This window comes from Labeo rohita, chromosome 17 (assembly GCF_022985175.1).
Source record: "Labeo rohita strain BAU-BD-2019 chromosome 17, IGBB_LRoh.1.0, whole genome shotgun sequence".
In the NCBI taxonomy this organism is placed as follows: domain Eukaryota; kingdom Metazoa; phylum Chordata; class Actinopteri; order Cypriniformes; family Cyprinidae; genus Labeo; species Labeo rohita.
Window position 1 is genome coordinate 8715133 of NC_066885.1, and position 121896 is coordinate 8837028.

General features: G+C 35.0%; 4 protein-coding genes and 1 long non-coding RNA gene across 8 annotated transcripts in view; 2 read left to right on the forward strand and 3 right to left on the reverse strand.

The window, feature by feature from the left end:
* Positions 1-30527, reverse strand: part of LOC127180167 (uncharacterized) — a 178563-nt gene extending 148036 nt beyond the window's left edge. For both annotated transcript variants that reach the window (XR_007829592.1, XR_007829593.1), the window contains exon 1: positions 30379-30527. This is a non-coding gene — a long non-coding RNA (uncharacterized LOC127180167). The remainder of the gene's footprint in view (positions 1-30378) is intronic.
* Positions 25963-37902, forward strand: ccdc175 (coiled-coil domain containing 175). The gene is made up of 19 exons (XM_051134133.1): positions 25963-26114; positions 27219-27304; positions 30182-30293; positions 30451-30586; positions 30859-31087; positions 31172-31294; positions 31379-31488; positions 31577-31658; positions 33764-33900; positions 33988-34098; positions 34187-34258; positions 34444-34579; positions 34660-34788; positions 34909-35047; positions 35659-35738; positions 35814-35966; positions 36056-36158; positions 36249-36292; positions 37667-37902. Exons 1-19 carry the CDS (start codon positions 26048-26050, stop codon positions 37835-37837), a joined length of 2220 nt encoding a protein of 739 aa, XP_050990090.1. The 5' UTR covers positions 25963-26047; the 3' UTR covers positions 37838-37902.
* Positions 37903-38174: 272 nt separating this feature from the next.
* Positions 38175-44011, reverse strand: jkamp (jnk1/mapk8 associated membrane protein). Its single transcript, XM_051134136.1, has 7 exons — positions 43859-44011; positions 43597-43676; positions 42085-42239; positions 39953-40159; positions 39688-39869; positions 39244-39320; positions 38175-39127 (listed from the first exon to the last, which is right to left on the reverse strand). The coding sequence occupies exons 1-7, from the start codon at positions 43860-43862 to the stop codon at positions 38909-38911; spliced, it is 924 nt and encodes a 307-aa protein (XP_050990093.1). The 5' UTR covers positions 43863-44011; the 3' UTR covers positions 38175-38908.
* A 1136-nt stretch (positions 44012-45147) lies between these two features.
* LOC127180161 (G-protein coupled receptor 135) lies at positions 45148-47569 on the forward strand. The gene has a single exon (XM_051134134.1). The coding sequence runs from the start codon at positions 45343-45345 to the stop codon at positions 46693-46695; it is 1353 nt and encodes a 450-aa protein (XP_050990091.1). The 5' UTR covers positions 45148-45342; the 3' UTR covers positions 46696-47569.
* A 2155-nt stretch (positions 47570-49724) lies between these two features.
* On the reverse strand, positions 49725-117582 carry daam1a (dishevelled associated activator of morphogenesis 1a). Of its 3 annotated transcripts, none has more exons than XM_051134129.1 (26): positions 117478-117582; positions 81630-81863; positions 77747-77836; positions 72985-73056; positions 72498-72592; positions 71431-71764; positions 71087-71197; positions 70897-71000; positions 70740-70806; positions 70540-70657; positions 69163-69301; positions 68217-68275; positions 67842-68029; positions 66547-66825; positions 64964-65071; positions 64765-64791; positions 62601-62698; positions 60562-60646; positions 59654-59760; positions 57487-57575; positions 57180-57348; positions 56982-57089; positions 54750-54810; positions 54408-54539; positions 53124-53294; positions 49725-51078 (listed from the first exon to the last, which is right to left on the reverse strand). In XM_051134129.1, exons 2-26 carry the CDS (start codon positions 81813-81815, stop codon positions 50869-50871), a joined length of 3207 nt encoding a protein of 1068 aa, XP_050990086.1. In that variant the 5' UTR covers positions 81816-81863; positions 117478-117582; the 3' UTR covers positions 49725-50868. The 3 variants fall into 3 exon arrangements, with proteins under 3 accessions (XP_050990086.1, XP_050990085.1, XP_050990087.1); XM_051134128.1 differs by lacking the exon at positions 117478-117582 and adding an exon at positions 96941-97280; XM_051134130.1 differs by lacking the exons at positions 64765-64791; positions 117478-117582 and adding an exon at positions 96941-97280.
* Positions 117583-121896: the final 4314 nt, after the last annotated feature.

Below are 121896 nucleotides of genomic sequence, written 5' to 3' on the forward strand. Positions count from 1 at the left end.
TCTGTGAATATTAAGCTGCAAAAATACTATTTAAATATGAATCCTGCATGTTCTACATGTATCTGTGTGAACACATGAACATGAACTGCTCTAAGAGTCACTTCATGAGAATTTTACAGTTTTTTTTTGTTTGTTTTTTAGAGAAAAACTATTGGCATATCATATCCACCTGTTTCAGAGGGGCGCTACTGTAAAAAAGAATGTGGGTACAACTTCCGGTGAGGCGGTAGTAGTAGTATACCAATGGTATTTTGTGTGCTAATTAGCACTTTATGAGAGATGTCGTTACGGTGCTCAGGGATGTGATGTGCTGTTCGAAGCTGTGCTCCCACATCTTTAGCAAGTTTGGATCATTAAATCTTGAAGGGCTGTTAACTAGTGATGTGACATTTGAACCAAGGCATCGGAGCTTGTGTTAAGGGGTGTGCCAGATGAAGCCTCGATTCGAGGCTTGTGTTGTTAACATAGAAATCGAAGCCTCACTTTCTCTCCAGTCCCGTGCCTGATTCACTTTGTGTGTCAGTTCGAACCCCCAGATCTTATTCATTTATATGATTAAATAACCAGTCATACAAGTAATATGAAAAATAAGTAAATTATTTCAGGAAAATTAAATATTTGCCATATGCACTTTATGTGTACATAATTCTTCTATTACATCATATACGTGCTAGCATTTAATGTCACAGTTTAATGGGTAAATGAATTTATCAGTGACAGAAATTCAATAAACAAACACACACTGTTAGAGTTATATTTGTGCACGTAACATGAGTCGATCTGTGAAATGTGTGGTGAATGTTTAGTCCGATGGAGTTTCTTTTACAGGCTTTTGGCTGCTTTATTTTTTACTAATCACCAGATTGCGCTGTTTTCGACACACTCAAAGTTTTGAAACTTTTCCCAAAACAGTCAGAGGAAAATGTCAGTGCTTCACGAGGCTTCATTTCAACTGTTGATCACTGTCACTATCACTGTCAACTGTTGAATGGAATGAATGAGTGTCAGGTCCCGCTTGTGTAATTCGAACCGGAAGACGCTCCCACTTTTGACGCAAGGCCTCACGGGACGTAGGAAACTTGTGGATACGAACAGAAACTTAAAGGTCTTCACAGCAGCCCATCAAAATAAAAGTTTGTTTTTTTTGAAGAAACTGTGACAGAAATATAATACTTAATGTAATGATAGTAGTACAACTAGAAATACAATTAATATTAATACATTATTTTTTAAAGAATATTTACCAGAAAAAAAAAAAAAAATATATATATATATATATATATATATATATATATACACACATATATATATATACATATATATATATACATATATATATATATATATATATATATATATATATATATATATATATATATATATATATATATATATATATATATATATACACATACATATATATATATATATAATGTATATGTATATCAGAATTTATTTACCAAAAAACTGAATGAAATCTATGAAAAATCTATGGAAAATACAGAATTTGGTAAAAATAAAACGGAATAAAACAGGCTCTTAATGTAATTTTTGTTAAACTTTTAATAAATTGCGATTAAATTGTGTATGTTTCATGATTTTAATTAATAATTAATTAGACATGCTTTTTGATTTTTTGATTTTTTTTATTATTTTTTTTTTTTTTTATTTAATCATTAGTCTGGAAAATTTAAAATGGAAAAAAAAAAAAATGTAATTTGGGGAAAAATAGAACAGATTTCATAGGGCCCTAAATTAACTGTAAATGGATAAAACAAAATCTTTTTCCTTTTGCATTCCAATAGGTGAGTAAATGATAAAAGAACTGACAATTTCAGGTGATCTATCCATTTCACCTTTGTGCTATGCTGAAAAACCTTTACTTAGTTTGGTGTTCTGGGTCAAAAATAACCAACCTTTTAAAAATTGCTTGTATTGCTTTTAATATGCTATTATCACCAATTTTAAAATACTATTATCACCTATTATCTTTTTGTTGCCTATTTTCTTTCAATTAGCACAGGTTCTGTTTTGTTTGTTTGTTTATTTGTTTGTTTGTTTGTTTGTTTTTTGGAACTGAATGATCGAAGAAAAAAAAATATTTATGGAATATCTTCACTCAAAAACTGAAGCACATAAGCTCAGACCAATGAAGCCTACGATGAAGCATTTCCAAAAATGAATACAAAGCCTGTTCTAATTAAAAAAAAAATCAAGCTGACAAAAGACTGAATCAAATATGAGACATTTACAAGCAATTTTTGGTAGACTGGTCATTTTTGACCAAAAACACCACAAGTGTAACAAAAAAAAAAATCCAAAAAGAAAGTACAAAAATGATCATTTTTGGGGGGAAGTTACTATACCCTGTGTGAGCAAAGTTGGTACATTTTCATCCAATGTAATTAGCGTTTTCTGAAAAAAAGAAAATCCACTCCAGGTCAATGACCGAAACACAACATGAGGGTTAACCGTTTTTTTATGACAGTTTCTCTCTGGTCAGTGACTGGCTATCCTCAGTCCAGCAGCAATGAGCTACAGTGCGATACATGGACTACTCAGTGCCTACGTTATGCTCTCAACTCCCCTGAGGATTGTGCTAGAGAAAGTCATCCATCAAGAGGCGATCAGATAGGGCTCTCAATGACTGTACGGCCAAGAGCTGCTCTGCATTGTTCCTCAGACACAAAGCCAACGAGTAGGGCAGAGACTCCTGGATCTCAAGAGAGCTCATTATTTCATTAAGAAGAGGACACAGTTCATATCATTCAACACTACTGGGGATATTTTTCATTAATAGAGTTACAAACACAAAGGGAAATGTTTGGAGTCTGTAATCCTTCTGAGACCATTATGAGCAGTTTAAGCACTGTACAAATGTACAGCACTTCAGCAATCAATATGTCAGAAAAAAATGCACAAGGGTTTCATGTCATATCTGAGAATGGTAATTTCTCATGCGCATGGTACAGGTTGTACTAGTTGTGAGTCCTTAATGTGTCTCTTTGCGGCTGACCTCATTTCTAAACATGTTATGTGCACAGAAAAAGAAGTCTATTTTGATCAAAAATACAGTAATATTGTGAAATATTATTACAATTTAAAATAACTTCTTTCTATTTGAAGTAGGGCTGTCAAATGATTAATCGCGATTAATCGCATCCAAAATAAAAGATTCTGTTCACATACTTTATGTGTGTGCACTGTGTATATTTATTATATATATATATATATATATATATATATATATACACACATACACACACACACACACACACGTATGTATATATTGAGGAAAAATATTTTACATTTATATGTAAAAATATTTATATTTATTTATAATCTAAATCATATACAGGTATAAATTATAACATATGTAATATATATGCAATATATAAAATATATACATGTAACTTTGTGTATTTATATATACATAAATATACAGAGTAAACGCATATAGTTTGTAAACGCAAACTTTTATTTTCGATGCAATTAATCGCGATTAATCGTTTGACGGCCCTAATTTAAATAAATTTTAATATGTAAAATCCCCCGTAGTCAAAATTTGTATCCCTTAAAACTGATCTTTGATCATCAAAATGAAATGTTTAAATGTTTTTTCTTGTGAGAATAATTTTGCATGCCTTAAAACAGCTTGAATGTAACTACTCCCCTTGCCTCATTTACTATACGCAGATCTATGAATATGCAAATTAGCTCCACCCCCACGCAGTCACATCAGCCAGAGGCCCGTGATCCACTAAATGAACTGTAGTAAACGCGATAAAATGGCGAAACACGGATAATGACTGATAAAACTATGTTTTTACTAGCGGACATGTTCAGTGGATACTGTAACATTTGTTAAAGTGAAGATGTTGTGCCCTCAAAATGCCTTGAAGGCTCGAATGCAGCCTAGTTTTGTGATTCCAGTTCGCGCCTGCGAGCATATGCGAGTGGTTAAAGTGCAGACTGCGGGAGAGGTGCGTCTGACTCCGGGCTACCTGACAATGTTGCCGCAGGTTATTTTTCAAGTTAGCGGTTAGCTATGCTCTTTTAAATGCTCTATTTAATATTTGGTTTTGTGCCTATAATCCTATTGGTATATTTTGCATGCTAATGATAGGAATCTATCCTTTGACGTGATTGGTGACTTAAGTTTGTGACGTAGAAAAAAAGCGCTGTTTCAAACCACATTTCTGGGACAGCCTTTGGGAAACTATACAGTTTTAACGAAATACTCAGCAATGGTGTTGGCACATGGTTTGTCTAAAAGCATATTAATAACACCACGTAGACAAATAAACAACATAAGAATCTTGATTTTCACTACAGGGGGACTTTAATTTATTTCTGTGATGCAATGCAGAATTTTCAGCAACGTAGTCTTTAATGTCACAAGATCCTTCAGAAATCATTTTAATATGCTGATTTGCTGCTCAAAAAACATTTCTTAATATCATCAATGTTGACAACAGTTGCGCTGCTTAATATTTTTTGTGAACCGTCTTGTGTTTACTGCCACTTTAGATCTAATCATTGCATGCTAACTAAATAAAAATGCCAAAAATATCATAAACATGCCAAAAATATCATTCAGAAGACACATTTTCTTAACTCTTAATACCTTTTTGGTGTATTTATCTTGTTTTTATGGAAGTTTAGTATCTTCATCTAGTTTTCCCATTAAAAATATCTGATTAGGAACAGAACAATTTGCAACATGCACCCACAGACACACAGATCCAACCTGAACAAAGATTAAAATAATTGCACAAGGCGATCAGCACAATATACCGCACCTGAAATACATTTAATGCAGTCCAAGATGAGTCATTTGTATACAGCAGTAATTTTTTATATTAATGGAGTATCAAGCTTTAATGTTTGTGCTTCTGTAAAACTATTGTTATTGTTTTGCAAGGGATTGTTACTGCTGTAGTACTAATGGCCTCCCCAACTGCCACATTTACAGATATACGCTTTTTTGAAGTCTGTCCAAAATTTGAGTCATCGACATAAATGTGAGAACGGAATTAGAACATCCTGCAGTGTGGGATTTAATGAGTCTACCTCTCACTTACCACAGACGGATAAATAGATGACTACAGATCATGTAGGCTGCTTTTCCTCACGGGAGGCTTGACAAATCAAATGGAAGTCGCAAACTTTTGCTTTGGATCTGGTTGGCTTTACGTCTTCTCCTGTAATGTGTCGTACTGCCTGTGGATTTCCATTTTTCTGTCCCTGAACCCTATGAGCTTCAAAGCGATGCTCTTCTGCATGAGGTATGATTGAAAGGCCGCAACAGGTTTTGTATAAACAATTTAAGTCCTGACAGATATACATGTCCTCTCACACGAGAGCAGTGGCTTCATTTGGCAAGCATTTCCAATACTGGTTGTGGATTTACCCTCATTTGTGGCTAAATAGCTTCTCGACACTATTACGCTCTTACACAAGCTGAGCCATGCACAAACAAACATCAACGGGAATCCAAATGCAAGAGGGAGGCTGTGAACCATTGTAGTCAACACAACACAGAATTTACTGATCAAAACAGAGAAAACGCTCAACTATTAAAAGGAATATGATATCATAGGCTAAAAAAATAAGTGTTGAGATATAGCTTTGGGAAATATGATTGTTGCAGAATCAAACAGATATTCTAATCTCATAAAGACGAATTTAATGCACTTCAACATTTCTGTATAGTGAGTTTGAGATCACTAATTCGGGCTGTCAGTTTAATGCATTAACTTAATTAGTTATGATAAAATAACACGATTAAAATATTTTAACGCAGTTAACACACTGGCCCCGCCCCCAAACCTGTACGTCATCTTATATTTCATATAGTTGACTGTTGACAAATATGATGCAGGGCACATTTTAAAACACAAACTGTGTTTTTGCTCAATTTTGCAGAGAGCATATTATCTTTGAAGCCAGCTTGAATTTCTGCGAGTCTTCGAGCAACACAGCAGTGTTTAGTTTCTGAATGAATCCGCATTTTGAACAAACCGTGTGAACCTATGATTCAGAGAGCCATTTACTTTATTCCTGAATGAATCAGCCATTTGAACGAATCGAAGACATTTACCGCAACCTACTGGCAGATTTAACAAAGCTGTTTTGCTTACCAATGACTTTTATTGTATGAACAAAAAATATGATGTTTCTCAAATTATCTTCTTTTCCATTGTTTACATTAGGCCGTTGTAGCCTAAATGTTTATGGTTAATAAATTCTTTGTTAAATCAAATTAAATATTTCTTTCTAAAGCCACAGTTTGTAATGTCTACTTGATACTTTCTCATTTAGCACAAAAATTGCTTTAAATAATCTTTTGTGGGTATTTTCAGTCAAATTTATTTTGCGAATAATTAATCAAAACATCATGTAATTAATTCTTAATCGACTGACAGCCCTATTTTATTTATTAAAATGCCAAATTATTTAAATAATAAAATAATTTTAAAAAAACTAATAACATATATCCATCCATCCATCTATCCATCTGTCTATCTATACACACACACAAACACATACACTGCCTCCAAAAGTTTGGGAACACCCTAGAAAAGAGGTGTTTTGGACAAAATTGGCATGAATCCTTTTTAATTTGTGATAATTTTGCACTGATAATGGACAACACAAACTACGAAAACAAATTTTATTACATAAACAGTTTATACACAGAAATAACTTAAATTTTCAATTCATCAAAATATCCACCATTAGCAGCTATTACAGCTCTGCATAATCTGGGCCTAAATTCATTGTATTCTAAACTTAATTGGCAATCAATTGTTGAAGCTATTAAGGTGTGCTGACCCTGGGCCAAGTTTAAACCAGTAACCAGGCATCACAGCTGGCAAAGGGGCATGTCTGACTTTGACATATATATATATATATATATATATATATAGATATATAGATATATAGATATAGATATATAGATAGATAGATATAAAATTTTAAAACAAGTACAGAAAAACAAATTAATTCTTATAAACTACAGCATCATCCAATATTATTAAAACATTATTTTAAAAACCATTGTTAAAAATATAACTTAAAAATAAATAATTAAAAACTAAAAATATACAATTGTTATTTTCATTATTATTATTATTATTATTATTATTATTATTTTACATCATTCACTTTTTCTAAACCCCAAAACTGTGTTTATGTCCAGATATGAATGGGATTTTCAGTGTGGACTGAGACTTTCAAACCCCAGTGCATATGTTGTGCTATGCCGTCCATAATGATGGATGATTATAAGCAATAAAAAAAAAATAAAAATTAAATCAAGAGCAACACTGGAAGGAACGTTAAATGAAAAAGTCTGGTAACACTTTAGATTATGCAACACTAGCTGCTTATTAACATGCATATTACTAGCATATTGGCTGTTTATTAGTACTTATAAAGCACATATTAATGTCTTATTTTGCATAATTACATTCTAAACCCATTAACCCAACTCCATACCTAAACTTAACTACTACAACTGCCTACTTACTGTCAATAAGCAGTAATTGGGAGCTGACTTGAGGGAAAACTCTTAATCTAAAATGTTAAGTCTTAAAGGGAACATTGGATCCAAAGTTTACTTTTTACATGGTGTTTGCATATAAATGTTTCTTAGCAGTGTGTAGACACAACCACCCTACAATGATAAAAATCCAGTCACTTCTTTATTTTTAATTCCCCAAAACCCTAAACGTTCTCAATTAATCAAGCCATTTTGATTTTCTGAGGAGTATGATGTCATATTGCTCAAGCCCCGCCCATGACCGCTGATGGACTGTCCCATATTAGCATGTTCCAGCCCTCAGACAGTTGTACGCTGTTGTCCGCCATTTTCTCTGTGTTTGAGTGGATGTAGCGACATTTTTTTGTAGTTAAAAGTGAACAAAAAAGTCTTCATTTTCTCTTGACATCAGAGCCACTGAGGACAGAGAGGATTAGTTTTGCTGTTGATTGTAATGTGCCATTGAACACACAGAAAATGGAAGAGGGGGCGGGGTGAGCAGTAGCTCATTTCCATTTGAAGAGACGTGCACCGAAACGGTGCATCACTGTGAACAGAGCTGTTTTTGACAGGTTAAAAAGGTGCTGTTGTACAGTTTAACCAAAGTATGTTGCAGACACTTCATGAAGACCCTAAAGAATCATACCAACTTGTAGAAAATGGGCATCCGATGTCCCCTTTAATAAAATAAGCTTTCTATATAGACGTGATAAGATGGCGACCCATTTGCCACATGTTCAGCTAGCAGGAGTTTAGCAGTCATGGTCAAAAGTGTGTGTCCTCCTTACACTCAAATACACATAGCCACTTCCTACAGCCATTGTAAGTGTAAATCATACCGGCCAGCAGACATCTTCCTCAGAGTGACAGGGTAGCATCACCCAGGCTCAACACAGGTGTTCGCTGACAGGAAGCTCAGCGTATTACCTATTCATTATTCAGCGCTGGCAGGCCAGGCTTTTAACCACAGGCCCCCGTCAGCACAGCTGGAGGCCAAGATGAAGCTCAGGGACTCGAATGACACGAAAAGTCAGCTACTGGAGTCACCTCAGCATCAGTACAGCAAGAACATCAGCACAGAACAGCATCAAAGCCATTTAACACAAAGTAAAAATTTCATGAGGACACCAAGATCTGAACTATAGCACTGTTTGTGCAATGACAATGATACCTCAAGAATGAACGGTACAGAGTTGTGCGGCTGGTGGAGAAGAAATCAGTCTTACCATTTTTACTTAAAGGATCCATCCATTGTTATATTAAATTGTAATATTTCAAAATATGACTATTTTTAATTAAATAAATACATCCTGTGAGCATAAGTAACTTCTTTTAAAAACATTTTAACGTCAGAACACCAGCTCCTGCATGAAGGTGCGGTGGAGACTGACATAGAAGAGGCAGGGAAAGTTTATTTATATAGCACATTTCATGCACAATGGTAATTCAAAGTGCTTTAAATAAAAGGAAGAAAAATAATAATCACAACAATAAAACAATTTAACAAGTGATTAGTTTAACATTTACATCTTGTTGACAGCTTCATGTGTGGTGCACTTTCCTGCTGAAAAAAAAAACAGCTTAAACCAGCCTAAGCTGGCTGGCTGGTTTTAGCTGGTCATAGATAGTTAGCAGGCTAGTTTTAGAGGGGTTTTGGCCACTTTCTTAGATGGTCAGGTTGGGAGACCAGCTGGAACAACCAGCTAAAAACCAGCTACTTCCAGTTTAAACCAGCTTAAACCAGCTAAGAAGAGAAGAAATTGTTGAATAAAGTCAATATTTTTGTTTTCTTTGTGCACAAAAAGTATAGTCGTAGCTTCATACCATTATGATTGAACTAGAGCTGGGCGATGTGGCAAAAAATTAAAATCTCAATTTTTTTCTGAATGTTTCACAGATTCCCGATTTTTTACGTCAACTTTAACTGTAACTACAACATGATTCAAGTAACTTTTTCTTTATTAACCTCTAGTTGAAGAAACTTCTATTCTAACCCTGCTGAAAAAAAACAGCTAAAACCAGCCTAAGCTGGTTGGTTGGTCTTAAGCTGGAAGTAGATGGTTTTAGCTGGTCTCCCAGCCTGGGTAGGCTGGCCAGACTGGTTTTAGCTGGTTGTTCCAGCTGGTCTCCCAGCCTGACCAGCTAAGAAAGTGGCCAAAACCCCTCTAAAACTAGCCTGCTGACTATCTGTGACCAGCTAAAACCAGCCAATCAGCTTAGGCTGGTTTAAGCTGTTTTTTTTTTCAGCATGGAAGTGCACCACACATGAAATTGTCAACAAGATGTAAATGTTAAACAAATCACCTGTTAAATATCTTTGCAGAAAAGATGCATGAACTACTGTTCACTTACATCTTGTACAAACTTGTCTTATACACATATGTTCAGAAACAATACGAGGAAAATGCTTTTAAAAAATAAAAATAAAAATCTCAAAAGTCAAGGTAATTCAAATTCAAAATGACTGAAGGTATAACACCAGTAGACTATTATTGACTATACATGTTCTGTAAAAACAACAGCAGCTTTCAGCCTGTCATCATGATGTAAACATGAAATATCAGACATACAGTACAGTAGTAATTACAGGCTTGCGCTGCTTTTCCAGTATTTTTTCCTATGTAAACACAGACGTGTTTGACTGTTGCACTCGTGTCTCTTGCAGCGTCTAATGCATGTGTCTAACGTCATTCCAAAAATGTGGGGCTCAAGTTAAAAGGTGGTAGCTCAAATCTTCTTGCATATGTTTGCTATTCCACTGTCTGTGTCGCATCTTTGTCAACACAAAAGCACATTCTGTGTGAATGGCGATTAGCAATTTGAGCAAGTCACACGTGAGCGATTAATCACGTACACTGACATGCGGTTGGATCGTTCTTTTATCTTTTCGGTTATCATTGGCTCATTGTCAAAGTAGAAGATGAACGAAGGACTTACGAGTTTGGAACGACATGAGGGTGAGTAATTAATGAGAGAATACTCATTTTTGGGTGAACTATCCCTTTAACAACGCTGCTATAAAAATCATTGGGAGACAACATGATTAGCATGTTACCGGATTCTCATTCAAGAACACTGACAGCCTTTACATCCCTGACTCACACTCTGTAAATGGACCGTGACACCTTTCTGCTTCCATCATGTCATGCGGCCTGATGGATCTCCCTGTCAGCAGTTCTTATAAATGGTACCACGTCACTTTACATACGTGTAAAACACATATCGTGTGTGACAACAGGACAAGAGCAGAAATTGTAGCTGTTGTCAACTTCACAGATAGACAAACATCTTCTTAGCAGATGCTAACATTGCCTGTAAGATGTTTTGTTTATGTGTACAAAATCCCACCAGCAAAAATCACAACTTTTAAGACTATTATATACTACGTCCTTAGGCACCACAATAGGCTACTGCCAGATTCATTTAGCACACAATGTTATTTGTTCTCAAGCATATATAAACGGTCAATTATACAAAAGAATAATATGGTAAATGAACTCTAAATTAACTGATCTAGGAAAATACACAAAATGCTTTTTTGCAGGCATAGCCCTGCAAATGATATTTGCATAGTCTAGATTCATATACATAAATGAACAGGGTGGCAATGTAACTTAATAAATTACAACATTTTTTAGGACCAATTTATTCCAAAAAGTCTTTCCTACTAAGTTAACTATGCAAAATTGCTTATATTTGCTGAAATTAATGATGGTCATTGTACGAGATCCCATAATGCTGTGCTGTAGATAAACATGGTGGTTTCCCTTCTTTAGAAAACTGTATCGCCAGAAAGAAAGAAAAAAAAAAAAAACATCCCTAAAGCTTTCCACCACCATCACATGCATGCACAAACTTTTAATTAATGCTCTTCTGCCCCCATGTGGTAGAATTACCTCTAAACCGAGTCAGCTCACATTACATATGAATAACAGTATTCTAAATCAATGTAGGAAACTACACCCTGAAGAACTTAATGGATGAGGGTCGTTACACACTGTACTGGCAGTGATAAATATGCTTTCATATGTATCCATCAATAAATATTTAACTTGAGTAATAGCTAATTTTGTCTGTCAGCGTCTGTGCAAGTGGCCAAAAAAAAGGTGGCATATCAGATGACGACAAAGAGGTATTTTGAAATATGCACAGTACTGAATAATTACCACATTATTAAGTGATCCGTCAAAAGACTACCATGCAACTACCAAGCACCAAACATTCATAGCATGACCATATTCAAAGCTATTTTTGGGAAGACAAAGTCTAATAGCTCTGGGTCAAACAGACAGAGATGCTTTAAATCCAATGGAGGACCCGTGCACCGGCTCACTATTACCCTGAGCACCTTTGTAAATAGAATTGTTATCACTAGGTAAACAGAGAGGCCAGTGTTTCTCCAGGTTAACCAGATCTCCATGGAGTGGAGTGCGTTCTTGCTGGGAGAAGGATGATTTAACACAGCAAGGTTGGACAGAAGCGAAAAAAAAAAAACAATAGAGAAATTGTTACTGCATGTTAAAGGTTCATGATTTGAGCTCAAAAAGCTGAACTTGGGTGTAAAAAAGTTGATGTATAAACAATTTTTTTTACTAACAATTACAAAGAAACAGCAAGAAACACGCTGAATTAAAGAGATAGTTCACTCAAAAATGAAAATTACCCCATGATTTACTTACCCTCAAGCCATCCTAAAGTTGTATATGAATTTCTTTTTCAAGCGTATACATCTGGAGTTATGTTAAAAAATGTCCATGCTCTTATAATGACAGTGAATGGGTGTTGAGCTTTTGAAGCACAAAAAAGTGCATCCATCAATCATAAAAAATATTTCACAAGGCTTTGGAGGGTTTATAAAGGCTTTCTGAAGCTAACTAATGCATTTGTGAGAAAAACATCCATATTTAAAATGTTATAAACCGTAATCTCTAGCTTCTTATAACTGTCGTACGTGAGTTCACAAGAGTGTGGCATTTCAGTGGATGACAGGACGCAGGCATGGCATTTGAATCTCATTTTACAATCGTGCAATGACAATAAACTGTTTGATTCAGCTCAATTTAATTCACAACAACCAAGTTTTGTTTACAGCCAAGGAAAATCAGTCTCCTCTTGGCTTATATTGAAATTTTCCATTTGTTGCTGTTCAAATCCTTGTTTTGTACTTCTAATCCATGGCCGATGTTTTGTTTAGCTTTTCCATTCACTGGCATTATAAAGCTTGGAAGAGCTAAGACATTTTTAAATATAACTTCAGTTGTATTCATCTGAAAGAAGAAAGTCATAAACACCTAGGATGGCTTAAAGGTGAGTAAATGATGGAGTAATTTTCATTTTTGGGTAAACTATACCTTTAAACGTAAACTTATTGTTGCAAAACAAATATTGTTTTATTTACAACATATATATATACACACACACACATATATATATATATATACATATATTACAGTGGACTCAGAAACTCAGAATGTTATTGCAACATTATCTGTTTTATAGATTTCAGTCTCTCTCCATACAAGTATATAGAATCTGTACTTGCACGACCAAACCTACATAGAAAATAGTTGCCTGGAGGTGTTACCAACCTAGCCACGGAGTGAACTGACCTGCCAGAGGGACTTTGAATACACTGCCAAAAAGACTATAAGAGAACATCCTTTATTTCGTGCGCAGTGGCAGCACTGAGCATTTCCATCAACACATGCTCCTCCGGTTGGGTCTTTGGAGAAATTCAGGGAAAGGTTTTAAATCTAACGCTGCACTGGTGAGGGCCTTATGAGGGCAAAATCTAATAAAACCCTGCTCCATAAACAAGAGAGGAAACAGCAGCCAACACAAACTCAGTTGAGCAGGTTTGAGAAAGGTTTCAGGAAGAACTATTTGCAAACGTATAGGCCCAATTACAATAAACATTACTTTATGCAAGATCTGGCGACTTCTACCAGATGATCATCACGCAAATAGCAATGAAATTTAATTGCTAAGAACATCAAAGCAGAGGTCTACAAAAACTGCTGATGCTCTGCACTTGTGCACACCTGCAATTCTGATTTCATTTTTTCACACCGGATCAGCTGTGATAGAAAGATGGATAATTAATCTTAGTAGAGGGAAACTCATCTCCATTTACTCCAATTTTAGCTGGTGGGCAACTGTAGAGATTTTACAAGTAACCATCTGATTAAACATCTGGATTGTGTAATTGCAAGAACGTTAGATAAATTGCAACAAATAAAATTCATGTATACGTACGTTAGGCTTTTGACTTGCAGCATAATGTCTGGTCCAATTTGAAGCTCATTCTGATCATGAATGATCCACTTTAACAAGAATCACCCACTTAAAGACTCAGGGTCAGTGAGGTTTTATTCAGCAAGGATGTATTAAACGGTTTAAAAGTGGCAAAGACACATTTTTGACTCCTTAACAAAATACAGTTCAAGCCAACGCATTATTTTCTCACCTAACCAACCCAGCCACGATGGGGAGAATAATGTGCTTTTTCCTTCGAAAATGGGCCCTTACAGTTACTTTTCACATGCCGTAGCGACAAATGTAATAAAACGATGGGGAGGCATATCAAGGCCATTAGTTTCTGTTAAACCTTTGGTTTCAAGCACATCACGGTCGAAACTCCCACAGAAAACCTCTATATGTGAACAATTATTTTCCTCATCTCTTTTCAACACAAAACGGCAACTCTGAGAATGACAAAAGGAATTCATTTTAGGCGGATTTGTAGGGCTGGAATCAGGTAGACGATCGATTTTTAACAGCACACGGTGGACCGAAAGTAAGAACGTGTGCGGAGGCTTTAAACGAACAGGATTTGATCTGCTTTTTCTTCCTCCCTCTAAACCCTCTTGCTCTCCCTCGAACACAATCACTCCCTCATTCTCCTTCAGTCTCTCAGGCTACGCAGTCGTTCTGCGAGGCTATTAGCGCAATCAGACAGCAGCTGCACACTTGGCTGTATAACAGGTAAACACAAACAGGATTAGACTTGGCAGAACTGTTATGGCTACGCTCCTGAGGACAACTAGCTTGACAGTTCACTTTTGATGGCCCAGCGTTTCCCCTCAGAGCGTCATTGTTTGCTTGTAACAGGCTTTCAGTTGTGCAGGCACAGAAGTGTAAGACATCGATTATGGCCTATGCTCTGTCTCTCCAGTCATTCGACCGTTGTTAGTTGAGCTCTGACAACCAGGTGTATTCAAGGTCTGCTATCAGAAGGAAAGAAAATCAATCGGGGCTGATTTTGCGTTACCTGCAAGCCAGCATTAACATGCCGCTTGGAGTTTGGTGTACGTTGCTGTCCATCAAAAGGCTGGAGAAAAACCAAAGCAGATGAACAAATGGCTAAAGATTCCCTTGATATGTGGAGCTTCCAGCACAGGAAGTCTAAGGACAACAGAACAGACGGTTTGCGAAATCTGCAATGTGATGAATGTGCATCTGGGGCCACCAAAGAGTCCAACATCAGCAAATCAGACCAGTGCAGTATGTGGTCAAGGTAAGGGGAGTACATTAAAGGTGCAGACAACTTTGTTAGTCCTTCCCAAAAAGAGAAAGCATTACCCACAAGAAAAATTAACATGTGTATTTTGCCATCTGTTACAAGGCTGGGTAAAAACAACAGCAGGGTAATTCCTTGTCAAATCAACCAAATTTCAAAAACTCCGGCTCAAATTTTTTATTTTGCTAATATTTTTTCTGAAGAAAGATAGACAAGTATAGTAACGAAAGCCAAAATGTTAAATGTCAAGGATGGATGTTTACTGAGCAATCCACTGTTTTGTAGAGGGAGGTAAAAATGGCAATTCAGAGTCAAGTTACGGAGGGTAAAAATGACTTCAGAAAGATGGCAGCATCATAATGTTGTTTTTACACAGAGATTGGTAGTTCTATTAGTAAAATCTGTTGACTTTAGCAATCTTTGTTGCATTATGTGCCAATGGTGACCATTCAAAAATAGGGAAACAGCACTTTTCAAGTTTTTCTCCAAAGATTGCGTGCCTGTCTCCACAGTTCTTCAAAGTTTGCATGCATTGATATCCTCATATATCTGACTGAATGATGTAGGGTCTTTAAAAAAAAAAATAATAAAAATCAAGATTCCAAAAAAACCAAAAAATAAATAAACAACTAGAATCTAAAATTCTATTTTCAGCGATTAAAACCTTTTGTTTTACTCTCTTCTTCACATTGTATGGTTTCAGAAGACTTGGAATGCATTGCAACTTGTTTATAATACTTTTATACTGCATTTTATGGTCAGTTTTTGCAATAAATACACGTGACTGTGCTTTTATTTGTTTTATCACCTTTTATGTGTTTTATATTGCTCAGAAGTGGGGTTACAGTAGGTGCTCCAATGATGAATTTTATAGAAATTTATTTCTGTTTTTACAAATGCATGCAAACCATTAAATTAGAGGAAACAACTGAAAGCAGTGGAGGACCCTGCACGGCAAAAAGTGATGCTAAAAGGATACCCTGTGCATAAAACAAAAAAACAAAAAAGACGCTAATGGGGTACCTTGAGCATCAAAAAGCAATGCCAAGGGGTCCTGCCTAAGTGCTGCTTAAACAGAAGTTAAGGATAAAGACTCGCTTGATCTGTAGAGTTCTCCAGCATGGGAAGTCTAAGGACAACAGAAGACTCGGTTTGTGCACTGGCACAGAAGAGCATTTGCCAGGTGATGAATGTGCATCTGGGGCCACTGAAGAGTCCAAAATCAGCAAATCAGACCAGCACAGAATGTGGTCAAGCTAAGGTGAGCTCAAAAATGTGCTTAAACAGGAGGACAACTTTGTTACTTACTTACTTTTCAAAAATAGAAAGCATTACAAATTAGCATGCTGCTTGAAGTTTGCAGTTGCAATGCTTGCATTGCAAGGCTGGAGAAAAACTAAAGCAGGTAAACACAAGTTAAGAATAAAGACTCCCTTGATTTGTTGAGTTCTCCAGCATGGGAAGTCTAAAGAACAACAGAAAAGGTTTGCGCACTGGTACAGATCACTGCATCTGCAAGGTGATGAATGTGCATCTGGGGCCACCGAAGAGTCCAACATCAGCAAATCACACCAGCGCAGTATGTGGTCATGGTAAGGTAAGCACATGAGAGGGTTCAAACAGAAGGACAACTTTGTTCCTTCCTTCCCGAAGAGAGAAGGCATTACGCACAAGAAAAATTAACGTGCCGCATCAAGTTTGGTGCATTTTACTGTCTATCACAAGGCTGGAGAAAAACCCAAGAAGACAAACACAAGACGAGGATAAAGACTCCCTTGGCTTGTTAAGTTCTCCAGCACGGGAAGTCTAAGGTCAACAGAACAGTGGGTTTGCGCACTGGCACAGAAGAGCATTTGCCAGGTGATGAATGTGCATCTGGGGCTACCAAAGAGTCCAACATCAGCAAATCAGACCTCTGCAATATGTGGTCAAGGTAAAGAGAGTACATAAAAGGTGCTTAAAGAGTTAGTTCACTTCCAGAAAAAAAAAAAAAAAAATCCTTATAATTTACTTACCCCCACACTGTAAAAAATAAAAAACACAATTTGTTGAGTCAGCTTAAAATAATTTGTTACCCTACTGCCTTAAAATTTTAAGTTCAGTCAACTAAAATAAGTTTAGTCAACTTGAAATGATAAGTTGTACTAAGTAACAACTTAGATATTTGTGTTTGCTAAACTTAACAGATGGGTAAGTAACCCAGCTGCCTTAAAATTTTAAGTTGATTCAACTCAAATATCTAAGTTGTCACTTAGTATAATTTAACATTTCAAGTCGAATAAGCTTTTTTTGAGTCGACTGAACTTAAAATTTTAAGGCAGCCAGGTTACAAATTATTTTAAGTTGACTCAACAAATTGTTTTTTACAGTGCATGTTATCCAAGATGTTCATGTCTTTCTTTCTTCAGTTGAAAAGAAATTAAGGTTTTTGAAGAAAACATTAAAGGTTTTTATTCAACCTTGACCATGTGATGAGTTGGGAGTGAGAACTTGTTGGGTAAACAGAAGTATAAAGACTCCCTTGATTTGTACAGGTCTCCAGCATGGGAAGACCGTATAGTGGACTATATATTTCAATGCAGCTTCAAAGGGCTCTAAAACGATCCCAGCCAAGAAATAAAGGTCTTATCTAGCGAAACAATCGGTAATTTTCAATATATATATATATATATATATATATATTTCAAAATTCAAAATCATACATTTTGGTAAAGGGCATTTGACCTTGTTTGCATGTTCACTTTGTAAACACTGGGTCAGAACTTCCTCCTACATCACACATGCATGATAAAGTAATACGTGAGGTCGAGTAATTTCAAGATGAGCATTTGTGGTCAAAAAGCATTCAAATTTTACTTTTTTGAAAATGACAGAACATTTCATTAGATATGGACCTTATTCCTCGGCTGGGATCGTGTGGAGCACTTTGAAGCTGCATTGAAACTGTAGTTTTAACCTTCAAACCACTGAGCACCACTGAAGTCCACTATATGGAGAAAAATCCTGGAATGTTTCCCTTAAGAATCTTAATTTCTTTTCGACTGAAGAAAGACAGACATGAACACCTTGGATAAGGTGAGTAAATTATTGGGAATTTTTTATTCTGGAAGTGAACTAATGTTTTAAACTGGAGGACAACTTTGTTACTTCCTTCCCAGAGACAGAAAGCATTACCCACAAGAAAAATGAACGTGCCGCATGAAGTTTGGTGTATTTTGCTGTCTATCACAAGGCTGGAGAAAAACCAAACAGATAAATACAAAACGAGGATAAAGACTCCTTTGATTTGTAGAGCTCTCCAGCACAGAAAGTCTAAAGGACAACAGAAAAGGTTTGAGCACTGGCACAGGACTGCATCTGCAAGGTGATGAATGTGCATCTGGGGCCACCGAAGAGTCCAACATCAGCAAATCACACCAACGCAGTATGTGGTCAAGGTAAGGTGAGCACATAAAGGGTGCTTAAACAGGAAGACAACTTTGTTCCATCTTCCCCAAAGCGGGTAGTTTATTGTGCCTCTGGGTGACAGGGTGTCCAGACAGAAAAAGTCCTAAAACATGTCTGATTTAGCTGCTGTTCAAACACTAGTAGACAAAACCTCAGTGTCAGCAACTTTCATACTTACACAAGCCATTTCATAAATCTCGAGCATGCACTGTGACGAAAAGCGCCGTCAAACAAACTCGTTAAGAGTGAAATTGAGTTGTGATTTTCTGGTATACGTCAAAGTTCTGCGATCGTTAAGCCGGACTTAAGTAAGTGCAGGTTTGGCCGAAGGGACGGATCTAGCTCTGGTCAAAAGGGACGTCGGACGAAAGGCTCTTACACGCATAAGCTCTGCTACCCAAGCGAGAGACATGATGATGTATTACCTCTGGTGCTTAGGTTCCACTGGCAGCAAGCTCACAGAGACTTCCAACACCCCCTCCAGCACCAATTACAATTTAGAAGCGTCTCTCGCCAGCAGGGGGCTTTTCCTTTTAAGCTTCTGCCATTTTGAAACGCACACAAAGCTTTGTGTCAATCCCTCACTCCCCAATCTGTCCACTTCATTCACGTGCTGCCGCACCTTTGCAGTCACTCTTTCCCCAATCGTCGCCTCTCGTTTCCTTTCACCAAACAGATAAAATGGCTCTCCGTTCCCCACAGTCTAGAGTGTCTCTTCAGCAAGGAAACTGTAGTTTATGTGAAGTGTGGTATTTATTACTACATCATGCATTATGCAGGCCCCATTTCTAGAAAGAGACTCAATAATGTATCAAGTGAACAGCGTATCTGGTAGCATAACGCACGGCCTGCGTAGCCGTTCCCGGTGAATGCGGTTTGGAAAGCGGAACTCGTGAGTATTGTAGTGTCTGATGTCATAAAGATGCCTATGTGTATGTATATCTTTCCCAGAATCACATTTGCACATGGCATGCATCTGAAACAGAGGCAGATAAACAAGTCTAAAAGGGTTACTTCTTTCTCCTGATAGAGAAAAAAATGCTAATCAAGATCAAGCCTCAAGGAAAGTGCGCAGTGGTTTCACATGAAGTAGTTCAATCATGAAAAACAAATTAGCAATTTGACATGTTAACTGATGCATGCCACACACTGTCTGAGACACATAAAACACTCATTTTTCTTTACTAAGGCTGCAAGTGACACTTATTACTATTGCTCATACTCACGATGAAACAAAAGTAGCAACAGATCCTTTCTTCCATATTCTGACATACATCTGAAATGAATTACTGAGAAGTAAGCAAAGCAGGCCGGGGATGAGGTTCAATCCTTAAAGGGGTCATCGGATGCCCATTTTCCACAAGTTGATATGATTCTTTAGGGTCTTAATGAAAAGTGGATCACAAATGATTTGGGCGAACATAGACGCATTTATGCAGATCGGGAGGCGCATTCCCTTCACAAACAAATGTAATCCACTGCATCTTCAGCGGCTCAGATGTCAGGAGTAAATGACAACCACTATGTTCATTATTACATCCAGCAACACAACACCTCAATCGCTCAATCTGAGATATTCTTGTCTAACTTGCGTCCCTCCATCGAAACAATGGAGGTCTGACTGTTACAGCTGATCTGACGTAAAACACTCATGTCAATCAGCTATCGTGGGAGCGGCCTCTGTCTGTGTGATGCATTAGGGGGGCTGGAAGAGTTTCAGTAATGTACTGATTGACTAAGAGACTGAATTTTGTTGATGAAAATTATTTTGTTTTGTTTAAAACAAATATGTTGATATTGTTAAATTAAATTTTCCTTCTCCTTTGACGTTCAAAATTAAATTAAAAAAAACTTTAAAAACTACCATTTCTGTCCTTTACGTAATGTCCTATGGCGTGACACACATAAAAGAACCACAGATTTGTTTTCATCTCAAAATAACAAAAAACAGTTGAGTATTGCAATAGGGGAGATACAAATATCACTAATCTCAAAACTGTATAATTTTCAGCAGTTTTGAACGGATGACAGCAAAGTTTGTCTTGAAATTGTCCAACAAGTCATGGGGAAAAAAAATGATGTTAATGATAATTGCATATTAAATAAATAACACTATATTGAAATAAGTGTAACAGTGAAGATAAATCTCTCTCATGCTATTTGTATATTATTAAAAGTTGTCACACCAAAGGACAAATTAATGGTACAGTTCAGTAAAAAAAAAAAAAAACAATGACCAATGACTAATTTCTCAAAGATCAGACTTTACACTACATAAATATTGCATTTTCTAAAATCAACTATGGTCACAAGTTACAGATAGAGTTCAATGGAACTTGCGACCATAATTAGCTAACAATGCTTTTGGGAAATGCACCCTAGGCCTGTTTCCAACAACAAGCAATCATTCCACACTAAATGCAAAACTGCTGCTTAAAAAGACACAATCATATCCAATCAGAAGTTATTTAAAGTTCAATTATCAAAAATACATTTTCTGAACCAATGGGATTTTACAGAAAAAGAAGCCAGCAGATCGACATTGCTTGTTGCAGTCTTGGGACAAAATATCAGATTAACATGGAAGAGCATTTATTTCTTGTCACGTTATCTTGGTTTCACACTGTTTGTGCTAAAGATATGAATAATACCTGCAGCTTTGTAGCAAGCTGCACTATTACTTTACAACATGATAAGACTTTCATCTTGCAGACTAGAGCCATGTCTAGAGACCATAATATCAATACAATACTGGAATAAGCTATTAAGCATCTACTATCATCCAAATCAACCTCTTAACTATGCTCTAGCTAGCAACCATTTAGCTTCAATCCGATGCAAAGCATTTTCACATTGCTGTACAAAAACATAGCTATGTTATTAACCCTTTTTAGCTTTGTTAATGAAAAATACTAATGGATACAGGTGCAGAATTAATTAAGGAACCTGAACTGTCAGACAGACACTATAAAAACATCAACATTCAAACATATGGTATGTACACATGCTGCATGAATTAGTGTTCTTGATAAAAGAATCATTTCGAGTCTCTAATGAATGTGGTTTTTAAAAACAACAACATACAGCAGCTTTTAAAACACTTTTAAGATAATCTACCATCTGAGAGCCACAGAGAACCATAGGAGGTCTCAAACACACAGCACAGTGACGAAAACACCTGCTCACCTGCTGCACTGACATTTATGCTAATTGTTTGAACCCATCTGTGGAGCAATAGGAATTACTGAAGCAAACAGTTTACTGGCAAACAATTCTGTGTGCCCAACACATCTTTGCAAGCCATGTGTGTTAAACATCCTATAGCTCTGTGTGATTGCTCCTATCGTAATGTTTTGGTAATTAGTATACATAACCTCTCCGCACAGCCTTTCACCCAGAGTCTGATTTCAACAACCAACCCTTCCCTCCAATCTCATTAAGTATCTTATTTGAATAGCTGTATAGAAAGTCTACACTGAGAGGTAAGGGTTTTCTAATTTGCCTGCAGCGCCCTGGCACAGCAGATGGGAAACGATGACAGCTCAAGATCCCTGCACAGACTTAGCTCTCTGTACTGTCTGCATCAGAGACGTGGTCGTGTTGTAATCTTTTATTCACATCAGTCACAAATAATAGAGTGTCAGCTACAATCCAATGCACACTGGGCATAATAGGGCTGGGCAAAATTCTGCCTTTGTTTCAATCCATGAATGTGAATTGAATGCACCGATGGATTTTGGAATTGGAATATGAATTGTAATGACATGAAGAGGAGGGAATTACACCTCGAAAGAGTTTCAGTTTTTAATCGCATTTAGTTTTTAAGTTATTACAGCCCGATCTCACGGCAATCCATACATATTTTACGAGGCAGCTAATTCGTACGAATTTGTACAACCTCACTCGTACAAATTCAAAAGATTTTAGCTAAAACGTATGGATTATACGAGTTGAACAATATGCATGTATTTGTACGAATGCCCTACAACTAACGCTGCCCCTAAACCTACCCGTCACTTAAATCGTACAAATTCGTATGAATTAGACAGCCTATAAAATACATACAAATTGGTCGTGAGATAGCGTTAGTTATTTAATAATTTTAAGGAATAAATTACATTTTAAAATGTATGCAAATGGAAAACAGCTATTTTAAAATGGTAAAAATATTTCAAAATATTACTGTATTTTGATCAAATAAATGCAGTTTTGGTGAGCATAAGAGAAACTTAATTTTAAATAAAAATATACACTACTAGTCAAAAGTTTTTGAACAGTAGGATTTTTAATGTTTTTTTTTTTTAAAGAAGTCTCTTCTGCTCACAAAGCCTCCATTTATTTGATCCAACAGTACAACTTTGAAATATATTTACTATTTAAAACAACTGCTTTGTTTGAATATATTTTAAAATGCATTTTTTCCCCTGTGATTTCAAAGCTAAAATTTTAGCATCATTACTCCAGTCACATGATCCTTCAGAAATAATTCTAATATTCTGATTTGCTGCTCAAAAAAAACATTTATTATTACTATTATTATGTTAAAAACAGCCGAGTAGATTTTTTTTCAGGTTTCTTTGATGAATAGAAATTATAGAAGAACAGCATTTATCTGTAATAGAAATCTTTTGTAACATTATAAATGTCTTTATCATCACTTTTGATCAACTTAAAGAATCCTTGCTTAATAAAAGTATTGATTTAATAATTAATATAATTAATTTAAAAAAAATAATAAAATACTGACTCCAAGCTTTTAAATGGTACAGTGTATAACATTACAAAATCTTTTTATTTCAGATAAATACTGATCTTTGTATCTTTATATTCAAAGAATCCTGAAAAATGTACTCAACAGTTTTAAATATTGGTAATAATGATAATAACAATAATAAATGTTTCTTAAACAGCAAATCAGCATATTAGAATTATTTCTGATGGATCATATGTCACTGAAAACTGGAGTAATGATGCTGAAAATTCAGATTTGAGGAATTAATTACATTTTAAAATATATTCAAATACAAAGCAGTTATTTTAAATAGTAAAAATATTTAATAATATTACTGCTTTTGCTGTTTTTTTTTTTTTTTGATCAAATAAATGCAGGTTTGGTGAGCAGATGAGAATTATAGAGAAAAAAAAAAAAAACATTAAAAATCTTTTGACTGGTAGTGTATACATTATTAAAATGTTTTATTTAAATGTCAATATGTATACAGACAAAACAATAAAATACCATACTTTAAAACACTATAAAATGCACAAATATGCATTTTTATTTAAAAATTCTAATCAGAAATTACAGAAACCCTGGTTCACAAATCATTTCAGTGGGCGATGCGACTGTTTGCATGCTGATTCAGTAATATCTAAATGCTTTTATAAAAACAGAATGTGCAATTGAATAAAAGGATTATGCAATATGAGTCATGTGTTTTAATACAGCCTACTGTACCATCATTGAGTTAATCCTCCTGCTACATTATCAGGCGGAGAATTAAGCCCCATAATAGTCAACCATTACACCGTAATCTATTTTTCTCCATTTCCTCTTCCACCCAGGAACTGCTGATTTTACACAAAATAATATTAAGAGCAGCAATTTTGGAAAACAATCCTCTGCACTCACTTCAGGAATGGGAAACATTACACCCACTTCACGTACTGGTATGTTAGATTTCATACCATCGCAGAAGCTTCTGACCTTGAATTGTAGATGAATTATGCACGTGAACTGTAACGCGACCCTGGTCTGAAGCAAAGCCAAGTACTTTAACGGCGTAACAGCTACCTGTTCCATTATGCACAATCAAGCCCCATAATGGGCCTGTCTGCAAACAACACAGGAGACAGCCATGTGTGACACCGAACACTTTTGGCCCGGATGTGGCACCCCAGTGATGTTTACAAGGACAGAAGGAAAGGACACACACCTGAACAAGCATGTGGAGGGATGACTGTAATCTGAGAGAAGTGCTTGAATCATGAAGAAAGCAAGCTGGAAGCAGGCCTGCTCCAATCTGCCACAGTTACAGCCGTCAGAAATTATAGGCTGGGGCCCTTTAGAGGCTTTTTGTGGCCCCTGAGGTCAGAATCAAAAAGGAAGAGTTGATGTGTTCCACCAGATAGGCTTTATTACGAGTCTGTGTTTTAAAGAGCTTTACTCAAGACCTCAGTGATCCCTGTTAAAGTTCTCCTAAGAGGCTACTAGCTGCGGAGAGGCGCCGGACAGTTAGCAGCTCCCATCAGAACCTAAACTATGAGCCTCGGCCCTTTCCTTTCACTCTGCTGCCCACATCAGCTAGTATGTCGGCTACCGAACCAGCGTCCAATTAAAATCACTCCGCTTGGACCGCTTCCCAGTTCAACTGCATTGGCAGGGAGCTCTAATGTTCAGAATGGAAAAGATGAAAACGAGCGCTATCTCATTTAGCCAGACCAGCATTATCGATGTTTCTTCTTTTTTAGATTTGAAAGGTGAAGATCATTACAAAGCACTCGTCTTTTCAGCAACAAATTATTTCAAGCATTTAGCACGATTCTGAGGAGAAACATCATCCTTTCTTGCCATATGGAAACAGCTTGGGGATTGTTATAACAGCACTAATACAAACACTCTGTTGTAAAAATCAATTATAATGCCAGGTGCACACTTGACTTTAGCTGATAGTATTCTGGCCTCTCGCAGTATCCACAGCCGTGCACGGAGACAGAAACTCTATATATTGTGAAAAGAAATAAAAAATCCACACAATATTTTCTAGATGCTGTGGTAAGGAAATCAATAGCAACACTGCAGTTCCAGCCCATTCTAATTGCGTTTCAAGTCAGGGATGTTGGGCTACTGTCTACCGTTTTACGAGGACCAACAGCGCCCTCTAATGGACGTTTTTAAAAGGACACCCTCTCCGAGAATTGGAGAACCACATCAAACCAACTCCTCTCCTTTCACTTGTCTCTGAAGATTACAAAAGGCTATCGGGTTCAAACAGGCCCTCAGAAGAAGCACTGCTTCAGCTGCTTCTGTGATCCATCAAAGCACTTCCTGTTTTCAGTGCTGTAATACAAGGTATTAGCAATCATATCAATGATGGCACCTCGCCTGATAGCTCCCACATCCATATCACTGGGAAAAAAAAAAAAAAAATATTGAACAATAGTTTGAGCCACATTAATTAAATATATTAATGCAATGTTATGGATTTTACAAACGCAAATAAGTACTTTAGTGTTGTCTATCACTGCCCTAAGTGAATAAATAAATAAAAAATACGAAAAAAATAGGATTTTTGTAACGTGAATAACAAAATTTGAAAAAATATATAAATAAAATTTAGATAGATAGATAAATAGATAGATTAACTGAATAAAATGCATGCATGGGGTCTCGTGTACTTGCTGTCGACGGTCGTCATGCCAACATGTTTAGTACACAGATGAACTGTTGTGTTTTCAACTCGTGTAGGCTAACTTATAGCTAATGCTTGTTAGGTTTCGTTTCCAGTTTTCCAAAAATAAAATAACTGAATAACATGGCGGCTTGTTTGGTGCCGGATTTTCCAGCTGTAAGGATCGCCTTAGAACATTTGGGCGACTTAGGTAAGAAACAGTCTTTAACCCTCTATGGTACCGTGTTGCCTGGAGGCAACACAGCCTATTTTTTTTTTTTGTTTAAATAAAATGAGCCACCCATTTAATGAATCAATGCTATCTTAGTAAAGAAGTAGTCAAATACTAACAAATGAAATTGCAAAAAAGTGGTCACGTGACCCATAGGGCTCTATTTTGCTCCCTCTTTCAGGATATGTGCACATGTCACATGACTCCATATTTTGTCCAGAGAAAGGGGCGGTTTTCATCAATTTTCATTCATATAATTGTCAACAAAAAATCTGAATCACCTTCACTGATTAGTAAAGAAGTATTTTCAAAAACTTTTCATAATATATCATCAAATATATCATAAGAAAATTACAAAAAACTGCATGTTGCCTCAAGGCAACATTGTACCGTAATGGAATCACATATGGCCATACCAGGCATATAGCATAGCATACATGTATATGATATTTGTAAGAAAAAAGTCAGAATTAACTAAATGTATTTGCATTTTTGCATGGTATTGTAATCTATTATAAGAATTGTAATTCATATGCAATATCTAGTTTGGTTATACTTGTGATGCACGATGGTACAGTGTTGCCTGAAAGCAACGTGTGGGTATGAAATCTTACTTTTTGTTAAATATAAGATGTGCAAAATATCAAAAGTGTGTGAAATCTATTTGTTCAAATGTTTGATTAAAGAAACTGGTGTTTTAAATAAATTGATTATTTTTTTCTGCATGAAAATATCAAATGTTTAATTTTGTCCGTTGTGGTACAATGTTGCCTTGAGGCAACAAACTTTTAAAAAAAAAAAAATAAATAAATAAATAAATTATTAAAAAGGTTTATTGATATTGTTATAGTGTCCAATTTTAAGCAGGAAAAACATCACAAATAATTTTTTCCTCATTGATATCATAATGCGTACCGTAGAGGGTTAAACGCACAAATTCATATGCCAACTAGTGGCAAATACTTCAATAACAGCGATTTCAATATTACGTCATGACATATTTATCAATAAATGTGGGAATTACATAAAGTGACCTCTAATTTAGCCTATCTGTGAAGTGATAAACTCTTTGACACCTTACAGATAAACGACTGAGGGAAGAAGGGGTTTCATTTAGTCAAGAAGCAAGTCACCATCTGAAAGAGACAGCTGAAGCCATTAAAGATCTGGTATTTACTATTTTGTTTACATATATGGTGTTCTTCATCATCTAAACTGATTCGTGTATACACTTTGGGTTGCATACTGAATGCAGTATGACTATTCAGTATATCTGATGTGTCACTTCTGTAATGCAGTACATTTTCATGTTAGTATACCCTGGTGAAAAAACCAGCATATGCTGGTCCTTTGCTGGTTCATGCTGGTCCTTGACCTTTGTTATCATTTTTGGTAGTCTATAGTATTTCAAATGTTTTTCCCCATCCAACCGATTAGTACAGCCCATAACATGACAATAACTGACCATTTTCAGCAGCAATAATAAGCAAAATAAGTGAGTTTGGTTTGGTTTAGTGGTATTGGTTATGTTCATTATTTTTTATTTTACTTATGTATTATTAATATTTAATTGAATATCTCAACATTTTACAATAGTAGCCAGGTGGTGAAGACAAGAAAAAAGAAACTTAATAACAGTGTCACTCGCAATCGCCTCTTGCACTCTCTGCTACCTGCGACGTCACTTGCAATCCACACAAATCGTGCGTGTTGTGTTATTTGTCCTTGACCAGCAACATGACCAGCAAAAACCAGCAAAGGACCAGCTTAAACCAGCATCAAAACTTACCTAACCAGTATTCCAGCATCAAAACATACCTACCAGCATATGCTGTTTTTTTCACCAGGATATGTAATAATTCCCTTAGCATATTGCATAAATTATTACAATTTTGTGTCTTACGTGATCTTTTAGAAAATAGTGTTTTCTTTTGTGACTAGTGAAAATTTGGGGTGAAATTGAATCATTTTGCAACTTCACTTTGAATGGATGAGGCCATTTTGTGTGCAATCCACCTTCTAACATAAAAAAATGTGAAATTGATTTTAGAGGGTTTGCACTTACGTCACGATTTCAATAGGGTCTGGCTGCAGACACAGTTGCATTTTTAGCTGTGCACTCTCAGACTTGCACTCTCAGACAACAGCACTTCCAAAAGTCTTTTTTTAATTTGTATTTTATTTAATTTATTTATTATTATTATTTAATTGAATATCTCAGCATTTTACAACAGTAGCCAGGTGGTGAAGACAAGAAAAAAGAAACTTAATTACAGTGTCACTCGCAATTGCCACTTGCACTCTCTGCTACCTGCAACGTCACTTGCAATCCACACAAATCGTGTGTGTTGCCAATGGAGACAAGACGAATTTAATAGCATAACGTACAGGGTCCTGCAAGTCATCTGTAGGAGATAAAGACAACACCTGCAAATCCGTGGCCACAAAACAGCAGAATATGAACGCAATGCGCAAAGTCTCTCGTTAAGCGTTTTCCTTCAGTAGAAAACCATTAGCACTTAATATGGCTTAAAGTATTAAGATAGTGCTATTAAAAGATCATAATGTGGACTAAGATGATAGACTAAACTCAATATGCTCCTCTTCATTCTTAAAACAGCTAATGTTACAGACAAGCAGGTGAGCCCAGAATAAATGCAAGGCCGCGTTTATTCGCGTTTTCCCATATAGATTAATCTCTAAAGCCCTTTTCATTGTCTTTGTCCGTTATGCTACATTATGTAAACAACGAAAACATCTATTTAACACATTGCGTTGTGGGGACATCTGCTTGCCTATACGGAGTTGGTCCTTTTAATATCACTTAAGGCATTTCTTATTGCGTGTTCATATCTGCTGGTATATAGTTTGTCAACAATAAGGTTTATACTGAATTTGGTCTTTATCATCTTAGTCCGTTTTGCCACACTAAGCGTTTGTTGGGCAAGTAGGTATAAAAGTGAAAGTTGTGCATTGTATTCATGGTCATATGCTTGCCCTGAAGTACATTAAATGAATAACTATATGTCAAATTTGATTTTTAATGGCACTTATTGTATATACTGTTCTGTGGCCACAGATTTGTGGTCTTTTCCTTTATCTCCTACAGATGACAAGCACGACCCTGTACGTTATGCTATTAAATTTGTTTTAATCATTTAACCACCACAGCGTCTTGTCTCCATTGGCAACACGCACGATTTGTGTGGATTGCAAGTGATGTTGCAGATAGCAGAGAGTGCAAGATGATTGTGAGTGATATTGTAATTTAGTTTCTTTTTTCTTGTCTTTACCACCTGGCTATTGTTGTAAAATGTTGAGAGATTCAATAAAAAAATAATAAATAAATAGAATAAAATAAAAAAATAAAATAGACTGCAAGCGGCATCACTTCCGGAAGTGCAGGCATCTGAGAGTGCACATCTGAAAATGCAAGTGCATGTCTGCAGCCACACCCTTCTTCACAATATGTTGCCATATTAGCGATACTCGGATGTAAACAACAGCATGGATTGCACAATTAATGTACTACTAAAAACATTGTTCTGCTAATTGATGCCGTCCAAATCACAGAAACTGCTAAATTTATATAGATTAGGACTTAGTAAGAAGGAAAGGGCATAACATTTTGATTAACTAAAGTTAATAGGTGGTAAAAATATGCAAATGATAAAAATAAACACAAATGTTGTCAAGATTCTTGCCCTGGAAACCCTGCTTCAATTTGGCCAAACACAAATGCCGTTTGTTCCTCAGTTTTTGCACTCTTCTCCTTGATTTGTTATCATTTTTGGTAGTCTATTGTGCTCCAAATGTTTTTCCCCATCCAAACGATTAGTACAGCCCAAAACATGACAATAACTGACTATTTTCAGCAGCAATAATAAGCAAAATAAGCGAGTTTGGTTTTGTTTAGTGGCATTGTTTATGTTCAGTGCTGCCAATATGGCTGCACTAAATATACACGTTACAGAATTCAAATGATAGCCTACTACACTACAGGAATGACTTGTGTATGTGTTAATTTCACTGTGGCAATCATATAGGAATCATCTAGAAAAATAGCACGTGAAAAGCTTGAAACTGAAACAATAGAGACAAGCAAACTTCGACATCGAACAATGAACCTACAGGATGACATTAGGAGTGAAATTTCAGGTGAGTTCCTCCACAAATCCTTGGAAACCTCTTGAATCCATGAAGTAAAAGTCTAAATACTAGGCCATCTCTGGCAACAACTTACCTGCAGCATAATGGAGGATGGGAAACTGCTCAGGCAGCCTATTAAAGTTGTTTGTTGCTGTCTTTTTTGAAGCTTGTGTCACTGCAGCTAGAGAAGGCAATGCTGCAGAGTTGAATCGACTTCAGTCCGAGCTGAAAACTGTAGTAGATGACATACAATCCATGGAGGAGAAACAACAACTCCTTGAACAAGAAAATGCTGTTCTGATGTGAGCATTCAAACATGTTGGCTGATGGGGATCATGGGAAATGTAGTTCACATTGCTATTTGTACCATTTACTTCCACCCACTCATTAAAACTGGAGTGCATAAATTTTTCAGTGCAACAGTAAAAATTCAGGGGGGGGGCCACCAATTTTTTTCTGACCAATTGCAGAAACCTGTTTGAAAACAACCATTATTTAGTTTGGTTACAGAAATTACACACAGATATGACACAATACATTATATTTACTTCTGCCTCTTGTAATTATATTTCAGTCGGGAGAGAGAAAACATTAAAGGAAACTATGAAGATGCTGTTGACCAGATGAATCAGCAGCTGTCAAACAAAGCTAGTTTACAGATGCTGTTAACAGAAAAACAAAATGAGATCCAGTCATTGAAGGACAAAATTGTCCAGGTGGAAATGGCCCAACAGGACCTAAAAGAAAACATGGTTCAGAGGAGTAAAACATTTGCTGAAAGCAAACATGCTGTGGAAAAGGAGGTAGCCTGAGCTTTTTTTTTTTTTTTTAAACAGGATGTATTTTCACTCAAAAGTTGTGGTTCAATTCATATTTCCTCTCTGTAGATAGAGGAAATTGTCCTTAAGATTAAAGAACAAAGAAAAATCAATGCAGAAACACGCAAGGAGCTGGATATCATTTCATCAGAGCTCCAAGACAAGGAGGAGACAATCACACAGTGTGAAAAAGTAAGCATCTACACATTTTGTATAGTGTCAAAACAATATGACTTATATTTGTATGGTTTGCTTTATTTATTCATCTGCTTTCAGCATATCTCCCAGCTGGAGAAAAACATTGCAAGAATGACAGCATCTAAAACAATGTGCAAAGAATGGCTTCATGGGGAGAAAAGTCAGAAAGAGGAACTTGATCGACAAAAGTAACCCATGACTGTTTTTAACATAAAGCATTTCTGTTTCCCTCACCTCTGGTCACCAGAATTAACTTCTGTTATTCATAATCAACAGGGAGTCTCATGAGCGTGAACTTCTTGAACTGGCGGAAGCATTTGAGCAGAAAGTTCAGGCCCTTCAGGAGCAGATGATGGAGGTAAGTAGAGTTAGACATCTTTGTGAAACTCGTGACACTAAACGAATAGCTGCTCCATAATACACTCTTTTCAGGTCGGGATCAAAACCCTCAAATCTCTGTCTTTAGATGTCAGATCTGAAGCATCGATTTCCTGCCTCTGGCCGGTCCCGCTGAGCAGCCATCACATTGAGCTTTTAAAATGCTTTCCTTCAAAGACACAATGTGCATAGATGACCTTTAATATAGCTGAGTGCTGGGCTGCCCTTAGATGTTAGATAGTTCAAGCAGTCAATAGATGTGCACCCGGTCTGGATACATGAACATTTATCTATCCATATATCCGTCTAAGCTAGCGAATAATAACCACAATTCATGGCAATTTGCTAAATTTCCCTATTTGTGCGAATTCATACAAATGACTTATCCCTAACCCCACCCCTAAACCTACCTGTCAATAGGGTCTAGACAAATCATACAAAATCATACAAGTGAGGTCGTACGAATTTGTACATATTAGCCACCTCATAAAATACAAATTGGTCGTGAGATAGCATTAGCAATTCAGACTTGCGAGTTATAAAGTCTAGTTCTCAAGGAGATAAAAGACTGATATGTTCTTAGAATAAAAATCAGAATTGTGACTTTATTTATCAGAATTCCAGATATAAACTCGATATTCTGAGAAATAAAGAAAAAAAGATCTCAATTGCGACTTTATTTGTCAGAATTTCGAGTTTATCTCACAATTCTGACTTTATTCCTCAGAATTGAGTTTATATCAAACAATACTGACTTAATAACTTGCAACTGCGAGTTTGTATCTCACAATTTTGACATTTTTTTTCAGAATTGCGACTTTTTCTCATAATTGCGAGACATAAACTCACAATCATGAGAAATAAAGTTGCAATTCTGAAAAAACAGTCACAATTGTGAGTTTATATCTCAATTGCAACTTTATTTATCAGAATTGAGTTTGTATCTCGCAATTCTGACTTTCTCTAAATTCTGAGTTTATATCACGTAATACAGACTTAACTCGCAACTGCGAGTTTATATCTTGCAATTTTGACTATAACTCGTAATTGCAAGTTTATATCTCAATTTTCGCAATTGCGAGTTATAAAGTCTCAGGGGATGTCAAATAAAAGACTGATATGTTCTTAGAATTGTGAGTTCTGACATGATCGTGTGTTATAAAGTCAGAATTGTGAGATATAAACTCACAATTCTAAGAACATATCAGTCTTTGTGAACAAATGTGTCTTTTTGATCTGTGACTTTATTTGTCAGAATTGCAAGATATAAACTCAATATTCTGAGAAATAAAGTTGCATTTCTGACAAAAAGGTCACAATTGTGAGTTTATATCTCAATTGCGACTTTATAACACACGATCATGTCAGAACTCACAATTCTAAGAACATATCAGACTTTATTCCTCAGAACTGAGTTTATATCAAACAATACTGACTTAGTTAATATCTCGCAATTATGAGAAAAAAGGTCACAATTGTGAGTTTATATCCCGCAACTGCGACTTTATTTCCCAAAATTGCGAGTTTATATCATGCAATACAGACTTAACTCGCAACTGTGAGTTTATAACTCATAACTGCAAGTTTATATCTCAATTTTGAGAAAATGAAGTCAGAATTGCAAGTTTGTATCACGTAAACCCGCAATTGCAAAAAAAAAGTCAGAATTGTCAGATTGCAATTTTTTTATTTTTTTATTCAGTGGCGGAAATGGGCTTCCATAGTGTTTTATCTAGGCAGGATGGTTTTCGATACTGTATTAGTAATGATAATTCGAATTTTCATTACTATTACAAAAATAAGAATGATATTTGTGGAGGGTGCTTGATAGTCATGCAAAAAACCTGAAATATTTTAATATTATTTTAAATGTTATCTTAATTCAGATTCAAATATTGTTACTATATTGTAATATATTGATTTATTATTTTAATATATGATATCATATTTATTATAACAGATAAAATTCTTTTGATTTTGGAGTGATTTGGATTCTCCTTCTAATCCATCTAGAGAGCAGGGAGAAATTTAATCTGGGTCTGATACCATTACCTAACACTGTAAGGAGTTGTGATTTCTTCTCAGGTTGAAAATGAGATAAAGGAAGAACAGAAAGTGAAAAGTGCTCTATCAGAGCCCCTCGCTAAATTGTCAGACATCTTCAGCACTCAGAGGAAAAAGGAAGATGACATGATTGCTGAACAACACAGTCTGTCCAAACGGTACATTCATCTTTTTAGTAGTCTTTCTTCTTTGCTTTATCACGATGCGTTTATATTTCAAGCAATCATTGTGTTTCTTTGTTCCAGATTAGAGGAGAATAAACTGAGACGTGATGAAGATGTTGTATCCATCGCCAAATGTAGATTTGAAATAAAAAACATGAAAGAAGAGATGAGACAGCTTCATGACGCTAACATGTATGACCCCAGCTTTTGTTTTATGGCTTTGTCTCACTACATTACAACTAAATGGTTTCATTTCTTTATTTGTGTGGTTGTCTCACAGAATCAATACAGATATGTTCAATAAAACTCTGGAGGAACTGGAGGGTCAATTGGCCAAACAGAACATGAACAGGTCTATCTTATTTTAATCTCACTTTTATGATATATCTTCTATTGGGGGACTAAACTGCAAAATGTACTTGGCAAACACATTGTGCAAAATAAAAAATAAAGAGAAAAAGAATAAATTGCAAGGAAACAGCCCTCCTCAAATCATTGTTAATACAGTCATTATCATATTAACGTTTGTGTATCCAGGTCAGCAGTTGAAGCTGAGAGAGAGAAAATATGTCAATCTCGCAAAACTCTTAAAGAGGAACATGAGGACTATGTAAGGGAGATCAATGCAGCCATCGAGCGAACAGAGAAGAGATATGGAGAGCTGCTTGAGGAGGTCTGACAGAAACACTAGTCTGTAGTGGTGGAAATACAAACAGACGTCACTGTATCTAAGGCATGTTGCTGTTTTTGTAGAAGAAACAACTCCAAAACCATATATTATTGAATTCAGTGATAAAGGACCTTACAGCAGAGCTGGCCAACACAGAGGAAGAAGGAAAACAAATGGAAATGAACTACCAGGCTGAAATTCAACAGCTTACAGTACAAGAGAGAATCCATATTCCATACACTCATTATAAGCTCAACATGCATTTTAAGATACATGTGTTTTAGCGTAGTGTGCATCTGAAGACTAAAAATGTATGTCTTGTGTTTCAAAAGAGCAATGTAGAATCAATCACTCAAGCTCATAAGGAGAAAGAGCAGGAACTCAAGGACCAGGAGTCGATTTTAGAGATGGTGGAGTCTCAGTTTGACATTGAAAACATCAAAAATCAGACTTTAAAGAACCAAATAACAGGTACAAACTTCATTTCTATTCTCCTCATGTAGCGCAACACTGCACCATGAACATACCTGAACGAACCGGTCACCTGTTGTTCAGCTATCGTTTGCTTGTTTATAAGACTTGATATATAAATGGGTTCATTATATAATTGTAAATAATTGAAATGACAGAGAAAAGAGATTAACTTAGCATATTAAAAATAGATTTTTTTCATTGGCAAATTCAATGGCAGTTGATTCTTCGCAGGGATGTTGATTGGCAGGGGATCTGACCAGTCATAACCCTGAATATGCCATTTTTGTCTGGCAAACAAACCAGACAGGAGAGTAAATTAACATCAGTGGACTTGAAAATCAGAAAGACGTCAATACAACAATCATGTTTATTTTGCACTATAACTAGTAACGAGGAAGAGATTATTGGGTTGCATGCAGCTTGAAGTGGGGTGCTACAGCGATCTGTCACGCAACATTAAAGAGCTACAAAACAGTATTTACTACGTTGTCAATTTCCTCTTTGCTCCACAATGTATTTTTCACTACGTAGGAACATCAACAAGGGAGGCGGGTCTTTGCGAAGGGTCAATTGTAAGATGCAAATTTTGTGTTTTTCTTCTTTACCAGAGCTGGAAACCCAAAGAAAACATCTTGAGCTCTCCATTGAGGAGGTCACAATGCAGACGACTGCTCTTTTGCAACCAAAGGTTAACCTTTACTGAGCGTTTTCTAATCGGGTGCTAGTTTACTTGATGCTTTAGTGTCCATTTGTATATTTGCAGGAAGTTCTGAAAAGACAGCTGATGACTCTGAGGGCCAAGCATATGGAGATGTTAACTGCTAACACTGCAGTGATCAGTGCAGTCGAAAAAAGCATCTATGAAAACAAGGTCATGCTGGAGCAAGTTACGATGGAAAATAGTCGCCTGCATGTGGTAAAAATGAACTCTAATTTGCACAGACAGACACATAACCTTGATAGCACGCTGTCTGAGATGATTTTCAACAGTGTTTTTTTCAATAGCGCATTGAACAAATGATGGAGGAAATACTGAACGCAAAGAAAGACAAGGAAAAGTATACGCAAGAGGCCAAGTGGATGAATGAGGAAATGCAGTCCCTCTTTAGTGAGTCTTTTGACAATCGCTTTAATATTTTAAGCATTCTGCTCTTGGTATAATGATCCAGAACAAATAATGTCTCTTTTCTATTCCTAGAGAGTCTAACAGACACCTGGAATATGGAAATGATACTTACTGAGGTATAAGAAAACAAAAACACAATGCAGCTAAGGAACATTTCTGGTTCAGTATAAATTTTCTCAATATAGGGTTTGCACGTCATGATTTGATCAGTTACCTGGATGCGCGGCCATATTGGCGATACTCGGATGTAAACAACAGCATGGATTGCATGGTTAATTTACCACTGAATATGTTGTTCTGCTAATGTATGCCGTCTAAACCACAGAAAAAATGTGTGGAAGCTGCTAAATCATATAGTGAAGGACTTAGTAAGCAGGAAAGGGTGCAATATTTTGACAAACTAAAGTTAATAGGTGGTAAATGATACATACGAGCAGTACTAATTAAGATATTAGCCTAATATTTCTCCTACCTGACCGGAAATGATAAAGATTCTTTCCCTGGAAATCCTGGTTCAGTTTGGCCAACCACAAACGCCTTTTGTTCCTCAGACATTTTTTTGCACACTTCTTCCTGATTTGTTATAACTTTCAGCAGTCTATAGTACTCTAAATGTTTTTCACTGTCTAACCGATTAGTACAGCCTAAAACGTGACAATAACTGAGCATGTTCAGCAGCAATAATCAGCAAAATATGCGAGCTTCACTGGGTTCAGTGCCACCGATATTGCCGATTGATGACGCATTGTGAAAACACTATTGACCCTTTGCAATCATAATGCCGAATCTGCCATTTTTGTTTCACAAACAAACCAGACAAGAGAGTAGATTAACTTTGGTGGACATGAACTTGAAAAAATGTGTGTATTGACATCTTTCAGCAGTTGAAACAAGATGCCTTCTTATGTTCATTTATGTTTACTTCATGTTGTAACTAGTCAACAGAAAGAGATGGTCGGGTCATGTGGCTTTAACTGAGGCGCTACAGCAATCTGTCACGTCACATTAAAGAGCCACAAAACGACATTTATTGTTTGAATTGTAAAAAAATGACTAAACTTAAAAGCTTAGACTTTTCATACCTAAAGACAAAGTAACCTGCTCGCTCTTGTGTGTCGGGGCGTTCTGTTTTCTCTTTGCTCCGCCATATTTTTCACTGTCTGAAAACATGATGTGAAGCGTGAGTGCGCCATGTCTTGTCGAACATAGCAACAATAAAAAAGAAAACGGGTCTTTGCAAAGAGCTTCACATTCCTGCTTATAGAGTCTACTAAATGAGGGTCGCATCAATTATTTTCCATGGTAACTGACAACAGATGTTATTCATCAAGATTAACACAATGAAACTGGAACGTTCCTTTAAACTAATGAACTTGCATGTTTTCTGACATGGCTGTTGAAACCTTTTCTTCAGAACTTGATGTTTTGCTGACGACTTTATCAGATGTTACTGTAAAATAAATGAACTAATCGTGACTCTTTTATATTAGGAATCTGCAAATCAAGACCAAACGATTGTGGAGAACATATACAATCTCATAGTAAGGATTCAAGAAAGAAAACATCACATCAGCGACTTCAACAACAGACTGGAGAAAGAGTTAGTAGGCATGAGCTCCATTTTACAGAAGCCAACAAAAACACTCAAGTCTTTACATTAATATGAAAAAACATTTCTACTGTTTCCAATAGCTTCAGACATTTAAAAACTATTTTTACAGAGATTTCAATTGTTGAGAGCAACTTCTGTTTTAAATATTTTATAATAATTTAAAATGTATAATGATTATAGAAAGCATGGTAATAAGATAGCATTAGTTAATGCATTACATTTTCCACATGCATTATATCACATCTAGGCAAAAATCTGTCAGTTTATTCAACAAGTCAAACGCACTCGATAAACGTCCATTTTCATAGATCTAATAACCATGGATGTAACTCACCACATGTATAACACATACTACATGTTGAATAAAACTCTAAAACATTAATATCTCTAATCAGTTTGTTATATTCCACACATCACTGTAGAACATAAAAATATACATGCTTAATAAGAGAATTATTTCATCAAGTTGTAAGGATAAGTGTTTGAGAACACTGAAAACTACATAATTATTCTCACAATACAATGTGTATACAGATTTACATATTCAGCAGCAAAACAATCATAATGCCACATGCAAATTTGTCCCAACATACCTTTTATAGTGTTTATAGCTTTTATCATTTAACCATGCATGACAACTAAGCTTAAATACATTAACATTATATTTGGCACAACATTTGTCATATGAAGTTGGTTAACATTACTTCAGGGCTCTCATGAAATTCACAGACCAGCTGTATCATATATAACACACAAAAAATACACTGTACATTACAACAAATTGTTGATTTGTATCTATTCTTGACAACAGATGTAAATCACTAGTATCAACCTGAAAGAAATAATATATATTTAAGTTACCATAAATTTACAAAAACGTTGAATATTTTCCCAATTTTGCAAAGAAATACACTAAGGAAAAGAACATTTTTCACAAAGTATTTGATCTGTTCAATACAAGCAAGCAACATAATATTCATAGACGTAAAAGACTTTATGGCAACATACTATATTATGAACAGTGACTAAATGTCGTGTTTATGGCTCTTTGGTGTCCGTGCCAAAGGTGTCATTAAATTAAAAGTCTGTGGGAGATGATTTTCCTACACAGGAATTGACATCAGTGTCCATTCCCACCCTCTGACAGAATTCTGTTTGGCTCTGTGAACCGGGCCGTCAGCAGGTAGAAGAGAGCAGGTCCGGGCACCAAAGCCAACAACGGCAAATCCTGTCCTAGTTTATCCAGTCGGGATATGGAAATGATACCGTATGCATGAAGGAGCCAATGGCTGAAGAGAACCACGAGGCGCTTCTTCTTAGCCACAAGGTTTTTGAAAGACTGTGGGAGATAAGTCACAAATATTTTTAACAAATGTCTTTGACAATGAAATAATGAAATTTTCAAAGCATTGTGACATTTAAAAAAAAAAAGAAAAAAAAAGAAAAAGTATTTACCTGTATCTCTGATGCAGACATGTAAACTGCCAACGTGACCAACGATAAGACCAAAATAATATATGGAAATGCATAATCTGATTAGATAAGAAAGGGAAATACAAAAACAGTGTCAACCAGAGCTATTAGAATTAGCTATAACTACAACTATAAAAAAAAAAACTTTGTTACTTAAAAAACAAACTTTAACTGAAATGCAAAAAAAAAAAAAAATAAATAAATAAAACTATACAGACATTTAAAAAAAACTACTATAAATTTAAAATTAAAAGAATATTAAAATACTTCAACTGGATCTGTTAAAAAAAAAAACTAAAACTGAAATAAAAATGACTAAAAACTAATTTTAACTAAAACAGAAAATATTCAAAATATAAATAATATAATCTAAATTAATCTAAATTAACAAATGCTCATTAAAAAAAAGGTAGGAGCAACACTCACAAAGAAGTCCTCCTCCGACTGCCTGCAGGACAGTGAGGATGGGGAAGAAGTACAGTGCTGCGTAGATGCTCTTGAAACGATCCGTCTTGCCCAAACCACATGCAATTTTTTTAACCAGAAGTGGCCGCAGAAGCATCATAAAAACCAGACAGAATGCGTAGTAGATCAACACAATAGTGTACCTAAAAGAACAGGTCATCAGAAACCAACAGAAATAACTGGTGTCTCAAATCAAATAAAATGTCATTTTGAAAAGGCCACTCACAAAGGGAACACAGCCTCCTGCGTGCAGTGCAGAGTAGTGACGTAGTCGGGACTGGGGTTATACAACATGGTGTACCAGTCAGAAAGCATCTTAACCTCGCAGGAACGAATAGACAGCTGGCCGACAGGATCGTTGAGAAGCAGAGTCACTATGGCAGCAGCCGTGCACTCAAACAGAGCAGTAATATGCTGGAAAAGGGCACTAGAACTGGAGATGATATTAAAAGAGCAAATGTTAGTTTGAAGCTCATTTTAAAAATGCATTATCAAAGTTTAAAGAAATAGTCCACCAAAAAAATGACAATTCTTGCATGACTTCCTTTTTTCTGTAGAACGTAAAGATATTTTGAAGAATGTTGGCAATCAAACAGCTTTGGTTCCCATTAACGAGACAGTTCACCCAAAAATGAAAATTCTGTTATTACTCACCCTCATGTCGTTCCAAACCCGTAAGCACTTCGTTCATCTTTGGAACACAAATTAAGAAATTATTGATTAAATCTGAGAGCTTTCTGATACCGCATAGACAGCAACACAACTACCATGTTCAGCTACCACCAATGTGGTTGAACCACAGATGGACTATTTTATTAATGTCCTTACTACCTTTCTAAGCCTTGAATTTAGTAGTTGCTTTGCTGTCTATGCAGGGTCAGAAAGCTATCGTATTTCATCAGAAATATCTTAATTTGTGTTCCAAAGATGAACGATGGTCTTTGGGGCCATTCACACAGAACATGTCTTTGCGTCTAAAAAACGCAAGACGCAGCGCTCAGGAATGGTTTTAAAAAAAGCGCAGCGTAGAACGCGAGGGTCTCGAGATGCGCTTCTGAGACGTGATGCAACAACAACAATATTCAGTGACAGAGATATTTCTGGGATATTTTTATAAGGAACAAGTTGTGATGATAGCTTGAAGAAATGTTATATAATTCAGAGTATCTGAACACAGTCAAATAAAACAGTTGTCATGACAACTTGCTACTGTAAACAGAAGCTCGCAATGCTTGCCCCGCCTCCGAGTTCTTCTGATTGGTCCACTGCTTTGGAACTGACATTGATGAGCGGCGCTGTGTGTAAAAGTTGAAATTCATTTAACTTGACACAACGTCTTAAAAACGTGCTGCAAAAGACGCAAGACACAAGCGTAATGGTCATGCACGTTTGACAAGCATGTGTTTACATAAATAAAAAACAATGGAAAAGTAGCGCATTGGAATAGAAAAATGCATTCTGTGTGAATGGCCCCTTACAGGTGTGGAACGACATGAGGGTGAGTAATTAATGACAATTTTCATTTTTGGGTGAACTATTCCTTTAACTTCAATTGTATGGACAAAAAATATAATGGAATTCGATGAGAACCAACACTGTTTGATTGTTTGACTACATGTTAAGTCCTAAAAAGGTCTTAAATCAGAACAACAACTCTTACATTTATGAAAATGGCATTGAATTTTGCATGCACAGTAAAAAAAAAAAAAAAAAAAAAAAAAAAAGTAAAAAAAATCCTCAATTCCTTGTTTTCTTTTCCAATAGAAATATCCTTAAATCAAGATACATTTAATTGACATACAAAGTCCTGTTTTCTGACAAACTGAACAAATTTAATTTTACGACATAAAACGATTTTTCTGAGCCCACTGGCAGATTTTTTAAATCATGAACTCACTTCATTTTGATCAGTTTCTCAGAAAACAAGAATTCTTATTTTATGTCATTTTGCTTCTTAAATAAATGATCTTTAGACATTTGCCTCTGGAATACAAGCTAAAAATACTGATGAAGAACAACTTTTTTGCAGCGTGTTCAGAAGGTACATCAAAGGTTATTTCCATATTTTAGTGATTAGGAGGAGAGCTACTCAAGACCTTTTTTTTTGTTGTTGCAAAATTAATTAGAAAGTAATGGAGACTGCATTTTCAAACTTAGTGACCATTTTTACGTAGGTGTTCTGTTCAATTTATTTTTTGAATGTTCTTTTCTTTGTCTTAAAACGTCTGGAATGTACCCTTCATAAAAATTGCAGAAACTCTGAGGAAAGAAAAGCATACACGTGTGGAACGACATGAAGGTGAGTAAATGATCACATATATCATACTTTTGTTTAGAACAAAAAATTTTGCCAAATACCTTTTCTTCCCAGAATACCACTCTATAAAAAACCAGTGCAGGACCAGAGGCAACATCGCCATAAAGCCCAGGTACAGCCAGTCATACAGCTCAGGAGATCCTGTGCACTTCTCACAAATCTTTTCATAGTTTGTTCTCTGGCCACGAGGACAAACCTTGATAATAAAGTGGTAAAGGTTATTAAACCCCCAAACAACACCAAAATATTTAGTCAAATTAAATCAAGTCACAAAACACCACTAACTGCAACCATACATCACTACATTTTACAAATACAAGTTTACAAAAAGGTGTTGCAACAATGCTATTGAAGAACCTTTCAGTGAATGGTTTCTAAAAGAACCATCTTTATCTTAGTGCAAGAAGAAACTTTTATCACTATAAATAACCCTTTCTGCAATTGAAAAGTTCCATGGATGTTAAAGGTTCTTCGCAGAACCATACACTAATAAAGAACCTTTTTTTTTAAAGTGTAATTGACAGTGGTTCTCTTAGATGTATATATGAAGAGTTCAGATTACAAAACCAGCTAAAAGCCATCTCGGCCAAAAATGAAATAATGATACTGAGTGAATGCTCCTGACACACAGTATATGTCCATTAAATACTTTTACTTCAAACTCGCTAAATTCCAGCCTCAGCCCGATCAGAAGTACCAGTACTTACATAGAAACCTACACAAAGTAGCAAGAAAAAAATGCTAATTTTAAAGAAATATGTCAGATGGATTTAGAGGCTTTTGCATCTGAACTCTTCATATGTGACCCTGGACCATAAAACCAGTCTTAAGTAGCACGGGTATATTTGTGGCAATAGCCAATAATACATTGTATGGGTCAAAATGATTGATTTTTCTTTTATGTCAAAAATTATTAGGATATTAAGTAATGGTTGTGTTCCATTAAAATATTTTGTGAATTTTCTACCATAAATATCTCAAAATTTAATTTTTAATTCGTAATATGCATTGCTAAGAACTTTTTTTGCACCCTCAGATTCCAGATTTTTAAATAGCTGTATCTCGTCCAAATATTGTCCCATCCTAACAAACCATACATCAATGGAAAGCTTATTTACTAGCTTTCATATTATGTATAAATCTCAATTTCAGAATTGAGCCTTATGACTGGTTTTGTGGTCCAGGGTCACACATGTGTAGAAATAAAGTTAAAACTTATAAGGTCTCATTTGTTAAACAAGTTTATCAGTTATCACAGTGCATTAACTAATGTTAACAGATTCAACATTTAATTTAAAAAACATTAGTAAATGTGGAAATTAATATAAACTAAGTTTAAGGGTAACGTTATTTTTCTTTGCTAGTTTTCTTTGCTAAACCTCAATGTAAAGGGAAATAAACAATTGTGAACTACTGAAGTGCACATCTGAGCATATGTACACAATCGTGCTGTTATACATATGAGCTCTTGCATTAATACACATTGTAATCATGAGGTTAAACAATCTGTGTGTGTTTTATTTGGATCGATTAATGTAAAATAAAACACTTACCCCACATTCTCCTTCAAAAGAGTCATTTATGATGGTCCTTCCGCAGTACAGCCCAGGACAAGTGGAGCTCATTGCTACAGCTGCGTTATATCCAGAAAAACATCATTAAACATAATAAAATCCTTTTATTTAAATTAAAAACACTTGAAATTTGTTGTCACGCCAGTAAACTAACGACTCTATCAACACCAAGAAACCATACATGGCTGAATTAGATATTATCATTAAACGACCGCGTTTAACCTTGGTCATTTTAACATACCCATGTCATATACAGCATTACAAAACCACCAATCGCTCCGTTTATTGAATTAGTTGATTTTAAGATGATCAAAACGACGTAACAGAAACCGGAAGCGTAAACGCCTCCAACTTCTTCATGTGATGTGTGACGTGTTGCTAAACGTGAATCACGTCACAGCGTCACTCAGTGGTCAGATTTACAGTCTCCGGTATATAAATACAAAAAATATGACAATCATTCAGTGCACCACCATGTGTTTTAATCATTATGGCACATTGCCACAGTACTTTTTTGAAAGTGCGTCTTTCACGTATTTAATTATAAAAGATAAAATCGCTAAGCAAGGAAAGACACTGCTAGTTTGGATATATAGATAGACAGATAGATAGATAGATAGATAGATAGATAGATAGATAGATAGATAGATAGATAGATAGTATAAACTAAAACACGCATTGTGCGTTAATGGCAACGTTTGCAGGTCTGCATCAGCAGCTTCGTGCGCACAAAGCACAATAAATGAAACCAATCTTCATAAGAAAGTGCGTAATTCAGCTGGAAAAAATCGGGTCCGGTGTCATGGCAACGGCTTCAAACGTCACGGGGAGGTGCAGGGGCCTGCATCTGTATTTCTAGAAATAAAATAAGCACATAGAGCGGCGATTACTATGTAGCGGTGTCTAAAAATGGGCGGAACGTTGGTAAGATGCAACAGGCTGACAAAAGGAGAAACACATTTTTAATTCACTGGCTATTAAAGTTTCAGTACTAAAGTGTAAAGAATTTTTCAGGTCGCTAGTGAAGTAGCCGGCTGTGTCACGTGATACCTGCTGCTTTTCCACAGCTAGTCAGGGAGGATCAATCGTGTACTTAAATTCGAAATAGCAAACGTTTATATGCTTATAAAGCAGAAATGTAGTCATGCTAAAAAGCTGTTCCCAATTAATCTGAGAGCGAGTGGAGAATTTTATTCGTTTAGGTATAAACTAGCGCAAACGCTGATTTATCAGCAGTTACCTGTTACTTTTCTCAGCGCTTGGCAGAATGGACCAATCACAGTTGCGGGTGCGCACTCGATTAGGCATTTTAAAATGAACGTAGCTACGGCCGATTTCCATTATTAATTCACGAAAGCACAAGACTGAAAACGATTAGACAAGTTAGCACAAAAATATCTCTAGCAAAGCACAAACCGTCCTGAATTCTAAACGCGTCTCAATGGTGAATTGGCTTTGTGGGCCTCCCAGCGCCCCCTAGAGGAAAAACAACGTTTTGTTTCGTGTTAACAGTAACCGAGCAGCTTTGTGAGCTCAGTCATCTGTAACAGGGGAGGGCACAGGCAACATTCTTCACTCTAAGCATAGTGTATAGCATCAAAGGACTACATAGGGAGCATCTGTGACATCGTAGCGCATACTCATTTTTACTGTGATACGGACACGGGAGATACTGACAAGGGATGAATTCTCTTGCACCCCGTGGATGCGCCCTAACCGTGTCCAATGGATCTCCCCGGCATCAGCAACGCGACCGTGGACAACATGTCAGGTTCGGGCTTTATTTTAGAGACTGTGACCATCAAACCCGTTGTGAACAGCCTGAGCACTCAGGCCGGCAACTATACAGCCGGGGGCGAGATGCACAGCAACACCACCCCGGTGAGGAGTTCGGAGGGGAACTCGGTTCTCCAGGGCATCGCGGTGGCCGCGCAGGCGCTGCTGCTCCTGGCCATCTTCTTACTGTCCAGTCTGGGTAATTCAGCGGTCGTGGTGGTAATAATCAAGCACAGGCAGTTGAGAACAGTCACTAACGCGTTCATCATGTCCCTGTCCCTTTCGGATTTCCTCACGGCCGTTCTTTGTTTACCCTTCTCCTTTATGATGCTCTTCAGCAAGGATGGCAAGTGGATGTTCGGGGAGCCGTTCTGTATCGCCAACGGCTTCTTCAACACCTGCTTCGGCATCATCTCCACTTTGACCATGACTCTCATCTCGTTCGACCGCTATTATGCCATCGTCAGGCAGCCGCAAGCCAAAATCGGCCGGAGGAGAGCTATCCAGCTCCTGGCGGCCGTTTGGTTCTCCGCGGTGGTCTTCGCGTTTCCTTGGTACTTGTTTATGGAGACCTCCGGGCACTTGGTGGTGCACAAACAGGGGTTTTACCATTGCATGTACGTGTTCCACTCTGGCACCTCCAGGATGGGCACTGCATACAGTGTAGCTTTAATAGTCGTGTGCTACCTGTTGCCCTTCGCCCTCATGTGCTTCTGCCACTACAACATCTGCAAAACCGTCCGGCTGTCAGAGATCAGGGTGCGGCCGGTGACCACTTACGCGCACCTGTTGCGCTTCTACAGCGAGATGCGCACCGCCACCACCGTGCTCATCATGATCGTGTTCAGCATCCTCTGCTGGGGGCCCTACTGCCTGATGGGCATCATCACCGCGCTCGGGAGCTACTCTTTCAACCCTGCTATGGATACCGTGGCCATTTGGATGGCGTGGGCTAACGGTGCCATCAACCCGTTGATATATGCCATAAGGAACCCGAATATATCCATGCTGCTGGGTCGGAGCAGAGAGGAGGGATACAGGACTAGAAACATCGCCGCGTACCTGTCCACGCAGACGCAGCGCAGGGACGCGGTCCGGAACCGGGCGGACCGGATTCGGGACCGGTACGTAAGCCGGCACGGCGCAAACAGCCGTCTGTCTTCCTCCAGCCCGGCCAACGGAGGAGATGTTGCCATGTGGGCCTGTAAAAACCCGGCGGTGTTCTTCTGTAGAGATGCGCATCCGGATACGATCACTGAACCGGCGGTGCCCAAAGTTGAGACTGCTGACACCAGTTTGTAATGCGGTCACACTTTATGATGACGACGGGAGGTGCTACAGGTGTACAGTGAGACCCAAAATTACTTGGGTCGCACTTAAAAACGTACAATTTCGGATAACAATGTGTCAAGTCAGGTGGATTTGTTTTAAGGAACTTTTTTTACCTTTACTTTCAAAACCATGCAGCAGCTCATTTTTACATATATATTTATTTTTTATGATTTTATATATAACATTCTTATTGTTTGCATATACCAGAGGCTTTTTCTTGATATTCTGCTCAAACAGTAAACATATTTTATTAATATCTCTTAATATCACTTCCTTAAGTGGTATTTATGCTGGTAATATTTAGTGTTTTTATCTTTCTTTGGGACATTTAATTTTAAAAACGTGCAAAAACATGTTATTTTAATGAAAAGTGTTTTATTAAATATTCCATTAAATAATTAAGCTTTTGATAAGAAGAGCTGACAATCACCAACCTTTAAGTTGTTGATCACATTAAATAAAAATGTGATATTTTGTATAGGGTCTCATTTTCGTTATAGCTAATATGCAAATATGTACATATATCTGACCCTGAACCACAAAACCAGTCTTAAGTAGCACGAGTATATTTGAAGCAATAGCCAAAAATACATTGTATGGGTCAAAATTATTCATTTTTCTTTTATGTCAGAAATCATTAGGATATTAAGTAAAGATCATGTTCCTTGAAGATATTTTGTAAATTTTCTACCGTAAATATATCGAAACTTAATTTTTGTTTAGTAATATGCATTGCTAAGAACTTAATTTGGACAACTTTAAAGGTGATTTTCTCAATATTTTGATTTTTTGCATCCTCATATTACTGATTTTCAAATAGTTGTATCTCGGCCACATTCTCCTATCATGAAAGCTTTATTCAGCTTTCAGGTGATGTATAAATCTCAATATCAAAAACAATTGACTCTTATAACTAGTTTTGTGGTCCAGGGTCACATATTTAATCATATTTAATTAGAAGATTTTATTTTTTTGCATTTTTATGTTTTTGCTTTTTATATAACGATTATTTACTTAGGTGCAACTGTGTGTTCGTATATATTTTATTACAGCAGTTTCATTTTGCTGCAATTAAAAAAATCACCTGTAGCACCTCCTTTCAGATTTCAGTAAATCATGTGCATTCAAATAAGTTGGAAGATCAAAGTTTCATGTCAGTTCCAAATATTTGATTGTACATTAACTAATAACATTATTATGTTATATAATGCTTTATTTTGACTGTATAAGCATTATTTTGACTGTATTTTTAAAGCTGAAGTATGTAGTCACTAGCACCACTTAGCAAAGTTTTACGAAGAAACATAAACCCCGCCCACAACTCACGCCATTGGTCGAGTCAGTATTGTAGTGTAGTACAAAAGTGTTAAAACATTACATTCTTCAGCTTTAAATATCAAAATGTCAAAGTTTGAATGTACATGAATTAAGGATGCATTATATTCTCTATTAATGATTTAGAAGTCATTATAAAGTGTTACCGTATTTCTTTTATTTTACATTTAATATTTTCATTACCATCAACCTATATTTGAAACCAAACTCTCCAAGCATGAGTTTATTAATGTATCATCACATAAAATGTGTAGACTAGCCTGTGTCTGTGTGTGCAAAGTGCCAAGATAAAAGTCACTCTTGAGCCTAATGCAAATGCTTTACAACACTGTGAAAGAACCGAAGGGTTTACAGAAATCTCTCTCATAACCTAAACTCATATTCATGCTGTTCATCATCTGCTCTGAGATGTTAAAACTAACCTGGAATATTAACAGTGAAACTTACAAGAGGTGAGAGGATTTTATAACTATTTAATTGAACAATCGGTCATAATGACATGGTCGTTAAAGAAATAGGGCTATAACTTTTTCTTTTCATTGTGAAATGTCTTTGCTTTTAGGATTACACCCTTCACACTTGAACCATACACCTGCTAAACTGTAATAAAAAGATTGTAAAATTATTGAATTTACAAACAAGTCAAAACAGGAAAGGGACATCATTTCCTTTTATTAATCTATCATACATTTATGTCGAATAATTGATCTTTTCTCTGAGAAACAAATACAACCAACAAACTGCCTTAAGTGTTGGATGTAGCATGGTTTACAGAAATACATTAATATCAGTATTTAAAATTGTGGAACAATTTGTTAATTTGTAATATTACAGGCTGTCACTTTGGAGTATGAATTGATCAAATTATGAATTTATGTGATTGTAGCATCAGACTGCCATTTATTTGTTTGATGTGAGGGGTTGAACCATCATTCATGTTTCTAGACAGTGCTTTTTGGTCTTTTATATTTTATGAATGTTTTGATGGACTTTTTCTGCAGAAATTCATCAGTATTTATACCAGCCTTAGAGATATAGAAAGGTATATTGTGTTGATAATCCAATCTAACAAAAGCACAGGGTCTTTTATACATGAGATGTTCCTTGAAACAGATGTATTTTAGAGACAGTATAAGCAGGCATAAAAGAGTCATGTTAAATGTTACAGACAACACATTAAAGTAATACATTTAAACACTCCAATTTGTCATATCAGGCAGCAAAACCCTGTTTTGTACAGCTAAAAATAGCTGGACGCGGATGAGACCCGAAGCCAGACACTGTAAAAATGTACAAATGGCCATGCCCACTTTCATAGGAAAAATAAGGTGGTAGAGAGACGCATTATAATTTTTAAATACTCAAATTATTCATTTTCCAGATCAACTTAAGATTTGAGGCAAGCTATTATGAAATAACAATCGCCATACAGCTATGTCTTGGAAAGCGGTTTGCCTAAAATAAAGTTTGAATATGTTTTATCCATCTTTGACTTTGATTACTATTCACAAATCACTCTTTGACATTATAATTCATTTTTAAGTGCAGTATGGTTGTGTAATTACGGCTATGAAGCACTTTGCTAACCTTAAATCTTCTTGCAAGTCAAGAGTTATTTCAGGTTGTGAAACTGAAGACAAATCAGCAGTCAAACACCAATGCAATGACCCTCAGGGTTTATTTATTGATTACTTATCTTACATCCAAATGAATTCTTAAATAAAGAAAACAAAACATCCCGCCAACAAAAGAAACTACTACAAAGTAATACAATATTACAAAGAACTATTAGTGAAAAAGATTTAATGGCATCTGATCAACAGGAAAAATTATTAGCACAAAATAGTAGTGTCAAGGACTAAGAAAAAGCCTTGGTCAGAAGAGTTAACAATGGGTATATGTACATATATACAACCTTAAACACACAAAAACAGACATTACAAGAATATACATGCACGGCAGACAGTTTGGTTTGCTTATGATGCAGGTTTTTGGTAACCGCAAAAAAGGATATTACATCCTTATGTCATCCTCTAAAATATATTCGCAATCTAAGTTTGACCTCAGCATAGAATTCTTGTCAGTACATTTAATACATGGCATCTGTAGATTTAGAATAAACACTTTGATTTCAAAAACATTTACAAGAGGTTGTTTTCTGGATTTAAGGTTGTGCATTGTGCTTTAACAGATGTGGAATGGACAGTTTATTAACAAAAAAAAAAAATCGCTTGTGCTTAAGTTACAAGTGTAATGAAAGGAAATACTCATTACAAACAAACCAATCACATCGTCCAATGAAATAAAAGTATCACTGGTTATTATTTCCGTCCCACAATTTAACAAAAATCACTTTTGCTTCTAAAACACTGACTTTTAGTGTTTACCACACCATGTATTGCAAAACAAGGCCTGTTTCTTGATAGTGCACAATGTGCACCAACAATAACTCAATGACAAAAACCTATGCAGTATCTGAGCAGACAAATAAATGGGGTCTACGGTTGTCAGGGAAGCGAAACTGAAAACTGGTGTTTCAGCACCAGTTTGTAGCCCTTTCTGCTCATTGTTCCTGTGAAGTATGGTGCACAAGCACCATACAAACTCCTGTCGCCTTCAACACAAACACTGTCACAGCTGATTTACATGTTTAGAAAAGACTTTATAAATCTTTAAGAAGTATTTTGGCAGTCAGCACAAATGGGGCCTGGATATCCTCTCCAGTTCTAAACAGAAGTTGAGCTTTTGCACGTGAGTGTAACGTCTCAGCTCTACCAGCAGGGGGCAGCACTGACTCGTGCAGCTTCCTCAAAAGTTGAGTTTGGTGATGGGCCTCTCTCTGCTGCTCTCTGCGCTCTGCTTGACGGGACGTTTGCGATTGTGTTTCATCTTCGATAGGTCTTTGTCAAACACCTCCCCGGATCGGAGTGCGGACACCAGGTCGTCGAATTCTCCATCCTCCTCACAGTTCTCTTTGGCTTTGCGGGCTTTCCTTTCCTTCTCACGCTGTTCCTTGAGCTGTTCACAGACATATTATAAATTAATCAGGGCTGCAGGTTTTAGTTTTGTCTTAAAGGGATAGTTCAACCAAAAATTCTGCCAGTAATTACTCATCCTCATGCCATTCCAAACCTGTAAGACCTTCGTTCATCTTTGGAGCACAAATTAAGATATTTTTGATAAAATCCGAAAGCTTTTTGGCCGTATATCAACAGAAATGCATCTACCCTGTTCAAGGCCCAGAAAGGTAGTAAGGACATTGTTAAAACAGTGCATGTGACTTCAGTGGTTCAAACATAGTTTTATGAAGCTACAAGAATTCTTTTTGTTGTAGACTGAAAAGGAAGAGAAGAAGTTGTTGAATAAAGTTATTTTTGTTTTCTATATGCACAAAAAAGTATTCTAGTAGCTTCATACCATTACAATTAAACCTCTGATGTCACATGGACTGTTTTAACAATGTCCTTACTAGGGCTGCCCCCTAATAGTCAACAAGAAAAGGTTTGGTCGACCAAAATTTTATTAGTCACTTAGTCACAGCAAAAAAAACATCCACAGGAAGTGGCAAAGTCACGCAGTCCATGGACTGTGAAAAACTCCCTTCTCATTTTCCAACTTCAAAATCGTCCTACATCGCTGTAGAAATATCGACCCAGTGTTTACAAAGTGAACATGCAAAGGAGGTCAAACGCCCTTTACAAAAAAAAGGTAAAACAGCTAGATAAGACGAGCGTTTGAGATTAAAGAAAAAAATAAATAGAAAATAACCAATGGTTTCACTGATAGGACCCTTCTTTCTCGGCTGGGATTGTTTAGAGCCCTTTGAAGCTGCATTTAAACTGCTTTTTGGAAGTTCAAACTCTGGGGCACCATAGAACTCCACTGTATGGAGAGAAATCCTGATGTGTTCTCCTCAAAAAACAATTTCTTTACAATTTCTCTCTAGACACGAACATCTTGGATGACGGGATGAGTAAATTATCTGTAAATTTTTGTTCTGGAAGTGAACTACTCTTTTAACCTAGAAAAATGTGCGCTATTAAAGTGTCTGTGTGGAGTGTGAAAGCTGAATAGTATTACGCTTACTGCATAACAGATGGAGGTACCGGTGCAGTCACTTGCTCTTAAAATACTCTGCCATAATTGGTCATACATATAAGAGTAATACATTTTTCAAATCTGTAAAGACTGTTTATTTGTGTGCACTCAGAATATCAACGAAACGTTGCACTTTTGTAAAATAAAGCAAACAAAATGTACTTTCTGGCGTCTTGGTGAACTTGAGTGCGAAACTCAGAAACTCTGTGTATACTTCCCTTACAGACATGAAAAATATATTTATAAAGAGTGAAATGTCTACTTTTAAATGAACCAATTCAAATAGAAAACAAATATTCTTAGATTATGTAATCTGTATGAAACATGCATACTGCGGAGATGACGAGTCAGTGTTGCCGACTTCATCTCTTGAGCCGAAAACAAAGAAAGCGCTAGTTTATCAATAAGTTATTAAAAAATTAATGCAGTCTCCTTGCTATTTTTCCTTGACACGTTCATAATTATTATATCTGCCAGCACGCTGTAGCAAGCTTTTTTGTTTTTAGGCTATGTTGGCAATTAAAGGCTCATTAAACGTGTAGGCAATTAAACGTGCGACTAATAGACGACTAATGCTTAAAATGAACGACTACTAGTTGACCAGAAAAAACTTTAGTTGAGGGCAGCCCTAGTCCTTACTACCTTTCTGGGCCTTGGACATATCAGTTGTGTTGCTGTCTATGCAAGTTCAGAAAGCTCTCAGATTTCAACTAAATTATCATAATTTCTTACAGGTTTGGAATGACATGAGGGTGAATAATTAATGACAGTTAGTTTTCATTTTTGGGTGAACTATCCCTTTAATGTCTGTCATGGTGTTGGAGCCGTTTAATTTGCTCAATGCATACTACACAGTAAACACTGAAACAAGCATACTTAGTACAAGATATTTAGTGAGGATCTTGCAAGGAGATGCACGTGTACGTGTTTGAGATAGACACAGTGTGTGCTTGTTGACACATTACCTGCGCCTCCATGCGGGCCCTGCGCTCTTCTTCTTCCTTGCGTCGTCGCATGTTCTCATTGTCCTGTTTAGCTTCACTGAAGCCCTGTAAGAACTGATCAAAGATGCCGAAGAACTCATCAGGCTGCATGCGTGTGGCATCCTCACCAAAGTGCTTTACGGCCTTCTCAAACTGCGTAGAATGAAAGACAAGGACATTTAGGAGAGTGATTCTGGTACTTAAACGGAGTAATAAAAAAAAAAGAAGAAAAAATTGTCATCGTTAACTCCAGGCTGCTAGAATATCCTTACTTGTCATATACACTACCCATTTATTTTGGAGTCAGTAAGTTTTTGTTTTCATGCTCCATTTATTTGGTCAAAAATACAGTAAAAACAATATTATGAAATATTTAAAATAAAATTTTAATGTAATTTATTCCTGTGATGGCAAAGCTGAATTTTCATCACTCTTTGCTCCAGTCTTTAGGGTCACATGATCCTTCAGAAATCATTCTAATATTATGATTTGCAGCTCATTTCTTATTATTATCAATGTTGTTTTGCTTAATATTTTTTTTGGAAACTTAAATCATTTTTTTTTTTCAGGTTTCTTTGCTGAATACAGAGTTCCAAAGAACAGAATTTATTTGAAATCTAAATGATTTGTAACATTATAAATGTCACTTTTGATCAATTTAAAGCATCCTTGTTAAATAAAAGTAGAATAAAAATTTCTTTTTTAAAAACATACTGACCCCAAACGTTTGAACAGTAGTGTATGAATGTAATGAAATGTGAGACAGGTATCCAGATCCTCAATTTCTCACCAAGATCAAACTTTCATCTATATTTGCCAACCCTTTAGAAAACCAGCTAGATCCCAACATAATATTCGACCACTGCGGCGGCATCAAATCCATCCCATGTGCTGCTTCATGAGCAGGATCAGACCTGAAGAACCTGCCTTTGAAACTGATCTTCAGCCTAATACAGATTACAGTCCATGTTTCCAGTGGTTCCAATGTCCACAAAGACAGACAGAAGCCCAATAAACTCCAGCGAAAGCAGTGATTTAACTTCTACAAGTCTGAGTTACAAGTGCCAGCATGGAGCAGGGAAAAAAATCTGGCATTTCAGATGCTTAATGGTGACTTCAAAGCTGCAGCGGAGCAACTTTATGTGGGTTCTCATATTTTAGTGACCAGATAGAGTGACAGGCCTCACTATGTTTAAACCTCTCATAAACCTTTAACGTCTATTAGCTCCTCGGTCTCAGTGAAGTGTGGTGTGCTTTAGTTCTTACCGAATCCTTGGCGTCCTGAAGAGAGTCTTCCACTTCAGAGAAACTGAAACCAGCAACAGTGATGAACTGGCTCACAACAGACACAAACTTATCACCGTAAGTCTGAGGCTGATCCTTCTGATACTCCAGCTCCTGTTGAGAGAGAAACAGATTTAAACAGATAATATAATTTGCCAATATATATCAAATCCCAAAGTTCTTTCTAGTTTCAAGTGTTGTAAGCATAAATAATGTTTTAGCCAATGATACTGTTGTATAAATAGATACATTTGCTACACTGGATGACCTCATAAGCTGTAGAGCTTATTGTAATTGTAGACAAAATGAGAGAACGTCGCTTACCGTCTCCACGCTTTTTAGCCCAGTGCGCAGATTGTTAATGTCTTTCTCCAGTTCAGTCATGCTGGGAAAAAAGGAAGAAAAAGAAGTTGGGGAGAGAGATAATGAGAGATAATGTTTCACGGGACAATTTGCAGAGCCTTTAATCTCATTTCGAATGGCTCAGGAATGAATCACATCAAACAGTATCTTCACACAGTGACTATGGTTTTGCCAAATAGGACATGTTCCTGGATCAACAACTTTTGTTGGTGCTGGAACAACATTCTTGTCTAACATTTTGCTTAAGTTCTAACCCAATCCCGAAGTATAAATTACCCCTAAAATGAGAGTGAAATAATAGGCTGAAACTGTTTAAGCTCTTAGCACTAACCTTATTTCCTAACATTTGATTATTTTTTAAATGAATATTCATGGTCGTGTTGAAAAGTTGTTATTTTTTGACGATTTTTTTTAAAAGATGTATTTTATGCTCACCAAGGTGCATTTAAACAAAAATAAAGAGAGTAATATTATAAAATATAATTTTTTAGGCTTTTCCCACTCTTTTTAGGTGATCATTTTCCAGGACATTTTTAGGATAAATGTATTTTTATTATGCCGGGAATACAAGACAATGAGAACGCCCTAAAGTAATATATTCCTCTCTTGAGAAGTCTTTAAAAACATACAGCTTATGGCCATGACTTAACTATAAAATAAGCTCTTTAATATGAGCTCTAAATGATACATTACAACAAATTATTTCAGTCCCATAGCAAAATAAACAAAATATATTGTAAGTATTAAATTATTTTATTAACCTATTTGAAAATAAAAATAAATTAAATCAGGTCATTATTTATGCTAACAATAATATTAAAGAAAATACTTTAAAATGTGGCATGTGTCCTATTTTCAATTAAGTGTTGCTTTAAAAGGGTCAAGTGAAAAATGAGTGGATTCTGGCCAACTTAAACACCTCTGACTGACTGTTCATAGAAAGTGATAAATATTCACGGAAGTATATTCACGATATTGTCACGTTTTTAAAATGACTGTTTCGACGTGGTGCAGAAGTACTAATAGCCTACTTAGCTCTTGAATTACTGAAACACTTCTCTTAAAGTTGAACATTAGATAGGTTTGGAAACGCATCAGTGTTCAAACTGTCAAAAGTTAGTAGTGATGCACCAAACTTGATTTTTCATGGCTGATTCCATTTTTAAAAGCAAATTCAGATTTGTTCTTTTTTTTTTTAAAGCAAAAGATATAGATAGAATGAAAATATGATGAACAAGATGTTTTTTGCTCTATTAAAGGGCAAACTTTCTGTAGCCATTTAAAATTAGAGGTAACCACTGCATTTTAATCACAATCCAATAGGGCTAGACAATAATTCAATATCAATATATTTTGCGGTATAATTTTCTTCAATAACGGTGATATGATTTCCGAAATATTAATATACATTACCAGAATTTCCCTGGTTATCGCTGTAAACAAAGCAGCGCTGCGCCTAGAAATACTACTTTAATACGGATAATACAGTGGCAAGACGAAAAGAAAATACTATACTTGTACTAGTTCAACTAGTTAGCAAGTTTCGCAGCTAAACGCGGCGAAAGTAAACAGGCTCGTCACTCCACAGAAAGAAGAGAGGGGGCGGGGGAAGCAGAGCTTATTTGCATATAAAGTAACAACCCCTTAGAATGGGATGATTTTTGCAGAGCCAATTTTGACAAGGTAAAAGAGTGTTGTTTTACACAATCATTGAAAATTTTTAACCAAAGTATATTATAGACTTTTCATTAAGAGCCTAAAGAATTATATCAATATGTGGAAAAAGGGCATCCGATGACCCCTTTAAACCTCAAATGCTTGTCTTGTCTATGCATACTCTGTGCATTTCGGTTCAATACAGTTAGGGTATTTGAGGTTAAAAAGTATATATATATTTTTTTTAGAAAACAGTTTCGCTAGATAAGACACTTCTTCCTTTAGAGCTCTCTGAAGCTGCATTGAAACTGCTTTTTGGAGATCCAAACTCCTGGGCACTGTTGAAGTGCACTATATGGAGAGAAATCCTGAAATGTTTTTCTCAAAAAACAATTTCTTTATGACTGAAGAAAGAAAGACATGAGCATCTTGGACATCTTGACAATGGGGTGAGTAAATCTGTACATTTTTGTTCTGGAAGTGAACTTCTCTTTTAAGTCAATGCAATAGTGAGACTTGATCGTTTTAGGTGCTTACTTGACTTTGGCTGCTTCTGGAACGCTCTGCAGATCATCATGAATCAGGCTGACTTTAGGGTACTTCTGCTCAAGAATGGTAATCAGGTAGTGCAGCAGAGTCACGTTCCTATTGAGAAACACACAGCTTGTGTAACTGCATGGCCTGTTAAGAGTTTAATATACATTACTCACACAAAAACCCGAAGAGCTGTCTTACTTGTCGATGCTGGACTTGGTGTCAGCGATCTTGTTCAGAGAGGACACTTTGAAGCCATAGGCATTGCCTCTCTGGCCTTTGTTCATGTAGTTTCCGAAGGCCAGCACCACCTCCAGAAGCTGGCGAAGATTCTTGCTCTGAAGAATCTCCTTGGATGCTTTACTAAGAGCTGAGGGAGAAAAATAATATTTTTTAATATTACACCTACACCTTTAATATTACACCTACAGCTTGGAACACCTACAAGGTGTTTATATGCTTATCTTCACACAAGTCTAGTGGAGAACTTAGATGTATAAGGACTTACCTTCTACTTTCGGCTTGATTTCTGCTATTCTTTCTGTAAACTTCTTTTTGAAGTAAAGAGACTGCAGTCTTTGCTGGTAGTGATTGATTCTGTGGAGAATTGAAATAAAACACCATCAATTATATGATAATATCTCATTTACATTTCCAGACAAAAGTTTGGATACAGCTGAATTGAAGTTCCTTATGATCTTAAAACCTAAAGTTTTCTGCTTAAATTAAATTTGATTTGGTGGCAATTTCCACTGCTAATGTAATCTTACAATATTATGTAATATTTCCATTCGAAATGAAAGCAAATACTTATTGAAAAAAAGTAAAATAAATAAATAAAAAAAAAAAAATGCAAATATTAGTATTGTATTTTTGAGGTGTACTATAAAATAATAATAATTATTAAATAATAATATATAATACAGATTTTTATTTTAAAATATAATTGATTATTTGATTATTTTATTATATAGAAGCATAAATATAGGCGACATGTTGCTGGTTTCAGAACAAAATATAAAACTTTTGCCGTTAACTCGCCAAAATAAAAGCTTGCCGATTTTAGGTTTGAAAATGCTGAAAATTCGTATAAAACTAATAAAAAAAAAAAAAAAAATGCAAATATGAGTACTGTATTTTTGAAGTGTACTATAAAATAGTAGTATGTTTATTTAATACTATATTTTATTTTAAAATATAATTGTATTATTACACTATATTCATAATTGTATTATTTTATTCAAGCATAAATATAGGCGACATGTTGCTGGTTTCAGAACAAAATGCAAAATATTTGCCGGCAACCCGCCAAAATAAAAGCTTGCTGATTTTAGCTGCTGAAAATGCTGAAAATTCATAATTTTTTTTTTTTTTTTTTTTTTTTAAGTAAAAAAGAAAAAAAAGCAAATGCAAATATTAGTATTGTGTTTTTTAAGAGAACTATGAAATAACATCATTTTTATTTAACACTTATTTTTTTTATTTTAATATATAATGGTATAATCACACTTTATTCATCATTATTTTATTATTTTATTAAGGCATAAATAGAGGTGACATGTTGCTGGTTTCAGAACAAAAAGCAAAACATTTGCTGGCAACCCGTCCAAGTCCAAGCTTGCTAATTTTTTGTTTTAAAAATGCTGAAAATTGAAAATTCATATTATAAAAATGCTGAAAATTCATATAAAAAAAAAGAGCAAATGCAAATATTAGTATATTATTTTTGAGTGTACTATAAAACACTAGTATTTTTATTTAATACTATTTTTTTTATTTTAAAATATAATAGTATCACACTTTATTCATTATTTTTTTTTTTTTTTTTTAAAAACTAGTGCAATAATACTGTTATTACTATTATTAATTATTTCACATTTTTATAGTTATATTTATTGGGTCACAGAGACTGAAAAACTTTGTTACTTCTTAGTTTTGAAGACTGTACTTTTACTGTAAAATGTGGAAAATAGTCAAAATAAGGAATAAATGTGTCTAAATGATTTACTGGTAGTTTAAATCAAATAATATTACATATAAAATATAAAGCATACTAAAGTAGAACAAATACTGAAAGAAAACTCAGTTTGCTAACAAGGGGTGTACCCATAATGCATTGCTACAAAACATCTGAAACATTAACAGCCAAATATTCTTCTGTGGTTTTTCATTGTTCTGTTGAAGCATGCCTGTTCGTGAGACACGGGTCCTGTTTGCCATATTAAAATAATAATAAAAAAATAGTCCAATAGCACCTGCAACTTGTTTATTTTTTATTAATCAATGGAGCCGGCCGTTCTTCATGGCTTTTATATTTACGTCTTTGTTGGCTGACATTCCAGAGATTAATGACAATGCACAATGGAGAGGTCAAAAAATAAAAAATAAAAAATGACGACATGTTTCCAGAACCGTTTCAGCCAATTTCAGGCTTTAAGCCAAACTGAAGTCTAAGATTATTATAGCATGAGACTAGACAGACCAAGATAAGAAAGCCATCCTCAGAAACAGTTTATTTTCCACATACTGGCCTCTACATCACCTTCAGCTTTTGTGTGGAAACACCATTTAGAAATATTGTGTTTTGATATCTCTGTCCAGTCTGATGAATATTATCTCTATATTTATTAAGTCTAAATACTAAGTGTCTTTTCATGACCTAAATTAATCGCTACCTGCTCATCTCATAAAGGAAGCGATCTGCCTTCGCCATCCGCTCCAACTCATGTTTGTGTTCCTCCAGAAGGTCCACGTCACTTTTTTCTGGCACGAACTTCAACAGCTGCAGGGGAAGAAAGCAAGCATAATGACTAAACTGGGCCAACCAATCAAAAATCATTTTGAAAGAAATTCTTAAAGGTACAGTAGCAAAACCAGTTTATTCATAAAATAAAATGTAAAATGTGACTCTTTTAGGTGATTTTAATGCAATGTGGTCTCATTAAGGGAACACGTATCCTCATCACACTACAATAACTGTTTGATTAAACTGTTTTACTGTTAAGATTAAAACAACAGCAATCAGAGTTATAAAACCTGATTGCCATTATATTGCTTTTCAAGTCCATTTGGAAAATGTTACAGCCATTTACGTGCTGCTCTTATTTGGTGATTTGCTTTAGAGTTTAAACAGGGTGAGGTATACAAAGCTGCATTTTATTACCAATATAGCTACACGGCTAAATCAGGTTTTAATTAAACTACAAAAAAACACATTAATGTGCTTCACTCGCAGGCTACGCGCAACAGACTTTATTCAGGTACGTGAAAAGCTGGTACAGTTTCAAAAGGTTTTGAACAACTACAGCAATTTTCACCATCTGTCAGAATGACAAAAATGCAAGGACGATATTGTGTCTTGCCAAAATTGCTTCTGCAAAGCAATAATTGCATGCTGGCTTGGATTGTCAGGCTTATGTAATTAAACTTGCTGGTTGTGCAGACGCTGTATCAGCTAATCACAGTTCTGAAATGTTTGACGTCAATCTACTGCAGTAAAACAGGTTTGTTTTGGACATAAGCCACCTGGAGTTATGAGTTAAAGAGTGAGCTATGTGATGCATTATGTGGTGACGCAACTCACCTGCTCCAGCATATCCTTGGGTAGGTCTTCCTGCTCATCCATGGTTAGTATGGCCCTCTTGATCTCCTCGTTGGAGAGTTTTAGCCTGCAATAAGAAATTTGGGCAATTCAGTGCATGTGGCTTTCCTTATTTTTGAGTGAACCATATAGTCATATAGCCATATCTTTTTTCTTTTGAATGTAAATAAAATAAATAAGATAAATAAAACAAAATAAGCAAATAAAATCCAAATAAATTAAACCAAATAAGTAACAAAAATAATAAATACATAAATAAATGGATAAATAAATAAATGAAATATAAATCAACTAAAAAATTAAACAAATAAAAGAATAAATAAATAACTAAAAAAATAAAATAATAAATGTAAGAACATAAACAAACAAACAAATTAATTAATAAATAAATCGAAATGACAACATAATAAATTAAATAAACAAATAAATGGCCAAACACAAAAAAAACAAAATAACTAACTAAATAAATAAATAAATAGGAAATAAATTAATAAACCAAATAAATAAAAATAAATAATAAATAAGAGTAATATAAAAGAGTACATAATAAAATAAACAAATAGACTAAACAAATAAAATAAATAAATAAATAAACAAACTAATTAATAAATAAATCGAAATGACAACATAATAAATTAAATAAACAAATAAATGGCCAAACACAAAAAAAACAAAATAACTAACTAAATAAATAAATAAATAGGAAATAAATTAATAAACCAAATAAATAAAAATAAATAATAAATAAGAGTAATATAAAAGAGTACATAATAAAATAAACAAATAGACTAAACAAATAAAATAAATAAATAAATAAATAAATAAACAAACAAACAAACAAACAAACAAAAGGCAAATAGATGAATAAACCAAAAAAGACAAATCAAAATGAAAACCTAAATAAATAAATAAAACAAATGAAAACATCATAAATCAAATAAATAAATAAACAGCCAAACAAAAAACAAAGGAATAAATAAATAAATAAATACATAGCAAATAAATGAGTAAACCTAATAAATAAAAACAAATAGAAAATAATAAAATAAAATAAATGATTAAAATTCAAATGAAAAGAATACATGATAAAAAGGCCAAACTACAGTAAACAAATAAATAAATAAATAAATAAATAAATAAATAAATACAAGGCAAATAGGTTAATAAATCAAATAAATAAAAGACAAATCAAAATGAAAATATACATAAACAAACAAATAAATAAAATAAATAAATAAATGGTAAAACAAATAACATAATAAATAAAACAAAATAAATAAAATACAAATAAATTAATAAACAAATAGATTGCAAATAAAGTGATAAACTAAATAAATACAAAACATAAATAAATAAATAAAAGGCCAAACAACTAAAATAAATAAATAAATAAATAAATAAATAAATAAAATACAAATAAATTAATAAACAAATAAAAACAAATTAAAGGAATAAATAAATAGAACAAAAATGTCTAACTATTATATAAACAAAATAAATAAATAAACAAACATAAAATTCAAATCAAAATAAAAAAAATAAAACAAAATAAACAAATAAAATATAAATCAATTAATAAACCCAGTGAATAACAAATCTAAGAATACATAAGAAACCAAATACGTACATACAGTATAAATACAAACACAGTATGCACAAAACATGAAGTTCTGAAACTAATGTTTCTTGGTGCAGTAAATGTTTAAAATTGCTCAATTCCAGGCTTTATTAACAGCTGTACGATTTAATCAAACACATAAAGCGAGCTTATGGGAGAGATCACAGGCGTCTCTGTTTATTACCGCTGCTATGGCGACTCGTGACGCACCGGGAAAAAAATCCTGGCTAGGATCATCCTATGAATAAAACGCTTGGCTGCAATTGTGTTTTAAACACATCGTCAACCGTCAACAAAATGGCTTAAGTAAACAAAGAATTGTTCTACGGTGAGTCATGCAGGAAGGTTTATTACTGTGAATGAATCTTAAATGGTCAAAGATGGTGGCTGCGTGCACACTCACTTGGAGAGTAGGATGTTGCAGTTTTGCGCACGCCGTCCATCGATGACAGACAATTCCCTGACCTTTTTAGAAGTGACGGTATCGTCCTCGGATTCTTTCTGCAAAAGAACGGATCGCACTGAAGGTCAATTTCACACTGAAATGAAGAGCAAAAAACTATGAGACAGCAAGCTAATGATGTATGAAACGGTCCAAAAAGATGTGGTAATTGTCCGGTTTGACGCTCAGGGACTAAAACTTTTGCAAATATAGCATGGTTCAGAACATCAAAACAATCTAAAAGCAGAATCATAGTCATGAGAAACAATCAAATCCAGATCTGGATTCACAGAATGTGAAAACAACAACAAACCTGCTGTCTAAAAAGTAAAACCCAAACAGAGTAATTTTTCATGCACATGACAACACGCTCATGACACGAGCAGACATCCACAACAACAGAGGCTGAACAGAGTCATCTCTTCCTCTTTAGTGGCAGCTGGGGAGCAGACAGCACGAAATTCCGTGTTTAGACGATGGTACGCCGGGTTTAATTTGGAGGAGGAACAGGGTGAAAGGAGTGGAAGGGAATCGGTCCAAGAACAGGGGGGATATTTGTTTTTTAGCTGGTGGAAATCTGTCTCCTTCACTGTTGCATAAACTCCAGATGCATGCAAAACCAACTGCATGCCTCATAACCAACTTGGCTAATTACGAACAGAGACATCTTGAAATGTTCGCTAATAAACTAAAATAGGTCATTTGGTTCGTTGCGTTTTAAGCAATGCTACAAAAGGCAACAATTTGGTGATTATGTGCATAAAGAATGCTCTGAACATTATATGAAAAATACTATGCAATAGATGGTACATTTTGTACCAAAGTACTTACTGGCTACTATGTTTACAGCATATACTGTATTTGGGTAAATCTCACAAAAACCTAAGAAAATGCCATATTTAATTCCAAAATCAATATAAAACAATTAAGATTAATACTTTTTTTTTACATTGTAACATTTTTAATGACATTTAAGCACACAGTTTAACACAAAAAACTCATTTTAATATAAGAAATATGATTTTTTTACATTTTAATTTAATTGTTTGTTGTACTTGTAATTCTCATGGCTTATTCCAATTTTAATAATCACTGTGTTATAGACTTTTAATGCAATACATTAATGATGATCATCATTGAAATAATAGGAATGATAAAGATGCTTAATTTCCATTAAAATATTGTCACAATGCAACAACAAATTTTAATGCAAAATGCAATTATTTTTGCTGTTCATCTTGGGGTACAATGTGACCAGGACATTTATTTGTGAGATTCAACAGTTCATACATCACCGGTCAAAGGTTTTTGAACAGTAAGTCTTTTCTGCTCACCAAGCCTACATTTATTTGATCCAAAGTATACCAAAAACAGTAAAATAATTTTACTACTTAAAATAACCGTTTTCTATTTGAATATATTTTAAAATGTAATTTATTCCTGTGATTTTAAAAATGAATTTATAGCATCATTACTCCAGTCACATGATCCTTCAGAAATCATTGTAATATTCTGATTTGCCGCTCCTAAAACATTTCTTATTATTACACTGAACATTTTTTTAATTTTTTCAGGTTTCTTTGATAAATGGAAAGTTCAGAAGAACAGCATTAATCTGAAATAGAAATCTTTTGTAACATTATAAATGTTTTCATAATCACGTTTGATTAATTTAAAGCATCCTTGCTAAATAACATATGCCCCATATATAAAATAAAATAAAATAAAATAAAATGATTTCTGAAGCATCATGTGACACTGAAGACAGGAGTAATGATGCTGAAAAAGATTTGATCACAGGAATAAATTACATTTTACAATATATTCAAATAGAAAGCAGTTATTTTACATAGTAAAAATATTTCAAAATGTTACTGTTTTTGCTGTACTTTGGGTCAAATAAATACAGACTTGATGAGCAGAAGAGACTTCTTTTAGAAAAAAAAACAACAACAACAGCAAAAAAAACATTACAAATCTTACTGTTCCAAACATTTTGCCTGGTAGTGTACATCACTTGATCAAAGCACTTCAAATAATACCATGCTGCAACAACACGCCCAAAAACATGGCAGTACCATGTTATCATCACCAACCTAAAGAGTCAGGTGCAGAGACCACTTACCTGTCTAAAGTTATTCAACAGAAAGTCCTTTATGGCAAGCAGGAAGCAGGAAAGTGTTAGTTAGATAAGGAATTATGTAACAGGGCAGGAGCAAACATCATGCAAAACAAAAAAAAAAAAAAAAAAAAAGCGATAGAATACAGAGCGAAGGACAGAAACATGCCTGACATTTTAGTCCTTTATGTCACTGATGAGTTACCTGCTGTCTCTGGTAAGCAGAAAATGTTTTCTCAATATCCTCCAAGTCCAATTGCTTGAAAACTTTGAGGTCGTCCAGGTCGAGCCACACAGTCCCTTCCAGTTTATTCTGCGATACAGAGATGAATTGTAAATAATCTATGAATATACTAATAAATAGAATAATACACAAAAAATAAATAATGTTTTAATAAAATTAAATTAAATAGAATAAAAATTAATACATTTAATTAATTCATTAAATTGTAGGTTATATATATATATATATATATATATATATATAAAAATGGTAAAAATAACAGAACAGCCATTTCAAAGACATTGTGGTGTCAAAGTATCAAAATTGAATTTTTTAATCGATTTGATCCACGGTCTGAAATTCAGATTTTGTGTGAATAGCACAATTCTGGATAACATATTGCCTCATTCTGTTAAAAAGGCTTAATTAATTTGAGTTCATTATTTTTAAAAAAATGGTTTAAATTAATGATTTAATCACTTGTTCCATTGCTGAATGAATCAGCGTTTTTGAACGAATCTCGTGAATGAATGATTCAATGACAAATACATTTTTAACAGTCACTTGTCGCAACCTAGTGGCAAAAATGTAATCAACTATTATATCAACAATTATTTCCAAACTATAAACTTTTATCACAGTACTTCTGTGATAATATGAACGACTGTAAGACAGAGATAATATTGTGTGGTTGAAAAAACTGTTTGTAAAGCTGTTACGCGTTAACTCCCCTCTTTGTCAAAGGTTAAATAGACGTCTTTTAGCAATAAAATCGTGTGGGTGTTTGAATCAAGATTGTGTTTTTTTTAACGATTAATCGTGGGGGCAGATTTACTAACAGCATCTTTTGGTGTTAAAATAGTACTGTCTGGATTTACTAATGACGTGCAATGAAGAATTAGCGCTGAAAAGGCGTGGACCTTATTGAATAGGCATTTGTAGGAGCTTCTCTTTCAGACGCAAAATTAATGGGACATGAGTATTAAAAGACATCACACAACACAATTTACTAAAGTTTGTGCTCGTCAAATTACTGGTATTTGCCATAGACTGTAAAAAATATGGACGTAGTCTGTGACGTCACCCGTAGGTTTCTGAAGAGCATTTTTGAAGCTCTTAGTGGGCGGGAGTCAGCCGTCGCCATCTTGGAATCGCGTCACTGCATGTCACTCCCGGATAATCGAAAATGGGCAAAGAGGTGGGATGTGGGTGGAGGACTGACTCTATGGGATTGACTCCCTTTTGCAGCCAGTCTCTAGCGGCCAGTCGATGAATTGCAGTTTTAGTCACTTCCGTGTTGGTTTCAAGAGGGAGGTTGCCGCTTGGTATTTGCGCCATTATTTAACATGCAAAAAAAGCATATCTTAAAGTCTTGATAGATTGCACTGGTCATTATGGAAATGATCTGGCTGTGTTTGTGTTCTTTAACGTGCGCATTGTCAGTAAATCAAATGCAGAATTTTCCCCTCCCATCTGCACTTTTATGGAATTGTGCTCTAAGGCTAATTTGGCCTGTTTAGTAAATCCGACCCTAGGTCTTCAATAATAAACTTTTACGAACTCACTTCACTGAGTTTGGTCCAGTTGAAAGACTTGAGCGGGTTGGAGGGCTGAGGGATGTTCTTTTTCTTCAGGTTCGAGCCCAGAAATCCTCCAGGGGGAGGAGGAACACCAAAGCCGGGCAGGCCTGGAGGAGGCGGTGGTCCGCCGGGTGGAGGGGGCGGTGGTGGCGGTGCTCCACCTGGAGGTGGTGGAGGAGGAATGCTAGCCGGACCTGGCGGTGGAGGTGGGATGCTACCAGGGGCCAATGGTACGACTGGTGGGCCTCCTGGGATATTTGCCCTCTAATATAACAAGACACAATGGGAATGTGAAGCATAAGTGTCGAGAGGCTTTGGATCTATTATGAATATGAAGGAAAACAATGCAAAACCACATTTTGGTCATCTGTTGACACAAATTCTAGACTCTACACACAAAGGCTGTTTCAGTTATGCTGCCACAAATAAACAAATACCACTGGATATTATATTACAACAGTATTAGCATGTTCTAAAAATACCATGGTACATGAAAATGGTAGTTCGATTCCATTGTATAACTACAGTATAGTACAGTAAATATATATTTGTGACCCTGGACCACAAAACCAGTCTTAAGTAGCGCAGGTATAGTTGTAGCAATAGCCAAAAATACACTGTATGAGGGAAAATTATACTTTTTTTTTTATTTAAGCCAAAAATCATTAAGATATTAAGTAAAGATCATGTTCCAATGCAATGCTTAGCAATGCATATTACTTTTTGATTAGTAATATGCATTGCTAAGAACTTCATTTGAACAACTTTACAGGCGATTTTCTTAATATTTAGATTTGTTTGCACCCTCAGATTGCAGATTTTCAAATAGTTGAATCTTAACAAACATGCTTATTTTTTTCTCAGTTTAAAAAAAAATGACCCTTATGATTGGTTTTGTGGTCCAGGGTCACATATACAGTATGTAACTATAGTTTATTCAGAACTAAAATGTATGAAAAATACAATTAAGCCTAATTTTTAAAAAAGTAAACCATCCTGTAGTGGTTTTCTGGTCTTAGTTGGTTTAAGATGAACTGATCTCCCAAAATGGCCAAGCTAGGGTTCAAATGAATTATCTGGTCTTCTTTTATGTCAGATCAGACAAGAAACCAAAACAGACCAGCTAACCATCATAGGCTGGTTTAAGCCTTTTTTTCAGCAAGGAGCTGAGTGCTCGTTCCAGTTCAATCACTTACGAGCTTCCATTTCAGTTAGGTTGCTGTAGAGAGAAAACAATTCACTGGGTTTTGAAAGAGGCACATTGTGCGTATGTAACGTACATTACTCATCTCATGTAGCCGGGCAGAAAGGTCAGCAACTTGCTGCTTAACAAGCTTATGTTCGCTGCTTTCCTTCTCCAGCTTCTCTTTCATCTTATTGAGCGTTTGCATCATTTCTTCCTTCTCTTGGGCTTTTGCATCACACTCCCTTTCTTTCTTTTCCAGCTTCTGCTGAAGTTCATTATGTTCTACAATTCAAGCCAGAGAAAACCGAGAAAAAAGTTGCAATCAAAATGCACAAACGCTTCAGTATTTGACAGCATCAGCACTGTCATCGCTGATTCCCATGCTGATGAAGGCACATGTAAACACATTCAAGGCCTCTTGAGAGTAAACAGTCACTTAAATCAATATTCGGCTCATAGGGTCATGTACCTTTTCTCATTTTTTCCGCTTGCTCTTTCCATTGTTTCACTTCGTTCTCGTTTACCAACCTGTAAATTAAGAAACAGTATCATTACATGTCACTTCATATTATTACAAACATATATTTTTCTACAGAAAACAAAAGGAGAAATTTGTGTTCCACAAAAGAAAGTCAGTTTTGAAACAACATGAGAGAGAATAAAAGATCACAATTTTCATTTTCGGGTGAACTATCATTTTCTACGTGTCTGTAAACCACAAAACTTGGCATTCATAATTCATAAAAAAGCAGAAAGATGACTTCATATTATTCGGGTAGGGCCAGCAGGAAACCAAGGAACCTCGGTGAGAAATGTTAAGCGATCAGAGATGCCCCTGTCGCCTTAAAACCGAGAGTCAAACTTCAGCTCTGTAACATTTGATCAAACCACCAAATGTTTTCCATATGCATTCTGCATATTTGTTTTTATTTGACTGAAACTATCCCAGACCGTCTCTCAGCTTTCGACTTGTTTGAACTACAGTGAAGTTGTGTCTCTCTTCTAATTAATCCCATGCAGAAAGATGACACAAAGATGTGTTTATTTTAACTCTTGTCCCACCAAAAGGAAGCAACATTTTAGTCTGTACACACAGTTCTGCAATTGTCACGTTTAATCATATTCTGGGTGAGTCTTGGTTTATAAACATGAAACACCAAAATCTGAGACCTGGCGCTTTTCTAAAATGTGATTAGATACAGGTGAATTGGTTAACTTGTTTAAAAATTATTTTGGGTCTGGATTATGGATTTGGATTATGTTTAAATTACTTAAATCAAAAACTTATATGACAGGCAGTTTTTGAGAGTATTAAAAAAAATCAGGATATTAACAAATGAGAAAAAACGAGGACAGCAGGGGACACTTGTGTTACAATACATGCTGGACAAAGTCTGGGACTATATCGCACTCACATTCGCACCACGTTCTTCACATCGAAGTTCTCAAGGGGAGCCACATCCGGGTCATGACCTTTGTCATTCTGTAGAACAATCTGCTGGACAATTCGGTCAAGGAGGAGCCAGTACTGCACAGTATTTCCATTTCTTTTGTCTGAGGAAAGAGCAAAGAAGATGATCAACACTTCCAAGCATATATATATATATATAAATATATATATATATACACACTACCACTTAAAGTTTTGGGGTCAAAAAGTCTCTTATGCTCACCAAAGCTGTAATTATTTGATTCAAAAATGCAGCAAAAACTGTAATATTGTGAAATATTATTATTTCAATATTACTTTTATTTTAGCATATTTTAAAATTTTATTCATTCCTCTGATGCAAAGCTGAATTTTCAGCATCATTACTTCAGTCTATAGTGTCACATGACCCTTCAGAAATAATTATTATATGTTGGTTTTGCTCCAAAAATACTTCTTATTTTTATCATGCTGAAAATAGTTGTACTTTTTAATATCTTCGTAGAAACAGATTTTTCCAGGATTCTTGTATGAATAAAAAAGTTAAAAAGACAGCATTTATTTGAAACTTAATGTCATCAGTTTAATGCATTCTTGTGAAATTCCTTTAATAATATAATATAATATAATTAATATAATTAATATATAATATAATATAATATAATATAATATAGTATAATAAAAAATATTTTATTGACATCAAACTTGAATGAAATTTAATGCTGACTAAAATTCACAAAAAAACAATTACTTTTTCACTAAAAATGGTATCCGCTACAAAGTAAATAAACTAAACTAAACTAAACTAAACTAAACTAAAATAGACTTTTAAAAAAAGGTATTACCACAGTACACCAGGTAAAAAAAACAATATCCACCTTATTTTCCCTGTAAGAGACACATTTGTAAATTTAATGTGTCTGCCTTCCGGGCTCATCCGTGTCCATCCGCCAGTTTTTAGCTGTACGAACCGGCTTGTTTTGCTGCTTGATATTGCAAATTGGTGTGTCTTACAATATTATTTTAATGTATTATCTTAATTATGAACACCATGATTTGTAGTGCAAACAGTTTTACTGTTTACTGCACTTTGTTATTCTTCTCGTTATATTCCTATGACAGCTTATGATCCAGAAGTCAAATACATTACTAGAAAACAGTTTACTTACGCACTGAAAAATAAGGTGGATACATGTCCAAAAACACAAGGCATTACTATAGTGCCGTGTTGGACAAATGCTATATACCATGGTATTGTTTTGTATTCTTCTGTGGCACTAGTTATGAAGAAGTAATATTATGATTCTATGTGTCTATTTGTTTACATTGTTATGGAGGGCTCAGAGGAAGTGACATCACTCACAAGGCATATGAAGACAGTGCTGTAAGACGGACATAAAGTGTGGGAAGGCGTCCGTGTGGTTTATCCTCTTCCGGATGAGATCAAACACCTGAGTAGCACTTTTAGTGTCTATATGAACCTGCACCAAACAAAGAGACAATGAAATGACTACTGAAAAACAAGCGCCTGTATTTAGAGGCAAATTAAGACAGAGAGCGTACATTTTCAAACCGCTTAGCGAGGGCTAATTCATCTTCATTTCGCAGCATCTCAAAGAAGTCCAAATGCCTGAAAAGTAATAAAAGACTACTGCATGTTAAGCTCGACAAAACCCGGCCAAGTACTTGGGGATGATGTGTCTCAAAATACAGCACTTACCGATCTAACGTGGAGTTTTCATGGGACCGTAATTTATCAATCACTGGTTGGATGCCCAGCATTAGAAATTCATACCGCAAATGAATTCTGAACTCCAAACTGGTCTGTAAATGAAACGTTGGAAGTCATGGAGAAACTCTTGGATGATTTGAATCTAATGAGATGCAGATGTAGAGAAAGTAGCGCTTACCTCCCCTGCTCCTTGACTGAGGACCGCGTTGATGAAGGACATGATTGCCGTCTTGAGGTTCACCTCATCTCTGTAGCGGCCCGTACTCCTGTCCAAGTCATTTAGAAGGGTCTACGTGAAAACCGAGAAGATGGGGAGAAAGAATGAGGACGACAAAGGCGAAAGACCTCTTAATATTTCATTCACAAGTCTCAGTGGCCTTATTTGTGAAACAAAAGCAGAACGAATTTCTGTGCAAATCGTTGCGTTAGATTTACAGGAGCGATTTATGAACAACTGGTTTTATGAACGATTCAGGTTTACAGAATGAGGGAAACCACCAAGCCTTGAATTTTCCGCCCTACCTGAAATCGCGTCCGTTCGCAGGCGAACTTTTGATAGTGCAACATGGCTTCCAAAATTTTCTTGTGCCCTCCGGGCACCAGGCAAACAGCACCCATGATCTCCAGAACGGCCACTTTGGTCTTAATGTTCTCGGTGGCCAAGCTCTGAGCGATAATGTTGATGCTTTCTGAATGCGCGAGTACATTGGCACGTCCCTGAGAGTTGTTCATCAGGGCTTTAATGCAGCCGATTAGCGAGGTGTGGATCTGAGATTCGGTGGTCTCGTAGTCCATCGTTTTCAGGAAGTTCAAGATGCACGTCAGTCCATCGAGGTCTATAAAGCGTGTCACAAACCTTGAGGAGCAGATGAAAAGACCCAGGTAGGAAAACACATGGAAAATTTAAACTTAATGTCCTGAATTATAAGTGCATTTTCTGTTGTTGCTTCAGAGACGGTTGCATGAGAAAAATCACTGAGGCCTTAACCACCATGATGGGCCAAGCAAAATTAAGTCGTTGGCATTGTAAATGGATTCTGGGGACAGCGATACAAATTTTTAAACATTTTAGCAGCTGTCACAGTGCCTTTAAATGCACGTTATTTTACAATAACGTTAACATAATTCAATAACATTAACATAATTCAATAAAATGCACTTAAAAGCAGCCCAAAATCATTTCATTTATTTTCAAATCATTGAAAGCATTTACTAATTTTAGTATTGGGATGACAAATAGTTCACATTTATATATTAGATTTATTTTTTTTATATTCCTGAAATGGTCTTTTTTCTTCAAAACATACTCATTTTTTTCTTATTGATTTTGGTGCATAATTTTTTTGGTGAGATTCCTACATTAGGAGAGCAAAACCGAATCACTCTCAGCACATGAATTAAGCATTTGATCTAAAAGTCTGCAAAGACAAAGTACCGTATGCACAATTTAATGAAGCACTTAAGTAAAAGAGAGACGCTCCATTTGCACACAGCCATGTGTAAAACAAAGTGCTTAATCAGAGTAATTAAAGAGAATTATAATGTCATTAAATGACCCTTAGTGTGTGTGTGAGCGTTAAAGGCAGTACCTCATGGGCTGTGTGCGGAGAGCAGTTTTCAAACTCTCTATGGTTTTATTCCTCTCTTCCTCATCCTCCTTCTCCAGGGCCAGCAGGGACTTCCTCTGGTGGTGATATTTAACAGAGGCAAATAATTAATGGACTGTCCAAAGTCTGCCAGGTTAGGGTTTTGTTAAAGTATTGTTAAAGTACTAATTGCATATAAATAAAAAAAGTTTTAACTGTAATACAAAAAAAAAAAGTGTGCTACAATGTGAATGAATTTATAGCTTCACCAATTATCTGAGTATCAGCGCTCTTTGCCCCATCAAATATTAATGGTTGTTTACTATTCGATAAACACCTACATCCCCAACAACTTCCTTAAGGGCAACATATGTGCGTTTAATGACTCCCTCTTGACTCAGAGAATTTTATGTCCTCAGGGCAAAGACGGAAATGAGTGTGGTCAGGGAAGTGTTCATTATTTGCCGTCTAGTTTGTTAGTCATACTTACAGCAGCCATAGAATTGATCTGATCTATGTAGAATTCAGGCCAGCTGGTCGCCCCCTTATTCTCTTCCTGTTCCTATGGGAAAAACTAAAGATTAGCCTGGATACTGAAACCATATAAACACACATTTATATAAATACTGAAATTTTCAACAAAAAAAGAAGAAAAAAAAGAAAGAACTATGCAGCAATAATGCATACTATACAGCAATAAAGAAAGAATGATAGAAAGAACAAAAGATAGATGATAGACAGAACAACAGAATGACAGACAGACAGAATGATATAACGATGATAGAACAAAAGAAGGATAGATACACATAACAACAGACAGAATGATAGATAGAACAACAGAATGATAGAATGATAGAAAGAACGATAGAACGATAAACAAAACGATAGATAGATAGAATGACAGACAGAACAACAGAATGATAGATAGAACGATAGAACCATAGATAGATAAATAAAAAACAGAACAATAGTTAGAATCATAAATAGAAAGAACGACAGACAGAAAGATAGACAGAACAATTGATAGAATGACAGATAGAACAACAGAACGATAGAAAGATAGAACGATAGATAGATAGATAGATAAACAACCGAACGATAGTTAGAATCATAAATAGAAAGAACGATAGAACGTTAGACAGAACGATTGATAGATAGAACGACAGACAGAACAACAGAACGATAGTTAGAAAGATAGATAGAATTATAAATAGAACAATAGACAGATGGACAGATGGACAGACGGACGGACGGATAGATAGATAGATGGATAGAACGGCAGATAGACAGATAGACAGACAGATAAATAGATAGACAACAACAAAATGATAGTTAGAATGATAGATAGAAAGAACGACAGAACAATTGATAGATAGAACGACAGACAGAACAATAAAACGATCGTTAGAAAGATAGAACGATAAACAAAGCGATAGATAGATAGAATGACAGACAGAACAACAGAATGATAGATAGAACGATAGAACCATAGAACCATAGATAGACAGATAAATAAAAAACAGAACAATAGTTAGAATCATAAATAGAAAGAACGACAGACAGAAAGATAGACAGAACAATTGATAGAATGAGAGATAGAACAACAGAACGATAGAAAGATAGAATGATAGATAGATAGATAGATAAACAACAGAACGATAGTTAGAATCATAAATAGAAAGAACGATAGAACGTTAGACAGAACGATTGATAGATAGAACGACAGACAGAACAACAGAACGATAGTTAGAAAGATAGATAGAATTATAAATAGAACGATAGATAGATGGACAGATGGACAGATGGACGGACGGACGGACGGATAGATAGATAGATGGATAGAACGGCAGATAGACAGACAGATAAATAGATAGACAACAACAAAATGATAGTTAGAATGATAGATAGAAAGAACGACAGAACAATTGATAGATAGAACGACAGACAGAACAATAGAACGATCGTTAGAAAGATAGAACGATAAACAGAACGATAGGCAGATAGACAGACAGATAGACAGATAGACAGACAGACAACAGAACGATAGTTAGAATGATAGAAAAAACGACAGAACGTCAGAACGTTTGATAGATAGATAGAACAACAGACAGAATAATAGAACAATAGTTAGAAAGACAGAATGACAGACAGACAGACAGACAGACAGACAGACAGACAGACAGACAGACAGACAGACAGACAGACAGATAGATAGATAGATAGATAGAGATTATGAAATCATACATATTGTTATTAGAATCACGTAGGCTGATGAATGATTCACAGCAAGAAAGTAAACTGGGTCAATTCTGATTTGAACTGCAAGTGTCTGACACACAAACATCACTGCTCTGTCCTCCACACCAACACAGATCTCTATGTACTGCCAGCTTCTCAAGCACTTCCACAGCCACAATGTGTGAGAACAGCTTATCTAACCATTGCAATTCCCACAAAATCGCATTCAACAATCCAAAAGATTTTATGTTTGTGAGTCCATAGCTAACACCTTGCTTGAGATGCTTCTTGTTACCTGAAAACAGACACAAGACTGAGCTTCGGCAGTACTCCACTCCTAATGTTGAGTTAAATGCTCTGGCAGAGTGTTAAAAGGCTACAATTCAGTCCAAAACCTGCCTTTTCCCAGAGTAACTGATTCTTTAAAGCTTTTAATACAAAGCCTGGGGTTGGGAAACAATACCACAGTGTTTTGTGCTATGCTCAAGTGTCTAAAATATAGCAGCTGCTTGCTCTTTCAGGCTAAGATTGACTTGTGCTGGCCAGGGTTAGTTTGGAATTGGGAATTGGGGTTATTTTGGGGGTTTCGCGCACCACATGAGCCGATAAGCTTCCAGGAATCTTATTTAACAAGTCCACCCATTGTTTTATAATCACATTTTGCAATTATACAATTTAACCAAACTATTTTGGACCATAGGGGTTTAGAGATTAATAAAAGTATAGCTTGAAACCAAAATGAAGGGTGAGAAAGATCTCATTATGGGTATTATGAACACAAATACTTCATACCAGACATTCACATGTACTTTGGCCTCAACATCTTGACGGTAGTTTTAACAGTCATTATATTGCACGGTGCTGGTTCCACATGTTGCTCAGACCCCAAAACTCCACTGGGAGGAGATTTGATTCAGGCCTTGCAGGTGTAGTTGGCAGACACGCTGCATTCAGTGTTTTATTGAGCTGGGATAATGCAGAGCAGTCGTTTTTCTGAGACAGGTAAAATAAAATAAAGTAAACCAAAATAAAAAAATAAAATAAAATAAAATACAGTGAAAGTTATGGCTGCTTGTTTCCACCACAGAATAAAAAAATAAAAAAGATAAATGCAACTCTTTATCTCACAAATCTGACTTTCCTTATATTTTTTTCATGTTCACATCTCAAAAATGTAAGACTTTTCTTCTCAGAACTGTGAATTTATATCTCACAATTTAATGTTAACATCCTGTAATTCTGACATTTTTTCCCTGAGTTGTGAGTTTATGTCTCACAATTGTGAATTATACACTTAAAATTATAAGTTAACATTTTGCAATTTGGAATCTTTTCATAGAACTTCATATCTCACAATTTCAATATCTAAACTCACAATTTCAAAAAAAAAAAAGAATGTAAAGTTGCAAGACGGAAACTCAAAATTGTGAGAAAAATTCAGAATTTTTTGAGTTCGTATCTCTTCTGACTTTTTTTCTGACCTTTTTCTTTAAACTAGCAAATAAAATAAGATAAAATAAAATTCAATTCAATTAAATAAAAATAAAAATAAAAAGTTCCATCATGGAATAAAAAAAAAAGGTAATTGGAACTTTTCACAAATATGACTCTCTTTGTCGCAAATTTTTTGTAAAACAAAATAAAATAAAAAATAAATAAAAAATAAAATAATAAAATAAAATAAAATAAAACAGTGAACATTATGGAAGCTTGTATCACACAAAAAAAAGGGTAATTGCAACTTTTTATCTTACAAATCTGACTTTCTTGCTCGCTAAATTTTTGCGAGTTTACATCTTACAAAATTAGGACTTTTCTTTTCAGGATGGTGTAAGTTAACGCTATAAACCTGCGCGTTAACATCTTCTAATTCTGAGATAGACACTCGGATTTGTGAGTAAAAAACTCAGAATTGGGAAATAAGTAAATTACATTTTTACATTTTTTTTGTCCCGTTATTATTGTTTATTTGTTGCATTAAATATTTGATTTGGCAGTGACACGCTTCAGTCAATCCACAAGACGAGACAAAACCTTTAAATCTGATGAGTCCATCTCTGTTTTTGCCGAAGAACACAAAAACCCACATTTTGAAATCTGAACCCCACTGACTTTTACTGTATGGCCAAAAATACTAAAAATAAAATTTTATATGACAGTTTTATTTTTTAAAATGGCACTTTAAATATCTTCTTTTGTGTTCCATGGAAGAACCAAAGTCATACAGGTTTGGATGGACCTGAGCATGCATGAATGATGCCAGAAAAATGATGCCAGTTAAATTTTGGGGTGAACTATCCCTTTAAGCCAGACATAAGCTATAAAAATTTGAACTGAAATTTCATCTCTACCAGCGTATAATCTTACAAAGCCTTGATCCGTCATACAGAACACTAACATAAATGTTTGCTTTAATATATGAATGAGAATAAGCTTCATTCCTAACATCATAATGATTGACAGTATTATTTGTTAAGTGTTTTAGAGGACAATAGGTCAGCAGCTGAAGAGCGCTCCCCTGGTGAGTCGTGACCAGGTAACTGGTCATGCACTCCAGCGGCTGTAGAGAAACCCCAGACCACTGCTGTGTGGTTTGCTCTTTAGTTCCACTGGCGTAAAGGCCTCCTATAAATGAGGGTTTACAGAGTGTGTCAGGGCAGCCTGGGTTCTGTTACCTCTCACTCCTCAGACCCAAATCACACGTACTGTGAAAATAAACCCTTGCACTCAACACCACTTCTCTGTCCCGAAGCCAAGCCTTTGCTAGAGCAGCAGCGTTTACATTAGGTCCTTTTTTGGATGTACAGTACAACTGAGATGTGTTCATACATTTAGCTGTTCAGTTTCAAACTCTACGGTCAAGCCAGATGAAACGTCTCCGCAGGAAACAGAGCTGTTTTAGGAAACTGCTATGCATGGTCAATGCCAGGCCATACGTTCAGGTCTTTCGGAAAATGGAAAAGGCATCTGTAATGGGAGTCCCTGCCCAGTCTCGTCCAGCACCAATTTCTTACCTTTTTCTTGCTACAGTAGATTTGCCATTTCTTCTCGGCAGGAAGGGCAAACATGGCTTCTCTATGTTTCTCTGTGAGATCCAGCTCATCCTGTGGGAGAAGGAGATGACAGGTTTTAAATAATGTGTACTTTGTATAATTTGAAATCCAAATCCTTTGTATATTTCACTTTTTCACCTTTTATTTGACACTTTGTAATTTGACACATTCTAATAGGTTTGCTTATTTGGCATAATATAACAATATAATGTAATAAATACTGTGGTAATTTAATAAGTATTAAATAAATACATAAAAGTAATAAATTCCTTACAAACTAAGACTGCACAATTTTTAGACAGACAGATAGAACGACAGAACAATAGATAGAAGAGCAACAGAGAGATAAATTGAATGATAGAACAACAAAACGATAGATAGAATGATAGAACGATAGAAAGAACGACAGATAGACAGATAGATAGATAGATAGACAGATACAGAATGATAAAATGAACAATAGATAGAACAGAACGATAGATAGAATGACAGAACGACAGAACAACAGATAGACAGATAGACAGACAGACAGATAGATAGATAGATAGATAAACAGAATGAAAGAACAACCGAACAACAGAATGATGGATGGATGGATGATAGATAGATAGATAGATAGATAGATAGATAGATAGATAGATAGATAGATAGATAGATAGATAGATAGATAGATAGATAGATAGATAGATAGATAGATAGATAGATAGATCAACAGAATGAAAGAACAACCAAACAACAGAACGATGGATGGATGATAGATAGACAGATAGATAGACAGAACGAAAGAACAACAGAATGATGGATGGATGGATGGATGGATGGATGGATGAATGGAATGATAAAATGATAGATGAACGATAGAAAAAGAAAGAACTCTAGAACGATAGGTAGATAGACAGACAGACAGAACGATAGATAAATAGAACGATAGATCAACAGAATGAAAGAACAGAATGATGGATGGATGGATGGATGGATGGATGGATGATAAATAACAGATAAATAAACAACAAACTGCATTGACTGTGCAAAAGAATATACATGATATATAAAATAATACTATTAGACTTGGCTATGACACACACAGACATCCTATCCAGTCAGCCTGACAAAACCAACATGACTTAAAGTCTGACATCAGCCTCTGGATATCGCTGACCCTCAAGCGGTGGTTAATTTCCCACAATTCTGTGTGAGATACAGAGTCCTTGTTTCTTCACGGCAACGAAAAGATTTAGTCATGTAAACCATCAATTAATGCCTGTACGCTCCTGTGACCTACGTGCATTCCCATGATGCAGTTCTGGCCCGAGTTGGTCATATTCAGTCCAGATGTTCGGGCACAAGTTAATTAACATCATGTGAGAGACACATACAACGAGCAGGTCCCGAGACCGCTTTAACAGGCTGCATAAGGAAATAATGAGGATAAAAAGAATGAAAAATACAGGGAAATCGTATAATCCAACTCGTAAGTACTCATGTATATTTGAGCAGAGATTCCAGAGAGAGAACATCACATCCAGACACCACATCTATTGCAGAAGCAGGTCAAAATCTGATCTTGTCCAGACTGTTCTCTCATACTTTCTCCCCATTTATGTCTTTGCAGGAAAAACCTGAACCTGAGATTTTGTTCTGCTATGTCTCACACTCACTAAAAGTCATTTAGATAGAAGCAGCTATCTTTCAAATTCATGACTGCTTTCTCACCTCAAAACTGCACATAATCAAAAGCCTGCTAGAAGCATTTTCCTGTTAAATCAAGTCAACATGACACTGACTGACATCTCAGTTGTGGCTCACTGTGGGTCCTCAAAGGCTCAGCAGGGGACAGGCTGCGTATGGAACGGAGTCTGGCGCATGCAAGTCATCCATGAGCCCATCTGTGCCAAATGCCTGCTGGTCACGCGCTGGTGGGCATGAGACATACAGACGTTCTCCTACTCAATGGAGTCTGCAGAGCTAATGAGGGAACAAGCATTGTCTAACGTACTCTTTACTGGACCATTAGTAGAGAATGCTTGGATTCCCCATATTACGGAGTCCAAGACAAGCACTGATTCACTCCACAAATGGAGGAATGGTAGAGCAAAGCAGTGCTCAACTGAAGAACAAGTATTTTTCGAACTATTCCAATGGGATTATTGTGAATGAACCCACTTAACAGACTCCATTTGTGATTTTTGGCCATGCAGGCTTGCGTGCTTATGAACTCTGTATGTTCTGTCTTAGCAAAAAATGCAATGGTAAAAAACAAATCATGGAATGCAAAGACAAGTTCCTCTGTGTTTTAATAAGTTATCCTTCTCATGCATGCCTATATGAATGTTTGACAAAACCAAAGACCAGATTTGACTTTCAAAGTAGCTTGTGTACAAAGATCTACAGTATCAGGCCTCAATAGTTAAATAAAATATATAAACCAACAGAAAGTTAAACTACAATGAGTGCTCTAACTACCTATCCACCCACCTACATATCTACCTAACCATCCATCCCACTCAGCCATCTATTCCTCCACCTATCTATCTACATTTCCAACCATCTACCGGCCCATCCATCTATCCACCTATTGTCCTTCCATCCACCATTAATTTACTTACCCATTCCATCCATCAATGAATCCATCTACCTATCCTTCGATCTACAACCCACCCATCCATCCATCTAGCGATCTGCCTACACATTCATTCATCCACCCACTCAGCCATCTACTCCTCCACCTAACTATACATCCATCCATCCATACATCCACCGACCCATCCATCCACCTACCATCCTTTCATCCACCTATTTATCTACCTACTCAATCCATTAATCAATCTACCTATCCATCAGTCTACCCATCCTACCATCAATCTACTTTACCATCTGCCTACCCATCTATTCCTCCACCTATCTACCTACATATCCATCCATCCATCATCCAATCCATCTATCCACCTACCATCCTTCCATCCACCCTTTTTATCTACCTATCCATCCATCGATCCATCCTACCATCTATCCATCTAATCATCTGCCTACCCATCCATCCACTCAGGATCTATTCCTCCACCTATCTACATAGCAATCCATCCACCTACCATCTTTTCATCCACCCATTATCTACCCCCCCCCATCTATCCTACCAATTTTACCATCTGCCTACTCATCCTTTCATCCACCCACTTAGCCATCTATTCCTCCACCTATCTTTCTACATATCCATCCATCCATCTATCCACTAACCCATCCATATATCCACTTACCATCCTTTCATCCACCCATTTATTTACCTACCCATCCATCAATCAACCGATGCACCATTCATCCATTTATCCACCCATCCATCTACCATCCTTTCACCTGCCGATTTATCCACCTACCCATCCATTGATCCATCTACCTATCAATCTGCCCTTCCACCCATCCATCCTACTAACTGTCCATTTTACTGCCTACCCATCCAGTAATCCACCCACTCAGCCTTGTATTTTATCAACTGACGCACCATCCATCCATCTTACGATTCGTCCATCTAACCATCTGCCTACCCATCTATTCATCCACCCACTCAGCCATCTATTTCTACCCATATCTATCTTCATATCCATCTATCCACCAACCCATCCATTTATCTACCATCTTTTCATCCACTTATTTATCCACCTACCCATCCATCCAATAATGCATCTACCTATCCATCTACTTACCCATCCATCTACATATCTACCTATCCATCCATGCATCCATCCATCCACCTAACCCATTCATCCATCCAGTTAAGAGTTTGGGAAATAAATAAAACAAAAGAGTGTAAACAAAAGAAAGCACATGGAGGTCATGGTACAACACATACCACCAGTTCAGTGAACATGGCATCCAGTTCCTCGGTGGGGGGCATGGGCAGGGTGGGCTCCATGGTTTGCAGTGTAAAGTTGCTGTCATGGCGGAGGCGGTAGGTGATCTCAGGATGGTCGCTTTTCTTTAGACAGCAACAGAGGAAAGACAGGCCCCGCCCTCCTCGCTTACGTGGGGCCATCATGGCCAGAGGCCCAGCCGGTCAAATGTATTTCACTTTAGCTACGACCCCCTGTGAAAGAGAAAAAGAAGAGAGAAAATGAGGAGGTGTGATATCAAAGCAACAAATTAAAAAAAAACATGGTTAATAATTTCTTAGCTTACTAAAAATGTGGATGGCTATGCTGGGACACAACTCAAAACAACATGACAACACGACTGAAAATCATACCGCCACCCAGGGCTATTTGCAGCCATATGTCACATGAGATGTGTGATGTATTCAAACTAAAATGTTAATGTATTAAGTATACTCCTGACTAACAGGTTACATTGGACCTCCCACAGAAGACCAGTAGCTATATGCAACATATCTGTATTGGTAATTAAGGTCTTAATCAAGGCTATCACTATACTTACAGAGTTACAACAGCATTCAAGTGTTGGGTTATTCATATTTTAAAGAAATGAACACTTTTATTCAACAAGTATGCATTACGCTGATCAAAAACAATTGTAGTATTTCACAATATTATTGTTCTCTACTGTATTTATCAAATAAATGCAGCATTAGTAAGGATTAAAAACTTATTCTCAAAACATTTACTGACCACAAACTGTATTTAATACAACAAATGAGAAGTAGGACTGACAGTTTGTGTTGTGCAGGAAGACTGATAAAGCCAGCACCGTATGATCTTATAACCCATTACAACACTCACATAAGCCTCATAAACTCCAGCAATAACCAACAGCATGATTCAACATGCAAAGCATCATGTAGGGAGATAAAACAGCAATAAGAGCAATGAGCTATCACATTACACTATTAAGTACTTTTATATGTGAATTACTTTACAGAAAGAAAACAAAACTTTGTTTATAATGTGCATAACAAGTAATATCATTCAATATTTAAGTGGATCGGTATCAGTGAAAGGCAACTGCAAAGGAATATTGCATTTTAATACTGAAAAAAGGTCATAATGCTAAGGCAACTAAATGAGTAAAATCTAACATTAATATTAGAACCTAATGAACTTTTCTTCTTACTCTCAAGAGTAAACAACAGTTCTTGTTTTTTTACAAAAAAAAAACATAATGTGGCGGTGTAATGTGTAGAGATCTAGAATTAGAACCAAAAGGTTGGTTTGAACACCAAAAAGGCCAATCCATGAGCTATAACCACTGTGAAAGAAGTTGTTTAAAAATGTTCACATAGCTCCTTTACATGCAGTGAACAAAATTAAGGCATGAGAAGCTCAAAAAGCACCATAAAAGTTATGCAGCACTGCAGGTCTTTAAAGCCATATGATAGCTATGTGTGAGGATCGGACTCGAGTGTAAAATTTGAGCTTCTGCACATCAAGATATATGGCATGTTCTTCGCACAAAGCTATCGTATGGCATAAGAAAACTTGAACCACCATGGCACTGTTTATATCCTTTTTTGACTAAATTAACTGGTGGAGCAACATTAAGGGTGAGCAAATGTTGACTAAAATTTAATTGTTTGCAAGAAAATCACCAGGTTACTCCATGGGACTCACCTTGTAATCCGTGTCTCTTCATAATAAAAGCGTCTGCCAAATGACTACTTATTACTCAGCCACAACATCACTTTGATCTACGTCCCCAGATGTCCCAGATTTCATAAAACAAAAGACACACACACACTTACATAGGCCTATATGTCTGTCTGTAGTCTTTATCCTTAGACCTCACACAATGGATCTGGCCCTGACCTCCCAGAAGACTGAACTGTGTTCATCTCTCCCTTCTCCATATTAGGAATCACGGAGAAAGTTAACTTGCCTAACTTTATCTTCATCCAGTTCTGTTTTAATGAGTACACCAGCCCGAGCTCCAGCGCTAAGGCCATCACGACCCCAAAGAAGTCAAACATAAACTTCTCTCTGAATTTACGATCAGACCCAGAAGCTCAAAGTGACCAGATGTTTCCCTTTAGAGGAACAGGGACATAAAGGCTTAAATGGCTTCAGGATTAGGCTGGAGTTTATAGTACGTGTGTTTGTGTTAAAATCTGCTCAGTGTACTTGACCCTGCAGAGCAGGTTTATAGTGTCATCATACCCAAACACAGACTTAAATGGTGATGGCCAACACGATCTGACACACGGTTTGACCTCTGAATGTTTGTCTGAAGCTCATCTATGAAAAGAATACTGAAAATGACTTCATCAATTTAAAACTACACTTTTTTTCACAATGTAATCATGCAATCATCAGAATCAAAAACTAACATGTAGGCCACTATGATTACTGCAATGCTGAAAAGACGGATGGTATCATGGAAGAAAATATTTACCAGAATTCATTTACCAGAAAAATCTGAAATACAGTATTTGTGAAAAAAAAAAATAATAATCTAAGTTTTTTTTATTATTTATTACTATTATTTTTAATGAAACTATAAAGATTGAATCCAGATGGAAAACACTGAATTTGGCAACAAATAAATATGAGTTTGAGGAAAAAAAGAAAAAGAAAACATTTCATAGGGTCTTCGAAATGTAATTTTTAATGTAAAGTTAAACACTGAAGTTTAATGTAATGTTAAACTTCAAAAAAAAATGCTGTTAAATTGTGTAAGTTTCATGATTTCAATGAATTAGAATTTTTTAAATTTTACTATTAAAACAGAGTAGAAAAATTAAAATGGAAATAAACGGAATCCAGAAAAAATAAAACAGAATTTGGGAAAAAATAAAACGGATTTCAGAGGGCCTTAATGTACTTGTTAAACTTTTAATAAATTGCCATTAAAACATGTAAGTTTCATGATTTCAATTAGACATGCTTTTTAATTATTATTTATTTGTTTAACCAAAATTTGTTAAGTCTAGTAAAATAAAATAAAAATAATAATAAAAAAAAAACCAATCCAGAAAAATGAAAATGAAAAAATAAATGAATTTGGAAAAAAATAAAACTAAATTTGGGATTAAAAAAAAAAAAAAATGGATTTCATAAACTGCGGTTAAATCTTGTAGGTTTTATGATTTCAATTAATTAAACATGGTTTTTGACTATTATTTTTTGTTTAACCAAACAAAGTCAAGTAAAATTAAAACAGAAAAAAAAAGGAATCCAGAAAAATTTAAATGGAAAAAACGGAATTCGGAAAAAACAAAACGGATTTATTTAGAAGATGGTGGAGAATTGACGGGAAATGATGAGGACAAAGAAGGGAGAAACCTTTAAAAAAAAAAAAACAAAAAAAAAAAAAAAAAAAAAACCAAGCTTTCAAAAAACCAAGGATTCAAATTTACAACTGAATTTAACATAATACACAAGATTATTTAACTGAATGCTTATTTACAACACAAATGCAATGCATGGACATCTGTGAACACTTTGATAATTCAAATGAATCAATGAATCATTTCTTTTGAACAGCTTTTTGAAAGGAATCTTCAAAATGATTTACAAAAAGAAAAAAAAAAAATTAGCTTTCCAAATGCTTTTTAAATCAAGAAAGGATATTCTATGTGAGTGTGTTTAATTAGGAAATAAGAGTGCATACACACTATGATTTAAAGAAAAAAATAAACTTGTCATGCTACACTACGTCTGATGGAAGAAAACTGCTTGATACTGGAAAAGCTACAGTAGAAAACATCCCACCGTCACGCTACTGAAAAATGCTGTTAAATTAGTATAAATACAACTTTTAGTAATCTCATTCAGCGCTAACAAGATTCAATGGTAGATGGCTCACATCCAGATTTGAAAGAGACGAAAGGAAGGAAGGAAGGAAACAGAAAAGGAAGACAAAGAGAAAGCAAAATTGCAGAGGAAACTCTCCTGTGTTTTTTGTGAGCGCTGAAACGAATGATTCACTCGGCCGTGTCAACAATCTGATGTTCACACTAACACGGCCTTGTGTGATTTTTCCCAACACGGAAGAGAATGTCGATTCTCACACTGTAACTATTTAGTAGCGATAACCTAGCAGAGCAGACACAGCTGTTCTCCTGAGCGAGGCTGGGAATTTTCTCACCGCTGGGTTTATTTCATGGTGTGGAAATAGCTCCGGCCTGGTTTGTTGGTCCTACGATCAGTGGGCAGAGACCACACACTTCACACCATAAGAATGGATTCCACATCTATTATTAGATCAACTTAAACAAAAGACAACAACATTTTTACCATGACAGCAGGCTTTGAGAATGAAAACGTTCTCAGCAACATACCTAGGTCACATTTTACAATTCATTTTTTGTAACTTCTTTTTTTTCAAGTAAATAATTCAAGTGCATAGTATGCTAGTAAATCATTCACAAGTGACAAATTTCAATCGTGCCGCTGCTGGATGTCCTTGTTCGCAAGGTCTGGTCCAAACTATGACCCACAAACACCGCTAAGCAAATATTCTCTTTCTTTATTCATACCGCATTCAATGCAAAAGCTTATCTGACAAATGTCAAAATAAAAACGGGTAATCCAAATCCACATCTTGTCCAAACAAAGCACTGGAATTGCCTGGAAGCTAAATAATCTTTACATCCTGGGAAACCCAGAAATGTAAACATCTTTAAAAAAAAGGACTAGCGCAGGAAAGTTATTATTACAAAACCAACAAATGTGTGAACATAAAAAAACGACTGCTTCTCATCTTTCAGCTCATATGCTCATGGGACACCACAGTCTGTACCGAGACAGGTGACTAAAATATTTACAACTAAAATAGTAAAAGAATCAGCAGCTAGCCTAAATGAAAGCAAACATGTGCTATGAACTGAGGAAAACATTTTATCCCTAATAAAAAATGACATCTTTCTCAAAGCCCAAATGAAATAAGAGTCTCGCTGTGATTGTAAAACACATAAAACGGCCCGTTTGTTTATGTATAAGCTTGTCTTTTGTGAATGGACGTCTGTCGAATGGACAAAAAGCATGCTCAACGAATTCTGAACACTACAGCTCTGCCTTTGTTTAAGTCAATTTAATATGACATGCATCCTTAAGAGCGTTGTTAAAAATGTTAAAAAATATTTTTGTTAATTGACATGAAGCTAAAATAAAATATAAAGATTAAAAAATGCCAATTTAAAAAGGTATAAACAGTAGAATATTAAAAAAAAAAAAATGCACAGAATTACAAAATCTTACACTAAAAATATAATGAAAAATGAAAACAAAAATAAAAGCCAATTCAAAATATTAAGAATATACCGGTAAAAATGTTTCCCCACGATAAGAATTAGTCTTCCCGCGATAGTAACGATAAAGTCTAGTTGTTGACATATTTCTGCTACAGTGTGAAGCGACATGCTGAAAGTGGACATGAAACTAGTATATCGCTAAATGAAGAGCTCCAATCTGGAATTGGTTTGGTCAAAACTGTGCAGTACGACAAAAATCGGTCTGAGTCTTGAATAATGTTAACTGTACTAGTAGCAAGTGTGTGATGCAGTTGTGCATGTGTATAAGTCTGTTTACAAACCTGTTGTCCAACAAAGATATCATTTATTAGCATGCGTTTTCTTCAAATGAACTTCATAACATAGTTAAGTGTTTGAAATAACCTTTTGTGATCGGCTGTGGTTTCATATCACAGAATGAGACTGAAATCATACTATTTCATAGTATTATAAAGGCTATGTCGATTAGCATTGCATTATAAATATACTTTATTCTTATAAAAATATTGAAGAACACAGACAAGCCATATATTGTAGCAGTCGTATGTTTATTGTCTTCAAGTCTCCTCAGTTAAAATTCCTCTGTGTTTTATTTGGCTAAAGCGATAACTGAAAGAGATTCCTGAAGCGTTGTGCTATAAAGCATATGTGGAGTTTCTGCGCAAGAGCGCCCTCCGGCTTCCGAATCAGAAAGAGCTTTATTGCCAAGTGTGTTTCACACACAAGGAATTTACAAGAGCTTCTAGTACAGAAAGCACAAACAATTAAATTCACATTCCAGTGAATTAAACAGTCATTACATTACGTGTGTACTCAGTAATGCTCACAACACCCTATTTTGGGTAAAAATAGGAAAGATAATACTTTTCTCTAAAGTAACAGGATTTCCCTGAATTATCGTCATTGATGTCATTATCACAATAAATACCAGAAATTATCGTGACACATTTTTAAGCCCATATCGCCCATCCCTAGTCCAGATACTTCCAGCTTCCTCTTCCAAAGTAATTCAGATACATTTTTGGAGGGTGAATGGTATCAAATTCTGCAAACCTTGTACCGTCTCTATTAGAGGTCAGTTCCAGGAGACTAATATCAAGGTCTATCCATGACAAGACTGATATTTTGCTACAAAAAGCATCCACAAAAGAGTTATAAGTGTATACAGAGTCTAAAAGGGAATACTGACAACAAGCACGTTGAAGAAAGGTAGGAGGGAACACCTAAAGTACTGTGCATGTCTGTGCAGCAACTGGCGTGAAAAAGCCTCCATGACACGCTTGTCTTATGAAATATCTCTCTCTGTCATACACCACTGGAGCTAATCCACGAGAGCCCAGCCCGTGTATCTTCGTTCTCCACCCTGGTGGCCAGGCCTTCTTATGTAAGCAAAGTTCGATTTTTATGAATGGTTATATTGATCTTGTGCTGGGAAGCAATTCCCATTCATGCCGGATCATGAGTCATCATCCCCATTAAGGGAATACAGCAAAAATCGTGAAGCACTTTTCACTTCAGCACATGTCATATTAATGGTTTCAGAAACTCTTCAAGCAAAACACTTAACAAAAAGAGGTTTGTGGGTGAAAAAAACAAAACAAAAAAACATGCAAAGGCAGAAAAGAAGTTAACCAGTGACACAATGAGAGACGGCGTTTTTGGAGGGTTGAATGCAACGCTGTCAGATCACCTCATGACTTCCACGATGCAGAAATAAGCACAGAAACCAGTCATAAAAATTTTGGAATTTACTGTATAACGCAGAATATCACGGAATTTGCCAAATTTGGGATAAATATAATTTGAAAGTAAGTCAGTACACTTAAATCAAATCTCGATATGGACTAGTGTCTGTAATATTAAGTCACAAAAAGACTCTTTTAATATGAATCCTGCATGTTCTGTGTGTCTCTGTGTGAATGAATGGCGCAGATGCGCGGTTTCGCTTACTACATACATACCAGAGCACACGGTGCTTTCAGCCTCTGCTGTTTCAATATGAGTATAACACATAAACATTATCTCCAGTAATAATCTTTAATGCTCTGAAAGTCACTTAATGAGAATTTTACCATTTCTTTTAAGAAAAACTATCATCAGAAGGTCTTCAAAGCAACCCGTCAGAATTAAAGTTTGGTTTAACTTGAAGAAACTGTGACAGAAATATATTACCTATTACTATTACTAATAATAAAACTATTATTAAAACTTTTTTTATGGTAAAAATAATTACCAGAAATTTTTTACTAGAATTTATTTACCATTTAATTTACCATTTAACCAGAAACCTCTAAATACACAACACATTTTAAATAAAATCAATTAATTAGAAATGCTTTCGATTATTAAAATTTAATTAAACCATTAAAATGGAATCCAGAATACTAATGCTAAAAAATAAAACTGAATTTGAGAAAAATAGAACTGAATCAAGAAAAAAATAAAAAATAAAAAAAAATAAAACAGAATTTGGAAAAAATAAAACGGAATTTGGGAAAAAATAAAATAGATTTCATAGGGCCCTACTGATGAGTAAGAATTACAGTATAAAATGCATATAATTACAATAATAACCGATCTCACTCAGTCTGCAACAGCATAACAGAACATGCTAATGACGTATCACGTCTGCGCAAACGGGTTTGCGGAGGTATGCAAATACATACAGTGACAGGCAGGTAGGACATCCTATCGTAGCCCTCGGACCGAGGGATATGATTGGACGAACATTTTATGCTCCTACGCCTTCCACAAATGACAAATACATTTATGCAACAGTTCTTTCTGGTCCTCAAATCTGATTGGCTGATATCGGAACTCCATTTGTATCATCTCCACTTGCAGTATTTCTCACAGCGAGTGTCACGGTGGACGGCCAAACAAACTATAATTCTATAAATAATGCTGTGTCATGGAATGTTGTTTAAAAAGTTTTAGGCGAGAATGTACTCGTTTCACAAATGCTTTTTTTGCTGTCATTTACACATTTTCAACTAAAAGAAAAATCTGATTGTTAAAAAATTGACGTCTTTCATGTTAAACAACATTTAAATATACAAAAATTGAAATATTCAATATTTATGAGCCCAAATATTCAAATACAGTATTTTTGAAAAACGCCCATTGCTACATTATGCATCCACTATAGTCGTCTTAGGACCATTTGGTTAAAAGTTATTGCAAAAAAAAAAAATGGCTGAGTGATGTTACTTCTAAGAAAAGCTCTAGCTGCATTTGTTTGTAGATGCCACTTGGATTGACACTTGACATCTGATGCAGTGACATTCAGACATTTTAAACGCAACTTCAGTGTTCAAAAGTGACCTTTTGCGGTCCACTGTACAATTTATCTTTCTCTGAAAAGCATTTTGGCATGTTGAGAGCATCTGTAGACCTGCATGCTGCTTATCTACCAACAGTCATTTAAATCAGGACATCTGGTGACTAGAACTTGAACAATGACAGGATGTTGATTGTTTTTATATGCTCTGAAAGCAGGGTTTGATTTGCTATAAAGAGCTGTAAAATGAAAGTTCTTATTATCCTCAAATCACAAAGATCTTAAGAGAAATAAACTAAAAGAAGCAACTGAAATTTCTGCCCGTTTCACAAAACATATTGATAATTGTGGTCATGAACACTTCAGATCACAAAGCATTTTGTCTTCAGATGTTGATAGAATGTCCGTTTAGGTTGTTGTTGGATTTCACTGCAAAAAGTTGAATGTTCTGAGAAGACAATCGGTCAATCGCCAATGGAATGAACAAGTCTGACATGCATAGTTTGCAAGCAAAACATTCTAAAGATTATTAAAATATGCGCATTCTTCAAATACAGTACATTAAAAGACAAGCGTGCCTGTTTCAGCTTGGTGTGCTGAAACTAAAGAGTTGTAATCGCTTTCATTAACAGTCTCACCACATGTAGGCACCGTCTAAAGAGTTTGGGCGGTTGGATTTGTAAAAGAGAGGGTTCTCAAAGAGGCACACAACTCAAGTGATGTCATGGGAAATGTACCGCTCATGGGCAATTTGCATATTCTTTCTTTGCTGGTGCAACGGTTGTAATAGGAACAAGATATTTGAATAATGCACTCCTAAAATTATTTTAAATCATGTAAATTTTAAACCTCAAAAACTGTAAATACAGCTTGTTTTACTGAGAAATGATATTTTAGGATGTAAGAAGGTGTAAAAATGTTCATATGTAATAAACAACAGCACCAGTTAAAGCAACAATATCAACATTTTCAATGCCAAATCTCAATAAATTCTAAAGTATGCATTAAATTGATTAAAAGTGACAGTAAAGACAATGTTGCATCATAAAATTAAACTGTTACAAAGTAAAATCTATCAACGTTTCCACAAATAACTTTTTATTTTATATTATTTTATTTAACACCAAATCAGCATTTTAATTTCTTTCTGAAGGATCATGACACTGAACACTGAGTAATGTCTGCTGAAAATTCAGCTTTGCATTCAAAGAAAAAAATAACATTTGAACATTTTACAATTGTTATTTTTCACTGTATTAATATTGCACAATACTACAACCCCAAACTTTTAAATTGCATTCCAACACTAGTTGAATGCTAGTCCAAAGACACTGTGCCTTTAAACCAAACCAAAACTAATGCATACATCCCAGAGCAAACATCATTCAAGCACTGAAGCTCCATAATAACATAATTGCACAGCAATTGTGTGGACAGATGAAGCAGGATTTTGAGGTCCCATAATGTAGCCAGCAGTCATATCTCTTCCAGGATATGACCTAAAGAGTTCTTTCCCTGGGGAAGACAACAGCACTTCAACACCAGACCATCTCGACAGACCTCAGCGAATAATCTAATGAGCGTGTGGCTGTTAGCCTGTCTTTCCTTATTTCCTCTGTGCCATTTTCTCCCCCTGCGCCACTTATTTTGTGCCCGTGTCATCCACGTGGAAAAAAATCCATCATCATCATCTGTGCTCTGATATCAAATGCAGTCACGAAACGAACACTAAACCAACAGCTCCACATGCTTGCGACATTGTCTGTAATTTTCTGCCTCTCTCATTAAAAGCTAATCCATAATTCTGGATCAGTAAGCCTGCAGAAGAGCCAATGGGTTTCCATTTTAGAGTTTACATAATGGAGGTCATCCAGGCCAGTCTAGGATCAAACAGAAAACAAACTATGGCCTTCGTTCTGTCATCCAGCAGTCACAAGGCAATGTTCCTAATTGTGAGTTACAGTATTGATCCCTGCTGAACTAATCAAAGCGATGTGAAGTCTGTTATTGGCATGTGCAACCACGAGATTCATCCAGTGGGTAAACAAGATGGAAAAAAAGCTAATGAGATCTTTTAGTAAACAAATGCTTTCAAAGAAAGAGTTTTGATCGCATTATATTTGAGATACCAAATAAATATATTCCATATACGCTACCAGTCAAAAGTTTTTGAACAGGAAGATTTTTTTAAAAAAATGTTTTTAGAAGTCTCTTCCGCTCACCAAGCCTGCATTTATTTGATCCAAAGTACAGCAAAAAATTTTACTATTTAAAATAACTGTTTTCTATTTGAATATATTTTAAAATCTAATTTATTCCTGTGATCAAAGCTAAATTTTCAGTATCATTACTCCAGTCTTCAGTGTCACATGATCCTTCAGAATTCATTCTAATATGCTGATTTGCTGTTCAAGAAACTTTTTTTATTATCAATATTCAAAACAGTTGAGTACATTTTAAAATCCAAAGATCAGCATTTATCTGAAATAAAAAGCTTTTGTAACATTATACACTATACACATATATTCAAAAGCATATATTCAAAAGGTTTTTTTTCTTTTCATCAAAGAAACATGAAAAAAAAAAACTGTTACTTAGCTGTTTTTAACATAATAATAATAAAAAGAAATTGACCAGCAAATCAGAACATTAGAATGATTTCTGAAGGATCATGTGACTGGAGTAATGATGCTAAAAATTCAGCTTTAAAATCACAGGAATAAATTATATTTTAAAATATATTCAAATAGAAAACAGTTACTTTAAAAACTAGAAATATTTCAAAATGTTACTGTTTTTTGCTGTACTTTGGATCAAATGCAGGCTTGGTGAGCAGAAAAGGCTTATTTAAAAAAAAACACTACATATCATACTGTTCAAAACTTTTAGTGTATATTTACATAAAAAGCTTAAAAACACTCAGAAAGTTAATATTTATTAATTTAAATCAATTTTAAAATTAAATAAAATAAACTCATAAAACATAAAACTAATGTAACTTTGTGTAGTTATGTATTTCGCATGGACTTAAATGAAAAAACATTAATTAAAATAATAATAATAATAATAATAATAATACCCCTTCAAATGTATACATTTTGTTTATTTGATTATTATTTATTCTGGAATTATTTAAGTTTTACCAGAGAAAAAGCTTAAAACTCTTATCCATGCATAGATAAATTCACGTGAGATAACCCAAAAATGTTCAAAAACAAGTCACGCTTAAACACCCACATGTGAACATTATCTATGTTCTTGTTAGTCAGATAAATAGTAAGCTTGTTGTGTATACTGGAATATTCACATTTAAGCTCAACTGGACTATATGCGTGATCAATAACATCAGGACAGTAGCAGAGACGTCCCACAGGGGTCGCAGGCTGCACCCCTCGGGGATCCGAGCACTTACACTAAAACAAGAAAGGCAACTAAAGAGCAAAGATACAAAAATGTTGTCCATCAGGCAGACGAGTCGAATAGTTTTCAAAACCCAGACCCCTGACCCACATTAACTTCATTCCATAGCCACATTTAAGCCTGATTCCCTAGAGCCAGACTCCTCCAGAGTCCAGTGAACCAGTATTACCCAGCACACACGCACTTGGTCTGCTGTTGCCAGGCGCATTTGTGATTCGGCGCCTGCATTACATGTGCTAATCCCATGGCTTCAATACTGGGGATTGCACTGGAGCTGAGTATATAATGAGTTTCCACAAGCTCAGCTGTGATTGGATGAGCAAATATCAAGCCACGCGTGCCAATATTGGTTATTAATTATTGCTGGAGTGTCATCAAAAGGTATCAGCGGTTATCAGGTGGTAAAACATCATCATTATGTCATTATGGTGATAATCACATTGCAAAACACTACTGAAAAGGACAAAGATATCATCATATGTAAAGGTTCCAAAAAGGAGGGGGTTTCACAGTGATGTCATAGAAGGACCATTCTGACTTCTCAAAGGAACTTTTGAGTGAACGTTTTTTTAAAATAACTATTTTCTCTTCAAAAGTTTACATATACCTTGCAGAATCTGCAAAATGTTAATTACTGAACCAAAATAAAAAAATACAAAAAGTTATTTTTTTTAGAATCATTTACATAAAAAAAATGCATGATTATAATAGTTGAATTTTTTTTAGTACTGACTTAAAAATGTGCTGTTACCTGAATGATTCACAGCTGTGATTTTTTTTTTTCAAGTGATAGATGTTCATGAGTCCCTTGTTTGTCTGTTTGTCCTGAACAGTTAAACTGCCTGCTGTCCATCAGAAAAATCCTTCAGGTCCCACAAATTCTTTGGTTTTTCAGCATCTTTTGTGTATTTGAACCTTTTCCAACAATGACTGTATGATCTTGAGATCCATCTTTTAACACGGAGGACAACTGAGGGACTCACATGCAACTATTACAGATGGTTCAAATGCTCACTGATGCTTGAGAAGGAAATACAATGCATTAAGAGCTGGGGGGGTGAAACTTTTTTTTTAATTTGAAGATAAGGGTAAATTTCACTTATTTTGTCTTCTGGGGAACACGCAATTATTTTCTGTAGCTTCTGAAGGGCAGTACTAAATGAAAAAATATGAATGAAAAATAAGAAAAATGTACACATCTTTTTTCTGTTCAAAAGTTTTCACCCCCTGGCTCTTAATGCATTGTTTTTCCTTCTGAAGCATCAGTGAGTGTTTGAACCTTCTGTAATAGCTGCATATTAGTCCCTCAGTTGTCCTCAGTGTGAAAAGATGGATGTCAAAATCATACAGTCATTGTTGGAAAGGTTCAAATATGTAAACATCTTGTATGTGAAATTGCTTATTCAGGTCAGTACTAAATAAAAAATAACTTGACTCCTCTGATTTTGGTTAAAAAAAACAAAAGCAAAACAAAACAAAAAAAAAACATTTTGCAGATTCTGCAAAGTGTATGTAACCTTTTGACTTCAACTGTTATTATATTTTTACTCTGATTCGGTTTTTTTAAAATAATACATTTAAATGGTAGCTGTCATAAAGACTTGATGGATTCATTCAAAAATAAATGAAACACTGAGGGACTGTAAAAATTATAATTAATATGTTATATGGTGCATATATTTAGCAAAATATTCCTCTCTAGAGTTCATTTTTCTAGCTGACTACTGAGTTTATGTTCACCGAATATGTTTTTTTTATGAAGCAAATGTGACATTACGTGACATTGTTAACAAGCTGTTATATTACTGACGTCTTTGCGCGGTAGAAACTGACAATTACATGAGAAAGGATACAGACTTCGGTAAGTTGTATGGTTTCTTTTAACAATTTTCGGATGTTCATTCATGTTTATTTTGTGCTGAAACTGGTTAATGCAGAGTTGATAAGTTCATGTTCCCCACTTCTCTTGAACGGAGGCACTTCAGCGATCGGTCACACCACATTAAACAGCACCAAAACAGCATTTATTGTTTGAATATTCTAATAAAATGGACAGAATTTGACATCTGAAACTTTGTTTAATATCAAAAGTAACAAAGCACAAAGCTTATTGTGATTTGTTGGATGGGATGCACATTACAATGTTCCTTTTGTTAACTGAAAACAGGCTAGACTAATCGATTCTTGGGATTTAAGAATCAATACCGTTTCGTAAAAATGAGAATAGATTAAAATCCATGAAGAACCTTTAATATCAGTGGAAACTTCCCAATAAACAAAAGGCTCTTTATAGTGGAAATAGTTCTTTAGATTTTTTTTTTAATGTTTCTTATAACATTTGGTTCTAAAAATGGTTCTTTGAAGAACTGTTCACTGAAAGTTTCATGAGGAAATAAAACTGGTTCTAAAAATGGATCTTTGAAGAACTGTTCACTGAAAGCTTCATGGGGAACTAAAATTGGTTCTAAAAATTGGTTTGAAGTGATGCTATAGAAGAACCATTTCAGTTCCTCAAAGAACCTTACACAAACAATTCTAAAAAGAACCATTTTACATAGTATTAATAACATTTTAAAAATCTTAAAAAAAAAAATGTTTTCTCCTATAAAGAACCTTTAATAATTCCATAGATTAGTCCCAATTAAGAACCTTTATTTTTAAGGGCATACGGCATCGCTCTGAAAACCACATTTGAAAACTATTTTTAAGTGTCAAATCAAAGATTCCAATAAAGAACCTTTATTTTTAGGAGTGTCAAATTGAAGTAAACATGTGAACATGTATTCACACACACACAAACATATAGATGTCTAACCTCTGACCCACATCCAACAAAAACAGATCAGCACATTCAAAACGGACAGACATAAATCAAAAAGGACAGTAACAAATTAGATGAATAAATCACCGACAGGCTGTTTATGTACAGCTGATTAAGTATGTAATTATGTCACTTGGCACACCCACAGGAAAAATGCACACCAGTCTCATTCCATTCATAACACTTCCTCAGTTGAGGTCAGAACTTTACGGCTGCTTCACCTGACTCACTTAACTAGGGGCATTGGACAAAAGACAAAAGACACACACACACACACCAGTTCATTTGAGGCCAAAGGGTAAGTATGCATAAAGCTTATCGGCAGCGATCCATGTGTCTTCACATGGCAACCCACACAACAAACTCTAACAGAGCAACGCTAGCTGACAAATACAGAAACAAATATCCTTAAATGTCAATGTTAAAGTGACTTTACATTTTGATTTCTCCAAGCACGCTCACCTCTCAGAAAGGCACGTCAAGAGCACATCGTCGCGTGAAATCCAGGCAGCGAGAGCTGTGTTGATCTCAGCCCTGAACGCTGCGGTGTGGGAAGCACGCAGACCGCAACAGCTCATACATCTCTCACCATCAAATCTGGTCCTGAAATAGCCGACGAAACTCCTTCTACTCCACAAGATCAACACAAAAGAAATGAGTCTTGTAAACAGGACAGCCTCTGGTTTAATTCTCCACTGGATTTCCAGTATAAGCAATCTGAATATTTTAATATCTGACTACTACTGTAAGCTTGAGCTCAGTGTCTGAATAAGTGCACAGTCCACACGCACACACACACACACTCAGACAGATGTTCCCGGTCTGAGCAGGACCGCCCTCTTCCTGTAGACCACACCTTCTTTCTGAACTGTCCAATGGGAGGGCAATAAGAGGGACTGTGTTAAGTCTGACTCCGTCCACAATCACAGAGCTAACAAGTGTACAGTGACAAATAGATCTGAGATGACAGAGTGAACACAAACAAAAAGGAAAACAATAACATGGATTAAATAACTAATCACCAGTACTGTGCTTACTAAGCAGTATTGTTAACAAAACTGTAACACTTTACAATAAGGTTCATTAGTTAACTACAATAGCTAACATGAACTAAAAATGAACAATACTTCTACAGCATTTATTAATCCTAAGTGATGTAAAAATTCAGCATTTACTAATGCATTGTTAAAATCACAAGTTGTGTTTGTGCATACACAATATATGTATATTTATATGCATATATAAATTAGTGCTGTCAAATCGATTAATCGTGATTAATTGCATCCCAAATAAAAGTCTGCATATATACAATGTATGTGTGTACTATGTATATTTATATACATATATAAATTAGTGCTGTCCAATCAATTAATTGCGATTATTGCATCCAAAATAAAGGTTTGTGTATACACAATATATGTACATAATATAATATACACAAACTTATTATGGATGCGATTATTTGCGATTAATCGATTTGACAGCACCAATTTTTATGTGCATATAAATATACATAGTAAACACATATATTGTGTATGCTCACACTTTTATTTTGGATGCAATTAATTGCGATTAATCGATTTGACAGCACTAATTTTTATGTGCATATAAATATACATAGTAAACATATATTGTGTATACACAAACTTTTATTTTGGATCCGATTAATCATTTTGATAGCACTAATTTTTATGTACATATAAATATACATAGCACACACATATATTGTGTGTACTCAAACTTTTATTTTGGATGCAATTAATTGCGATTAATCAATTTGACAACACTAATTTTTATGTGCATATAAATATACATAGTACACACATATATTGTGTATGCTCAGACTTTTATTTTGGATGCAATTAATTGCGATTAATCGATTTGACAGCAATAATTTTAATGTGCATATATATACACATAGTACACATATATTGTGTATACACAAACTTTTATTGTGGATGTGATTAATCACGATTAATCGATTTGACAGCACTAATTTTTATGTGCATATAAATATACATAGTAAACATATTTTGTATACACAAACTTTTATTTTGGATCCGATTAATCATTTTGATAGCACTAATTTTTATGTACATATAAATATACATAGTACACACATATATTGTGTGTACTCAAACTTTTATTTTGGATGCAATTAATTGCGATTAATCAATTTGACAGCACTAATTTTTATGTGCATATAAATATACATAGTACACACATATTGTGTATGCTCAAACTTTTATTTTGGATGCAATTAATTGCGATTAATCGATTTGAAAACACAAATTTTTATGTACATACAAATATACATAGTACACACATATATTGTGTATACACAAACCTTTATTTTGGATGTGATTAATCACGAATAATCGTTTTAACAGCACAAATATTTACGTGCATATAAATATACATAGTACACACATATATTTTGTACAGTAAACTTTTATTTTGGATGTGATTAATCGATCTGACAGCACTAATTTATATGTGCATATAAATATACATTAATACACTTCTTTTGTGTATTCACAAACTTTTATTTTGGATGCAATTAAATCACGATTAATCGATTTGACCAATTTATATATGCATATAAATATACATTAGGGCTGTAGCTATCGATTATTTTAGTAACTGAGTATTCTACCGATTATTCCATTGATTAGGCGAGTAATCGGAAGTCATTATCTTTATTAAAGAGCAATACTAAATATACAAGAGAAAATAAGACAGATTTCTTAAAATAAACAACTAACTTGTTTCCTTTTTAGAAAAATTAACATTTTTATTGCTGAAATTGCATACATAAATAATAGGGCTGCAACGATTAATCGAACGATGTTGTGAGGCGCGTTTAGTCAATGAAGCCGGTACTTTGATTAGTAGTAAAGCTCCATCACGTGCGTTCAGTACACAGAGCAAGTAATACACAGAGCCGTAAAGCACTGACAAGCTACGCCAAAATCGCGCTCAAAATCGAATTCGATTTTGCGCGCGATTTGGCGTAGCTTGTCAGTGCTTTACGGCTCTGTGTATTACTTGCCGCTCCAGCTGAACGCACGTGATGGAGCTTTACTACTAATCAAAGTACCAGCTTCATTGACTAAACGCGCCTCACGACATTGTTCGATTAATCGTTGCAGCCCTAATTAATAACCATGAAAACTAAACCCAGTTAATGCATTTATAAGTCAAGAAATTGAGGCATTTAGATGTTTAATTCAGCTCAGAGGTACATGAATGCTGTAACTTGCAGTTACAAATGCATAAATAATATTTTGTTATGTTAAACAAAACATTGAATACTGATATTTACATGTATTTTAAAAATGAAGAAACTTTAAATGTGAAATCAAAACCACCAGTAGGTGGCAGTGAGTCGCTGTTAAGTAAGTGAGTCATTGCGACTGAACTGAATCATTTAATGGGCGATTCATTCAAGAACGAAACATCCTCATGTCGCTCAAAGATGCAAAACAGTGCTGTGGCTGTGTTTGGAATGGATATTTGTTGGCGAAATAGAGCAAAAACAGGCAATATGCTGTCTAAAACATAAGTCTCCTAATATTAACTTCTTGTTTATTGATGAACTGTTGCATAAAATCAGTATCACATCTGTAATCATGCTGAGGCACTCTTCGTTTGATATTCACTAACTTTCTAAGTTTCTGTGTCACAGAGAGAGAAATGAGACAATCAGCATAAATGGCACTTAGTCTTTCACAAAACATAGCTAACTTAGGGACATCATAACTAACCACCATTAATTTACGGCGTTAAATATGTCCAGCGTTTATCGGTTTGTGCGTCAGTAATAATGGTCCGTGGGGAAACACAGTGTTCCCTGTGTAGTTACAGTAAATCGACTAAACGAAGCCTCGAGGCAAAAAATTTTGCCTCAATGATTTTTGTATTCGAGTTACTTGAGTAGTCGTTTCAGCTCTAATATACATAACACACACATATATATTGTGTATACATAAACTTTCATTTTGGATGTGATTAATCACAATTAATCGATTTGACAGCACTAATACAAATATTATACTAAAATAACACAGCAAGTTTTGCGCAAAAACAAGCACCACACAAGACAAAAATAGTTTAAACTGTTTACTTTAAACCATCTATAAACACACTGAACTAGCTTTTATTGCCAACACAGTACAAATCCACACAAATAAAGATGTTTTCTTTACTAGCTTTCTCTGCGTGCCTAAAAATAAAGCTTGCTTTTGTTCAAGTGGGTGCAGTGAAGATAGTAAACAAGTTACAGCAGATTATGCAAGACTTGATTTAAAATGAGCATGATTCTGAATGCCTTCTGTCTATTAACAGTTTTCAAACCTTTGGCTTAGAAACACAGCTGGAGAGAACGATTAAAAAGCCAAACAGCTGTCACAGAACATCTTTACTGCAAATATGTTAGCGATTATTCCCATTTTTTGGAAATATTTCTGAATATTTTCTTTAGCAAAGCATTAATGAGCTCACAGGCTTTTCAGGCAAATGAATAAATCAAGCGTTTTTGATACTAGTTTCAAAAAACATTCAATTTGACATGATACCGCATCTGCAACACATTTTACTTTTGTAATGGCTTTTTTGAGTTAAAATGAACGGATCAAATTGTGGAAAATAAGCACTTCATATCAAAACAGAGCCTGGAAGAAAATGCTGTCAATATAGGTTATAGATACTGAACAACACTGAGCAGCTAGCTTATTGGTTAACATTCACAAGCTCGAAATAACGTGCACTGCTAAAATAATCCACGATAAGTCAATACAGTTTTCATTTCATGTTGACTTAAGCTGACAGTCACACAGCTGATGTCTGGTCTTAACAAACACTGATTGATCATTCAGTTAGCATCACCCATATCACTAGTTAACGTCACTCAATTGATCTCCATCATCCAATCGGCTGTGTTCTTGTACACAGACACACACAAAAACACGTACACAATGTCTGGTTGCATTCCTTAAGCACTCTGTTTCAGATATGAAATGCCATTATTTTCCCAGAATGCTACTTGGAAGCAATAATGAAAGCCTTGGTTTCCAAGAGAAGATCAGATTTCCTCTGTTTAAAGGACACGAACCAGTGCATCTGGCTCTTTCCTCCTCTGTGCTGAGCACAGGTCACCGAGGTCAGGTTAGGGTCACCGACAGGAAGTGTGGGTACTGCTAATGGTAATGCATGTCTGTCGACAGCAATTATTGATCGTGAACTTTGCTCTCTGCATCAGTGGAGCGGACAAATACATTCAGTTCTCTGCATCAGCACAACAACATCTAACATTTGAGGTCAGAGTCTATACCAATTTTGATAACATTAACGTTTTTAATAGAACATCTACATGGTTCTATATGGGAACATCTCGATTTACTGACTACAACTGCATTTCCTGAAGGAAACAGCATTGCTGTCAAAACAACAAAAGAACGCTTGTTAATGCATTGGTTGAAATGCCACAGAGACACATTTTGCTTTCTATCAGATGTGCATCAACACATAATGTGGTTTCTGTGCATATGCTGTATCGATGACATTCTATATGCGAAAAGATCAATTGCAATTCAGAATGCACTATTACTATGACATCACTGTTGTGTTAGATTTTGATTAAAATTATTCCAACAAGAAAATTAGGTTTAATAAGGTATAATGTTATTTAAAAAAAGACAAAGTTTCAAAACACATTTTGTGAATTTAAATATACAAGATCAGGCTGATTATGATGAAACATTATTATTATTTTTAAAAAAAGCTTTTAAAAAGAGATTTTAAAATTGCCAGGTTTTACATGCTTGCCTTGCAAGGACTGTGATGTAACTATATTTATTTTACTGCCATGTCAGCATCAAATGCTTTTTTAAATAAAATTTGCATGTTTGGTGAAAATAAAATAAAATAAAATAAAATAAAAATGTTGGTTGTTTTTTTGCAGTAGATTTTTGCTATTTAAATTTTTGCAATAGATCAAAAAAGTGAAAAGAAGAAGAAAAAAGAGTGGGGGGAAAAACTGTATTTTTATCCATAATTTTAGATGCTCCCAAAGACGATAAAACAATAAATAAATAAATAAATAAATAAATAAATAAATAAATAAATAAATAAAAATAAACAAAACAAAACAAAATAAAATAAAATAAAATAAAATAAAATAAAATAAAATAAAATAAAATAAAATAAAATAAAATAAAAAATAAATAAGTAAAATACTCAATTTCGGCTGCTCTTGCAATGGATAAAAAAAAGTGAAAGAAAAGGAAAAAAATAAATTAATAAAAATAAATGATTTGATGAAAATTAATTTTAATTTTTTTATAATAAAGTTACAACAAAAAAAACAAAGTTTTTTAAACATTTTGTGCATTTAAACATACAACAAAAAGCTAACAATGACGAAAAATCAGCTTATTATTGAAAAAAAAAGAGATATTAAAATTGCCATGTTTTCACATGCTTACCTTGTAAGCACTGTAATTTAACAATATTTAAGTCACTGCCATATCAGCATCAAGTGCTATTATTCTTTGCAAAATAAAATAAATAAAATAAATAATTTTTGCATGTTTAATAAAAAATAAAATAAAATAAAATAAAATAATCTTAAAGGAAAAACAAATTAACAAAATTATTATCCCAGATTATCCCAGAACCCTCCTCCTTTCAAAATACCGCAACAGAGTGAAGAAATATCACCACTCCCATGGCCAAAAACCAAGGTATATAAAAAAAAAAATTAATAAAATAAAAAAACCAGCTTATTATTGAAAAAAAAGCTTTTATAAAGAGATTTACAAAATTATTTTAAAATAATTTAACTATATTTATTTTACTGTCATATCAGCATCAAATGCTACTATTCTTTGCTAAATAAAACAAAATAATAAAATAAAATAAAATAAAATAAAATAGCCTTTAATTACCCCTCAACATACCTGAACTCCCACACTTTGACAAGAGGAAACTCAGTGTTTTCACTTTCTTTCTTCTATCAGTGCAGCGCAAAATGCAAAGCATTTAATCTGATTGGAACACACATACATACGATAAGGAACCTGATCTGACTCTTCAAGCATAAGGCGTGTCTTGAGTAAACATTCAGATAGAAGACATATAGCCGTATCCTCTCTGAAGGGATTTCTCACACCCTTACTGTCAGGTATAGAGATGGGTGTGAGAAGTGGGTGTGCCTGATGACAGGATGTGCATCATGACCCATGGGCCTATGGGAAAGTGTTAATAGCATGACCACAGCAAAGAGGGTTATTCCACCGCCCACCACTGACCTTCACCCAGATTATCCCAGAACAACCTCCCTGCTCCTTTCAAAATACTGCAACAGAGTGAAGAAATATCACCACTCCCTTGGCCAAAAACCTCTTATGATGGAATGGATAAAAGCTTGGCTTGAATGAATTAGAATTGGAAACATGGAAAAATATAAAGGTCACAAAAGGCCAAGAGAAATCACTCACTCGTTTCATTTACGCAAGAGTCATATCAACACACCCACTCATTACACAGCGAAAAACCTCTTTTGCAGCCATAAAAGAAGGGATATCCTGTTTCCTCAAAATAGAAACAAGCACAAAGTCACTGTCCAAACAGACAAAATCAAACTCTAATAAAAAAAATGTGTCAGAAAGAGAAAGCCGTTCAGGGCTTTTTTTCTTGAAAGTCAAACGTCTGATGTTTTATGCACGATATAGTCAATGTTTTGGTCTATGAAGGAAACAATTTTTCATTTTAGGTGTGTCTCATACACATAGGCGGATGAATTTAAGGTGTGACAACTCACAACCTCGCCCTTTAGAAACAACCTGTGATTTCTTTAAACATATAGCTGCATATGACAGCCAGTGTTAACAAGCGCCATTTAGCCATCAAGTCTGACAGCTAGTGGTATAAAAATAAATAAACAAATAAAATAAAATACAAATCTCATTTTCAGCTGCTCGTGCAATGGATCAAGTCAAAAGAAAAGGATCATAAGAATAACATTAAATGGTGAAAATTGTAATTATTTTTTTTTTTAAGTATAAAGTTTAAAAAAAGACTTTTTAAAAACATTTTGTGCATTTAAAAATATAACAAAATGCTGCTAATGATAAAACATTTAAAAAGACCACTGTAATTAAACTATATTTATTTTAGTGTCATATCAGCACCAATTGCTATTATTCATTCTAAAATTAAATTAATATAAAATAATAATAATAATAATTTTTGCATGTTTGGTGCAAATAAAATGAAATAAAATAAAATTTTGGCTGCACTTGCAATATATTGACAAGAAAAGGTGAAAGAAAAGGAAATGAAAAAAGGGTGGAAAAAAGAAAAATTAAAATCTTTTTTTTTTAGATGCTCCCACAAAAGATTAAAAATAAAATAAAATAAAATACAATACAATTTTGGCTGCTCTTGCAATGGATCAGAAAGAAAAGGTAAAAGAAAAGGAAAAAAAAGGTGGAAAAAAGAAAAAGAAAAATCTTATTTTTTGAGATGCTCCCACAAAAGATTAAAAATATAATAAATTAAAAAAAATAATAAATAAATAAAATAATTTAAAAAATTAAATAAAATAAAATTTTGGCTGCTCTTGCAATAGATTGAAAAGAAAAGGTGAAAGAAAAGGAAAAGAAAAAAGGGTGGAAAAAAGAAAAATAAAAATCGTATTTTTTTTAGATGCTCCCACAAAAGACTAAAAATAAAATAAAATAAAATAAAATAAAATAAAATTTTGGCTGCTCTTGCAATGGATCAAAAAGAAAAGGTGAAAGAAAAGGAAAAGAAAAAAGGGTGGAAAAAAGAAAAAGAAAAATCGTATTTTTTTTAGATGCTTCCACAAAAGATTAAAAACAAAATAAAATAAAATAATAAAAAAATAAAATAAAATTTTGGCTGCTTTTGCAGTTGATCAAAAAAGAGAAAAGAAAAGGTGAAAGAAAAGGAAAAGAAAAAAGGGTGGGAAAAAGAAAAAGAAAAATCTTATTTTTAGATGCTCCCACAAAAGATTAATGCTATTATTCATTGCTAAATTATATAAATAATTATATAAATAAAATAATATTAATAATAGTAATAATAATTTTTGCATGTTCGGAGCAAAAAAAAACAAAACAAAACAAAACAAAACAAAAAACGCAATTTTGGGTGCTCTTGCAATGGATTAAAAAGGTGAAAGAAAAAAGGAAAAAAGAAAAGGAAAAGAAAAAGTGGGAAAAGGAAAAAAAAGGAAAGGTCTGATGTTTTATAGACATTATAGTCAATGTTTTGGTCTACGAAGAAAATATTTCTTTCATTTTAGGTGTGTCTCACACACATAGGCGGATGAATTCAAGGTGACAACTCACAACCTCGCCCTTTAGAAACAATCTGTGATTTCCTTAAACATATAGTTGCATATGACAGCCAGTGTTGACAAGCGCCATTTAGCCATCAAGTCTGACAGCTAGTGGTAGCTAACATGGAAATAATTAAGTTAGAGACATGACCCAGCATTCCCCACCCCTGCCGCAACTATTATCGGCCTCATTAAGTACAGCAGAAAGTGAATAAATAGTTTGTTTTTTCAAAAATAGTCCTGGCAGGAACAGCGGCGCAAACAGACTCGCTTTTGTCAGTAGTCGAGGGGATGAAGCTGAGAGCTCTGTGGCCTTTCTTCCACGCCGCAGGATAAATGTAGTCAGTTTTCCCCAGCGTTATTGCTCTAATGTGCGCCCCGAAGGGCTTGCAGTCATTGCCAAACCCGAAGAAGCATACTGGTTCACCCTGGTAACAAAAAGGGCAATAAAATTCCCCCCCAAGAATCACACTGCCACTGGCTACTGTTTGGAAACACCCTACCGCATGTCCCGGCACCAACCCAGAGCCAATTAGAGACCTTCAGACTTGATTGCATTTTCAGCCTCAGCGGTCTTGTTGAGAACTTGCATTTCCACTTAGGCTAAACCCACATTTGCACACATTTCATGGCCCACTGAAATGTTTAGTTAACGCTGGCAGGTCGCAGGCATTCCCTTCTGCAAAGCTACCTAGCGCCCTCAGTTCTTAAATACAATGACCTCCAAAACTGCTTTGTTTCAATCCCCAAGCGTATTAATTGTCGGCCGGTCTTCCTGGTGCACGTGGAGTTCAAGGCTACGTCGTTTCTGTTGCTTCGGTAAACTACTCGAGCCTCTGATGTAGATTCAAAGGACAATGGCTGTTGGCCCACCACCTTCTCCATCTGGTGAAGCCATTAGTTAAAGCCCACTCTGTGTAGAATAAATGTGTCACGCCTTCACGTGTGTCAGTGAGGTTAAAGGAAGGGGTTTTCAAACTGGTTAGAAAAAAAGTGCATAAAATAAAATTAAAAAAAAAAAATCTCTGTTTCGCTATTTTGCAATGGATCAAAAGAAAGTTAAGAAAGGAAAAAGCAAAAAGGTTTTTAAAAAGAAAAATAAAACTCTTATTTCAACTGCTCCCACAGAAGATTTTATAAATAACAATAAAAATAAAAATAAAAATAAATATAAATATAAATATAAAATAAAATAAAATAAAATAAAATAAAATAAAATAAAATAAAATAAAATAAAATAAAATAAAATAAAATAAAATAAAATAAAATTTCGGCTGCTCTTGCAATGGATCAAAAATGTGAAAAGAAAAATAAAAAAGGGTGGAAAAAAGAAAAATAAACTTTTTTTCAACTGCTCCCACAGAAGATAAAAAATAAAAAAATAAAAAAACTCACAAGGGTATCATCCAATAAAAAATAAATAATAAAAATTAAACTAAATTAAATTAAATTAAATAAAATTAAAAATTAAATTTCAGTTTTGGCTTTTTTCAATGGATCAAAAAAGTGAAAAGGGGAAAGAAAAAAGGTTGGAAAATAGAAAAATAAAACTTATGTTCAACCGCTCCCACAGAAGATAAAATAAAATAAAATAAAATAAAATAAGGAAAAAAAGAATATTATAAAAAAGAACGTTTATTTTCAACTGCTCCCACAAAATATTTAAAAAATAAAATCAAATTAAAATAAAATAAAATAAAATAAGCATGAAATGTATAGCTGCTTTTATATTTTTATTTTAAGTAAGTGACTCACAAGGGTAACATCCAATAAAATAAAATAAATCACAATAAAATACAATAAAATAAAACTGCAATGGATCAAAAAGTGAGAAAAAGGGAAAAAAGAAAAAGAAAAGAAAAAAGAGTAATAAAAAAAACACTTATTTTCAGCTGCTCCCACCAAAGAATAAAATAAAATAAAATAAAATAAAATAATAAAATAAAGCGCAGTTTCAGCTGCTTATGCAAGGGATCAAAAAAGTGAGAAAATAAAGAAAGAGAAAATAAAACTTATTTTCAACTGCTCCAACAGAAGATTAATAAAATAAAATAAAATAAATAATAATCATATTATTAGATCTTTAAGCATGAAATATATAGCTGCTTTTATATTTTTATTTTAAGTGAGTGACTCACAAGAGTAACATCCAATAAAATAAAATAAAACAATAAAATAAAACTTCAATGGATCAAAAAAGTTGGAAAAAAGAAAAGAAAATAGGGTGGGAAAAGAGAAATAAAACACTCTTATTTTCAGCTGTTCCCACCGAAAAATAAATAAAATAAAATAAGTGGATCTTTAAACATAAAATATATAGCTGCCTTTGTACTAAATTGATTCACTCACAAAGGGATCATGATATTTGAGGGTTTGTGGCATCAGAAAATTCGACTTGAATAATAATTCAGTATTAAACTTCTTTTTTACAAAAGCAAAATACTGTGAATAGCTTCATGGCTGAATTGTATAATATGACATATTACATGCCTACACCTGTACTGTGTATATATTGGATTGACCCTTGCCAATGCCATTATGGCCTAATTTGGAAATGGCTTTGGATTTTGTTTATCTAAACTGGCACCATTCCACCCTCTGTCAAGCTCAAAGTCTACATACTGTATCTGGAAGTACTTATACAGCAAGGAACCTTCATGAATACCACTCAAACAGAACTGTATCGTCAAAGGCAGACACTTAGTTGATCTCCATTAAGGAATGTCACCATAGCTCTTGCGTCAGTTATATGTCGTAACAGGACGCCATGAGCCGTGACAATGCTTGATACTACCGGAACCTGCAGGATGGACCAGTTCAATGGTATTTGTGTGCCCTGCCCATGCTGAGAGCCCCCTACCAATGCTTGTTGGAACACCGGGGTACCAAGCAAGACTGTAACATGAATAACATGAGATCAGAGCATTGTCCGAGTTTTATCCAGGAGAGAATAGCAAATTTAAACAGCTACACTGGGCTTTTGTTCCACTACACTGGACAGAGCTGGGATAGGCCTCCCAGAACACCTCCTTTATCCGAGGCACACAAACCCTGAGGCACATCCACACACAAAACACACACACACATACATACACAGTCGACTACTTCTGCAGGCTTGTGCAGTGCAGTACAAGTCAAATACAACCTGATGAAGAAGAGGCTGCCACCAATACTGAAGAACAATCACAACGTCACTGATAAAGCAGATCGAAAGAAAAACTAACAGAAGGTGTTTTTACAGTGACAACATATAAAGTTTGCTCAAAATGAAACTGAAATTAGTGAAATGAAAATATTGGTCATATTTAACCACTAAGTCAAAAAAAAAATTGCAATGGATCTATCGAGCCCAAGTAAACAAAAAACCAAATAAATAAATAAATAAAACTGTAATTGTAATGTATAAATTCTAATTTAGAATATAAAAAAGCATTATGGATATTATTATGTATAAACTATGGATAAATTAATAATATGAAATGAAATTAAAAAAAAAAAAATAGAATATTATCATTGCATTATGCTGTATAAATCATTTAATAAATCATAAATTTAATCAAATATAATCATCTGTAATTTTCACAGCATAATGCAATGATAATATTCTAATATATTTTATAATATATTGGTTTTATAATAAAATAAAATAAAATAAAAAAGAAATAAAATAAAATAAAATTCTGTAAAATCAACAATGATTATAATAGATTTAATCAAATGAATCATCTGTTATTTATACAACATAATGCAATGATAATATTCTAATATAATATTTTAGAATATATTATTTTATAATAAAATAAAAATAAAATAAAATGCTGTACAAATCACCAATGATTATAATAGATTTAAATGCATATAATCGTCTGTGATTTATACAGCGTAATGCAATGATAATATTCCAAAATTGTATAATATATTGTTTTATAATAAAAATAAAATAAAAAGCAGCACAATGCAGTGATAATATTCTAATATATTTATAATAAAAATAAAATAATTAAAATAATAAATATAAAATAAAATGTTGTAAAAATCACCAATTATTATAAATAAATATACAAATAAATATATAAATTATTATAAATAAACAAATATAATCATCTGTGATTTATACAGCATAATGCAATGATAATATTCCAATATTCCAAAATTGTATAATATATTGTTTTATAACAAAACAAAAATAAAATGCAGCACAATACATTGTTTTTATAATAGAATAAAAATAAAATAAAATGCTGTACAAATCACCAATGATTAAAATAGAATTAATTGAATATAATCACCTGTGACTTATACAGCATAACGAAATGATAATATTCTAATATATTTCATAAATATTTTTATAATAAAAATAAAAATAATAAATAATAAATATAAAATAAAATGTTGTAATCACTAATTATTATAAACAAATAAATACATAAATAAATATATAAATTATTATAAATAAATAAATATAATCATCTGTGCTTTATACAGCATAATGCAAACATGTATAATATATTGTTTTTATAATAAAATATTATATTATACTATATATTTTACAATATATTTTCCTCACCCCCATTTTTTTTATAAAAAAATATTAAATGAAATTAAATTAATGAGAAAGAGGGTGTTTTTTTGCAATAATGTAATGAAATCTGAGAAGAAATTGTGCTTTACTGTCATGAAACATTCGTTTTTAAAATAAGATCCATCAATCATTTAAAGTTACCTACTGTAGAACTCAACTCAATCAATCAAACTGACAAAATAACAATAAAAGGTGTACAGCATTGCACTTTAGACAAACTAGAGACATCCTTCACAGTGCTTTAAAGACATCTCTGTTGCCATGGATACAACAGAGAGGTTGTCATGGGCTTGAGGGTTTTGGGTGCTGTCTTCAAACTTGAAACAAGATTACGCTTTCCCTATCTTATCAAAGCAACACGAGCATGTGATTATCAGACCAGAATATCCAAACCGACTCGTCCTTCTCTTATTTTCAATTCTTACAGCAAAAGCAAACCAGCTGCAAATCCCAAAAAGGCAGCCTATTACACATCTTTCTATTTACAGCATATTTCATCATAACATTATGCGCACACGAGACACCGAAATGACACATAAACACTACTTCAAATCTAAAAAAAACACTCAAGCAAATTAGCTCATGGGAGGGTGGAGTCTTGCGTCTGGTATCGGTTGCACTCTGAAAGAAGTCCCGGTATCGTGTCTTGGCGCTACTTTGGCATTCTCTAGCACTGAGATACTGCAGATGTGTCGACGTGACCCCACCTCTGTAATTAAAGACATCTCCCACACGTCTAATGTCAGCATCTCTACCAGCCTCCCCAATTAGGCAAAACAAACTCTCGTTGCTGTGCACGACACACACACCCTTCACATAAACTATCAACTCTCTCCCCAAAAAAAAGAAAGACCAAGGGCCGGGACCGCAGGCAGGAATTCTGGACCATGCTGGAGGGATTTGGCTTATCGCCCAGCATTTTAAGCACTAGAGGTGTGACTAAACGAGAGACGCTGAACACAGCACGGTGCAACAAATTAATAAGGTCAAACGGCCCCGGATGAGCTGTCGTGGATATAAAGGAATGTGGCAATGATTTTCGATGCGAACGAACTGCATTACATCCATGAGCGAGCAGCAATTTCGGTCGGAGACTCTTCTGCACTTTAATACTTACACTGTCACTGCAAGTCTGTGCTTGTGAGTTTGATCATGGAAGAATGTTATAACTGCTTGTTATTGCAATAATTTAAAATGTTGAGGTGGATTGCGTGCAGACGTTACAGAGTGAAATGAATGACAAAGGAGAAAATATTATCACTCAAATCCCAAGAGGATTATTTTAATCATCCAAATCATCAAAAAACAGACCCCACACAACTTCAGTATCAGTCTGTGATCTTTGCGGTAAAGCTACAGCATGCAAAAGACTCCATGAAATTGCTTAACAAGCAGTTTTTTTGGCCAAATTGACATATTTCTTTTTGAAGGAAGGAAGTTGGAAGCACGGAGAAGATTTAAAGGAATAGTTCATCCAGAAATTAAATTTTATTTTGCTAAGAGGTCACCCTCAGGTCATCCAAGATAAGTTTGTATCTTCATCAGAACAGATTTGGAGAAATTTAGCATTGCATCAAAATCACTTGCTCACCAATGGATACTTTGCAGTGAATGGGCGCCGTCGGAATAAGAATACTTTAGCCAGAAGCAACGGTTTAAAGTTAAAAGAATTTAATGACAGATTTGTTTCTTATAAATACACAGCTTTTCACTTCACAAGACAATAATTAATGGACTGGAGTCATGTGGATTACTTGTGGTTTATAGTGATGTTTTATCAGCTGTTTGGACTCACATTTTGACGGCACCCATTCACCGAGCATCCACTGGTGAGCAAGTGATGTAATGCTAAATGTCTCCAAATCTGTTCTGATTAAGAAAAAAATTCATCTACATCATGAATGGACTGGCAATTTTTCATTTTGGAATAAACTATTCCTTTCACTGGACAAAAACTTGGATAGTAGTAATACTTTTAATTCATTTTCCAAAAAAGAAAGAAAGTTGGAATCAGTGAGAAGATTTAAAGGAATAATTTTCCCCAAAATGACACTTTGCTGAAAGTTTACTCGCCCTCAGGTCATCCAAAATACATGTTTCTTCATCAGAACAGATTTGGAAAAATTTTGCATTTCGTCAACATCGCTTGCTCACCAGTGGATCCTTTGCAGTGAATGGGTGCCGTCAGAATGAGAGTATTTTAGTAAGAAGCAACGGTTTAGAGTTAAAACGCTTTAATAATGGATTTGTTGATGGACTGGAGTCGTGTGGGTTATTTGTGGTTTATAGTGATGTTTTTATCAGCTGTTTGGATTTTCATTGTGACGGCACCCATTGACTGTGCATCCACAGGTGAGCAAGTAGTGTAATGCTAAATGTGTCCAAATCTGTTCTGATAAAGAAACAAATTAATCTACATCATGAATGGACCTGCAAATTTTCATTTTGGAATAAACTATTCCTTTCACTGGACAAAAACTTGGATAGTAGCAATACGTTTAATTCATTTTCCAAAAAAGAAAGAAAGTTGGAATCAGGGAGAAGATTTAAAGGAATAATTTCCCCAAAATGACATTTTGCTGAAAGTTTACTCACCCTCAGGTCATCCAAAATACATTTGTTTCTTCATCAGAACAGATTTGGAAAAATTTTGCATTTCGTCAACATCACTTGTTCACCAGTGGATCCTTTGCAGTGAATGGGTGCCGTCAGAATGAGAGTACTTTAGTCAGAAGCAATGGTTTAAAGTTAAAACTCTTCAATGACGGATTTGTTTCTTATAAACACACAGTTTTACGCGTCACAAGACAATGGCCTGGAGTCATGTGGATTATTTGTGGTTTATAGTGATGTTTTTAATCAACTGTTTGCACTCTCATTTTGACAGCAAGCAGTTTTTTTTTTGCCAAATTTACATATTTCTTTTTGAAGGAAGGAAGTTGGAAGCACGGAGAAGATTTAAAGGAATAGTTCATCCAGAAATTAAATTTAGCTAAGAGTTTACTGACCCTCAGGTCATCCAAGATAAGTTTGTATCTTCATCAGAACAGATTTGGAGAAATTTAGCATTGCATCAAAATCACTTGCTCACCAATGGATACTTTGCAGTGAATGGGCGCCGTCGGAATAAGAATACTTTAGCCAGAAGCAACGGTTTAAAGTTAAAACAGTTTAATGACAGATTTGTTTCTTATAAATACACAGCTTTTCACTTCACAAGACAATAACTAATGGACTGGAGTCATGTGGATTACTTGTGTTTTATAGTGATGTTTTATCAGCTGTTTGGACTCACATTTTGACTGCACCCACTCACCGAGCATCCACTGGTGAGCAAGTGATGTAATGCTAAATGTCTCCAAATCTGTTCTGATTAAGAAAAAAATTCATCTTCATCATGAATGGACCTGCAAATTTTCATTTTGGAATAAACTATTCCTTTCACTGGACAAAAACTTGGATAGTAGTAATACTTTTAATTCATTTTCCAAAAAAGAAAGAAAGTTGGAATCAGTGAGAAAATTTAAAGGAATAATTTTCCCCAAAATGACACTCTGCTGAAAGTTTACTCTCCCTCAGGTCATCCAAAATACATGTTTCTTCATCAGAACAGATTTGGAAAAATTTTGCATTTCGTCAACATCACTTGCTCACCAGTGGATCCTTCGCAGTGAATGGGTGCCGTCAGAATGAGAGTATTTTAGCAAGAAGCAATGGTTTAAAGTTAAAACGCTTTAATGATGGATTTGTTGATGGACTGGATTAATTGATGGACTGGAGTCGTGTGGGTTATTTGTGGTTCATAGTGATGTTTTTATCAGCTGTTTGGATTTTCATTGTGACGGCACCCATTGACTGTGCATCCACAGGTGAGCAAGTAGTGTAATGCTAAATGTGTCCAAATCTGTTCTGATAAAGAAACAAATTAATCTACATCATGAATGGACCTGCAAATTTTCATTTTGGAATAAACTATTCCTTTCACTGGACAAAAACTTGGATAGTAGCAATACGTTTAATTCATTTTCCAAAAAAGAAAAAGTTGGAATCAGGGAGAAGATTTAAAGGAATAATTTTCCCCAAAATGACATTTTGCTGAAAGTTTACTCACCCTCAGGTCATCCAAAATACATGTTTCTTTATCAGAACAGATTTGGAAAAATTTTGCATTTCGTCAACATCACTTGCTCACCAGTGGATCATTTGCAGTGAATGGGTGCCGTCAGAATGAGAGTATTTTAGCAAGAAGCAACGGTTTAAAGTTAAAACGCTTTAATGATGGATCTGTTGATTGACTGGATTAATTGATGGACTGGAGTCGTGTGGGTTATTTGTGGTTCATAGTGATGTTTTTATCAGCTGTTTGGACTTTCATTGTGACGGCACCCATTGACTGTGCATCCACAGGTGAGCAAGTAGTGTAATGCTAAATCTGTTCTGATAAAGAAACAAATTAATCTACATCATGAATGGACCTGCAAATTTTCATTTTGGAATAAACTATTCCTTTCACTGGACAAAAACTTGGATAGTAGCAATACGTTTAATTCATTTTCCAAAAAAGAAAAAGTTGGAATCAGGGAGAAGATTTAAAGGAATAATTTCCCCAAAATGACATTTTGCTGAAAGTTTACTTACCCTCAGGTCATCCAAAATACATTTGTTTCTTGGACTGGATTAATTGATGGACTGGAGCCGTGTGGGTTATTTGTGGTTCATAGTGAAGTTTTTATCAGCTGTTTGGACTTTCATTGTGACGGCACCCATTGACTGTGCATCCACAGGTGAGAAAGTAATGTAATGCTAAATGTCTAAAAAAATCTGTTCTGATGATGAAACAAATTCATCTACATCTTGAATGGACAGGCAAATTTTAATTTTTGGGTAAACCATTTCTTTTACTGGACAAAAACTTGGATAGCAGCAATACTTTTAATTAATTTTCCAAAAAAGAAAGTTGAAATCAGGGAGAAGATTTAAAAAAATAATTCACCACAAAATGAAATTTTGCTGAAAGTTTTCTCACCCTCAGGTCATCCAAAATACGTTTGTTTCTTCATCAGAACAGATTTGGAGAAATTTAGCATTTCGTCAACATCACTTAATCACCAGTGGATCCTTTGCAGTAAATGGGTGCCGTCAGAATGAGAGTACTTTAGTCAGAAGCAACGGTTTAGTTAAAACTCTTTAATGATGGATTGGGTTCTTATAAACACACAGTTTTACGCTGCACAAGACAATGGCCTGGAGTCATGTGGATTATTTGTGGTTTATAGTGATGTTTTTATCAGCTGTTTGCACTCTCATTCTGACAGCACCAATTCACTGAGGATCCACTGCTGAGCAAGTGATGTAATGCTAAATGTCTCCAAATCTGTTCTGATGAGGAAACGAATTCATCTACATCTTGAATGGACTGACATTAAATAAATGTTTGGCAAAGTTTCATTTTTGGGTAAACTATTTCTTTAACTTGACCAAATGTGGACGGTAGCAATATTTAGCTTCATTTTCCAAAAAAGTAAGGTGAAGTTCAGATGCATGCATCTATTAAAAGTTAACTTTGACTAAAGAGTGTTCATCCCATCATTAATCGGACATATTGGCAGCACTGAACAAAAAACAATGCCACTGAATCGAAAAAACTCGCATATTTTTCTGATTATCACTGCTTAAAATGGTCAATTATTGTCATGTTTGGGCTGTACTAATCGGTCGAACTGGAAAAAACATTTGGAGTACTATAGACTGCCAAAAGTTATAACAAATCTAGAACAAAAGGCGTTTGTGGTTGGCCAAACTAAACCAGGATTTCCAAGGGTAATAATCTTGACAACATGGACAACATTAAAATGCGTCATCACAGGCTTGTGAAAAGGGTCCATTCATGTTTGTTCCAAAAATTTCCGGTCAGGCAGGTGAAATATAAGCCAAATATCCTAAATAATACTGCTTGTCTGCATCTTTACCACCCATTAACTTTAGTCTGTCAAAATATTGCACCCTTTTCTGCTTACTAAGTCCTTCTCTATATGATTTAGCAGGTTCTATGTTTTTCTGTGGTTTAGACAGGATAAATTAGCAGAACAACATATTCGGTAGTACATTTACCATGCAACCCATGCTGTTGTTTACATCTGAGTATCGCCAATCCAGGTAACTGACCAAATCGTGATGTGAGAGCATACCCTCTATTTTTAGGAGAACACAAACGTATCAGATCTAGCAGACCAAATGCCAAACAAACTCATAGGGTCCTGAATCAGATCACGTTCCAAAGAACACCATGGCCTCAGTTTTGTCCTTAACAACCACAATATCAGGCTTATTACAGAAGAAAAAAAACTACAACACATGCGCCAAAAACCAATGCATACTCCATCAAGACCACAAGTAACTAACAATCGCTTTGCTCCATTGCACTACACTTAGTGCATACTTCTGTTGTGAATGAACACCATCTTGCTCCTGATAATCTTTAAGTTTTACTCTGTAAAATATTTTATTATCAAACCACAATTAGCATCAAAAGAAACACTTTTTTCAACATTTCTACTGCAGCGCATGAAAAGCAGATCTTCATTTGGTTAATCATTAACTTCTCTTTGTCCTTCATGAACTGTGGCAAAACATCTGGTAAAACAGTGACAACTACTGTCTGAATTAAACTGACGTAAATCGAGCATGTAAATGAGTTTTAAATGGCAACATTGTATCAAACTGTCACGAGTTGGTAAGTGGACTAAAGAGAAACACTACGAAGTGCCGTTTCTGAAGTGAACTAGATCAAAGCGATGGAATAATCACAAACAGACAGGGTTTGAATACAAACAAACGTAGCGAAAATGAAAACAAATGTGTTTCATTTGTTTTTTAAATCAGACGAGAATCATTCGTCTATTGAAGCACCGATTTTGCCTGCATCTCTACGTCCCACCCTTTAAAGCCAAATCACTTCAAAAGAAGTCCGAAGTCGGCTGTATTCATACTGTTTGTTTTTCTCGACGTGTCATGTAGCTGTCAGTTTGAGGTCTGAGATTGAGAACTTACCTTGTAAACAGTCCCATCCTCCCCGCGAACGCTCTGGACTCGTGCGCTCTCATTCCCCTGTGCAACAATACAGCACGATCCGACAGGCAGGTGACGTCATCCTTTTTAGGCTTCGGGGCTTGACGTCAGTGCGCCTGCGCAAGCGTTGGGGGCGCATCTTTATATGGGAAATGTAGTAATGTTGTTTGGAAAACGTGGGTAAGAGAAAATGCCACAAGCGGTGGACACAAAAACAACTCCTTAGTCTGTTTTTAGAAATGTCAGGGCAAAAATGAATAATTCTGGTGTGGTCACAGATCTCGCTTTCTTTTCCATTCTGTAACATGGGGTTGCTACAATAATTTCTCTTACAATATGCTTTTCATTGGTGGAAGTCTTGGCAAATTTCAAGAGTGGATTTGAGTAGATAAACACCACATTAGTTCATAGGAACACACAATCATGGTACCATTAACATAATAAACACTAATTAGCAAGCAAATGTTACTTTTTAGACTGAAAACTACTGTGTGCGACTATGATAAAATATTTAGGAGCACCAGTGCGACTGACCCAATCAGCATATTTGTGTCTGCGCTGAGGGGAGCATCAAAGGTTTCTTCACTTGAAGAAGAAACTCTTCACTTGAGTGAATCAGATGTTCGAACTAATCAAATGAATGAATGATTCAGTAATTAAATCAGTGACTTGCCGCCACCCACTGGCAGGTTTTTTTTTATTTTTAAAGTATCTTTTCAGGTATTTAAATCAGTTAATTTTTCTATATTCAAAATATTATAATTGAAACATTAATCTCAACATGAATTTATTCATTTAATTGCACTCATTGCACTCTGAGCCTCATTAAACATCTGAAAATACACACACAAGCCACTTTTGTGTTCTTCTGTGCCACCAAATTAATTTTTTCAATACTGATTTCTTTTGATTGGTAACTTTTTCTTTTACTACTTGTTCTTATTCTATTGTTTTAATTAGTATCTTAAAAATCTTATACAATATAATTTTTTAAAAATCTGACAAAAGATGACATACTTTTAATAAAATTATAAAAGTGCCATTATAAGGTAAAAACAAAATTCCCCTGTAAATCATTTTAAGGAGTCAAATATCATCTTGTAATGGGAAGGCCACTTTTTTGAATATTGATTAGAAGGTGCTCCTGAAATTTCTGACTGTGCTCCTAAACAGAAAAGTACGCATAGAGCCCTGTTTTTATACAATAAGATGTAAATTCACATGCAGTGATTAAAAGCATGGCAGTGCAATGAGTCAAGATGTAAAGATCTTTGCACATAAAATAATACAAATGGACATTACTCATTATATGTTATATGCATTAAGTAACAATTGCAAACTGATGTTCCATTAGCAGACTTGCCCAAAATACTTTGTATACGTCACGTGAGGCTCAATGTAACACTCACTGCACTTAAAAGCAATTGAGGAAAGAGATCCATAGGATTTATTTAGGCAAAAGCAGGCCACAGACAGACTTACAGAGGATTATGGGAATGATTGTACATGGTGGGCTGTCTGGTGGAATTATAGACATGGCAGCAGCTGGTGATGGAGATTGGGCCATGGGGCCACACTAACCCATGATCAAATTTTAATTCACAAAATACAGTACAATAGCCAAAATACTGCCTGCTCTAATTTATTTCCAGGAATCAATGATTAAAAATAGGGCTCATCAAAGTTTATAACTCTGAACATGAGAATCAATTCTTGATTATTATTTTTAATTATATTGTTGTCTTATTGTTTATTATTATTGTTATAATTATTATTACTATATGTCCTTTGTAAATGTTATAATACAATGTGTGTGTATTATTATTATTATTATGTGGTATATTACTTTTTAAGCATTTGTGGGCAAATACTGTAATAATAATAAGTATTAACTTGTCAAAGTTTCATAAGAATATTTCCTATTTCATAGATGTTTTTTTACACTGTTAGCATAGTGTCTCAAGGTATTGCTACTATCCACCTTATTCTTCATTGGGGAAATAAGCCTATGGGCAAGACTTCCGGTTCATTAGCTGCCATAGGGAAATAGAGAAGAATAACAACATGCAGTAAACGCTAAAACTCTTTGCACTACAAACCAGTGTGTTTATTATTAAGATAATACATTAAAATATCACAGTAAGACCCACCAATTTGCAATATCAAGCAGCAAAACAAGCTGTTTTGGACAAGAAGCCAGACCCATTGGCTGTGTCCGCTCTTATGGGAAAAATAAGATTGATAGACCTAATGTGTCGTGTCAGAAAAACAAGTGCGCAGCCTAGCGTTTTGTCTTTTAACTTCCGTTTTTGTAATGCATGCAGTGGAAATACAAACAGAAGACAGAAGACAACGAGCGCAGCGCCGAAAAGGGGCGGAGCTACATAAAGTCAAGCTTGTATAGCTTTTACAGTCTTCATTAACATGCAGGAAAGTAACTATGATTAAATCTTGATGTTGTCACTATGACGACCAGAATAAGAACACAGTTCTCTGTTCTCACTTACCTATGCAAACTTTCCACGTTTTATTTCTATTTTCATTTCAACAGAATTCCTGTCCCACTGTTTCTGTCTCCACTCCCTGCTACAACTGTACCTAATCGCTATCTCTCCTTCAGCTATTTTGGCAACAGATCTTTAGTCCTAAAAACTCACTAAGGACACGTAACTTGGCTTTCGACGTGCCTCATTGTCTTGGCAGTCTGTAAATGTCTTTTCAGAAGCCAAAGCTGTTCAGAGTCAGTACGCCAGACTAGAGCCGTCATGGTTGGAAGGACAGTCTGTTTAATGTATAGAGAGGGCAGCACTTCTAAGGACTAGACCGAGAGTATTAGAGGTGTGTAAATATTTAAGCAGCCCAGGTCTGCATATCGTTACTTGCACAGAAACTAATGGGAATGAGTGTGTGCTCTCTTCATAAGCAGCTCAAAAACAAACTGCTCTTTCAAACTGCTTAAGCCAGAAGGATTCAATCCAGATTCTGTCTGGATTACATGATTTATCCATATAACACCTGTTTGACCCTTAAACTAGCACTGTAATTACTGATTCTGAGCATAATTTGTTAGGAAATCTCTGTAAATTACAACAAATTATACTGAGACATTTGGGATCAGTGTGTTTTTTAAAGAAACCTCTAATATGGTCACCAAGGCTGCATTTACTTGACAAAAAATGCAGTAATTTAACTTTTTTAAGCTGTGACAGTCTCATCCTTCACTTTCATTGTATGTAAAAGAGCAGCCAAGATTGTCTGCTTTGGAGTCCACAGAAGAAATAAAATCATATGAGTTTGGAACAGCATTTATTCATTTAATTCCTCACAGACAGCACAAATATTCCTTACTAAGGCATTAACTTCAAGCAGTAACTTCCCCTGCAGTATATCATTGCCTTGTGTATTTAACAACAAGCTTCTCTTCCTGTCGTATTTGTTTCAGCCGAAATCAACCTCCAGAGTACAGATGAAAGGGGCCAGAAGTAGAGCAGATTATGGGCCCTCGGTGGGACTCAAAATCAATCTCATGGCTTTGATCTGCATTTAAACCTTAGGACTGAAATCTGTGAGAAGCTTCAACGCACTCTCATCGTAAAGCCGTTTACTTCTGTTTAATCTTGCCAGAAACTTTTATACCCACAAAGAGCTGGTTCCCTAAAAGGTTCTCTTATTCAAGCTACTCAATAATGTATAACTAGATAAACATTCTCATATAGCAGTCGTTTCAAACAATCATCAATCAATGCAAAAAGAACATTGCTCATGTCAGAAAGAGTACAATATCTTAACCACAGTAAAGTATCTTGCATGCTGCCCAGCATTCCCAGTGCACCATAAAGCATGTAATGTAGCTACTACAATCATAGTCTTTGTTCTAACACAATTACCTGCCTTTTTCCAATCACATGACAAAGTACTTGGTAATTTTATCGCTATTTACATGGATCATGAAGTCCATTTACAGCAGCCTTAGGAAACAAAACGGTTTGCATTCTACTGTTGCATGTGCAAGTTTCCGTTAGTTACAAAATCTCATATTATTTCGGACATAAAAAAGGTAACTGTGCCTTTTTATCTCACAAATGTGACTTTTGCACTATTCTGACTTTTTCCTCACAATTCTAAACTCGATTCTGATTTGTTTCTTACAATTCTGACTTTTTTCTCATAATTGTGAGTTTACGTTTTGCAGTTCTTTTTTTCTTAGAATTATCAGGTATGAACTCGCAGTTGCCAAAAAAGAAAACACAATTGTGAGAAATGTGACAAGTTTGTTTCTACAAAGGAATTCCAAAAAAAAAATCTCACAATTTAGACTTCTTTTTAACAATTCTGTGTCTGTATCTCACAATTGTTCTTTTTTTCTCAGAATTGCAAGTTTATTTCTTGCAATTCCACATT

What these genes read in the sequence shown, in the direction of transcription:
- ccdc175 (XM_051134133.1), top strand. Translation starts at nt 26,048, where the DNA reads ATGGCGGCTTGTTTGGTGCCGGATTTTCCAGCTGTAAGGATCGCCTTA. An exon ending in AGAACATTTGGGCGACTTAG is followed by an intron (nt 26,115 to 27,218) that starts GTAAGAAACAGT and finishes GACACCTTACAG; the next exon opens with ATAAACGACTGAGGGAAGAA. An exon ending in CTGCTCTTTTGCAACCAAAG is followed by an intron (nt 35,739 to 35,813) that starts GTTAACCTTTAC and finishes GTATATTTGCAG; the next exon opens with GAAGTTCTGAAAAGACAGCT.
- jkamp (XM_051134136.1), bottom strand. An exon ending in AGTCGGAGGAGGACTTCTTT is followed by an intron (nt 39,321 to 39,687) that starts GTGAGTGTTGCT and finishes TTATCTAATCAG; the next exon opens with ATTATGCATTTCCATATATT. An exon ending in TGTCTGCATCAGAGATACAG is followed by an intron (nt 39,128 to 39,243) that starts GTAAATACTTTT and finishes TATCTCCCACAG; the next exon opens with TCTTTCAAAAACCTTGTGGC.
- LOC127180161 (XM_051134134.1), top strand. Translation starts at nt 45,343, where the DNA reads ATGGATCTCCCCGGCATCAGCAACGCGACCGTGGACAACATGTCAGGT.
- daam1a (XM_051134129.1), bottom strand. Translation starts at nt 81,815, where the DNA reads ATGATGGCCCCACGTAAGCGAGGAGGGCGGGGCCTGTCTTTCCTCTGT. An exon ending in CTCCGCACACAGCCCATGAG is followed by an intron (nt 71,765 to 72,497) that starts GTACTGCCTTTA and finishes CTGCTCCTCAAG; the next exon opens with GTTTGTGACACGCTTTATAG. An exon ending in TGTTGAATAACTTTAGACAG is followed by an intron (nt 62,699 to 64,764) that starts GTAAGTGGTCTC and finishes GTTCTTTTGCAG; the next exon opens with AAAGAATCCGAGGACGATAC.